The 144,179-nt window shown below is 39.4% G+C and overlaps 1 protein-coding gene, 2 long non-coding RNA genes and 1 pseudogene across 4 annotated transcripts in view; 3 read left to right on the top strand and 1 right to left on the bottom strand.

Annotated features, from left to right (window-relative positions):
* Positions 1–3,240, top strand: part of Hspa13 (heat shock protein 70 family, member 13) — a 12,087-nt gene extending 8,847 nt beyond the window's left edge. For both annotated transcript variants that reach the window (NR_027492.1, NM_030201.3), the window contains one exon: positions 1–3,240. This exon is cut by the window's left edge and continues 19 nt beyond it. Coding sequence is in view for 1 of the 2 variants with exons in the window: in NM_030201.3 (NP_084477.1) it covers positions 1–649 (649 nt within the window). In the remaining variant the exon portion in view is untranslated.
* An 8,721-nt stretch (positions 3,241–11,961) lies between these two features.
* On the top strand, positions 11,962–12,230 carry Gm15553 (annotated as a pseudogene).
* Positions 12,231–57,338: 45,108 nt separating this feature from the next.
* On the bottom strand, positions 57,339–99,074 carry Gm30162. Its single transcript, XR_384965.1, has 3 exons — positions 98,982–99,074; positions 80,219–80,353; positions 57,339–57,470 (listed from the first exon to the last, which is right to left on the bottom strand). It is a non-coding gene; the product is annotated as a predicted gene, 30162 (long non-coding RNA).
* On the top strand, positions 75,148–113,492 carry Gm41474 (predicted gene, 41474). The gene is made up of 3 exons (NR_168724.1): positions 75,148–75,191; positions 80,515–80,636; positions 112,747–113,492. It is a non-coding gene; the product is annotated as a predicted gene, 41474 (long non-coding RNA).
* The last annotated feature ends 30,687 nt before the right edge of the window (positions 113,493–144,179 follow it).

The following is a 144,179-nucleotide window of genomic DNA, read 5'->3' as shown; positions in this document are numbered from 1 at the left end:
ACAAGACTTCAATCAGAGGCTGCTTCAGCATTTATATAAAGAGATCTATCAAACGTACGGCTTTCTCCCTTCCAGGAAAGAGGAAATCCACAGATTAAGACAGGCGGTGGAGATGGTCAAGCTAAACTTGACAATTCATCAGTCTGCCCAGGTATCAGTTTTACTCACTGTGGAGGGGAAGGACAGCAAGGAACCTCAGAATGGTGACTCTGAACTGCCAAAAGACCAGCTCACCCCAGGAGATGGTCACCATGTGAATAGAGTGTTTAGACCTGGCCTTTCTGAAAGCAAGAGTGGAAAAAGTCAGGTTTTGTTTGAGACAGAAGTATCCCGCAAGCTCTTTGATGCCCTCAATGAAGATCTCTTTCAGAAAATACTCGTACCCATTCAGCAAGTATTAAAAGAAGGCCTCTTAGACAAGACGGAAATTGACGAGGTGGTTCTAGTTGGGGGTTCTACTCGTATTCCTCGGATCCGCCAAGTTATTCAGGAGTTCTTTGGAAAGGACCCGAATACATCTGTAGACCCTGACCTGGCAGTGGTGACAGGAGTGGCCATCCAAGCTGGGATTGATGGAGGCTCCTGGCCTCTCCAAGTTAGTGCTTTGGAAATTCCCAATAAGCATTTACAGAAAACCAACTTCAACTGAACTGAGGGAGTGCTGGTAACTGACCCTGTCTTGGCGTGTTAAGGATTTCCATGTGACGCCTCCTCCAGAAAAGGAGTCCATGAAGTCACTCAAAAATTCCCAAAAGGACATTTATACAGGACAACTTTACATAGTGTTTTGTTTTAGAATCGAATATGACCAGATGAGTCTTGTTTGGGTGTGCAAAAAAAAAAAGCTCAGTATTTCTAAAGTAACAGAGTTGAGTAAAACTCTCCTGGATTCTGGAAGTAGGTAGCCATCCGCACTTACTAGTCTGGAAACTTTAAATAGTGCCAACTATGAGGCCCAAGTTCTTACTGAATTTTATTAGTAGGGGCTGATAATTTCTTTATTTGGTTTTCACATATAGCTCTTAAGGACTTGAAGAACTGTTATGTCAGGTATTTACACTGGCTGGGAGATAGCAGTATTATTAAACTGCATAGATAGTATTCACCAACTGCCATGTAATTTGTACTTTCAAAAATCCACTATCTTTTTACATATTACATCCTCCTAATCTACAGATTTTAATATATTTGAAAGACCAGTTTTTCTTCCCAAAATAGCTAAAGATTTATTCAGATCTCTTTCTGCCAGATAGTAGAACATGCCCTGTTTAAACTGTAGTCTTTTTATCTTCAGGGCGTCATTTTCTGCTTGTATTTTCACACCTCTGCTTTGTAAGAATAAAAAAGACAGTAGAAAGTTACCAGTTGCCTTTTCAAAGCGTTGATGTCACAATAAAGCTGTATTACTCTCTCCATTTGTTTTTGCTATCCAAGACCATTGGGTATTTGTAGCAGCTGTTTGGTTTTGGTTATGTTGTTTCCCCTTTTCCCAGGATCAAACCTAGAAATGCAAGACTATAGTCAAACTACTTTAGACATTTAGGCAAGGGGCTCACAAGTTCAAAGCCTGTCTGAGCTACCCAGGAAGTTCTAGACCAATATAGGCAACTTAGTGAGATCCTGTTGCTGTCTCAAAAGCTGAGAGGGAGATAGGGAGGGGAGAAGAGAAGAAGCAAGCAAGCCAGATGGCCACAAGGGCCAGTGAAGAAAATACTCTATGTTGACTTTGCGATGCCCATGTTATTGGAAGATATATGTCATTATATTTGCTTTAATGAAAGTATTCACATACAAGAATTATATCCTGGCTATCTTGTTCTTTTAAAGTATATCCTGTTTATCAGTGTTGTAATAACTAAAGAAGAGAACTAAAATTTTGAAAAAGATCAAGCACTTCAGCTTCCCAAAGAGTAATGCTGGAAGGTGGTAGGATTTGGTTTTGTTTTTTGTTTGTTTGGTTGGTTGGTTTGGTATTTTTGCAGCTTTATAAAAAATTTTTTTTGCTTAGTAGTGAAGTTGCGATTAAATTAACAGTCATTTCCATGTACCAAAGCGCATGCAATTAGGTAGATAGAAAAACATAAAATGCCGTGCTTTGATTTTAGAACTAATGGAGAAATGCCAAAGATGAGCCCTTCACAGCATTGTGAAAATATTCAAGACTGTGAATCTTTGATTTTCAGATTGAAAAACATCTAGGAACATGTTTGAGGCTACATGTACTGCAGTCTCCACATGTACTTGGAATTCTCACGTTAGCCATTTAGGATTATAAACAGCAAACTTGAATTTCTCAGATGTATGACAACTCAAGACATGAACAAAATCAATTTGCAGAATGGAGCAGATAAATAATACTAAAATGGGAAGATAAATGTTTTTTTTTGAAAAAACAGGATGGTGGTGTTGGAGGTGGGGCTATGTAGTTAGCATCCTCTTCCTTAGTAGTTACAATGTTAAAACCATGAAGGAAATTGTCTTCAATCAATTGTTAGAGTCATGTGTACCTAATCCTGACACCAGTGTAGTTTATTTAAAAGGTACAAATGAATCCTGAAAGGGGCCATTTGTTAAAATCTGAGATCATTTTTCATAAAATTTGCTTTTTAGTTGTACATTTGGCTAAATTTTTTTTAAGTATGTAACTTTAAAAATACTAAGTAATATGTAATTTATTTTATATCAATGTTTTGGTACTATGTTTTCACTCAAACCACTTATCAGATACCACTGTGTATAATATGAATTCAATATGACAGTTACTGTATAGAACAGATTGTGCCTCTTAAAAATGTGTGTACAGGTAATTCATATTTTGTTGTAAATCTATAGCAGTTTTGCTTTTAAATTGTGTACTTTATTTTCCACCCATGACTAGCTTGGAGTATATTTTTGATGTATATAAATACAAAAAGAGAGAGAGCCGATGTGATGCTTACAGACATTCACTAGCAAGTGATAAAATTTCAGAAGTGTCACATCTTACTGCATTTACTGCATCCCGTGTCTCCTGGCATTTCTGCAGTTTTCTGCATAGTTCTCATTTAGAAGAGCTAGTTCTTATGTGAACAGTTTCTTTAGAACTTTGATTAACAAGCTATGGCTTGTAACCAGTGGAGTTAAATGCTGACTTGATCCACAAAGTTAATGAGGCTGTGTACCCCCCCTCCAACTGTAATCTTTTCAGTTGACAGTACTTCATAATTTTCTAATAAAATCTGTGTTATTCTTTTGGACAAATATTGTTTTCTATCTTAAGAAATCCATTTTATGATGTCTTAAAAATAAGCCCCTGGGGCCTGAGTGGATAGCTCTGTGTTTTAGAGTACGTCCTCTTGCAGAAGACCCTGGTTCAATTCCTGGCTCCACATCGTAGCTCACAATCATCTGCAACTGTAGTTATATCAAGAAGAAGAAGAAAGAGAAGGAGGGGGAGGAGGAGAAGGAGGAGAAGAAGAGAAGAAGAAAAGAAAGAAGAAGAAGGGACAAGGAAGAGGAGGAGGAGGAGAAGTTGATAGAACTATTTTAAAATAATTCAGTAATAATGAATTACTGGAAGAAAACATACCATTGGGGTTCAAACAGTTCGTATTTTAAGAGCGATTTAGACATACAATATTGTTTCTACCAAAGAAATAAACAATGACTCATTAAAATATAATTATATCCAAAACATGAAAGAGTTACAAGTCAACAATTTTCTCCCGAGTGTATTCTGACACTGTCTCACTGAAACTGATCCAGCCACAAACTTTATGGAGTATTCTTTTACTTGAAAGTAATAAATATAAACCATTACTTGAAACTGAAGATAAAGTGCAGTTAGTTTGGGACCATAATCCCAAGCTGCTCAAGGGCTTACTTTTCTGAGACCCCTTCATCTCATAAGTTGGACAGTTGCTCAGCACATCTGTGTACATAGGTATTTACAGAATATGAATCTAAAATGCATGGTTATATGCTACAAAGACTGCTAGTAACATACACAAACTTAATTAAAGCCAGGCACTTGGCCTTTCAGTAGCTCGTTTCTAGTAAAGTGACACAGACAAATTAAGAGTATAGGGCAAACAGGAGGAAAGTATGCATGGGATGAATGAGAACACAGAAAAGGTACATTTGTATCACCCAGGCAGGTAGGTGGAGGGATTTGTGTCACTGAAGTGAATGTAGACATAACCTTGGGTAATATAAAGAAACACGGTTTGGACAGAACTAAGACTAAACAGAGACTAGTGTTATAGTAAAAAAGAAAAAAAAATTCTACCCCACCTTTGATCGTTCAGTTCCTAGATAAAAGGCACAAAACCTTTATATTTGTAATAAGCCTTAACAGCACTAGAGCTGGGCAGATAACAGTCCTCTAAGCTCTTTTGTCAACTTCCCTGTCAACTATAACTTGCCATAATACATAGCAACAGCAAACCTCAACAACTAGAATGGCTATAAACTAACACTGACATATACAACAACTCAGAGCCAGAGGCTTGCTTCTGAACATCTAACCAAACCCTGTGACATCTTGAGTTCCATAATTCTTCTGGACTCTAGAGCAAGCATCCTGGAATGTAAAGAACATCAAATTGAGTAAACCATGACTGATTTTCCGTTTAACTCTTACAAAGAGAAAGTTTAAACTACCACATGAATACTTTCACTTCAAGATGCAAAAACTACTTAATGCAGAAAACAAAATTTTCTAGCATTCCTTTACCATTAAAATAGACCTCTAATTATTTTGGAAACTGTTTTCTATACCTTTAGGGAGAACATTTAACTTTGCCCATAGGCTAAAATGCTTGCCCAGTGGTAAGTATTCAATGTATTCCATATCTCTAATATCAACCTTCAAGAAATTGTTTTCTTTTTATCAAGAAAAAATTGTACCTGCATAAATCAATGAAACAATATAATCTATGAGCAATTGTCAAGATGTTACAATGAGAAAAATCCTTCATAATTATGTTCAGTACCAAGTTATCAGTCTTAAATAGAGGCTGTTGATTCATTTAAAATTAGAATTTTTTATTTTTATGAAGCAATGTACAAGCAAACAGACCAGCTACCATTGTCCAACTCTGATAAAAGAAACAGTAAAAAAAAAAAAAATTCCACTGGTCATTTTTTAAATAACAACTTCTAGTTCTGATTCCAAGATGCTGTTATTTATTCTACTGCCATACCTGTTTATTCTAGTGCTGTACCTTTATTCTTTCATTCTCTTCAAGATTCCATTATGCCATTTCTGTGTATCAGATATTGCCCAGGTTCTGGGAACAGAATAGTAAATAACAGAGACAGAAAAATCATGGTGGAGAATGACTCAGCAGTTAAGATTCTGACTCGGTGACTCACTGACTCAGCTTCCAGATGATTTAGGTTCCAGTCTGAGTACCCACACAGTGAGTGTCTCACAACTAGTGTCTGGTAGCTCTAGTCCCAAGGAATCTGCTACTTTCCAAGGACACATATACATGTGGTGCACAGACATACATGCAGACAAATAAACAAAAACTTTCATATATATGAAATAAAAGGAAATGAAAAGCATAAACATCTGTACAGTATACAGATAAATATTGTTGAGGGAAGGAAAGAGGGGCAGGGTATTAGGCAAAGCCATAATAAATTCTACTAACTAATGGGCTAAAAGCTGCCTCTTTCCATGACTTATAAAGTCCATAAGCTATGACTTTAAGATGATTTCCTTTGTTGAGTAAGCTTTCCCTTTCACAAGTTGGAAACTTAGCTCAGTGGGGTAGAGAAGGAGAATTCCTCTCCTTTTATTCTATTTAGCATCAGTCCTTTCTTTTAACTTCTCATCTCCTGGAACACAGGGCTTGGCTCCAAAACTACATTCTCTGATGCTCCTTTTCCCCTCAAACTCAATATATTGTATTTCTCTTTGTTCGGTTTCTTATTCATTGTATATCCACATAAAAATGATCACTAATAACCAAGTCACACAGTCAATACTAGGGTGTCTTGAAATTTCCTTTGCCAATGATATTAATTTAAAGCTCTTCATTTTAGCCTGCAGCATATTTTTTCCCCAACAAGGGCAGAAAGAAGTCACATTCTTTGCTAAAATACAATAATATTGGTCTTTACTATTATTCTTCTCTTACACCTCTTGAGTTTGTCATCCATAGGCCACATTGCAATGCTAGTTCCCAAGTTGATGCTAGTATGGCCCATTAAACCCTACTTACGGCATTCAACACTTTTCTAATCTAAATCCAGAAAGTCCACATTCTGCTAACAATCAAAATGGCCACACCTACCAAAGTAATATGCCATTCTCTGGTACCAATTTCTGTCTTTCTTAATGTTTTATTTCTGTGAAGAGACACAATGACCAAGTCAGCTTATAAAAAACAAGAAAAGCATTTAATTGGGGCTTAATTACAGTTTCAGAGAATTGGTCTGTGATCATCTTGGTGGGGAGAGTATCAGCAGGCAGGCATGGTGCTGAGAGCTACATCTGATTCACAAGATGCAGGCAGAGAACATGACACTGGGCCAGGCATGTGCTCTTGACTGTACCAGCTCTGTTGTGGTGTGGACTTTTAAAAAACATGCTGGTTCCTTTCCGCGGGTCGGCAGCCCAAGCTCCCAGCTTAAGCAACTAAAAATGTAATTAGTCATTATGTGCAGTGTTTTTCTATGTTTGGTATTCCAAATCAGATCAAAACAGATAATGGAACTGGCTAGTACAGTCAAGCATTTGAGATGTTTTGTCAACAATTTAATATTCCCCATATTACTGGAATTCTTTATAATTCTCAAGGACAAGGTATTGTGGAACTTTAAAACAATATCTTCTTAAAAAACAAAAAAGGGGGAATTATATCCCCGAATACCACATTATTTAAATCATGCTATTTTTAAAATTTGGATGCCAAGGAACTCTCTGCTGAGTGTTTATATTTAGTATCCTAAGTATGCCTAGGTGAAATGGAAGGATCCTCTTACTGGCATATGGCATGATCCTGATCAGGTATTTAATATGGGGAAGAGGACATGTTTATGTTTTTCCACAGGATACTGCAGGACCATGCTACCTGCCAGAGTGATTGGTGTGACATCCTAATGCTGGGACAAAGGATGATGCTGACCTGTGAGCTTGCTGAGTGCCCTGACAATGGTGACAGAAAAGTTGTATTGGACACCTGTCCTTGACCCACCTTTGTTTGCCTATATCCCAGATTGGACAAATGCCCTGCTTCATGCTTTTAGACCTTGTGGGACAGAGAATGGGAGACTTAGAAAAATTAGTCAAAAGGAGAAGTTATAATGACTTTTCTCTTTCCTTTAATGTGGCCAGTTATTCTGACTCAATCATGGACTGGTCTAGAAATCAATCCAATATTGGAGATTCCAATAATGAAGATGACTCAAAATCCCTATTAGCCAGCTGAGTTAACTTGGAGTATAGTCTCCACTCTTACCTGAGAAGTAAATGGTTTCCATCAATTTTCAAAGCCACCTCTCATATACCTGGTGGCCAGACTTTGTGTCCGATCTTTGCTAATTAGCAGCTGAATTGAATACCTGGGAGATTCATGCAGACAACTTTAATCCTGTTGCGTCTAATCTTTGACTTTGTATCTTAAGCAGATTGGTTGCCTTCACACAGGATCTCCTTCAGCAAGCTCAGTTATTCACCATGGCAGTTATTCATTGCTATGAAGAAATGCACTGAGTATATATTCATATGTCCTTTGTGGCAGATTTGGTCCAAATGGGGAAAAGATGTGCTTATGAGGGCCAGTGGTCAGAGAAGAGCACCTGGTATTCTTGAGTTCCTATTGACCCAAGACAGAGACAAGAGCCAAAAGGCCCTGTTTGTCCAAACAAACACCATTAAGCTGCACTTGTTCTCCATGATGGGTAAGAAGGAGCAATATAGACCTGGACATAAGACAGACATAGTCGCTTAGCCACCATATTTCCTAGTTGGGATCATGGAGTACATGCAAATCTTGTGCCTCCATCCAGCTTATCTTTAAAAAAATTAAAAAGGGGGAACTGTACCCTTCCCCCAGCCTTGAGTTGGCTAAAACAAACCTCAGAGGGTTTTACAATCAGGTCTCACTGCATGTGCAATTTCCTACCTGAGCTTTGAAGAGCTGACCGCCTACTGAGCCTACTTTGCAACTCAATCCAGCTAAAACAAAGCAACCGAACCCGGAAGAAAGAAAGGATGGGTCTCTGGGGTTTCCCTATATAAACATAAACGCAGAGCTGAAAATTAAACTTGGAGCCTTGATCAGAGAAACTTTGTCTGGGCTTCATTGTTCTCTCATCTGTCTCTGTCCTATTTTGTCTCATCTGTCCCAGCCTCCCTTTCAGCTGTACCCAGTTCTCCATGGCTGCTGAATAGCTACAAGCTTAGCTCCAAGATTGGATGCCACAGGCCTGAGTTCTGATTTGCCTGTTCCTCTCAGCTTAACTTCAGCAGCTACCACCACAGGAAAGCCAGGAACTTCTGTCTGCACTCCATCCTCCTCTCTAGCTTCTCTCTTTCTCTGCCTCCCTTAGCTCCATGAAATTAAATCACTAGACAGTTTTATTGTTTTAGAATTTGTCAGATAGCACAATTGCTGGGTACTGAATCTCCTGCTCTAATCTTATCAGCTAACCTATATCAGCTGGTCTATATCAGCTGGCTGCTGATTCTAGCTATCCCATGATCTTACTTGGTTGTTTGCTTCATGTTCCAAACCCTAGCCTAACTGGCCTCCTCTTTTCCTTTATCTCCTCTCTTCCTCCTTGGACCCAGAAGTCCCACCTTTGCCTTTGTCCAGCAATTGGCTCCCACCTTCTTTATTGACCAAATCAAGAACTAAATAGGGAAACAACACCCCCCCCCCCCCACCCAACTCACATACACTATTCCCAGCGACATACCTCCTTCAACAATGTCACACCTTCTAACCTTTCCTAAACAGTTGCACCTCCTTGGAAACAAACATTCAACTATATGATCCTATGGAGGCCATTTTTATTCAAACCATTCCACCATATGTTTATAATGGTAGTAGTTGATTTAAGTGCTAGAGATCATCATTGTGAAAAATAAGAGAATTTCCCCTTATACAGTATGAAGAGATAGGTTGAGACATGAGCCATATAAATAAGTATAGTGCTCAATAATGGTTAATACTTTCAAGACAAGAAACAGAAAGAGTTACTGAAAGGGTTTCCTTTTCAGTAGGTTTGTTAGAAATCAATTGACATAGTAACGGTATTTACTTTGTGACTCTTAGTAAGTAGGCACTCTGTGAAAAGGGAAAAAACTACTTGTGCTAAGTATTCAAGACAAGAGCCTTCTGGCATAACAGCCAGAAGAGTATTAGGAAGTAGAAGAACATGCAAGAATGTGTGGTATCAGAGCAATGAGGTAAAGCAATTTGTGGAAGAGACATGGTCAAAAGACAAGTCATGTAAGGTGAAGGCTGAGTGTAGACTGTTTGTTAAACAGATTCAGTAGGAATTATAGAGTAGTAATATCAAAGGTCAGAAGACAGTTCAAAAATGACCAAAGGAAAGGAACTAGGAAAAGCAAGAACTGGTAAAAAGTTTCCATAGGTGATCAAAAAGATGAAGTTCTCAGGTGTCTGAATAAACATTCCTCTTCTACATCAATAATTTTGGCATAATATATATTCTTTCACCAATAAAACAGTCAAATGTATGCATATATCTATAGATGACAAAACAGAAAAGAAACACACCTCTCTGTATTCAAATCTGAATCTTGACAAATACTACTACCGAAAGTGATAACGCTAATACTGAGCTAGCTTGTGGTGGTTTGATTATATGTGGCCCCATAGATTCACGTGTTTGAATATTTGGCCACTGGGAGTGGCCATAGGAGCTGTAGCCTTATTAGAAGAAGTGTGATCTTGTTAGAGAAAGTGTGTTACTGTAGAGGCACAGGAAGAAATTTGAGACCTTATATGCTCAAGGTCCATACCAGTCTGACAAAGTCCCCTTCTGCTGCCTCAAGATCCAGTATAGAACATTCAGCTCCTTCTCCAACACCATGTTTTCCTGGATGCTACCATGCTTTCCACCATGATGGAAACCCACTGAACTCTTGAAACTATAACAAAGCCCCAATTATAAGTTTCCTTTAAAAGAGCTGTCTTGGTCATGGTGTCTCTTTACAGCAGTGAAACCTTAACTAAGGCATAGCTGAATATTAGATACTAAAGAAGACAAAGATGATCTGATTAGTCATGAAATTTGTACAAATAAGAAAGGCAAGTCCAGAAAGAATCTTCGGGGATATTTAAAATTCAAGTGGAAGAGAGAATATCTTTTAACATCTTAGCAGGCTGAGAAGAGCAAAGGGTAGGGATGCTTAAATGTAGGAAATTGAACAAATGGTTAACAAAATAAGGCAGGGAGACCAATGACCAAAAACTACAGCTGGGAAAATGAGGAGGTAGTAAGGGGCTAGGCAGGAAAGACAGAGTACAGGCAAAAGCTAACATTCTGACAGGAAATAGAATAACATTCCCACCTGCGAAGGAGATAACTTTCCCACACAACATATGGAATGGGCATGGCAAACAACGCCATTCATCAACCAGGGCTATCTATCAAAATCAAGACCCTTCTTTGGACAATAACTTGTGGTTTTCTGACTATTTTGGATGAGCAATGCCATCTGTTTGAAGTATTTTCAGTCCAGAAGGAGGAAATAAAGTGTGAGAAAGATCAAAAGGAAAGTGAGTATAGGGCCCTGTAAAAAGACAAGCTCAGAGACTGCAGGTGATCCATGGGCTCTGGGGACCCCAAATTTCCTGACAGGGCACTTTCCGCTCTTTGATTTCTGTTATAATAAACAAATGTGTTCATCTTCTCTTTATCTTTACTTTTTTTGTCCCTGGGTGTTCAATTTTATTTTTTACTTTGAGAAGAACCACATGGAAACTTGGCCCACATGGTAGCAACAATCCCCTTATAGAAGTATTAGATTGTTTTCTCAGAAGGAGCTACGTCCTAGGACTCCTGTGCAAAAGAAGAAGAAAAAAAAAAAATAACTCCATAAGTGGCTTGAGGAAGATGCAAAATTCTAATTCTCTTGTTTTTAATCTGCCCTATAGTTATTGGAACTTGGAGACAGAATTAAGCTACAAGCAAAAGATACAGGTAAATTAAATATTTTGCTCTGTCAATAGTCTTCCCCCCCCATTTGTGGTTAATTAGAACCATCAAAATATGATCATTTAGTCTTCTGCTTCCAGTTCACAAAAAATGTTAATGATGTACACATGAAGCAGAATATATAAGCAATAAATAATTAAAATTGTACTGATTCTCAGTAATCATGAGATGGCTATATTAATTTTCTCAATGTAACACCTGTACAAAGTTATAATTATAATGGTATTTTTAATGCTGCATCAGAGCAGGTCAAGTTATAACGCATTGAAATAAAATTTATTGTGTGTCCTATTTTAATAATTTCTTAGTGATATGGTGTTTTTTACAATTATTTTGATTTTCATGCTCAATACCATGTTAGAAATGCATGTCTCATTTAACGAGTTGAAGGGGATGGCAACCTCATAGGAAGAACAACAGTATCATGAACCAGATCCCTCAGAGCTCCCAGAGACTAAGCCACCAAACAAAGAGAATACATGGGCTGGTTCATGATTCCCTCTAAATATGTAGCAGAGGGCTGACTTATTTGACATCAGTGGGACAGGAGGCATTTGGTCCTGTGGAGGCTTGATGCTCCAGAGAAGGGGGGTGCTAGAAGGGTGAGGTGGGAGTGGGTTGGTGGGTGGGGGAGCATCCTGTTAAAGCAAAGGAGAAGGGAATGGGGTGAAAGGTTTGTGGAGGGGAGACAGGATAGGTCGATAACATTTTAAATTTAAACAAATAAAATGATTAGTAAATAAAATTTTAAAAAATTTACTTTCAATGACTTCTACCATGACATATGGCGGTCAGGGCCAGAGTGTTCAGAAGGTGATGTTGCATCCTATCAACCTCATCTTCAGATCCTAGCAAAACAGATCTCAAACTCAGGTGTATGACCAAGTGAATACATAGATAGAAGATGGTATTATTGGCTTTGATGAGTACAAGAAACTCGTATTAGATGATGCCAAGAGACTCATTTTAAAACAAAGTCAAGAAAACAACTGGGTTGGATCATGCTAAAAGGAGATGTTACTCTGCTTCAAAGTGTTTCCTACTAGAAATGGTCAAGCATGGGAGAAGGTGAGAAGGCAGTTCAGTGTTTTTAAAGGTGTCTTCTGCTGGGAGCTACATTTATCCATTTTGGGACATTATCATTAAGTGACAATAAATGCTGTGAGATTGTTTTTGTTAAAAAAATAAAATAAAAATTTACTTTCAACATGCTAACTCAAGAGGTGTGATGATACTTAACCTCACTGTTATTTAGGAATTCCTGGATGTGATAGATCACTTTTACACCTGTAATCCCACAGTGGGTCACTGAGGCAGGAGGATCTGTGAGATTCAGGCTGATTTGAACTGTATAAGAACACTATATTTTCAAAAAATGAAACGAAGCCAAGAATGGCTTATGCCTTCACCTGTATTTTCAAATTCACATATTCTTTGAATTAGCAAATTTGCTTTTGTTTCTATTTCATGTGCTTTCCTTACCAAAAATTCAAATATGCCCTCCTGCCTTTCCTTACATATTTCAGGTTTGTTAACAAATTGACACATAAAGCAAGATATGCAAAAAAATTAAGTAATCTACTTTGCAGCATTCTAATTCTTGTCTCTTCTAATTTATAGGTTATTAAAATAAACAAAATAGATTTATTGCATGTGCTATTCCCATTCCAAGATGTTGATGTTGCACCCAGGAAAGAGAAGTTGTAAGTTGTGCATTACAATTAACCTAAAAGTTGTATGGATTCAATCATCATGACTAAATTAAGACAATTTTCTCAATGCAAACTCTAATAAAATTATTAATATGAATAATATATTCAACTTTGAATCATCAGGGGACAATTTTTATATTGTCCTCTATTCCCTTCCTCCCTGTATCATCCCCCCCTTCTTCTGAGTAGTGAGGAACAAACTGAAGGCCTTGCTCTAAGTAAGTTCTCTACCACTGAGCTCTATACCTAGCCTGAATTTTTATTTGCTTGAATTTGAGGCTACTCTTTTTGATGGTCCATTTAACTTGGACAGATGTGGATTTGAGGCTCTTTAAAGGTTTTATTTAACCTACTCAAGACATATTTTACTAGAAATACGTTTTACTAGAAATAGAGAAATGTCAATGTTTGATTACAGATGTCTGCTCCAGGCCCTACTTGTGCATATGTACTATATTTGTTCCCTAGAAGCCTAAATTCTTAATTTGAAAGCATAACTAGGTTCAGATGAATGGCTGATAGATTTAAGTTTAAAGTGTTTGCTTGTTCACAAAGGGGGCACCAAAACATTCATATCACTAGTGCTTTTCTGTGTTATGTAGGATAGGACTTAGTCAGAAAAATGTTTCCAAGCCAAAACACAGAGCTAATACTGTCCCTAGAATTTAAGGTATCTCTTTAGGTGGGGCAAAGTGAATGTGCCAGCCTAGATGGAGAAAGGCCCTATCCTGTAACAGTCTACAAATCTCTGTGGTAAGGGAACAGGGAATTTGTGGATAGCTCTGTAAGGACAGGAGGTTTTTGGACCTTTAGGGCTGATCATGGGCATTAGCCTACTCTTTCTGTGTGCTAACTTTAAACTGCTGAGCCAGCTTCATGTTAGTACTAAGGGAGAAAAAGAAATGAGCCTCCAGGGTAATATAGCTTTGTCTTTCATTATTTAGTTAATGCAATCTATATTTCAGACAAGCAATAGAGAAGAGTGTCTAATTAATTGGATTATACATATACCATGTACCAGAAAATCATTCTTACTGACATTGAAGGCATAGGCCATAGACAAAGCCACTATTGCTGAATCCATGGTATTGCATACCAGAGCAGCAAGCAGTACAGCAATGAAGAGCATTAAGTTGGAGACAAATTCAAGCCCCAAAGGCAGCCACCTGTAATAAATGGAATGACTTCCAGAGTTGCAGAGACACATAACTTTGGGTGCACTTTGTCCAAGTTCTTCTCTGAGAGACTGAAGCATCAACACTGCGAGCTGCTTTCTGCTCCCTCTGCAGTTATTTAGACCTCAATCAAGCATCACATTGTCACACTGATGGCAGCTTAAAGGATTCTTCTGCATACAAATGCGCTTTGCTTTGCAGAGTTTGGCTTTAAAAGGCAATCAGAAATTAAAACGTGAAGGAAAAGAACACTTGCTAAAATGATAGATGGCACTGAAAAAAATGGAAAAATCAATTACTGCTCCAATTATACTTACTGTAAAATTAGATGCATTACATATTCATGATAAAATTATTCTCTATACACTGAAGTGTGCCCAGACACTATAGTATTTCATGCTCTCCTCTTACGTGAGATTATCATTTTAAAGTGTTATAGTGTATTGAAACAAATGTATCTAGCAAATAAAAAAATTAAAATAAGAGCCATGCCACTCTTATTTCCAACAATAGCCTATTTGTTCTTTTAAAGATTGTTTTCATACAAAGTAGTGTGCATATCCACATGAATGTAAATAAATACAAGTTCATTTTTATGTGCATAACAAAATATTTAGGACTTAAATGTATACTTTTACGTTGATGAACCCCCTAGACTCTTTTTAACTTGGAAAAATTATTGAACATATCTAAGAAGAGACTCATCTTGAGTACCTGTTCAAAATTAAAGACCACATTCTTATTCACTACCTCTTAGCTTTGATGGATTAAACTTGATCTCACAGCCATGGTCTAACAGTAGACATTTCCCCTAAGTTCTCAGTAAAGTGAGAAATGATAGGAGAAAGTAATGTTCCCCACAACAGCAGGGCCTGTAGAGAACTTACCACCCCACAGAATCTCTAGTCAGAAGACAGGACTGCAGAATTGGATAAGTAAGCCAGAAATTGCTTTGCAGGTAAAAAATAAAATAAAATAAAATAAAATAAAATAATTTAAAATTTTCACCCTTTTTTTTTAATTTATTAATTTTTTTTTCCATTTTTTATTAGGTATTTAACTCATTTACATTTCCAATGCTATACCAAAAGTCCCCCATATCCACCCACCCCCACTCCCCTGCCCACCCACTCCCCCTTTTTGGCCCTGGTATTCCCCTGTACTGGGGCATATAAAGTTTGCAAGTCCAATGGGCCTCTCTTTCCAGTGATGGCCGACTAGGCCATCTTTTGATATATATGCAGCTAGAGTCAAGACCTCCGGGGTACTGGTTAGCTCATAATGTTGTTCCACCTATAGGGTTGCAGATCCCTTTAGCTCCTTGGCTACTTTCTCTAGCTCCTCCATTGGGAGCCCTATGATCCATCCATTAGCTGACTGTGAGCATCCACTTCTGTGTTTGCTGGGCCCCGGCATAGTCTCACAAGAGACAGCTACATCTGCGTCCTTTCAATAAAATCTTGCTAGTGTATGCAATGGTGTCAGCGTTTGGATGCTGATTATGGGGTGGATCCCTGGCTATGGCAGTCTCTACATGGTCCATCCTTTCATCTCAGCTCCAAACTCCGTCTCTGTAACTCCTTCCATGGGTGTTTTGTTCCCAAATCTAAGGAGGGGCATAGTGTCCACACTTCAGTCTTCATTCTCCTTGAGTTTCATGTGTTTAGCAAATTATATCTTATATCTTGGGTATCCTAGGTTTGGGGCTAATATCCACTTATCAGTGAATACATATTGTGTGAGTTTCTTTGTGAATGTGTTACCTCACTCAGGATGATGCCCTCCAGGTCCATCCATTTGGCTAGGAATTTCATAAATTCATTCTTTTTAATAGCTGAGTAGTACTCCATTGTGTAGATGTACCACATTTTCTGTATCCATTCCTCTGTTGAGGGGCATCTAGGTTCTTTCCAGCTTCTGGCTATTATAAATAAGGCTGCTATGAACATAGTGGAGCATGTGTCCTTCTTACCTGTTGGGGCATCTTCTGGATATATGCCCAGGAGAGGTATTGCTGGATCCTCCGGTAGTACTATGTCCAGTTTTCTGAGGAACCGCCAGACTGATTTCCAGAGTGGTTGTACAAGCCTGCACTCCCACCAACAATGGAGGAGTGTTCCTCTTTCTCCACATCCTCGCCAGCATCTGCTGTCACCTGAATTTTTGATCTTAGCCATTCTGACTGGTGTGAGGTGGAATCTCAGGGTTGTTTTGATTTGCATTTCCCTGATGATTAAGGATGTTGAACATTTTTTCAAGTGCTTCTCTGCCATTCGGTATTCCTCAGGTGAGAATTCTTTGTTCAGTTCTGAGCCCCATTTTTTAATGGGGTTATTTGATTTTCTGAAGTCCACCTTCTTGAGTTCTTTATATATGTTGGATATTAGTCCCCTATCTGATTTAGGATAGGTAAAGATCCTTTCCCAATCTGTTGGTGGTCTCTTTGTCTTATTGACGGTGTCTTTTGCCTTGCAGAAACTTTGGAGTTTCATTAGGTCCCATTTGTCAATTCTCGATCTTACAGCACAAGCCATTGCTGTTCTGTTCAGGAATTTTTCCCCTGTGCCCATATCTTCAAGGCTTTTCCCCACTTTCTCCTCTATAAGTTTCAGTGTCTCTGGTTTTATGTGAAGTTCCTTGATCCACTTAGATTTGACCTTAGTACAAGGAGATAAGTATGGATCGATTCGCATTCTTCTACACGATAACAACCAGTTGTGCCAGCACCAATTGTTGAAAATGCTGTCTTTCTTCCACTGGATGGTTTTAGCTCCCTTGTCGAAGATCAAGTGACCATAGGTGTGTGGGTTCATTTCTGGATCTTCAATTCTATTCCATTGGTCTACTTGTCTGTCTCTATACCAGTACCATGCAGTTTTTATCACAATTGCTCTGTAGTAAAGCTTTAGGTCTGGCATGGTGATTCCGCCAGAAGTTCTTTTATCCTTGAGAAGACTTTTTGCTATCCTAGGTTTTTTGTTATTCCAGACAAATTTGCAAATTGCTCCTTCCAATTCGTTGAAGAATTGAGTTGGAATTTTGATGGGGATTGCATTGAATCTGTAGATTGCTTTTGGCAAGATAGCCATTTTTACAATGTTGATCCTGCCAATCCATGAGCATGGGAGATCTTTCCATCTTCTGAGATCTTCTTTAATTTCTTTCTTCAGAGATTTGAAGGTTTTATCATACAGATCTTTCACCTCCTTAGTTAGAGTCACGCCAAGATATTTTATATTATTTGTGACTATTGAGAAGGGTGTTGTTTCCCTAATTTCTTTCTCAGCCTGTTTATTCTTTGTATAGAGAAAGGCCATTGACTTGTTTGAGTTTATTTTATATCCAGCTACTTCACCGAAGCTGTTTATCAGGTTTAGGAGTTCTCTGGTAGAATTTTTAGGGTCACTTATATATACTATCATATCATCTGCAAAAAGTGATATTTTGACTTCCTCTTTTCCAATTTGTATCCCCTTGATCTCCTTTTGTTGTCGAATTGCTCTGGCTAATACTTCAAGTACTATGTTGAAAAGGTAGGGAGAAAGTGGGCAGCCTTGTCTAGTCCCTGATTTTAGTGGGATTGCTTCCAGCTTCTCTCCATTTACTTTGATGTTGGCTCCTGGTTTGCTGTAGATTGCTTTTATCATGTTTAGGTATGGGCCTTGAATTCCTGATCTTTCCAAAACTTTTATCATGAATGGGTGTTGGATCTTGTCAAATGCTTTTTCTGCATCTAACGAGATGATCATGTGGTTTTTGTCTTTGAGTTTGTTTATATAATGGATTACATTGATGGATTTTCGTATATTAAACCATCCCTGCATCCCTGGAATAAAACCTACTTGGTCAGGATGGATGATTGCTTTAATGTGTTCTTGGATTCGGTTAGCGAGAATTTTATTGAGGATTTTTGCATCGATATTCATAAGAGAAATTGGTCTGAAGTTCTCTATCTTTGTTGGATCTTTCTGTGGTTTAGGTATCAGAGTAATAGTGGCTTCATAAAATGAGTTGGGTAGAGTACCTTCTACTTCTATTTTGTGAAATAGTTTGTGCAGAATTGGAATTAGATCTTCTTTGAAGGTCTGATAGAACTCTGCACTAAACCCATCTGGTCCTGGGCTTTTTTTGGCTGGGAGACTATTAATAACTGCTTCTATTTCTTTAGGTGATATGGGACTGTTTAGATGGTCAACTTGATCCTGATTCAACTTTGGTACCTGGTATCTGTCCAGAAATTTGTCCATTTCGTCCCAGTTTTCCAGTTTTGTTGAGTATAGCCTTTTGTAGAAGGATCTGATGGTGTTTTGGATTTCTTCAGGATCTGTTGTTATGTCTCCGTTTTCATTTCTGATTTTGTTAATTAGGATTTTGTCCCTGTGCCCTTTAGTGAGTCTAGCTAAGGGTTTATCTATCTTGTTGATTTTCTCAAAGAACCAACTCCTCGTTTGGTTAATTCTTTGAATAGTTCTTCTTGTTTCCACTTGATTGATTTCACCCCTGAGTTTGATTATTTCCTGCCGTCTACTCCTCTTGGGTGAATTTGCTTCCTTTTTTTCTAGGGCTTTTAGATGTGTTGTCAAGCTGCTAGTATGTGCTGTCTCCCGTTTCTTCTTGGAGGCACTCAGCGCTATGAGTTTCCCTCTTAGAAATGCTTTCATTGTGTCCCATAGGTTTGGGTACGTTGTGGCTTCATTTTCATTAAACTCTAAAAAGTCTTTAATTTCTTTCTTTATTCCTTCCTTGACCAAGGTATCATTGAGAAGAGTGTTATTCAGTTTCCACGTGAATGTTGGCTTTCCATTATTTATGTTGTTATTGAAGATCAGTCTTAGGCCATGGTGGTCTGATAGGATACATGGGACAATTTCAATATTTTTGTATCTATTGAGGCCTGTTTTGTGACCAATTATATGGTCAATTTTGGAGAAGGTCCCGTGAGGTGCTGAGAAGAAGGTATATCCTTTTGTTTTAGGATAAAATGTTCTGTAGATATCTGTCAGGTCCATTTGTTTCATAACTTCTGTTAGTTTCACTGTGTCCCTGTTTAGTTTCTGTTTCCACGATCTGTCCTTTGAAGAAAGTGGTGTGTTGAAGTCTCCCACTATTATTGTGTGAGGTGCAATGTATGCTTTGAGCTTTACTAAAGTGTCTCTAATGAATGTGGCTGCCCTTGCATTTGGTGCGTAGATATTCAGAATTGAGAGTTCCTCTTGGAGGATTTTACCTTTGATGAGTATGAAGTGTCCCTCCTTGTCTTTTTTGATAACTTTGGGTTGGAAGTCGATTTTATCCGATATTAAAATGGCTACTCCAGCTTGTTTCTTCAGTCCATTTGCTTGGAAAATTGTTTTCCAGCCTTTCACTCTGAGGTAGTGTCTGTCTTTTTCCCTGAGATGGGTTTCCTGTAAGCAGCAGAATGTTGGGTCCTGTTTGTGTAGCCAGTCTGTTAGTCTATGTCTTTTTATTGAGGAATTGAGTCCATTGATATTAAGAGATATTAAGGAAAAGTAATTGTTGCTCCCTTTTATTTTTGTTGTTAGAGTTGGCATTCTGTTCTTGTGGCTGTCTTCTTTTTGGTTTGTTGAATGATTACTTTCTTGGTTGTTCTAGGGCGTGATTTCCGTCCTTGTATTGCTTCTTTTCTGTTATTATCCTTTGAAGGGCTGGATTCGTGGAAAGATATTGTGTGAACTTGGTTTTGTCGTGGAATACTTTGGTTTCTCCATCTATGGTAATTGAGAGTTTGGCCGGGTATAGTAGCCTGGGCTGGCATTTGTGTTCTCTTAGTGTCTGTATAACATCTGTCCAGGCTCTTCTGGCTTTCATAGTCTCTGGTGAAAAGTCTGGTGTAATTCTGATAGGCCTTCCTTTATATGTTACTTGACCTTTCTCCCTTACTGCTTTTAATATTCTATCTTTATTTAGTGCATTTGTTGTTCTGATTATTATGTGTCGGGAGGAATTTCTTTTCTGGTCCAGTCTATTTGGAGTTCTGTATGCTTCTTGTATGATCATGGGCATCTCTTTTTTTATGTTTGGGAAGTTTTCTTCTATTATTTTGTTGAAGATATTAGCTGGCCCTTTAAGTTGACAATCTTCATTCTCATCAATTCCTATTATCCGTAGGTTTGGTCTTCTCATTGTTTCCTGGATTACCTGGATGTTTTGAGTTAGGATCCTTTTGCATTTTGTATTTTCTTTGACTGTTGTGTCGATGTTCTCTATGGAATCTTCTGCACCTGAGATTCTCTCTTCCATTTCTTGTATTCTGTTGCTGATGCTCGCATCTATGGTTCCAGATCTCTTTCCTAGGGTTTCTATCTCCAGCGTTGCCTCGCTTTGGGTTTTCTTTATTGTGTCTACTTCCCCTTTTAGTTCTAGTATGGTTTTGTTCATTTCCATCACCTGTTTGGCTGTGTTTTCCTGCTTTTCTTTAAGAGCCTGTAACTCTTTAGCAGTGCTCTCCTGTAAATCTTTAAGTGACTTATGAAAGTCCTTCTTGATGTCCTCTATCATCATCATGAGAAATGTTTTTAAATCTGGGTCTAGATTTTCGGTTGTGTTGGGGTGCCCAGGACTAGGTGGGGTGGGAGTGCTGCGTTCTGATGATGGTGAGTGGTCTTGATTTCTGTTAGTAGGATTCTTACGTTTGCCTTTCGCCATCTGGTAATCTCTGAAGCTAGCTGTTTTAGTTGTCACTGTTAAGAGCTTGTTCTTCAGGTGACTCTGTTAGCCTCTATGAGCAGACCTGGAGGGTAGCACTCTCCTTAGTTTCAGTGGGCAGAGTATTCTCTGCAGGCAAGCTCTCTTCTTGCAAGGCAGGTACCCAGATATCTGGTGTTCGAACCAGACTCCTGGCAGAAGTTGTGTTCCACTCACTAGAGGTCTTAGGATAACGTGTGGAATCCTGTGTGGGCCCTTGCGGGTGTCAGGCGACTCAGCTGGCAAGGTAGCCGGGGCTCGAGTGGAGTGGAAGGGGTTTGTGCCCCAGATCAAGCCCGGGTAGCCTGCTTCCCTATGTACCGCAGTCTCAAGTTCCGCGCGATTGGATTGGGGCAGGCACTGTGATCCACTCACCAGAGGTCTTAGGGTCCCGTGGGGAGTCCCGTGTGGACCCTTGCGGGTGTTGGGCAAGACTCTGCTGGCAAGGTAGCCCGGGGCTCGAGTCACGAGTCGAGCGGAAGGGACATGTGCCCCAGATCAGGCCCGGGTAGCCTGCTTCCCTATGTACCGCAGTCTCAAGTTCCGCGCGATTGGATTGGGGCAGGCACTGTGATCCACTCACCAGAGGTCTTAGGGTCCCGTGGGGAGTCCCGTGTGGACCCTTGCGGGTGTTGGGCAAGACTCTGCTGTCAAGGTAGCCCGGGGCTCGAGTCTCGAGTCGAGCGGAAGGGACTTGTGCCCCAGATCAGGCCCGGGTAGCCTGCTTCCCTATGTACCGCAGTCTCAAGTTCCGCGCGATTGGATTGGGGCAGGCACTGTGATCCACTCACCAGAGGTCTTAGGGTCCCGTGGGGAGTCCCGTGTGGACCCTTGCGGGTGTTGGGCAAGACTCTGCTGGCAAGGTAGCCCGGGGCTCGAGTCTCGAGTCGAGCGGAAGGCAATTTTCACCCTTTTATAATGAGTGAGAACTTGAAAATTTTTTACAAAATTTAAAGTGGTCTAACATTTTAAATGATAAATATGGCCATATTTGCAGACATGAGTAAAGTTCCCAGAATCAGTTCACATTAGATTTATATGTTCATAGATTTAAGATTTAATGCTGAGTGTCCAATAGACAGCATAAAAAGATTGACGCACAGAGAGAAGGCCATGTGGACACCATTACAGAACTGTGTCTTCATGTCAAGGAGATGCCAGGGATTGACAACAGTCAACAAAAGGTGGAAAGATGCACGATGCAGACTTTGTCTCAGTGCCTCCAAAATATATTTACATTTTGATTTTGGATTTCTGTTCTTCAGACTTGTGAGAGTATGATTTCTGTGGTGCTTTGTCATAAGACTCCTGGTAAACAAATTCTCCATTATAACAATTAGAAGTTCAAACTCTGGGCAGAACGGCTAGAACATAATTAAGTGAATTTTCACTCTGATAGTTCTCTGTGATGAAATTATTGAGTAACTCCTCTGAAAGTGATTCTGTGGCCCGTGTTGAAAATGTAATGAACAACCGTAGCCATCACATGAGGGATGTTACAAAGAGTATATACAATATTCTGACTTACGTACAATAATAGAAATACGTTTTCATCACCAAAAGACATTATTTGTCCTGCTCTGATTATAATTACTCTTTTTCTCAGGATAAAGACAATTGAGACTAGCTAGGGCTGTGCCTTAACTATAGGGAAGTGCCTTTAGTTAATGGAACCACTATTCATTAATTTCAGACTATATTAATCAAGTAGAATTGAAATGCAGGGGTTATCAGATCTTGCACATTTTAAAGAAAAATCTACAGATCCCAATTTTTTATGTAAAGTTCCCAACTATCTTTGGTAAGATAAACATATTGAATGATCTAAACAAGCTACACAAAGACCGTTAGTAGTTTACAAATTCTAATTCATGCGAAGTACCCTGGAGAATATAGAGGACTGCAAAATGGAAGGACTTCAAGTGGACTTATTAGGTTGTGTAATTAAGATATGTTGTTTTGGGGGATATATATCTTTAGGGTAACTAAATCAAAGGCAAACAGTTTTCAAAAGATGAACAGGGTACATGTGTAGATATTTCATATAATTTAAATGAAGTGTGGAAGTCATGCAGTATTTCCACAAATATCCAAAGGCATCTACTTCAAGAACTTCTGGTATGGGTCAACATTTCTCATACTTTCAGATGAATAACAGGGAAGTTTTCTTAAAATACAAACTCTTGGTTTCTACACTGATATGTTGATTCTGCAGACTAGGAGAGATGGCTGAAATCACACTGAATATCACATAAGCCAAGCCTTTCTTTAACTGAGGAGATAAATGAAGCCCAGAAAGGAATGTGAATGGCTAATTCAGTGATGAAGAATGTGATGAAAACTCAGGGCTCATGAATTCAGGATTTATTTGGCTCATTGCTAGCAATGGAGTTTGATCTTTAAACATTTCCCCACTTCTGTTTAGTGTTGTATGCTCATGGTCACTGTCTTAGTCAAGTTTTGTATTCCTGTAAAACATCATGGCCAAGAAGCAAGTTTGGGAGGAGCAAGTTTGGGGTTTATTCAGCTTACACTTTCCACACTGCTGTTTATCACCAAAGGAAGTCAGGACAGGAACTCACACAGGGCAGGAACCTGGAGGCAGGAGCTGATGCAGAGGCCATGGAGGATGCTGCTTACTAGATTTCTTTCCCTGGCTTGCTCAGCATGCTTTCTTATAGAACCATGACTACCAGCCCAGAGATGGCACCACCCATGGTAGGCTGGGCCCTCCCCCCAGCCCTTGATCACTAATTGAGAAAATGCATTACAGCTGGATCTCATAGAGTCATTTCCTCAAGGGAGGCTTTCTCTGTGATAACTTCAGCTTGTGTCAAGTTGACACACAAAATTAGTACTGTCACCATATTACCAAGTAAAAATCACTTGCAAATTATTGTAGAGTATAAGACATTAATCCTTAATATCATTCTCTTACATTTAATTATAGTTTAAGAATATGAGACATGGTCTCTATAACAAGAAATACACAGATTTTAAAAAGATAGCTTGTGCCTTCTAAGATATTGTCTACTAGCAATGCATATGCTCATAATAGATCACGTAAGGAATTAGATCTTATAGCATTGTTTTAATAAAGAATGGATCTCACAAAAATGGAATATAGCCTAGCGTGTGAGGAGTTAAGTAAGATTTAGAGAGAAAACAGCTAATGTAGGAATGATAATCGCATTGTCACAGATATGAGATGATTGCCATTCTGTCCTGAGAAGGCTAAATTGCAATATAAATTTAAAGACTAAAATTTTTGAAAATCATCCGTTTCTAAAAATTGCAACCTTGTGAGAAGAGAGCCTCAGAATACTTGTATATATAATTTAAAATTCACACTGCGAAATCTTGTTTTCTACAGTAGCTTTACCATGACAAAATTTGTGAGGTCAAAATCTCTCTCTCTCTCTCTCTCTCTCTCTCTCTCTCTCACACACACACACACACACACACACACATACACACACACACACACAAATCCTGGTGTAACATGTTTGCTCAGGAGCTTTGCCCTTGTCCATGACTAGCCTCATGAGCACCAGGCTAGCCAGTTTCTTTTTTTTTTTTTTTTTTTTTTCCATTTTTTATTAGGTATTTAACTCATTTACATTTCCAATGCTATACCAAAAGTCCCCCATAGCCACCCACCCCCACTCCCCTGCCCACCCACTCCCCCTTTTTGGCCCTGGTGTTCCCCTGTACTGGGGCATATAAAGTTTGCAAGTCCAATGGGCCTCTCTTTCCAGTGATGGCCGACTAGGCCATCTTTTGATATATATGCAGCTAGAGTCAAGAGCTCCGGGGTACTGGTTAGTTCATAATGTTGTTCCACCTATAGGGTTGCAAATCCCTTTAGCTCCTTGGCTACTTTCTCTAGCTCCTCCATTGGGAGCCCTATGATCCATCCATTAGCTGACTGTGAGCATCCACTTCTGTGTTTGCTAGGCCCCGGCATGGTCTCACAATAGACAGCTACATCTGGGTCCTTTCAATAAAATCTTGCTAGTGTATGCAATGGTGTCAGCGTTTGGATGCTGATTATGGGGTGGATCCCTGGATATGGCAGTCTCTACATGGTCCATCCTTTCATCTCAGCTCCAAACTCCGTCTCTGTAACTCCTTCCATGGGTGTTTTGTTCCCAAATCTAAGGAGGGGCATAGTGTCCACACTTCAGTCTTCATTCTCCTTGAGTTTCATGTGTTTAGCAAATTATATCTTATATCTTGGGTATCCTAGGTTTGGGGCTAATATCCACTTATCAGTGAATACATATTGTGTGAGTTTCTTTGTGAATGTGTTACCTCACTCAGGATGATGCCCTCCAGGTCCATCCATTTGCCTAGGAATTTCATAAATTCATTCTTTTTAATAGCTGAGTAGTACTCCATTGTGTAGATGTACCACATTTTCTGTATCCATTCCTCTGTTGAGGGGCATCTAGGTTCTTTCCAGCTTCTGGCTATTATAAATAAGGCTGCTATGAACATAGTGGAGCATGTGTCCTTCTTACCTGTTGGGGCATCTTCTGGATATAAGCCCAGGAGAGGTATTGCTGGATCCTCTGGTAGTTCTATGTCCAGTTTTCTGAGGAACCGCCAGACTGATTTCCAGAGTGGTTGTACAAGCCTGCACTCCCACCAACAATGGAGGAGTGTTCCTCTTTCTCCACATCCTCGCCAGCATCTGCTGTCACCTGAATTTTTGATCTTAGCCATTCTGACTGGTGTGAGGTGGAATCTCAGGGTTGTTTTGATTTGCATTTCCCTGATGATTAAGGATGTTGAACATTTTTTCAAGTGCTTCTCTGCCATTCGGTATTCCTCAGGTGAGAATTCTTTGTTCAGTTCTGAGCCCCATTTTTTAATGGGGTTATTTGATTTTCTGAAGTCTACCTTCTTGAATTCTTTATATATGTTGGATATTAGTCCCCTATCTGATTTAGGATAGGTAAAGATCCTTTCCCAATCTGTTGGTGGTCTTTTTGTCTTATTGACGGTGTCTTTTGCCTTGCAGAAACTTTGGAGTTTCATTAGGTCCCATTTGTCAATTCTCGATCTTACAGCACAAGCCATTGCTGTTCTGTTCAGGAATTTTTCCCCTGTGCCCATATCTTCAAGGCTTTTCCCCACTTTCTCCTCTATAAGTTTCAGTGTCTCTGGTTTTATGTGAAGTTCCTTGATCCACTTAGATTTGACCTTAGTACAAGGAGATAAGTATGGATCGATTCGCATTCTTCTACACGATAACAACCAGTTGTGCCAGCACCAATTGTTGAAAATGCTGTCTTTCTTCCACTGGATGGTTTTAGCTCCCTTGTCGAAGATCAAGTGACCATAGGTGTGTGGGTTCATTTCTGGGTCTTCAATTCTATTCCATTGGTCTACTTGTCTGTCTCTATACCAGTACCATGCAGTTTTTATCACAATTGCTCTGTAGTAAAGCTTTAGGTCTGGCATGGTGATTCCGCCAGAAGTTCTTTTATCCTTGAGAAGACTTTTTGCTATCCTAGGTTTTTTGTTATTCCAGACAAATTTGCAAATTGCTCCTTCCAATTCGTTGAAGAATTGAGTTGGAATTTTGATGGGGATTGCATTGAATCTGTAGATTGCTTTTGGCAAGATAGCCATTTTTACAATGTTGATCCTGCCAATCCATGAGCATGGGAGATTTTTCCATCTTCTGAGATCTTCCTTAATTTCTTTCTTCAGAGATTTGAAGTTTTTATCATACAGATCTTTCACTTCCTTAGTTAGAGTCACGCCAAGATATTTTATATTATTTGTGACTATTGAGAAGGGTGTTGTTTCCCTAATTTCTTTCTCAGCCTGTTTATTCTTTGTATAGAGAAAGGTCATTGACTTGTTTGAGTTTATTTTATATCCAGCTACTTCACCGAAGTTGTTTATCAGGTTTAGGAGTTCTCTGGTAGAGTTTTTAGGGTCACTTATATAGACTATCATATCATCTGCAAAAAGTGATATTTTGACTTCCTCTTTTCCAATTTGTATCCCCTTGATCTCCTTTTGTTGTCGAATTGCTCTGGCTAATACTTCAAGTACTATGTTGAAAAGGTAGGGAGAAAGTGGGCAGCCTTGTCTAGTCCCTGATTTTAGTGGGATTGCTTCCAGCTTCTCTCCATTTACTTTGATGTTGGCTACTGGTTTGCTGTAGATTGCTTTTATCATGTTTAGGTATGGGCCTTGAATTCCTGATCTTTCCAAAACTTTTATCATGAATGGGTGTTGGATCTTGTCAAATGCTTTTTCTGCATCTAACGAGATGATCATGTGGTTTTTGTCTTTGAGTTTGTTTATATAATGGATTACATTGATGGATTTTCGTATATTAAACCATCCCTGCATCCCTGGAATAAAACCTACTTGGTCAGGATGGATGATTGCTTTAATGTGTTCTTGGATTCGGTTAGCGAGAATTTTATTGAGGATTTTTGCATCGATATTCATAAGAGAAATTGGTCTGAAGTTCTCTATCTTTGTTGGATCTTTCTGTGGTTTAGGTATCAGAGTAATAGTGGCTTCATAAAATGAGTTGGGTAGAGTACCTTCTACTTCTATTTTGTGAAATAGTTTGTGCAGAATTGGAATTAGATCTTCTTTGAAGGTCTGATAGAACTCTGCACTAAACCCATCTGGTCCTGGGCTTTTTTTGGTTGGGAGACTATTAATAACTGCTTCTATTTCTTTAGGTGATATGGGACTGTTTAGATGGTCAACTTGATCCTGATTCAACTTTGGTACCTGGTATCTGTCCAGAAATTTGTCCATTTCGTCCCAGTTTTCCAGTTTTGTTGAGTATAGCCTTTTGTAGAAGGATCTGATGGTGTTTTGGATTTCTTCAGGATCTGTTGTTATGTCTCCCTTTTCATTTCTGATTTTGTTAATTAGGATTTTGTCCCTGTGCCCTTTAGTGAGTCTAGCTAAGGGTTTATCTATCTTGTTGATTTTCTCAAAGAACCAACTCCTCGTTTGGTTAATTCTTTGAATAGTTCTTCTTGTTTCCACTTGGTTGATTTCACCCCTGAGTTTGATTATTTCCTGCAGTTTACTCCTCTTGGGTGAATTTGCTTCCTTTTTTTCTAGGGCTTTTAGATGTGTTGTCAAGGTGCTAGTATGTGCTGTCTCCCGTTTCTTCTTGGAGGCACTCAGAGCTATGAGTTTCCCTCTTAGAAATGCTTTCATTGTGTCCCATAGGTTTGGGTACGTTGTGGCTTCATTTTCATTAAACTCTAAAAAGTCTTTAATTTCTTTCTTTATTCCTTCCTTGACCAAGGTATCATTGAGAAGAGTGTTATTCAGTTTCCACGTGAATGTTGGCTTTCCATTATTTATGTTGTTATTGAAGATCAGTCTTAGGCCATGGTGGTCTGATAGGATACATGGGACAATTTCAATATTTTTGTATCTATTGAGGCCTGTTTTGTGACCAATTATATGGTCAATTTTGGAGAAGGTCCCGTGAGGTGCTGAGAAGAAGGTATATCCTTTTGTTTTAGGATAAAATGTTCTGTAGATATCTGTCAGGTCCATTTGTTTCATAACTTCTGTTAGTTTCACTGTGTCCCTGTTTAGTTTCTGTTTCCACAATCTGTCCTTTGAAGAAAGTGGTGTGTTGAAGTCTCCCACTATTATTGTGTGAGGTGCAATGTATGCTTTGAGCTTTACTAAAGTGTCTCTAATGAATGTGGCTGCCCTTGCATTTGGTGCGTAGATATTCAGAATTGAGAGTTCCTCTTGGAGGATTTTACCTTTGATGAGTATGAAGTGTCCCTCCTTGTCTTTTTTGATAACTTTGGGTTGGAAGTCGATTTTATCCGATATTAAAATGGCTACTCCAGCTTGTTTCTTCAGTCCATTTGCTTGGAAAATTGTTTTCCAGCCTTTCACTCTGAGGTAGTGTCTGTCTTTTTCCCTGAGATGGGTTTCTTGTAAGCCGCAGAATGTTGGGTCCTGTTTGTGTAGCCAGTCTGTTAGTCTATGTCTTTTTATTGGGGAATTGAGTCCATTGATATTAAGAGATATTAAGGAAAAGTAATTGTTGCTCCCTTTTATTTTTGTTGTTAGAGTTGGCATTCTGTTCTTGTGGCTGTCTTCTTTTTGGTTTGTTGAATGATTACTTTCTTGGTTGTTCTAGGGCGTGATTTCCGTCCTTGTATTGCTTCTTTTCTGTTATTATCCTTTGAAGGGCTGGATTCGTGGAAAGATATTGTGTGAACTTGGTTTTGTCGTGGAATACTTTGGTTTCTCCATCTATGGTAATTGAGAGTTTGGCCGGGTATAGTAGCCTGGGCTGGCATTTGTGTTCTCTTAGTGTCTGTATAACATCTGTCCAGGCTCTTCTGGCTTTCATAGTCTCTGGTGAAAAGTCTGGTGTAATTCTGATAGGCCTTCCTTTATATGTTACTTGACCTTTCTCCCTTACTGCTTTTAATATTCTATCTTTATTTAGTGCATTTGTTGTTCTGATTATTATGTGTCGGGAGGAATTTCTTTTCTGGTCCAGTCTATTTGGAGTTTGTAGGCTTCTTGTATGATCATGGGCATCTCTTTTTTTATGTTTGGGAAGTTTTCTTCTATTATTTTGTTGAAGATATTAGCTGGCCCTTTAAGTTGAAAATCTTCATTCTCATCAATTCCTATTATCCGTAGGTTTGGTCTTCTCATTGTGTCCTGCATTACCTGGATGTTTTGAGTTAGGATCCTTTTGCATTTTGTATTTTCTTTGACTGTTGTGTCGATGTTCTCTATGGAATCTTCTGCACCTGAGATTCTCTCTTCCATTTCTTGTATTCTGTTGCTGATGCTCGCATCTATGGTTCCAGATCTCTTTCCTAGGGTTTCTATCTCCAGCGTTGCCTCGCTTTGGGTTTTCTTTATTGTGTCTACTTCCCCTTTTAGTTCTAGTATGGTTTTGTTCATTTCCATCACCTGTTTGGATGTGTTTTCCTGTTTTTCTTTAATGATTTCTACCTGTTTGGCTGTGTTTTCCTGCTTTTCTTTAAGGGCCTGTAATTCTTTAGCAGTGCTCTCCTGTAATTCTTTAAGTGACTTATGAAAGTCCTTTTTGATGTCCTCTATCATCATCATGAGAAATGTTTTTAAATCTGGGTCTAGATTTTCGGTTGTGTTGGGGTGCCCAGGACTAGGTGGGGTGGGGGTGCTGCGTTCTGATGATGGTGAGTGGTCTTGATTTCTGTTAGTAGGATTCTTACGTTTGCTTTTCGCCATCTGGTAATCTCTTAAGCTAGCTGTTTTAGTTGTCACTGTTAAGAGCTTGTTCTTCAGGTGACTCTGTTAGCCTCTATGAGCAGACCTGGAGGGTAGCACTCTCCTTAGTTTCAGTGGGCAGAGTATTCTCTGCAGGCAAGCTCTCTTCTTGCAAGGGAGGTACCCAGATATCTGGTGTTCGAACCAGACTCCTGGCAGAAGTTGTGTTCCACTCACTTTAGGTCTTAGGATCTCCTGTGGAATTCTGTGTGGGCCCTTGCGGGTGTCAGGCGACTCAGCTGGCAAGGTAGCCCGGGGCTCGAGTGGAGTGGAAGGGGTTTGTGCCCCAGATCAAGCCCGGGTAGCCTGCTTCCCTATGTACCGCAGTCTCAGGTTCCGCGCGATTGGATTGGGGCAGGCGCTGTGTTCCACTCACCAGAGGTCTTAGGGTCCCGTGGGGAGTCCCGTGTGGGCCCTTGCGGGTGTTGGGCAAGACTCTGCTGGCAAGGTAGCCCGGGGTTCGAGTGGAGTGGAAGGGGTTTGTGCCCCAGATCAAGCCCGGGTAGCCTGCTTCCCTATGTACCGCAGTCTCAGGTTCCGCGCGATTGGATTGGGGCAGGCGCTGTGTTCCACTCACCAGAGGTCTTAGGGTCCCGTGGGGAGTCCCGTGTGGGCCCTTGCGGGTGTTGGGCAAGACTCTGCTGGCAAGGTAGCCCGGGGCTCGAGTCTCGAGTCGAGCGGAAGGGACTTGTGGCTAGCCAGTTTCTAACCAACCATTCTAACCCTACCCATGTCCATGAGATGCATTGGGCCCAGGTCTGTGACTCTTCTTGCCCATGGGAACTATGTCTTCTTCTATATTTCCAATCTCCCCACTGGGTTCTTGGAGAACCTCAGACCCCTACACCTAGAACCCGATTTAAAAGGCTTCTAAACTCATATGCTTTTGCAGTCATATTTGACCCCGATACCTATTAGATAATGACTGTAAATGACTGCCTAACAGAACTTTTGATCCCATTAATATAAGGGACCTTTCAGTTATTACCAGAGATCTGGTAAATGGAGGGAAGTGCCCTATGTTTAAGCTTCCTCTTATCTTCACTCCAAACCTTCTCTCTGTTCCCCCTGTTCCCCCACTCAGCTCCTTCAGCTATGAAATCGCAGACAAAACCTCCACTATCCTTGATCCAGCCAACAAGCGTCCTCCTTACCATTCCCAACTGATAGCTCCCCCCCGCTTCCTCTCCTCCTCTGGCTTCTTCAGCCTCTTCTCCCTCTCCACCTATAAGTCACTCTAATAGTCCTAATCTGGCACCTACTTTTACCCCACCCACAGCTCTTAGCTTCCACACTATCTGTTCTTGCTCCACAATGAAACCCTTTCTTTCTTCACCCACCCAGCCTAACCCTAACCCAGACTCAATTCTTCCTTTGTGAGAGGTTGCTGGGGAGGATGGTCTGGTCAGCGGGTACAAGCCCCCTTTTCATTTAGTGAACTTTCTCAAATAGAAAAAAGGATCTTATACCTCGAACTCCTCTAACATTATTAAAGAATTTCAGTATATCACTCAATCTTACAGTCTTATTTTCACACACACACACACACACACACACACACACACACACACACACCCCTCCATGAGGTCATCCAGGGAACCCATCTCAATGGTTTAGAACACCTTACAAAGGCCCTTTTACAGTATACTGTCAATCTAATTCTGATGACCCATTTATTTTTTTCCAGAGCTTTCCATACATTAGAACTGAGATTAAGTGCTTTGAGAAGGGACCCCCTAACTCCACAGGCAGATGTCTTAGCACTGGCCTTTAAGGTGTACCATGAGAGAGATAAAAAACCCTCAAGGAAAAAATATAAGACGTTGGCCAAGGTTGTTCAATCAGCTTCAGAGACTGCCTGGACTCCCTGTCTCCTAAAGCTCGAGAACTGTCAGGTTCATGCCTTAAGAATGGGGAAGAGGGGAACTGGGCTGAGCCTGCACTACTCCCTGCAAGCCACTAGGGTCATGTCCAAAGTGCCATCAAGAGGGACATTGGACTGTTGATTGCCATCATATCACTAATGACACAGGGACATCACTCCCAGACTGCCCTCCAGTCATTTTCCTAGGCCTGGAATGGATGACTGAAGAAGCCTGAGCTTCCTGACCCAGGCACTGCCATCAAAAAGCCTTTGATACCTTAAAGAAGGCCTTAATTTCTGCACAAGCCTTGGGATTGCCAGATGTAACTAAGCCCTTTCACCTCTTCATGGACGATAGATCTGTGGTCCCTACCACTCAAAGAAATTAGACCCAGTGGCCACTGGCTCCCTTGCTTAGACATTATAGCTACAATGGCCCTTTTGGTCAAGGATGCTGATAAACTATCATTGGACCAGAGCCTGACCATCACCATGCTTCATGCTATCAAAGGGCTACTCAAATAATTCCCCAAGTGATGGCTCACCAACACCAGAATGACTCGTTATCAGTCTCTCCTCTTAACCCTCCTAGGATAATCTTTGAGGCCCCAACTGCCCCGAACCCAACTACCCTACTACTGGATCCAGATCTCAAAGGGCTCCTACATGAATATCAAACGTCCTGGTCCACGTTCATGGACCAGACCCCTTCAAGATACCCCTTTGATAGATGTAGAGACAACATGGTTCAACAATGGTAGGAGCTTCATTCAGGACAGACAGAGGTATGCTGGGGCAGTTGTAGTCTCAAACCCTGAGATCATATGGGCAGACCCACTCTGAGCTGGAATATAAGCACAGAAAGCTGAATTAATAGCTCCAACTGAGGCCTTGGAGTTAGAAAAAGACAAAAGACTTAACATCTACACAGGTAGTCGGTATGCCTTTGTTACTGCTCATATCCATGGGGCTATTTATAGAGACAAAGACCTTCTGATGGCAGAAGAAAGGACTATCAAAAATAAAGAGGAAATCCTCTCCCTATTAAGGTTTCTATGGAGGCCTAAGAATCTGGCCATTATTCACTGTCCAGGGCTTCAAAGGAAAAAAATCTCCATCTCAGAGGGCAACAACAAGGCAGATGAAACAGGCCCCTCATGCCCGTGATTGTCCTAGATCCAGGAGACCTCACTCTCCCTGACAAGCCTAATTATACTACAGAAGATATGATCTGTGCCCAAAATCTGCCCATATCTCAATATCACAAAGGATGGTGGAGGACAACTGACTACAAACTAATTGTACCAGGAAATAATTCTATGCTTACGAAAAAGATCCATCATTCTACATACACGGGAGCCAGGAGAATTCAGGATTAGTTCACTAGTCAAACATCAAAATTAGTGATGCCAATTTGAAAACAGCCAAAATTATTAATTGCAAGGCCTGTCAATTGACCAATGCAGTTGCCAATGAGAAGAAGCCTGGTACTTAATACCAGGGCACCAAGCCAGGAGTCTATTGGAAAACACACTTCACAGAGGTAAAACCAAGAAAATTCAGCTATAAATACTTGCTGGTGTTTATAGATACCTTTTTAGGACTAAGACTTTCCCAACTAAACATGAGATTTCTCAGGTGGTAACAAAGAAATTACTAAAAGAAATTTGTCAAGTTATGGTTTTCCGAGGCTTATGAGGTCAGCTAGTAGACCTGCATTTGTGTCCCAGGTGAATCAGAGATTAACTAATATTCTGGGGATTGATTGGAAATTTCACTGTGCTTATAGACCCCAGAGTTCAGGACAGGTAAAGAAGATACATAAAATCCCCAAAACGACCTTAACTAAATTGACCTTGGAGACTGATGGTAACTGGGTGACTCTTCTCCCCTCAGCTCTTTATAAGATTTTGAACTCCCCATATCAGGTGGGACTTAAACCTTTTGAGATTATGTTTGATTCTCCTCCCCAGCATTATTCCTAGTTCACAGGTGCAAGTTATGGAAAAAACAGATGATCACCAGTTATTAGACAACCCCAAAAGTATCCAGTGGATATACAAACATATTTGGCCTCAACTTCATGCTCTCTATGAAACAGGTTCACCTCTGGAGCCCCACCAATTTCAACCTCTGAGATTGGGTCCTAGTAAAGAGACACTGCCAGGAGTCACTAGACATCTTTCTAGAAAGGCCCCCTATGTCATCCTTCTGACAATGCCTACCACCCTGAAGGTTGACAGAATTGCAGCATGAATTCATCATATGCACATTCAAATTGCATATCCATTTGCAGTTGAGGACCAACTGCCCTAACCAGCTTAAGGCTGGGAAGGAGAGACAGAGCCTGGATACCATTTGATCTCAAGGTTTAGTCATTACGATGACAAGCATCAGTTCACAACATAAATATGGGGTACCTGACTCAGAAGCAGTGGCAGAGAGGTTCACAGGCAGTGCTCACCACTACAATGGCAAGCATCATCAGTTCACAAAGCAAGCATGTTATTACATTCAGTATAGATGTTTTTCTCCGACAATTAGAAGCTATATTGGGGATCTGTGTCTTTGCAATGGTGCCTTCTACTTCTACCAGATAGCACATAGGTGTTGTAGTGCTGTACATACATGACTTGTTTTCTCCCTGGTGTCACTGTTGCTGTCCACGGTTGTGGAATGGAATCAGTAAGCACTCACGGCTGTCTGTAATGTTGTATGCCCAGTGCCATTGCTTTCCGCCATTGTTTTAGGTTTGATAATTTCTTTAGTTCTACTACCATAATCCCAGGATGGTGCATTAGGTTGCTGTACAATGGCAAATTAGGGAATTATGTTATACATAGTCAATTTGTTGTGTTCAGTTCCTGTCTTAAAATTTCATCTAGTTTTGCTTTCAAGGAATTGGGGTATCTGTTCCCATAAGGCTTGGGCGAAGGTAGCATCCCTGAACTTAGGAGCAAGCATACTAAGGCAGTGTGTCCAATTCATTCGTTTGCATGACTTCATTGTGGTTGTAATGATTGTGGGAGGTGTAGTTGGCTTTGTATTGTCAAAATCCTCCTCATCTACCTCTTCTTCATAATCATATTCATAAATCTGTTCTTCTAGTACTAAAGTTGTATGATTATACTAATAACCATTTTTTCCAGGCCATTTTTGATTACAGGTGAAAAGTACAACTTATGACACTCATGAAATCAGTACCAATATGAACAGGACTGCCAAGGTACCTTAACTTGCATGCTGATGTAGAAACCCAGACCAACAGATAGTCCAATTGGTGAATTTTATTCCTGCCAACTTTTTGTTGGTTATATCTGTGCCATGACTTGTTATTTGGTTGCACCAGTGTGTTGCAAAATTCACCACTGGCACTACAATATTATCAATTATAACTATTGCTAGGTATGTCTAATAGAGGCTTTTGCATAAAGTTCTACTAAGACACACATGTGTCATGTAATATCTTCCAGTCTGGACAGTTCTGGGTTGGCTTGTCCTTGTGTAATCCAGACAGTTTTCCCTGTCTTTTGGTCACCACTTCTGCTGCCTCCAGCATCTGATCCTTCTTATTCCCATGAATGCATGTGTAATCCCTAACTAGACCTTTGTCCTGGTCCATTGGGTAATCTATACCTTTGTTACAGTGTATTGTCTCTGTATTGGGGATTCCCTATTCAATCTTGGTCTAGTGTTCAGTTAATGTATACATTTCATTAGTTCTTGTGCCATTTATACATTTCATTAGTCCTTGTGCCAGGGAGCTACTTTGATCCCTACTTGATAGCTTAGTTTTGAGGATGCCGTTAATCATTCAATGGCACCTATTGTTGTTGGCTGATAAGCCATGTGATTTTCCCATTATATAGTCATAATTTTACAAATATTTTTAACCTTGCTCCCTGTAAAATGCATTACTTGACTAGATTACATAAGATTTGAGGTCCCATAATGGGAAATCCAATCCCATAATATGAGTATGGTTAAAGCCTGATTTTGGTATGGTCCACTTTTGGCAGATCCTAATTCAGTGCATATATCTACCAAGATGCACGCATATACTCCTTTCCATTGTTTTAATCATCCTATAAACTCTATTGGTAAGGTATAATTGAAATTCAGCCTATGCCCTATGTTTCCAATGTAATTGTGTGTGAATCTAGTTTTATTCTTGGGCAGTGTTTGCATGAGTTTATTGCATCTTGGATCCCTTTCCATGTCACCTTTAAATTTCTACCTGTAAATGACTGGAATGTGGCATGGTTTCCTGCATGTCATAGGGTCTCATGTATTTTTTTTAAATATTTCTTCAATGGTAATCTCTGTCTTCAAGTGTCTAGTTGATATCAACTTCCATTCTTCTTTAAGCCTTAAATTGTTGGAGCCTATCTGTTCTGCCTTCCAATTTCATTTTAATCTACTTGCTAGACTGGCCAATTTATGCACTGCATCAATAAGTCTATATTGGTCACCTTCTTTATTAGTATGGGTATGCACATGATATACATGCACATTAACTTATAACTCCATATCCAAAATTCCTCGGGCCATATATCATTGCCATTAATTTTCCAATCATCTGCTTTCCATTTTCCTGACTGTATGACTATTGTATGGGCTATACACCATGAGTCAGGAAACAAATGTAGTGCTTTTTATTTTTCTTTGAGGCTTTGCTTTACTGATAGCATGGTTGCTACTACTTCTGAGTGTTGTGCGGATTTAGCTGTTCCTTCTGTGGTCACCATTCCATTCTAGAGTCTGTAGGCTGACCATATTCTATTTACTGGTTGTGGAACCATGCATAAACCAGGCATTAACCAGGGAAGGATGCTACTCTCCTGTCCCCCAATGCCCTAGTGGTACCTGTTTCTGGGGCAGGGGTGGCATTTGAGATGATTGATATTCCCTGTGGAGTCATAGGACAGTCAGTCTGAATTATTGACTCTGTTGCCTTTGGCACAACCCCTTTGCAGATGGGGTACTAGAGCAAAGGAGCTCCGCTAAGTACCATTTCTGTTGTAGTATTTTCCCTTTCATGGGTAGACCGACCCATGTTTCCTCTGGTGGCTTGATCCAATCTAGGATCTGGATGACAGTTCTGTAGCATACTGTGGTAAGTTTTTAAGGCCTCGTATGCTGTTCAAATTGTTTTCTCAAATAAAGAGAATTTGCTTACCGACCATGGGAAGTGTTTACAATAGAAGCATATTGGCCATTCTCTACCATTTCTTTTGGCAAAGATATTCCAGTTTCCATACTGTTTTAGATACAGTATGTCTAAATATACTATATCATCTGGTTGAATGTATTGTAGCTTAAAATAATTCCTTTATATATTCTAGCACTGTTTTCACAGCTTGATTTTGGGGTTTATCCCAAATGAAATCATTTGCTTTTCTGATAATATTATTCAAGGGTTGCAAAATGATTTGTAAATATGGTATGTGTTGCCTCCAGTATCTAAATAATCATATAAGATGCTGTATCCATGTTTATTGGTTGGTGCTTTAAGCTCTTCTAATTTACCTGTGATTTTGTAGGTGTTTCTGGTTCTGTATTGAACCACATTACACTCAAGACCTTGACCTTCCTATCTGGTCCTAATACCTTATCCTTATTGATGTCCCAACCATCATCTCTCAATACTTATATGGTTTGGTCTACTGTATTTTGTATATTTTCCTTTTCTTGTCCTATTATCAAAAGGTCATCAACATAAGAATATAAAATACAGTTAGGTGCTGGCATGACCTTATCCAGTGACCATGTTAGAACATATGGGACAATTATTGGGCTGGTTATGCATCCCTGTAGTACTCTTAAGTTCTTTCTTCCTTGCCAAGTAAATGTGGTATATTCTCTGATTTGTGGGTGCAGTGGTATGCCAAAAAAAAAAATATGTCTGACAAATCTATACCTATCAGCCATTTTGGCTGTGCTAAAAATATCTTCTATATCTGACAATTATCCTGGCAATTTAGGGAACAATTTATTAATTCCTGTCACTCCCCATTTACCACTTGGTTTTAAAACTGGCCAAATTGGGCTGTTGAAATAGAAGCTTTGAGTTGGTTCAATTACTTCTTCCTTTAGTAGGGTTTTAATGGTTTCAGATATCTCCCCACTTTCTCCTTTAACAAGTTATTTTGGCATAAATGAGGGTTTAACTGTTGGTAGCCTTATAGGTTCTATTTTTACTCCTGCTAGATTACATTTTACTATGGCAATCTTCTTAAAATTTAGAAAATCAAGAAAAAAAAATTAAAATTGTTGAGAAACTCAAAGTGTTTTCTGCTGCTCTGCAACATGCAAAATCCAAGGGAATTGTTTTGTTCTATACTATTAATTTTAACTTACATACTGTTATTATGGACTCTCCTGTCCTTTCTTGTATAATTATTTTTTCCTTTCTTGTTATAGTGTCTGGTGGGATATATATATATATATATATATATATATATATATATATATATATATATATATATACACATCACTGTGTCAATTAGCCATCTAACATTGTCTTCTCATTGTTATTTCTTTTGGGCAACATAACATATGGTTTTATTTGGTACGTGACTTGATTTTTGTTGAAAGGTATACATGTTTGCCTTCTTACAATGGGGCTGCTGATTGTTTCTTTGTACTGTGGCCACCTCTGTGGTGGCTTTCTGTTCCCTAAAACTGGCTTAGGTTTGTTCCTTCAAAAAGATCCTACTTGGTATACCCCCTCTGTGGGGTACTGTTTACAAACAGCAATGCAAGTTTTCTGCCACAGGGTCTAATATTTGTAAATGGTCTGAAAACTATGGTTGTTCTCCTTAATTCAGATGGCTTTAATTTTATATTTAATGTTACTACTCTTTCTTGGTCTAACTCCCTGTATCCGTTAAAGAAATCAATTACCTCAGAAATAGTTGTGCGATTTTGAAGGCGTCTTGCCAAATTAATTCTTTTGTGTGGTGGTTCCCCCTTAATTAAAATTGTTTTGAATTGTCGTAAAAATGGAGCAGCCTATGGTGTAACTACTTCATTATATATAAACCATACTCCTAGTTTTCTCACTAGCTGAATGGCCTCTTCTTGGAAAGTGTTCCATTTTGCTGCTGCTTCAAATTGTGTAAGGTCTAAGGATAGAAATGCATATACATCCAGGCTGTGGTTATCCAGCCCAGGAGAGGGTGTACATCGTCTCAAGCAGTGTCTAGAACTTTCTCTAAAGCTTCATACACTGCTGGTTTTCTCTACTATATTCTTAATTTTCCTCATCTCTAGTTCTGACAGCATTATGTGTCTGCTCTTTTTTTCCTCAGAGCTTTATCTTATAGGATGCATCCTTCATTCCATCATGGGCATATTCTTGGCTCAATTGACTTATTTCTTGAGGTGTGTATGGTCTAATTTCTATTTGCTTCTCATCTCTATTACCAAATAATATGAATCATCTAGATATATTAACCTTCCAAGATGTCACTGTGAGGGATATGGCTGTCTTGCCTAGGTCCGGGGTTAGAGTAACATCTTTAATGGGATTGTTTGCCAGCCCCTCCATTTCTTAGTTATATTAGCTGTCTTTATCTATGTCCACTATGGTTTTCATAAGTATTGCTGGGACTTCTTTACTAGCCGTGTGCTCTAGCAGTGGCTCTACTACTTGTGGATTTGTTAGAGGTACCTCAATCTTCACTTCCTTAAACCCAAGTTTCTTTTGGTTGTTCCAAACCATTTTCTCTCTGTGGATCTGTGGCATCTGAACTCCCTTCCGTGGTTTTGAAGCCACTAACTAGTTCCTTCATTCTGATGTTAATATATATGCTAGGGAGTATAGAGATTTAATAGTTTTCTTTTTTTATATACTACCCAAAGTGAATTTGGGGGTAGCTTTCTTACTACTTTTTCCAATAATTTATCTGCCCTTCTCATGAGGCATTTGGCTAGGCATTCTCGGATGGGTTTTCCTGTACCTTCCCCTCTTCCTGCTACATAGGCAGCAGTTGGCATCCAGGTGCTGGTAATATTCTTTCCCTGCACCTTTCACTCTCTCTACCTCGAATGCAGCAGTTGGGATCAGAGTATTGGTGATCAGCTAATGATGAGGTCCTTCAACCTGCACCCTGGCTCTTCCTACCACCTCAGCAGCAGTTGGCTTCAACAGCAGTAGGCTTTGGGGTGGTGATCCCTTCTTTCACTTTCTTCCTTACAGCTCTGGCTAGTTCTGCACCTGGGCTGTAATTAATTTTGTACAACCAGAGGCCATTACCAATTTGGTGAAACTTAGAATAATTGGGACTACTATGGTCCTTAGAGGGTCCAGTTTCCTTCTCAGGATTTTGCCTTATGGTAAAATGATGCCAACTATGCCAACTGTCATGATCCATGACCAGCTTAAGGCTGGGAAGGAGAGACAGAGTCCAGATAATGTTTGATCTCAAGGGTTATTCACTACAATGGCAAGTATCAGTTCACAACACATGCATAGAGTGCCTGACTCAGAAGGAAGTGGCGGAGAGACTCACAAGCAAGGCTGGCTCATCACCACAATGACTAATGTCAGTTTACAACACGTGCATGGGGTATTTGAGCAATGAGCAAGTGGCCTAAAGGCTTGCACTCAAACTGTCCCTTACTCAGAGTGTCCCAGGTGGCAGCTTTTTCCTCTGGATCCTCTCATCTCCATGCAGCCAGGGTGGCAGTCAGTTTTCCTCTGGTCAGAGAGCCAGATAGTATGACAATCTTCACTGTGGAAGTATCAAGGTTTCCTCCTGCCTGCTGTGAGCTTCTGTTTTTATTAGCTACAAGGGGCAGTCACTCCCTAGCCTTACATCATTACATAGCACTTCATTTTTATTTGCTCTCCACTGAGCTGACATGAGCTGGAGAGCTGCTGTGAGCTGGCTGCTCATGCAACTCTTATCTACTACACACAGCTGACATGAGCTAGCTGCTCCTTTCTGTGACATCCAACTCAGCCCTGTTCTAATTTTTTTTTTATTAACATGCTGTCTACATAAGAAAATTAAGTTGTCTCACTGAGCTAGGCTTTATATTCTTTTTAACCTAAGATTATGCCTCTGATGCCATTATTGGTATAATATTAGACAAGTAAAATGGTCAGATGATAGGAACAAAAAAAGTATTGTATTGATCCACACTTTAAAGATATGTCGTTTTCAAATTTGTTTGTAGGAAAAAGTCTGACCTAAGAGATCCATGAACTAATATGAAATTCAATGTAATCCACCATAGAAAGAAACATGGAAAAAAAAACCTACATGATAATCTCAGTAGGTGCTGAAGAAGCCTTTAACAAAATATCACACCTCTTCATGATAAAAGTCTTGGAGAGATCAGGCATACAGTCTCCTTATCCAAACACAATACATAAAGGCACTACATAGCAAGCCAATAGCCAATGTCAAATTAAATGGACAGAAACAAAACAATTCCACTAAAATCGAGACTGTTCACTCTTTCCATATTTATTCAGTACTTGGAGTTTTAGCAAGAGTTATAATAGAACTTAAGATATCAAGAGGATACAAATTGGAAAGGAAAAAAATCAATATATTGGTATTTGCAGATGATATGATAGTATAAATAAGTAACCCCCAGAATTCTACCAAAGAATCAGAGAACTCCCATAACTGATACCTATTGAACTATACAATTTTAAGTGCTTTATAATAAACACAATGAAGAAATCTCTACAGGCAAGAGGATGCATGGACAAATACTTTACCCTTTCTTCATTCACCATACACATATGTGATTGCTGAAGATTCGTTACAGACAGGGTTTGTTCAAAATCCAGGTAGTTCCACAAGTCATTCTATTTTATGTTCCTTATTATTCTAAATCAGTGATTGTCAAACTGAATTAATACGGAATTAGAAATTCAGATACTAAGGATTGTGAACATATGACTTCTTTAACCATTTCAATGTATTCTTAATTATATCTTTGGGGATTTTACATTCTTATACATTAATTAAAGATTACCTGAAAATTATCTAAAACTTTGCAAATATTATCTATACTAACATACTCCCCTATATTTCTATGAACTACAAATATTATCATCTTTAGATATGTTATTCTGTGGGATAAGTGGACTGGTAAGGTTGAATGAGACCAAACCTGGTGAATCTCAGATTTGAGAACAGTAGGAGTGGGGCCAACTCCCTGCCTAACTCTACTCCCTCTGGAACATGTAACCACAGCGCCCCACTGAGAGAACCATGGCAATCAGTCATGTAGCATAAAAACCTGGAGTTCTCTATGTTAATGTAGCATCTAGATAGGCCCCAAGCATTCAGCCAATGAGCTTCTCTTCCTGGGCGTTCCTTCTTGCAAAAGGTATTTAATACCTGGTACACCCTGAGTAAGGCATATGCATTCACATCCATCATCAAACAAAGCAGTCTGAATAAACAAGGAAAAATCTCTTCATCAAGGAACCCTTGGGGAGGCCTCCATAGTAGACACCTCCACCTAAATCTCCTGGAGAAGGCCTTCTCTCTTCCAGCCCCTCCATACTCTTTGACTCAGGATCCAACTGGGTTCTATCCCATACACAGCCTCTGTCTTCCCCATCTTCCCCTTCATGCCGAGTGGGTGTGGATGCCCTGAGGGGTAGTGGGCCCAGGACCCCATTACTGGCTCACAGCACTATGCCAGCCAGTGGCGCCTGGGTATACAGGACACTGGGAACTACAGCAATCATCCCGGACTCCACTGTTTCCCACTCTGAAACAATAGGGACTGAGGATCACCATTGTGGACTGTGTTCTGCCTCCCCTGAGCAGCGTGCAGGTGGCACTCCAGGGACTCCACTGGATAGGCAGGATGTGACCCAGCACTATCTAACAATGTAAGTCTGTCCATATCTTGGTAATCAGATGGATGACTGGTCTACAGATTTGGGCTCAAAATGCCAAGGTTGGAAGCACAACACTGATAACGATGATTGCAGAGACATAGCCAAGAAAGACAGACATGGAAGACTTGCACTACAAGCCCTCCACTCTCCACAAACCTACCAAATAGTAACGGCCTAAACAGGAAGCCATGGAAGAGAACTCTTTAAAAAAAACTGTGATAGGATGCTGAAGTGTTGCTTTCCGCAATGTATGGCTTCCAGAAGGTGTGAGAGAGGTGAACGACTCATCTCTATTTAAGGGGAAGGCCACTGAGAGTTTTCCCACACTCCAGTGAGTTGAGAGATACATAATACAAATTGGATTCTATTTTTTAAATTTTGCTGGGGAAGGGGAAGTCACAGGAGAGGAGTAGATAGGAAAGGATTGGGAAGAGATTGTGATAGGGGGATATGATGTGAAATCCCCAAAGATTCAATAAAATATTATGTTAAATAAAAGTAAAAAAATGATATCATGTTGAGGTTGTTAATTTTCACAACCAAAATTACCATTGAATTTTGTGCCTTTTTGTATGGGTGTGTAGAGGAATTAATTTCTCCTGCTTGTAAAACGACTGTTGCTTTCAAAGAGAGAATGTAACAATATCTAGGGTGATGATGGAATTTATCCATTCTAGGACAAGTTTAGAGTTGTATTTGTTGGGGTCAAGTAAGGCATTGCTTTATATTTATTGGATGTTGTTGGAGGAATTAAGGTAAAAACTGCACTGAAATTATTTAAGATTGTTTTCCATTTAAGTTATTAGATTTGAATTTGAAAATATTTTTAAAAATATGTTAGCTTGATATCAGTAAACTATCACACTCTTTTCATGACATCAAGGAGCAAGGATAATGGATGGACAGGATCTCCAGGTTTTAGACATGCCTCTCTATTTACCAATGGAGAAAGCAGGTCACAGAGCTTAGATCATACCTAGTCTCAGACCCAAAAGAAAAATACAAAGCAAGGGTTTCTTTATTTCCAGAGCAGCATGCTTTATACAGCACAAGGATGTTTGATAAAAGGTACTCTTTGAAATGGTGATATATAAAGGATGGAAGCGACATGATAGCTATCAGAGTTTGGGGAGTGTGGGGCACACAAATGACTTAGAAAGCTCCATCAGTGGAAACTGTTACCATTAAATAGATGGCAGGCATTCTTGTCTAACAAGCTCAACAGGATTGCAAATGACTCATGAACTGTGAAGAAAAGTGAGGGGCCTGTGTCCTCTCAGTCCTGACAATATGTATTAGAGGTCGTCACGTTTTTTTACTTGTATTTGCTACATATGAGGTTATATTCTGTTTCTCTTGGGTTCATGTCATGCATAAGTAAAAATAACCCTGGCCTCCTAGAGGCAAAAATGGTAAAAATGTAAACCCAAATATCAGACTCTGAAACACACACTTATGAACCAAAGTGATGCCTGTGATGCCCTTGAAGTAGACACGTCTATGGCATCAGAGCACAGCTCGCTCCAGTCATGAACACAAGAATTTATAGAATGTGAGAGACTTTCTACATCATATTAATGACAGGATGTGCCACAGGACACTGAGGTTATTACTAGTGTTGTTAGCTCAATAGTTCCAAAGTCTCTGGATGTTAAACAATTGAGGTGTTTGCAGTCTTCACCCACCCACATTGTGGTTGGTGAGCCAAATTGTTTTAAGAAATAACATAGGACACATCAAAGCTAAAGAATTTAAGTGATGGTGCCAAGGCTGCAGAAGTATCTATTTTTCTTTCCACTATGCCTACCAATATTTAAATGATGGATGAATTATTTCTTCAACATTGGTTTCTAGTATAAGAAAATTTCCTTTCCTAAATTACCAAGGGGACACATTTATTCCTAGTCACTACAATGGCCAGGACATCTCTTCTGAGTATTCTAAGCCATCAGATATATTGTATTGTTTGTCCACTCTTCTTACTTCTTCCCATCTGAAACATGAAATGCACTCTTGGGAACCTAATTCTTTCTATTGTAAACTAGAATTATTGCAGGAACAGACATTTGCATTCTTGAGTTACAGGAAATGTTTTAGAATATTATGCACTTAATAATTTTCTCTTCCATTTTTGAAATATTTTTCATATGCTGGTTAAATTTCCTGGGACATTTCTTTAATTTTGTCTTATCTATCATTTTTCCTTTCTACTTTTCTTACTGTGCCTCTGGTTTGATTTCTTAGAATATAGCTTTTTATACTTGTAAATCCTTTTTTTCAATTCTCAAATGCACTTAAGAGCTACTCATAAAGTAGAGTTTTATCCAGCCATTATTAAAGAGGTTTCCACCAAGCATCAGATGAGAGCAGACACAGAGACCCACAGCCAGACTCTTATGCAAAGAGAGAGTCTGAAGAGAGTCCACCAAATTCCTCATTTCAGTGCTCAGGCAATTCTGAGGAAGAGGAGGTGGAAAGAATGTGAGAATCAGAAGACATGGTGGACACCAGGAGAATACAGCCCTCTCAATCAACTAACCAAGGTACATGTGAACTGCCAGAGACTGAAGCAGTAAGTGTAGGGCCTAAGTGAGTCTGCACCAGGTCCTCTGTGTATATTACAGTCATTAGCTTAGTATGTTTTAATTTGGCTCCTGACTATGAGAACAAGTGGGTTTCTGACTCTTTTGTTTGCCCTTGGGACTCTTTACCCTCCCTGTGTTGGGTTGCTGCACCCAATTTTGATACTAATGTTTGTGCTTCATCCTTTATTTTATTTTGTCATGTTTGATTGCCATCTCTTAGAAGCCTGTTCTTTTCTGTAAGAGACAGAATGGGAGTAGATCTGGAGGAAAAGGGAGATGGAGAAGAACTGGGAAAAGAAACTGTAATGAGAACATGTTGAATGAAAAACTAATTTATTCTCAATAAAAATAAAAGAGCTGTCTTTTTCTTTATTGAATTTATTTCCACACACTATTCACTTGGTTTCTGGACACAATATTCACAATCTATAAAGAAAATAATTAGAAAGTTTAAGTTACTCTTCCAATGCCAAACATTATTATTTTACTTCTAGGCTTAAATACTTAACTTTTGTTTTGAGTTAGTTTGATTAAAATATATGACCACTCATTACAGCCAGCTTAAACACATCAGGGAAACCCAGTTGATTCGTATGGGCATTTCATGTGACTTTCTTATACTATTGTTGTAGATTTAGATTTTTTTTAAAGCCCACTTTTAATGAAGGTTCTCAAATGCTTGAAGCACCTCCATTCTAGCCCATCATCCAAAAGCAGGGGCAGAAATGATAAGAAACAGGACCAGGGGGTGTGGACCTGTTTAGAAGTAGTTCTTTGGGGCAATTCTAATCTCTGTCAATATACCAGCAGTCCAGCCCAGTAATGTCAGGATACCAAGCACGAGTCAGCAGTGTTAGCAAGATCTAGAAGAAACCTCCAGGCCTCCAGTGGTCCTGATCACATGCCAGGGGATGCCAGGAGGAGTTCTCTGCCATGCCTCTCTCAATGAAACAAAGATCAGGGAAGACATGAGAACAATGAAGCATCGCAAAGCTAGCTATGCCAATGCACCGTCCCTGTCCATTCAGACTTATTTATATTCTCCCTAAATATTACCTGTCCTCTCACGGGTTTTGCCTCAGTAAAACACCACGTGATTTTGTATCACGTGAGCATGTATCACCTGACATGTCCAGAAACTTCCACTTCAACTGCACACATTAATTTCTCTTAACGTTTCTCTTTCATTAATGGGAGATCTTGTGCCAAGTCCCACTTGACTTAGAACATGAAACAATGGAAGTCTTGCTTAAATCATACTTGTAGAATGCCTCTTCTCAGAAGGTCTTCTTGCATTTTTCACATTTTATAAATCCAGGCTTATTCTTTAAATACCTTTACTTCTAGTTTTCACTGGGCACCTACTATGACCATGGTATGATGCTCTGGTGGTGGTAGGCATTGTAGAACGGATGAAAATCTCACAGAAATACAATGCTCTAGTGAATTCCCTTGATAACTTCCATGTGCTTCCTTTCTGGCCTCTGACCATGAGCTTCCCACTTTTCCATTGCTCGACTAAGCATCTCCCTTTTTCTACGGCAGCTTCTTCAGTATTTATGGCTGGTGATGGATCTTCCTAACCTTGATTCTCTAGCCACATAGCCGTTTACATAGACACTTATCACTCTGAAATCCCTTCAAGCATCCCCCTTTTATATTTATTCACTGTCATCTCAGTAGACTTTGTGTGGTAAGTAAAGTAAATGATCCACTCAGTCATTTTAAACTGGGAGCAAAGCACACTCCTTAAACATCGAGCTTGGAAAATGCAGCATCCATATTTTACATGTTCGAGAAAGGGGAACTCCTAAAGGTAAGATATAAAGCTCAATAGATGAGTATGTGCAGGCTGTCCCTGAAAATCAAAAGCAAAGAGCTGAGACCTAGTAGAAAAAAATGTTCAGGGCTATTTCTTTCTTCCAAGATGAGCTGAGATCTTTATTGTTGTTATAAAATATAAATGTAAAGGTTTCTGCTTCAGTAGTTCAATTTTGTTGAATGTTAGGCTTCTAGGATATTCATAGTAAACCTCTACTATGAATACATGAAAGTTGCACTTGGGCTTTAAATATGTGTGTGTGTGTGTGTGTGTGTGTGTGTGCCTTTCTGAGTTTATGGGCATTGCATACATGCAGAAGCTCAAAGAGACCTGTAGAAGAAATAGTTCCCCAAAATTGATATTAAATGTGAGCCTCTTGTTGTGAGTTCTGGGAACTGAACTGGGTCCCTTGCAAGAAGAATAAGCTTTCATTACTGCGGAACCACCTCTCTGGCCCCATTTTTCTGTTTAAGTTCTTTTTTTTTTTTAATTAATTGAGCTAAGGTGACACTAGGGAGCCTTTCATTGGATCAAGTTTCATCAGATGTAGCTATGCTAGGCGTTCTTGAATGAAAAGTAAGAAATTCAATGTTTTCACTTAAAGAACACTTTCCTATTATAAAAAATGTAATTTTCAATTGTTTAGAAAACAATCCTTACTTAGCATATAGAAGAGATTCGAAATGTAAAAGTTAAAGATGACAAATTAGAAAATGTGTATGTGTCAATGACTGCAAGCAATGCTTAGCAGCAAGCCAGCCAATCAGGAGGAAATCCTTATATTCCATTGGGTAAAGATTTGCCTTTATTGCAAATGCTTCTTATGCTAACTACTGCTTCACTGAAAAAACGAGTTTATATTTTGACAATAATATTTTGAGCAACAGGTTTCCATGTCTCTGTCATATAAGTCATGTGTAGAGTGCACTCCTAATACTCTTCAAAGGATAGTGAATGTGCCCTGATGTTCTGAAATGATTTACTGGACTCATGCGAATATAGGAGACAGACACAGGCAGATAGATTGAGTATATAGAACATAGTTCCTGTGCTGATAAAAATGTAGACATTTGTCTGTTTATTCCACGTGGACTGATGTCCTTGAAGTCAATAAGTTTGACTCACTGAGTTAAGATCAAACACGTGCTGTAGCCCAACTTTCTCATTACAGATAATCCTCATATCACATTTTAATCAGTAGCACTGAATGACAACAGAATGACACATTTGTCCCACAGTGTGTTATTTTTTTACCTTCGTGTTAAATCACTCATCAGTGGTTCCACAGTTACCCATTACGAACAGGGGAGAGGAGCAGAGAAAAGCAAGACTCCTAATGAGTTTCATTGTCTTTGATTTTATTTTTCAGTCACCAAATGTATGTAGGTGAAGGGGTTTAAAGTATACCACTCTGGCATACTATTTTAAGCTAAAGGTACTTGAAACTACAGGGTACACGAAGGACATTCTCCCTGTTCCTGTCTTTTCACAGAAGTAGATGAATTCCAGCATGATGAATGCTCTCTCTCCCTGCTGGAAGCACAGTTTAATTCTCATGCCCAAGGTCAGGCGGTCCAAGAAAATTTGACGCACACCTCACAACTCTGATCTTAAAGGCATCCCTCACGATTGACTTGCCTCATCACAACTCATTATCATTTCTCCAATTAGTACATAAACAAATCACCTAGACTGTATTTTGAGACCTTCATGACTGTATGCAGCCCACTGTTCCACTATAACTTCTATTAAGTAAATGGGCGTGCGTGTGCTCACATGCACACACACATGTATGTGGAAATGCATGGTTGCACACATGTCCATGTTTGTCTGTCTCATATAGCACCTTAATACTCAGGACTACCTGAAAAGAAGCCCTAGTGGGAGCTATGGAGAGGCATCTCTCAGGTAAAGGATCTTATACATGTGTTTGGTTCCCAGAGCACATGTGGTTTCTCACAGCCATCTCTAACACCAGTTCTAGGGTCACCAATACTCTCTTCTGGCCTCCACTGTGTATGCAGACACTCATGTGAAACAGACATACACTCAAGCAGAACTCTCATTCGCATAAAATAAAAACAAACAAATTTCTAAAAGAGAGAGAGAGGGGTGGGGAGAGAGAGATGGATTGTAATAGTAAAGAAAAATCTGTTGCATATACATCTAATTTTTGTTATTGCATTTACACAGTCAGATATTGCAACATTTGTATAGACTACTGTTTTTAAAATTTTTTTTTCTGTTTTTCTACCTTCTCAATTCCTGTTCTCATGGCAAGATAATGAGTGGATCTACTTTTTTCTTCAGTAGTACTATACTTTTGAGGGTCTGTTTGAACCATTTTACACATCAACACAAGCACATCCTTTGTATTTAGTCTTTAACTCTCAAACATCTGGATGTTTGCCTGAAACATGTTTTCTTTGCCCATCTGTCTCCTGATTATATTTCTTTGCCTAAAGTTGTGGATCATCCTTCATTTTCTTTGCCCATCACAAGTCACCATTATTTCAGAATATTGTTAAACATGAACAACATTCTCTTTAAACCCTAAATTTTTATTTAATTTTCATATGTGTTTTTGGCTAAAAATTTTAAGCCTTATTTTGATGATAGTGTACCATAGTTCTGAGCTTCCCAAAGTGTATTTTGTGGTATCAAAGTGTTAACATTTTAATGGGAGACTCACATGCATATGTATCTATATCTCCATGAACAAATGGATTTGAAAAGCATTTTTGTGAAGCAGAATTAAACAGGTTTGTTTATTGGAAAAATACCTAAAGCCTTTCACTAAGAAAACAAAGATTTTTAGACTTAGAAAAACACATTAATGTTTCCCAAACCTGTTAAACCATGGGGCCTTGTGTTTTGGGGAATATACACTATTTTCTCTAAAACTCTTTTGTACATTTTACCTACTTAAGGGCATGCTTTGCAGGCAAGCAGACAGGATGTCAAATCCTAACTCCCACATTTCTTTGATCGTCTTCTTTGATTTATCACTGACGACAAATGACAACTGCATTCATTACTGTCCCATTGAGTACTCAGCACTTTTCTACATACCCTGTGTCCAAAACCAATTTCAAGCAAGTGCACACTGTTGTGTGCAGTACCTACATTCGATAAGGGACAGTACCAAAGACTTAAATATAATGCCGAAGCTTCGGAAGTCCCTCAGTAGGGTCTAGGTTGAGGGAATCAGTGTGTTAGTTTGAGTCACATGAAACTGCCATGTTTCCTTAATTCAGTTATGTGTGTATGTCTGCATGCACATGTGTGTGAGTAGTCTATGTACCTGTAATCATGAATGGAGGCTAGAGGTAGATGCCAGGTGGTCCCCTCAATCATTTCCCAGCACATTCCTTTCTGATATGATCTCTCCTTGAACCTGAATCTTTCTGGTTTTGGGGTAAGCTGACTGGTCAGCAAGCCCAAACAATCAACCTGTTAATGCCACCATCCCCAGAACTGTGATTACAAGCATATACAAGGCCATGCTGAGATTTTCATGTGGATGATGGTAATCCAAACCCAGGGCTCTATGTTTGCACAGCAAATGCTTTTCTGAATGAGCCATCCCCTCAGTCCCCGAACTCTCACTTTGGGGCATCAGAGAAGGTCATATACTAGAAATGTAACTGGGCCCATTCTCTTTAGTTGAAACCCCTTGGTTTTCTAGAACAGAGCAAGCACTCAAAGTGTTGATTGTTTAATAGCTGTCTACTGCCTTGACCAGGAAGGTTCTCTGTCTAGCTTTTATAAAGCCAGTCCACCCTGCTTCTACAAATGAATTTAGGATAACTTCATTCCCCCTAATTTTCTTTAATACCCTCTGGTATCTTTAGAATGGTCTAAGGCTAAGTGAACCTCAAACCAACAAGATGTTAGAACATGAAGGGAATATTAAAGTGACCTAGTATAAATTAATTACAGATAATGTAAACTACTTTTAAAACGTTTGAACATGATTTTCAAAACATTGCCTGTTATGGAAAAATAAAGGAAAATATATGAACAATATATACATGTGCTCAAAACAGAGCACACTATGTCTTTCCCACCAGTGCTGGTGCCTGTCTACTTTTGTCACCTCTGTTCCACCCATTTGTTTACATGAACACATCCAAGTTATCCCCCCTCGATTCATGTGCACATGTGTTCACATACAAGATCATATGGAGGATATTCCTCATTTTAACCACAGAAATATACCCTTGACAGAATGTTAATGGCCACATCATAATGAAAAATTCATTTAGACCGACTTCCAAAGTCCCCATGGTCTTTAACAGTCTCAACAGTGTCCAAAACTCTAAAGTCTCTTCTGAGACTCAAGGCATCTTTTAACTATGAACTCTCTGTTTAATTTTGAAAATTATATACTTCCAGCACACAGTGGTATAGACTATACATTTCCATTCCAAATGGAGGGAATGGGGTATAGTAAGGAAACACTAGACTGAAGAAAAACAAAAACCTTCCAAGGATAACATCAAATATGTAGTTTCATGTTAAAGGGATTATGTAATGCCACATCTCCCTACCTGTACCCTCTCTCTCTCCTTCTCCCTCTCCCCACCCCTTCAGGCTTCCTCCACTACCTGTATACTGATCTCCTTGACATAGGTTCCCCAGTTCTATTGTAGCCCAGGCTTTGCCTTCACAGCCTCACGCAATGGCTTCTCACGGCATTCCAACCTTAGTACACTGTATCCGACCTTATTTGCTTTAATATATTGAGTGGTAAGATTCCATAACTCACTCAATCAGTGCTTCTAGTTTCTCCAAAACTTTCTCAGCTTTTATGAAGAGTTTCACTATTTCCTTTGATTCACCCATAGCATATGTCTTAGTTAGGGTTTTATTGCTGTGAACAGACACCATGACCAAGGCAAGTCTTATAAAAAACAACATTTAATTGGGGCTGGCTTACAGGTTCAGAGGTTCAGTCTATTATCATCAAGGTGGGAGCATGGCAGTATCCCTGCAGGCATGGCACAGGAGGAGCTTAGAGTTCTATTTCTTCATCCAAAGGCTGCTAGTGGAAGACTGACTTCCAGGCAACTTGGGTGAGGATCTTATACCCACACCCACAGTGACACACCCATTTCAACCAGGTCACACCTATTGTAACAAGGCCACACCTTCAGATGGTGCCACTCCCTGGTCCCAGGATATACAAACCATCACAGCATATTTCTAAACAGTCCACAAGACCTTAGTGGCATCATCGAATCACTCAGAACTCCATTATTGTAGATACATATGGAAGGAACACAGGAGATGAAGAAGAAATGGAGAAAAGACATGAAATCAGAGAAAGGCAGACGGGGTGAGGGAGAAGACAAAGGGGTATCAAGAAAAGAAAGAGAACATAGATTCACAATAAACATTTCAGAAGCCATGTGTTATAACAATCTGTGAATAGTGTCTTCTTTAAGTGTATGTGGTAAACACAAATATTGTTCTACAACTTGGATACAATACAATTTTCGAGACTTTTAACTTAATATTTTCAATTTCATGTGTAATGAGCACTAATATTTTTCCTGAATAAAGTTAGATTTTAGAATATAACATTTTATTTTATAGTATGGAAATATTTTATTATTTGACCATAACATTTTGAGCAAAGTCTTTGTATCAGTTCTGGTTGTTTTCTGTATCAATATGACTATTTTTTGGTTTGAGTTTGAAAAAGTATCTTCATCTCTGAACTTAAATCATTAGGGGAATTTAATTTTTTAAGTTTTAAAGGAAGGAGATTTGTCCCTTTGGTAAATATCTCTTTATAGAAGCATGAGCAGGACATATTCTATGTCTAAGTCACTTACAAAACATACTATCAAGATATTCTTTAGAAAACCAATTTGCTCAGCAAATCACACACACACACACACACACACACACAAATGCTTTCTTTACTATAATAGATCATTTGTTTCCTCTCTCCCTTCTGGCACCAACAGCAAGAATCTGTGTGTGGAAAGCTGTGGTAGATCCTGTGTACAGGTCAGCTCCAGCATTGGAGAAAGGGACACTATTTTATATGCTCTTTTCTTTTATGGAATAGCTCTTTATGTATGATTTGGGTTAATTACTGTCATCATCCTTCAAACCCTTGGCATGGCTTCTGTTTGGATAAGCAAATTTTGCATTGGTGTGAAGCCAAAAAATTAATTCTTAATGTAGCTGGACATAAAATGCAATGGAACCCAACTGTTAAAAGGGAATTAAGTCTTCCTAATTAGATTTAACTAACAAAACCCAATATTTTATTGGACACTTTTATAGACAGTATTGCTTTTCCAAATTAAATCCAGTTTTTTGTTTGTTTTGTTTTATTTTGTTTGTTTGTTTTTTTGTTTCCATAAGACAATTTTGCTGAACTCTGAAACTTTGCTGTAAATAGAAGGTTTATTTTTTGAGTTTCTTAAAAAAGACTATTTTATGCTGGTAAAACATTTTTAAAATGAATCTTCTCCTATTTACTCAAAACCTCTGAAAAGCTTGCATAGCATCCATTTATGTATTTTTGTAGGAGGTGAGTGAGGTTCTAAAACCACTCTCCCTGCAAAAATCATCTATTGCAAATACTCAATTATAGATGATGAAGGATGAGTGATTAGCAAAGCCTGGGGTCTAAATATTTTGATGACATTCTATTTTATTTTAGTCAAAGACATTACAGTAAATTTAAGGAAATCAATGCATACATTGTACATGCAAAAAAGAGTTAACACATTTTAACTTTTATTAGAAAACAGGCCCCGAATCATGCTGTGGGGTGACAGTTCTCTTTTGGGCATGTAAGTTGTTGGCATTCTTTAGACGTTGCAAAGAAGGGACTGAGAATGGCAAAGCCATCTTATGCCAGAGATCAGAGGAGAGATCAAAACTAGGGACATACATTTGGATGAGTTCCATGTAGAAGGTATATTTAAACCACTGGACTGGATGAGGAGACTTAGACATCATGAGAGGTGCAGCAGCCCATAACAAAGAACCTTCCAAAGTCCCCATGACCAACAAGAAACGACTCGGTAGCTAATTGAGTTAGAGACATCTGGTATAGCTTTGCACCCTGACATATCTATAATCTCCTTGGCACACCTGACCTTTTCAAAGAATAATACGTTGACTGGCTATTACTACATGTAAGCTTAATCTATATCGCTCTGTGCTTTTGGGTGTTGAAGTTCTTGTTTCCCTGTAACCTTTATCGACTCCTCTTTTCACCATTTATTACTAATGACTGTACCGTGGACTTGTAACCTTTTATGTTTGGATCCTCCTTCTTGCTAGAATTTTCTTTTGTCATTCAAATTTCTGTTGGAGCAACTGTAGAGATAAATTAGGAAAAATAACTTAATAGCATGATTTATCCAGTTTTTTCATTTTATTTGCAATTAAGGATATAAAATAAAATTCAAAATATAATATATGATGTATGCTATATGATATACAATATATAATATGTAAATAATATGTAATATATAAAACAATATATAAAATGTATATCTATATTTTATATAAATTTTATTTATATAACACATAACATATAACTTATAATTCATGGAATATGCAATACATAAATTTATTTTATATAATACATAATATATGTTATATACTATATATATGTATATTCAAATCAGGGACAGTGTTGTACTATTTCCTCTTCCTACCTACCTTGTAGATTTTGCTTTCTCAACCTCCTTTCCCCTTTCTTCCTAAGAAAAGAAAAAAATTAGGGCTAAGATGAAACACTATATTGATATTTCTATGTAACTTATGCTGACATGGTAATTGTTTTAGAGCATTGAGGAATTCTGAGCTCCCAAGCTCTTTTTAAACTCATATCTGCATAGCAAATAGATTCTAGGAAATGGGGACTGTTTTGCATAAATCTAATTATATTAGCTTTATGCTACTAGAATTGGCTAAAGGGAGCTGACAATCTAATGAAGATATGTTTTCCAAACTAAGTCATATCCATCTTACTTAAAAAATTAAATGTCTTCATTTAACTTACACTTTAGAATTGGAAACCAGTGAGTACATTTTTATGTCCATTTTAATATCTGTATCCTTTTTATAAGATGGATTGTAAAAGCAAAAACAAAGTAAATTAAATAGTATATGATTCCTGTTGGCCTGGCAGTGTTTTAATACCCATCTACCATTTTATCCCAAGATTTGGTCTTTCTGTTTAGTTCTAGAGATGATTAAACTGACTTATTTTAATACATAAGCTAGAGAGGAAGATGGAAGGAGAGTTCGTCTGTATGAGCAAGTATCTCACAAACTGTAAGCTTGTAGGAGAGTGAGTTTATAAGCTGCATCCCAGGGCATCCTGGGAGTCCATTTGTTTTTCTCATTTCCATTTCTCCCAAAATGTAATATACTAATACAGCTAGAATCTAATAATGAAAAACGCCATAGAGAATAAATTCTGATTAGGATATTACAGTGATATTCTTTCTTAGAAAGACCACATACTGGTCAATAAAAAACCAGGACTGTAGCCTTAAAAACAATAATATAAAACTGTTAAAATGACTCAGTAGTGAGACATGCTTTGGTGGATGCCTGGTATCCTGAATTTGATTCTGTGAAATTATCATGGAAAGACAAAACCAGTTCCCAATAGTTGTTCTCTCATTACCACATGTATGTGATGGAACGTGTATTCCTTCATCCAAACATACATATGTGCCAAGTTTCACATGTATGTGAAGTTACTATTATGAAGATCATAAAAATCAGAATGACATCCCCTCCAAACCAGTCTAACATCATGTAGTTAACTATATTCATAAATTAACTCCTTATTTACAAACCTATCCTATTAGAAATTTCCCAGTCTTCCTTACTCTACAGCTAAAAGATGGAGACACTGAATGTTTAGTGTCACACAAACCAAGGGTCCACACCTACAACAAGCTGGGCTATACATTCAACTATTTGTTAGTAAATTTGTTTGTAAGACAAATGCTCCAAAGCTAGGTATATTCTTTATCCCTAAGTTACAATGCACAAATTCCTAAACATTCAGCTTTCAGGCATATTATGTAAAAGGATTTGTATTTAGATTTTTGATGGCTCATGTATGAATTTTAGGCATGACTCTTTTTAATTCTAGAAACAATCACGCAGTTCACCCTCTATAAGAAAGAATGCAATTTAGTGCCATTAATTTGGTAAAATACTGGTTGTTGGGGGGGCACTGCTTAGAAAATGACATTTCCTTTTGGAGATGCTTCAGGCTTCCTTCCCATGGCTCTAATAATATTTAAATTTAAATATTTGTGATGTCTGGTGTACTTCCACATGCATTGTACAAACAGTGGAGCAAAATGAGCTCAAAAGGCAAAGAGAATAGACAAACATATTCACAGTTTGCAGAAGGGAAATTACCACCCAAAGAGGATAAATGACTTGCCTGAAATCCAGAGTCATCATGGAGAGACATGGAGCTTGGGTAGGGGAAAGAATTCTTAAGTAAGTTGGGAAAGAATTCCTGGACCTCCATGTTTGATCACAAAATGCAAGATGGGAAGGAGAGTACTGTTGGCACAATCCCTTCATTACATGGCTAGAAAGACGGCTAGTGGAGACACAGTGGATGTTTTTCTAAGACACGGAATATGAACATGACTAAGGTTCTAGGTCATTGCTTCAGGGATATCACACTGAATGTAAATGGGATTTTTAACTACATTTAATGGTGTACTTTAGATCAATGAAATTTATGTCTGGCTTCTATTCTAAGGTAGCTAAAGAAACCTTATATATAAGTATCCCTTCGTAAGTATCTATCGCTTTACCCACCAGCCATCTATCTTCTACCTCAGTCTTTGACAAAATATTTTATGACTCATTTTTATAAACCTTTATGTTCTAAAGAGCCCCAAACTCAAATTCTCAGAAATACTTGCCTTGAGAAATGTATTCTATTTCTAGAACAAAGATTATCTCTCCTTTTTACCTTCCATATTTGTAATTTGACAAAAAGTTATGTAATATTCTTACAAATTTACCATATTTCATTTTTCATGGTGGCATAGATGTATCAGCACATTTTCAAGAATAATGTCTTACTTTAGGTCTGTTACAGTAGAAGACTTCTGGATGGCAAAGCTCTCCAAATGCAAGAGAAGCATGGTACTTATTTTGAAAGATGAAACCAAACAGTAGCAAATGCAACTACATCAGCATGATATTTTGTGCACAATTCACTGTAAATTAAACATAAAGCATTAAATTTACATTCTTTATGTTTTTAGATCTGCCTTCCATATGCCATACAATCGTTGATTGACATAGCCTTCAAAATAAATGGAGGAAATGAGTTCGTTGATTCCTTAGGCAAATGCATAGAGCTAGAAAAAATTATCCTGAGTGAGGTAACCCAATTGCAAAAGAACACACATGGTATGCACTCACTGATAAGCCCAAAAGCTCCAAATAATCAAGATACAATTCACAGACCACATGAAGCTCAAGAAGAAGAAAGACCAAAGTGTGGGTACTTTGGTCCTTCTTAGAAGGAGAACAAAATACTCACAGAAGCAAGTATGGAGATAAAGTGTAGAGCAGAGACTAAAGGAAAGGCCATCCAGAGACTGTCCCACCTGGGGATTCATCCCATATACTGGCATCAAACTCAGACACTATTGTGAGTTCCAAGAAGTGCTTGCTGAAAGGAGCCTGATATAGCTGTCTCCTGAGAGACTCTGCCAGAGTCTGACTAACACAGGATCGGATGCTCGCAACCATCCATTGGACTGAGCACGGGGTACCCAATAGAGAAGTTAGAGAAAGGACTGAAGGAGTTGAAGGGGTTTGCAGCCCTATAGAAAGAACAACAATAACAACTAACCAGACCCCCAGAACTCCCAGGGACTAAGCCATCAATAAAGGAATACACATGGCTCCAGCTGCATAGATTGCAGAGGAAGGCCTTGTCATGAATCAATGGGAGGAGAGGTCCTAGTCCTATGAAGGCTCTATAGATGCCCCAGTGTAGGGGAATTGGGGGGGGGGAGGTGGGAATGGGTAGGTGGGTGGGTGGAGGAACACCATCATAGAAGCAGGGGGAGGGAGGATGGGATAGGGGGTTTCTGGGAGGGGGGAACTTAAAAAGGGGATAACGTTTGAAATGTAAATAAAGAAAATATCCAATAAAAAAGAAAATATATAAATGGAAGAAGGAATGAAGAAAAAATTGCTTAGCAAAAAGTAAGGTTATTCGTGGCCCTTGGAGATAGGCAGGCAGATTATATATTAGTTTTATTTTCTGTTTCCTTGTCTTTTTCTTGTTCACTGAAGACCTGAAGCAAATTAGTGAGGACTTTGACTTTGGACATACATTCACGGTATGTTCCCATTTGTAGCATGCAGCCAATTTACCTGACAACAGTGAGACCAATCAGTGGCCACAGCCGGAGGCTGCGATTCACTAAACCAAGTATGCAAAACAGGTGATCCATTCCATAGGTTACAAAAACTGGATAGTTTAACTCAGCATCTATTTCTCAATGAAGGATTATCTACATCAAGACCAGAAAAAAAATTGCAAATACTTCAGCTTAGGTGCTTCTTAATCATTCAAAATCAATCAAGATTAAAAAAAATCAAACAGTTTTACATCTTCATTCTGGCCTACTTCTGAGGTGTCTAGTATCATGATGAATGGAATATTTAATCCAACTTATAACTCGTTGTCTTTTTAAATCTTCAATTATTATTTTAACAATTTGTTGTAAAATTTTGTCTTACAGGCTTCCTGCTAAATAAGCTCACCCTATTTTAGTTCTTTTTGAACTCTGGCTGGCTGATTTAACTGGGCTGCTCTGACTCAAACTCCTCTTCTAGCTGACTGATCAATTTGGCTTCTCTAAGCTTCTGATTGGCTTCAAACTAATTCCGGCAATTTGTTCTAATCTTCTGGCTCTTTCTTCTTCTCTGGCTTCAACTCCCTCTGCTGACCTGCAAGGAGCTGCATGAACTCACGGAGACACTGAACTCCACTCCACTGCACTCAGTGCAATGACTGAATGAACTCAACTCAACAGAACTGACTGACTCTCTCTCCCTGCACTGCCCTGAAATAACATCTCTCTCCTGTGCTGTTCTCATGAGAGCTGGGCATATCCTAGCTCTGACTCCTTCTGTTAAATATTTCTCGGATTCTGCCCATCAATTTGATGTCACTTTGAAACATGGCCGCTTCCTTACCTACATTGTTTGGGATTAAAGGTGTGCATTCAAAGCATCTCTATATTCCAGCCCAAGTAGCTATGTTGCTGGATTAAAATTCCTCAACAATTATTTTATACATATTCATAAAATTTAATTAAATCTATGTATCTGGGGATCGTTTCAATAAGTAAAGACAGTTGTATATTATTTCTTTGGATATATCCATTTTATACCATGTAGTCATTAGCAGAGCCTGTATTCTAACAAATCTGTAAACAGACATCGTAAAGGAAAGATTCTGGTTTTGTTGATAGATAAGACTTAGGCAAACTTCTCACATTATGAATTTGAAATCCCTTTGCATGTGAAACAAGGATATTGCTCGTCTCAGAAGCTTGCTCTAGGAACTAAAGACAAAAGGGAAAGAATACAACAAGCAAGCATAGGCAAATGAATCTCCACGTTTGGTCCCTTTACCAAACAATTAATAACCATTATTTCAATGTTAATATATTAAATTTTAAGATGGATATAAGAAATAAGAGGGTTTTTCATTTTTGGCAGGTAAAACTTAACCAAGATACCACTTTTCAAAACATAAATAAAACCAATTATAAAGAATTCGCTATGGTACCTACATTCAACTTAGAATATACAATGAAATGACAGTCACGTATGCTTGACACAAGCAAGAAACTAAAAGAAAAATGTTTGTGTATACTCACTAAAGTTTCTTCTAAAAGATGGATGCGAGCATCTACTTTATCCAGGTGAAATTTGTTTCATTTGATTAAACAAAGAATTGAGAGAACCGGAAGTTTTGGATCAGTGCTAAGTGGGGCAGCCTACCGCTGCCCATCTGGAAAGCACGTGTTTCTCAAGAGGCACAGAACTCAATCAATTTTTAAAAATTCTGCTTTCTAACGTGAAGAGCCACAACAGACAAGGAGTCGTCAGGAGATGGATGACAGCCCCACAGACCTGGACGGACTCACAAGATGCTTCTGGTCCTCACTTATATTTACAATGTGGAAAAGGAACCAGGAAAACCTAGAGGAAACGTGTTTATCTGAAAGCCCTGCAGGTCCAGATATCAACATAAGATGAATACTCAAAATGTTCTTGAGAGTCCTATGCCTAATCCCATCTGACTTTTCTAGTTCTAGTAAGTTGTTCCAGCCAACGTGATACTTCCTTTCCCTTAGCTACTTACTTTATAAAAGAATTTGCTAACAAATGAGCTAAGTATTTCCAAAGGTCTATCTTTGACATTTGTGCCTGCAGAATACTGAACAAAAAGCCTTAGATGCCAACTTTACACATGCAGACCCCAGCAATCATTTTTAAATTGACACATAGGAAATTGAGAATAATAGCTAAATTACCAAGGCAGTAATCAACGTGTCCTATTTTCTCATGTAGAAAGATTAGGACAAGTCTTGTTGGCAAAAGTGCAACTCTAAGAGGCTACATTAATGAATATATATCATTATGTGAGAATTAAAGTTGACGTGTATAGCTGTATATGGGGAATTATTCAGCTGATTCATTTTGTGTTCAGTGTTTACAGATCTTGTTTTGAAGCCCTCCCAGTGCACAGAAGGACTTAGTCATTCACCCATAAATGTATTTTGCATCTTCCTATTCAACAAGTATCTCAAGATGACAAAATTTTGGGTGACATGCTAACCGTTGAGAGTCCTACATAAATAAAATAGAGGTCATGATTTATTTAGCATTGGAAACATATATTTAAAAATTTGTAAAAGTCAATGTCCCATATGTAAGCAATTTGCATTCATTTCTATGTTGATGTTTGGTCTGCTGCAATGTATTGTAATGTTTTGCTAAATTCTATACCTAGGTGTATGTGTAACTCCTCATGTTTAGAAGCTTTTGTTGTGCAATCCTTGTTCTATATCCCATTGTTCTTTGATTTAAAACTGTTGGTTAAATAAAATTGGCTATAGCCAATTACTGGAGGGATTAGAAGTAGGGAGGTAGGGAGTGATCTTATTGGAGGAGGAGAGACCAGGAGGAAAAGAGGGAGAAGGAGGGGAGAGGAGGAGGAGGAGGAGGAGGAGGAGGAGGAGGAGGAGGAGGAGGAGGAGAAGGAGGCCATCAGGAGGCGAGATGAGCCATGAACACATGGCCAGGAGAAACAACAAGTATCTGGGGTACACCCCTGTGGAAGTAGCCAGGTTTGAAGATAGAAGAGATTAGGGGTGACCTCTAGTAAGTGTCAAAGCCAAATAAAATAACCATAGTCTGAGTCTCATTTATGTATAAGCTAGTTAGGAATAAGCTTACATTGTTCATACATTTCTATGTTGTTGTTTTAATAGTTTCAACTCACAAATGGGGGAGCTATTGAATAATATTGAATAAAAAGTATTTGGTATAAATTTAACACTGGACAAGGTCAGCCTTGTCACCAGTGAATTCATCTTCTATCAAGTTAAGCCTCTGCAGTGTCCTCACTTGTTCTCTTGTCTGCAAACCTTGGATACCCACGTCTCCATTCTCATCCTTCATACTCCTGAGCATAAACCTAGAACACCTATATTCCTCCACTCACTTGTCCAGGAACGCCTGGCTCTCTCAATGCTGCCCTCTAGTGACTGTGATTTGCCAACTATCCTGATCTGCTCTTTTGTACCCTGAGTGAGGCTGTTCTGCCTGGGAGCCTGGATCATCCCAGAGACAGTCACCTAAAAGGTACATTTAGAAAGGTTCTTTCCCCCACCATTTCAGGTAAAGTGATGCATTCTCTTCCTCCTGCCTTGCTATGTTTTAATTATCTACATCCCATTGTTAAAATAAAAGTCTATGAATGCGACGTCATTCTCTCTCATTAGTCTATGGGCTCCCATCATATTGATCCACTCTTCCCTACATCCAGTATATAATATTAAATGATTAGAACAGATAATTGATTAAATTCATTGGCAAAAATCCAGTATATTGAAAACTCTTTGAATGGAGGTTGACATTTCTCTCACCACTATGTACTCCCCGAGCAGAACGAGGACATATAATATTAATTAATACATGCTTGCAGTTAATTAAAGAGTATCAAAGGAAAAGATCAATAAAAGCAGGGGAGAACTCTGCATTCAATGTCTGGTTATGTCCTTGTGCTGGCTAATCTTGGTTATCAACTTGATTGTATCTGGTTCAGCTAAGTAAGCAGCCACTGAGAGGGTCTGTGGGTTATACTTCTTAGAAGGACCAATAGATGGTGGGAAGGGTAGCAACTTCCTGTCCTGGCCCAGGCACAAAGTGATAGAAGGAAGCATTGTATCACTGTTTTCCACCCCACCCCTCCACCACTCTGTCTGCCCTCCTGCCTCCCTGCCTCCCTGCTTCCCTCCCTCCATCCCTGCCTGCCTGCCTGCCTGCCTGCTGGTTAGTCTCTGAAACTATATTGCTGCTACTGTTGCTACCATCGTCTTCTGACTGTCAGAGTCTAATGTTTTCAGCTTTTCATCATGGACTGGAGACCTGTAGCTCCCCAGAAATCCTTTAGAGCGTTAGTGCCAGATTGACATTGTTGAGGCATTCAGTCTGGTGGACTGAGCAACCATTGGATGCCCACTTCTCCGGGGTACAGACTGCTCCTGCCCAGCTAATACAATATAAACCAACGGAATACATCTCTTTTAAAATGCAAGTATGTAAATTTATTCTATTGGTCTGTTATGCTCATCATATGTATAAAGAGATTTGTTTTAAAATGAGCAATTCACTGTTTGCAGAAGGAATATGTCTTAGGGTTTTACTGCTGTGAACATTCACCCTGAACAAGTCAACTCTTATAAAGACAACATTTAATTGGGGGTGGCTAACAGGTTCAGAGGTTTAGTCCATTATTATCATGGCAGAAAGCATGGTGGCATCCAGGCAGGCATTGTGCTGATGGAGCTGAGAGATCTATATCTTCATTTGAAGTCCTTTAGGAGAAGATTGGCTTTCTGACAGCTAAGAGTAGAGTCTTAAAGCCCACTACCACAATGACTCACTTTCTCCCACAAGGACACACCCACTCCAACAAGGCCATACCTCTTAATAGTGCTACTTCATTTCTGGATGTAATACATACCAGATGTAGTTAAGTTGACAACCAGGAATGGAGGAGTGTTCCTCTTTCTCCACATCCTCGACACCACCTGCTGTCACCTAAGTTTTTGATCTTAGCCATTCTGACTGGAATGAGGTGGAATCTCAGGGTTGTTTTGATTTTCATTTCCCTGATGATTAAGGATATTGAACATTTTTTAGGTGCTTCTCAGCCATTTGGTATTCCTCAGTTGAGAATTCTTTGTTTACCTCATTACACCATTTTTTAATAGGATTATTTGGTTTTATGGATTTCAACTTCTTGAGGACTTTATATATATTGGATATTAGCCTCCTATCAGATTTAGGATTGGTAAAGATATTTTTCCAATCTGTTGGTTGCCTTTTGGTGTTATTGACAGTGCCCTTTGCCTTACAGAAGCTTTGCAATTTTATGAGGTCCCATTTGCCGATTCTTGATCTTACAGCACAAGCCATTGGTGTTCTGTTTAGGAATCTTTCCCCTGTGCCCATATCTTCGAGGCTCTTCCCCACTTTCTCCTCTATGTTTCAGTGTCTCTGGTTTTATATGGAGTTCTTTGACCGACTTAGACTTGAGCTTTGTACAAGAAGACAAGAATGGATCAATTCACATTCTTCTACATGCTAACTGCCAGTTGACCCAGCATCATTTGTGGAAGATGCTATCTTCTTTCCACTGGATGGTTTTAGCTCCTTTTTCAAAGATCAAGTGACCATAGGTGTGTGGGCTTATTTCTGAGTCTTCAATTCTATTCCATTAATCTACCTGTCTGTCGCTGTACCAGTACCATGCAGTTTTTATCACAATTGCTCTGTAGTACAGCTTGAGGTCAGGGATGGTGATTCCTCCAAAGGTTCTTTTATTGTTGAGAATAGTTTTTGCTATCCTAGGTTTCTTGTTATTCTAGATGAATTTGCAAATTACCCTTTCTAACTCTGTTAAGAATTTAGTTGGAATTTTGATGGGGATTACATTGAATCTGTAGATTGCTTTTGGCAAGATAGCCATTTTTACTATATTAACCCTGCCAATCCACGAGCATGGGAGAGCTGGTACAACCACTCTGGAAATCAGTCTGGTGGTTCCTCAGAAAATTGGACGTAGTATTACCTGAGGATCCCGCAATACCTCTCCTGGGCATATATCCAGAAGATGTTCCAACCGGTAAGAAGGACACATGCTCCACTATGTTCATAGCAGCCTTATTTATAATAAGCTGGAAAGAACCCAGATGCCCCTCAACAGAGGAATGGATAAAAGCAATGTGGTACATTTACACAATGGAGTACTACTCAGCTATTAAAAACAATGAGTTTATGAAATTCTTAGACAAATGGATGGATCTGGAGGATAACATCTTAAGTGAGGTAACCCAATCACAAAAGAATACACATGATATGCACTCACTAATAAGTGGATATTAGCCCAGAAGCTCAGAATCCTTCCTAGAAGGGGGAACAAAGTACCCATGGAAGGAGTTACAGAGACAAAGTTCAGAGCAGAGTCTGAAGGAACAATCATACAGACACTGACCCACTTGGGGATCCATTCCATAAACAACAACCAAACCTAGACACTATGGCAGATGCCAACAAGAGCCTGCTGACAGGAGCCTGATCTATCTGTCTTCTGAGGGCCTTTGCCAGGGCCTGACAAACACAGACGTGGATTCTCACAGCCATGCATTGGACAGATCACAGGGCACTCAATGAAGGAGCTAGAGAAAGGATGAAAGAAGTTGAATCAATCTGAAGCACCATAGCAGGAACATCAATATGAACTAAGCAGTACCCCCAGAGCTCCTTGGAACTAAATAACCAATCAAAGAAAATACATGGTAGGACATGTGGCTCTAGCTGTATATGTAGCAGAGGATGGCCTGGTTGGTCATCAATGGGAGGAGAGGCCTTAGGCCATTTGAAGGTTCTATGCCCCAGTATAGGGGAAGGCCAGGACTGGAAATTGGAGTGGGTAGGTTGGGGAGCAGGGGAATGGAGAATGGGATAGGGGTTTTTCAGAGGGGAAACTAGGAAAGGGAATAACATTTGAAATGTAAATAAAGAAAATATCTAATAAAAATGTTAATGTTAAAAAAGTTAAATGTTTAAAAATATTGACAACCAGGAATAGCCATCACAGAATGTAATTTTAAAAAACAAAAATTATGATTAACATTTTGATATTAAGTTGTTAGCCCAATTTAGGATTAAAAATACTTTATAATTACATACTGTCCTACCTTTCATATTTTTAAAAACTGGGGTTTGTAAAAATAATGTTCACTTTGCACTAACAAATTTGAATTTCTTTATGACATTAGCCATGTTATGTCACTTAGAAACAGTGAACATGTGAGAAAAAAAATCCAGAGGTTGGAAAATAATAAATATATTTAATATTATTAAAAACATTGTACCTGGCAAGCTATTGAGTGTGAATGTATCAGCATATTCACAGGTACATTTTGATTATTCTGAATTCCAAATATTTCTGCTTCATATAATTTTGCTATATTACAAGTTTTATTTTTTTTATTTATGAATTTGGAAACTATGGCATGTCCAGAGAACTTCCAAAGAACTGAATGTACTCACTAAGGGCTGTTTATCTTAACAGAAGTGGGAATTGTAGGCAGTGGATGCTTTCATGTTCATTCATGCTTAATGGAGACTTTAGTCCTGAGTTGATAAGCCATAGAAGTTTTTATTTTGTTACTAATATTTCTCTTCAACTTAACTTTTAAAACACTGAGTAGTGGATATTCATCAATACAACAAAACCAAAATAGAAAAAAATTCAACTGCAGTTGTGGAGATAGCTAAAAGCTCTTGCCATGCAGATAAGAGGAACAAAATTTAGATCTACCACACCCGTGAAAACGTTAGGTGGCTATGGCCAACCAGCCTATGATTGACTTTGGCCTGAAAAGAGGGGACATGAAATTAGTCTGAACAGGTTAGAGGGTGCGCCAGAGAACCGGACAGCTTCTGGGACGAGCAGAAGCACAGAGCCGCTGAGGCAGCACCCTTGGCGGGCCGCAGACAGCCGGCCACCATCCGGACCAGAGAACAGGTGTCTGCCTGGCTTGGGAGGCGGCCTCAGCCTCAGGAGCAGCGGTCGCCATCTTGGTTCCAGGACTCCCTGGAACTTAGGAATTTACTCTGCACAGGTGAGAGTCTGCACCACAGAAGCTGACAGCTGCTGGGAACTGCCAAAGCAACACAGCTTCTGAGAGAGGCCCTGTTTTGGGCCTTCTTCTTCGACCAGGAGGAGGTCCAAAAACAAGATATCTGCGCACCTTCCCTGTAAGAGAGCTTGCCAGCAGAGAGTGCTCTGAGCACTGAAACTCAGAGGAGAGAATCTGTCTCCCAGGTCTGCTGAGAGACGGTAACAGAATCACCAGAAGAACAATCTCTAAACAGAGTCAACTATAACTACTAACTCCAGAGATTACCAGATGGCGAAAGGTAAATGTAGGAATCCTACTAACAGGAACCAAGACCACTCACCATCATCAGAACCCAGCACTCCCACTTCGCCCAGTCCAGGGCACCCCAACACACCCGAAAACCTAGACCTAGATTTAAAAGCATATCTCATGATGATGGTAGAGGACATCAAGAAGGACTTTAATAAATCACTTAAAGAAATACAGGAGAACACTGCTAAAGAGTTACAAGTCCTTAAAGAAAAACAGGAAAACACAATCAAACAGGTAGAAGTCCTTACAGAAAAAGAGGAAAAAACATACAAACAGGTGATGGATATGAACAAAACCATACTAGACCTAAAAAGGGAAGTAGACACAATAAAGAAAACTCAAAGTGAGGCAACACTGGAGATAGAAACCCTAGGAAAGAAATCTGGAACCATAGATTTGAGCATCAGCAACAGAATACAAGAGATGGAAGAGAGAATCTCAGGTGCAGAAGATTCCATAGAGAACATCGGCACAACAATCAAAGAAAATGGAAAATGCAAAAAGATCCTAACTCAAAATATCCAGGAAATCCAGGACACAATGAGAAGACCAAACCTACGGATAATAGGAGTGGATGAGAATGAAGATTTTCAACTCAAAGGACCAGCAAACATCTTCAACAAAATTATTGAAGAAAACTTCCCAAATATAAAGAAAGAGATACCTATGAACATACAAGAAGCCTACAGAACTCCAAATAGACTGGACCAGAAAAGAAATTCCTCCCGACACATAATAATCAGAACAACAAATGCAGTAAATAAAGATAGAATACTAAAAGCGGTAAGGGAAAAAGGTCAAGTAACATACAAAGGCAAGCCTATCAGAATTACACCAGATTTTTCACCAGAGACTATGAAAGCCAGAAGAGCCTGGACAGATGTTATACAGACACTAAGAGAACACAAATTCCAGCCCAGGCTACTATACCCAGCCAAACTCTCAATTACCATAGATGGAGAAACCAAAGTATTCCACGACAAAACCAAATTCACACATTATCTCTCCACGAATCCAGCCCTTCAAAGGTTAATAACAGAAAAAAACCAATACAAGAACGGGAACAATGCCCTAGAAAAAAACAAGAAGGTAATCCCTCAACAAACCTAAAAGAAGACAGCCACAAGAACAGAATGCCAACTTTAACAACAAAAATAACAGGAAGCAACAATTACTTTTCCTTAATATCTCTTAACATCAATGGTCTCAACTCCCCAATAAAAAGACATAGACTAACAAATTGCCTACACAAACAAGACCCAACATTTTGCTGTTTACAGGAGACACATCTCAGAGAAAAAGATAGACACTACCTCAGAATAAAAGGCTGGAAAACAATTTTCCAAGCAAACGGTATGAAGAAACAAGCTGGAGTAGCCATCCTAATATCTGATAAGATTGACTTCCAACCCAAAGTCATCAAAAAAGACAAGGAGGGGCACTTCGTTCTCATCAAAGGTAAAATCCTCCAAGAGGAACTCTCAATTCTGAATATCTATGCTCCAAATACAAGGGCAGCCACATTCATTAAAGAAACTTTAGTAAAGCTCAAAGCACACATTGCACCTCACACAATAATAGTGGGAGACTTCAACACACCACTTTCACCAATGGACAGATCATGGAAACAGAAACTAAACAAGGACACACTGAAACTAACAGAAGTGATGAAACAAATGGATCTGACAGATATCTACAGAACATTTTATCCTAAAACAAAAGGATATACCTTCTTCTCAGCACCTCATGGTACCTTCTCCAAAATTGACCACATAATAGGTCACAAAACAGGCCTCAACAGATTCAAAAATATTGAAATTGTCCCATGTATCCTATCAGATCACCATGCACTAAGGCTGATCTTCAATAACAAAAAAAATAACAGAAAGCCAACACTCACGTGGAAACTGAACAACACTCTTCTCAATGATACCTTGGTCAAGGAAGGAATAAAGAAAGAAATTAAAGACTTTTTAGAGTTTAATGAAAATGAAGCCACAATGTACCCAAACCTTTGGGACACAATGAAAGCATTTCTAAGAGGGAAACTCATAGCTCTGAGTGCCTCCATGAAGAAACGGGAGAGAACACATACTAGAAGCTTGACAACACATCTAAAAGCTCTAGAAAAAAGGAAGCAAATTCACCCAAGAGGAGTAGACGGCAGGAAATAATCAAACTCAGGGGTGAAATCAACCAAGTGGAAACAAGAAGAACTATTCAAAGAATTAACCAAACGAGGAGTTGGTTCTTTGAGAAAATCAACAAGATAGATAAACCCTTAGCTAGACTCACTAGAGGGCACAGAGACAAAATCCTAATTAACAAAATCAGAACTGAAAAGGGAGACATAACAACAGATCCTGAAGAAATCCAAAACACCATCAGATCCTTCTACAAAAGGCTATACTCAACAAAACTGGAAAACCTGGACGAAATGGACAAATTTCTGGACAGATACCAGGTACCAAAGTTGAATCAGGATCAAGTTGACCTTCTAAACAGTCCCATATCCCCTAAAGAAATAGAAGCAGTTATAAATAGTCTCCCAGCCAAAAAAAAGCCCAGGACCAGACGGGTTTAGTGCAGAGTTCTATCAGACCTTCAAAGAAGATCTAATTCCAGTTCTGCACAAACTTTTTCACAAGATAGAAGTAGAAAGTACTCTACCCAACTCATTTTATGAAGCCACTATTACTCTGATACCTAAACCACAGAAAGATCCAACAAAGATAGAGAACTTCAGACCAATTTCTCTTATGAATATCGATGCAAAAATCCTCAATAAAATTCTCGCTAACCGAATCCAAGAACACATTAAAGCAATCATCCATCCTGACCAAGTAGGTTTTATTCCAGGGATGCAGGGATGGTTTAATATACGAAAATCCATCAATGTAATCCACTATATAAACAAACTCAAAGACAAAAACCACATGATCATCTCGTTAGATGCAGAAAAAGCATTTGACAAGATCCAACACCCATTCATGATAAAAGTTCTGGAAAGATCAGGAATTCAAGGCCCATACCTAAACATGATAAAAGCAATCTACAGCAAACCAGGAGCCAACATCAAAGTAAATGGAGAGAAGCTGGAATCAATCCCACTAAAATCAGGGACTAGACAAGGCTGCCCACTTTCTCCCTACCTTTTCAACATAGTACTTGAAGTATTAGCCAGAGCAATTCGACAACAAAAGGAGATCAAGGGGATACAAATTGGAAAGGAGGAAGTCAAAATATCACTTTTTGCAGATGATATGATAGTATATATAAGTGACCCTAAAAATTCCACCAGAGAACTCCTAAACCTGATAAACAGCTTCGGTGAAGTAGCTGGATATAAAATTAACTCAAACAAGTCAATGGCCTTTCTCTACACAAAGAATAAACAGGCTGAGAAAGAAATTAGGGAAACAACACCCTTCTCAATAGTCACAAATAATATAAAATATCTCGGAGTGACTCTAACTAAGGAAGTGAAAGATCTGTATGATAAAAACTTCAAGTCTCTGAAGAAAGAAATTAAAGAAGATCTCAGAAGATGGAAAGATCTCCCATGCTCATGGATTGGCAGGATCAACATTGTAAAAATGGCTATCTTGCCAAAAGCAATCTACAGATTCAATGCAATCCCCATCAAATTTCCAACTCAATTCTTCAACGAATTAGAAGGAGCAATTTGCAAATTCATCTGGAATAACAAAAAACCTAGGATAGCAAAAACTCTTCTCAAGGATAAAAGAACTTCTGGTGGAATCACCATGCCTGACCTAAAGCTTTACTACAGAGCAATTGTGGTAAAAACTGCATGGTACTGGTATAGAGACAGACAAGTAGACCAATGGAATAGAATTGAAGACCCAGAAATGAACCCACATACCTATGGTCACTTGATCTTCGACAAGGGAGCTAAAACCATCCAGTGGAAGAAAGACAGCATTTTCAACAATTGGTGCTGGCACAACTGGTTGTTATCATGTAGAAGAATGCGAATCGATCCATACTTATCTCCTTGTACTAAGGTCAAATCTAAATGGATCAAAGAACTTCACATAAAACCAGAGACACTGAAACTTATAGAGGAGAAAGTGGGGAAAAGCCTTGAAGATATGGGCACAGGGGAAAAATTCCTGAACAGAACAGCAATGGCTTGTGCTGTAAGATCGAGAATTGACAAATGGGACCTAATGAAACTCCAAAGTTTCTGCAAGGCAAAAGACACCGTCAATAAGACAAAGAGACCACCAACAGATTGGGAAAGGATCTTTACCTATCCTAAATCAGATAGGGGACTAATATCCAACATATATAAAGAACTCAAGAAGGTGGACTTCAGAAAATCAAATAACCCCATTAAAAAATGGGGCTCAGAACTGAACAAAGAATTCTCACCTGAGGAATACCGAATGGCAGAGAAGCACCTGAAAAAATGTTCAACATCCTTAATCATCAGGGAAATGCAAATCAAAACAACCCTGAGATTCCACCTCACACCAGTCAGAATGTCTAAGATCAAAAATTCAGGTGACAGCAGATGCTGGCGAGGATGTGGAGAAAGAGGAACACTCCTCCATTGTTGGTGGGATTGCAGGCTTGTACAACCACTCTGGAAATCCGTCTGGCGGTTCCTCAGAAAATTGGACATAGTACTACCGGAGGATCCAGCAATACCTCTCTTGGGCATATATCCAGAAGATGCCCCAACTGGTAAGAAGGACACATGCTCCACTATGTTCATAGCAGCCTTATTTATAATAGCCAGAAGCTGGAAAGAACCCAGATGCCCCTCAACAGAGGAATGGATACAGAAAATGTGGTACATCTACACAATGGAGTACTACTCAGCTATTAAAAAGAATGAATTTATGAAATTCCTAGCCAAATGGATGGACCTGGAGGGCATCATCCTGAGTGAGGTAACACATTCACAAAGGAACTCACACAATATGTACTCACTGATAAGTGGATATTAGCCCAAAACCTAGAATACCCAAGATATAAGATACAATTTCCTAAACACATGAAACTCAAGAAAAATGAAGACTGAAGTGTGGACACTATACCCCTCCTTAGAAGTTGGAACAAAACACCCTTGGAAGGAGTTACAGAGACAAAGTTTGGAGCTGAGATGAAAGGATGGACCATGTAGAGACTGCCTTATCCAGGGATCCACCCCATAATCAGCATCCAAACGCTGACACCATTGCATACACTAGCAAGATTTTATCGAAAGGACCCAGATGTAGCTGTCTCTTGTGAGACTATGCCGGGGTCTAGCAAACACAGAAGTGGATGCCCACAGTCAGCTAATGGATGGATCACAGGGCTCCCAATGGAGGAGCTAGAGAAAGTACCCAAGGAGCTAAAGGGATCTGCAACCCTATAGGTGGATCAACATTATGAACTAGGTGATTTAACGAGTGTCAGTTTGACTGAGAGACTCTGCCTCAAGGAACAAGGTAAAACAGTGATCCAGGAAGATTTCCAATGTCAGCATGCGTGTGTCCACAGAAGCAACCTCACACTTGAAAATACCTCATACATAAACATGAAAAACAAAGGAAGTAAAGTGATTGGAAAAATAGTTTCAGTTAAGCATGACGGAGCTATTGTGGAGATGGATAAGCAAAAACAAGAGTCCAGAGTCTTTGTAGAAACTGAACTTGGAGACTTGCACTAGCTGTCCCAGATTGACTGTGCAAGGTGGAGAATGGTGATACCTTCCAGGAGTTCTTGTATAGTTCAGGATTGATTTGTTTGTTTGTTTATTTTTGAGACAGGGTTTCTCTGTATAGCCCTGGCTTTCCTGGAACTCACTTTGTAGACCAGGCTGGCCTTGAACTCAGAAATCTACCTGCTTCTGCCTCCCAAGTGCTGGGATTAAAGGCATGTGCCACCACCGCCCAGCTGTTTTTTTTTTTTTCCTTTTTCATAAGAAATTGAGAGTTGATCTTTTATGTTCTGTAAAAAATTTTGTTATAATTATGATATGGATGGCATTAAATCTGTAGATTGGTTTTGTTAGGATGACCACTTTTACTGTGTTAATCCTACTGATTCATGAGCATGGAAGTTCTATCCATCTTCTGAACTCTTCTTCAGTTTCCTTCTTTAAAAAAGTTGAAGTGTTTTTCAGACAAGTCTCACTTGCTTGGTTAGAGTTACCCCTGCCTGACATATTTTGTATTATTTGAAGCTACTGTGAAAGGTGTTGTTTTCCCTGGTTGTTATTGTGATTTAAGCTGTTGCCCAGTATCTGGGTTTGGGATAATTTATAGTTCTAAGAGCTAATTTCTGGGTTTGTCTTTGCTTGGCAGACATTTTCTTCTTTTATTTCTGTTTCCTCTCTGGATTTTTGGAGCGTGCGATGGCTGTTTGTTGCTTGGTTTGCTGGTGTACACAAATGGTGTGTTCACAGGGAATATCTGCTGATGTAGGAGACTGGGATATTGGGAAGAGTGGTGCTTGTGACTGGGGGGGGGGGGAGACACACACACACACACACACACACACACACACACACACACACACACACAGAGAGAGAGAGAGAGAGACTGAGGTAGTCTACCTGGTTTTCTGACAAATGTGGTCTGTGTTTGAGCAGGCAGTGTCTGCAGAAGAGAGCTGGATCCAGTGAGGAGTTGGAGGGGGGAGATTTAGAGGGGATGGTTTGTGGAATCCGTAGGACATGTGGGCACAGGGGCGTGCGGGAGGCTGCTGGTCGTGATCTTTTGCAGGGCTAGGGACAAGGCTGAGGTATTCTAGAGGAACAGAGAGAAAAGAGGTGTGCAGGTACCCTATTGATTTTTTGGCAGGAGTTAAAAGGAGTTTTTAAAAGAGATTATAGTTATATAGCGCTTCAAGACTTCAGTTAAAAAGCTGTTAGCATTTTTAGCATAGATGAATGTTCTTTTATCCCTAGGTTATGACAAATTATACTTTCCTTTGATCTCTGATCTGCATTTGGTAATTGATCCAAATCAGAGAGGAGGACACGAGTTTCTAATAGTTACTCATAAAAGGGTTTCTGTGTGATAGAGCTGAAGAGGAATTTTTTTTTTTTTTGAAAAATGCAATTTTGAATCAAGGTGTGCTAGGAAGCATAAGATACAGAGACTCCCAAAAGAAAAAAATTAAATGTCAAGAACAATACTAAGGAAAAGAAGAAGTTTTGTGTATCATGTTAAATGAGTAGATTTCTACCATGATTTTGCCTTATTGTATCCCAGTATCATTTCAATACATATAGTTGGCATATTGTGGTGATTTGAATGAGAATGGCCCTCATAAATTCATATGCTTGAATGCTTGGTCTATAGTTGGTGGAACATTTTGGGAAGGATAGGGAGGTCTGACATCATAGAAGAGTTGTGTTTGTCATTGGGAATAGGGTTTGATATTTCAAAAGCCCATACCAGACCTGGTCTCTTTCTAACGCTGCCTTCTGCTTGTGTGTCATGTATAAGGTCTCAGCTTTTGGCTGTACATGCTGGGGGGAGGGGGGAGGGGAGAAGCGTTCTCTGTGGCTTTTGGTGTTACAGCTCTCTTAGATAGTATTCAGTGGAACCACTTGTTTACTTTATTTGGGGTAAGCCAGGGCTATATGAACCTTGGAGAGTGGGAAGGAGTTTTCTTAGGTTGAATGTCTATTGGCTGGGGCTTAAGGTGCTGGAAATGCCTCATTTACACGGAGAGGTGTGGGGAGCGGGTGTGGCGGCAGTCCCAAAGGCGCCAGGGACTGCAGCTAAGTCATATGACTTGCACCTGACTTCCTCATATAAGACACAAACATCTTGAGTGCTGCGCAGGTGTACCAGGATACAGGTGAATCCAATTTGGTGGAGATTTGCCCCTGCTGCCCTGATTAGCTGAAGCCTCGTGACTGGCGAGGGGGCGTGGTCTGCGGTTCGTGGATGAGAGAGAGTATAAAAGAGTGAGAGGCCCAGGGTTCGGGGGAGATATATAAACAAGGGAGATATAAACAAGGGAAATATAGAGAAAGAAGAAACAGGACTGAATAAACGTGTGCAGAAGGATCCTGTAGCAGCGTCGTTCTTCCTGGCCAGTTGGGCGCGCGCAACAGAGAGGCATTCCAGGTATAGGTTCTTATCGAGAGAAAGGCAGTTGAGCCTGTAATTTGACCAAGAAGCATGGAACATTTCTCAGGTAGGGGATTGGGGGGGGGGGTAGGATTCCACAGATAAGGTCAGGTGGAGAAGAGAAAAAGGGAATTCTCCGTTTTGTGCTGAGCTCAGGGAACTGTCAGGTCTTTGTAGGTTATGTGATCTTAGCACTAGGGTTTCCCGACAGTCATGGACTCACACAGTGAATCTATAAGCAAGCCCCCATAAAATGTTTTTTTTTTCTTCATAAGTTGCCTTGCTCATGCATTGTAGCTTTTCCCAGCAATAGAACAACAACTAGGACAGACAGAAACACACACACACACACACACACACACACACACACACACGCGCGCGCGCACACACACACACACACACACACACATTGAATATTTAATTATATATAAACCAGCAAAATTACCAAGTTTGTTTCTTATGTACAACTGTAGAACGATCATGGAATTCTCTTTTAATATTATATATGCTTAGTACAATTTCCTCCTCATGAGTTACCCTGTGCTTCCTATTTACACTGGAGTTTCAATCTGGTGATTGTTTTTAGCATAACTCTTTGGAAACACATGCTGAATCTATTTTTTACAGGTGGAGTCGTTTAAGCAAGAGAAATTTGTGTCCCCACAATTCTGGAGACACAGTTCCTCCTGTCTGAGGCATACTTCCTTCTACAGCCTCTCTCCTTGGTTTGCGGGTAGATGCTCTCTTTCTGTGCTTTCTGTAGTGTCCCTTTTGTGCATGGGTCTCGGTTCCAGTCCATCTCCTCTTGATAAGATCCCCAGTGATATGGAGTGATGGACAACCCTAATGAGATTGCTTTACCTTAAAGCTATTGCTATATACAGTCATATTCTGAGCTATTAGAGGTTAAAATGTTAATATATGAATATCAGGAGAACAAAAATCATGTTATATTGAGAAAGTTTGAAGTTGCATACTTCATGTTGGGGAATCTATGGGAATGGAAGTGGAAGCATTAAGAGTAAGCATTGGGACAGTTGTATTGTGTATCATGCCTGACAAAGCTTCTGTCAACAGAAGTTGTTCATCAGTTTCCTTCACATTTGGCTGAACATGGGTGGGGCCACAAGCAAGGAAGCTCTCTAATAGCCAAACCACCTTGATGGAATTTATTTCATGATGGTGGTATTTCCAGGAAACTGTTTCTAGATGAAAACCTGTATAGTATTAATCTGTAGTGTGTACCTCCATCAGTGTGTTTTTTGAGAAATAAATTAAATTTTGGATTAATATATGATAATATTGTGTATAAAATATCATCATAACTATTTTTTCATCTGAAAATGAAGCTAGGCCACTTGAATTGAGACTTGCCTGTATAGCTTGCACTGTGTATTCTACTTAAATAAGGTTGTTCTACTATTTTGAGGATTGCACACTCTGCAATAGCAGATGCCTAAAGTGCTTTCTGAGGCAGGTTTATATGCAACCATTAGCCATTTGATTTGTAGAAAATACTTTTAACAGTAAAGATTGACATTGAATTCTTCTTTGTTGAACAAGCAAAAGTCCAAATGGCTTTTGATAAAAACACTAACAAATCAAAACCAGATCTGATCTAATTGTAACCCAGATGTAACTAATCCTGAATGAGCTGGAAAGGTGAAGAGTCTAACCTTTGATTAGGGCAGCATCTTAAAATACTCTACAGATGAAATACATTTTGGATAGTTGTGACATATCAAGCAAGATAAGCAGAAAATAAAGTAAGATAAAGAACACAGATGGAAAGATTGATGGCAGTGGAGCAGTTATTAAAACACACAAATATTATGTTAAGGGCCATGACCTTTTATTGAAAGTACAGGAGTAGAGAAACACCTGATGAACCATCAGAGATATGGCACATTTTCCTATTTTTTTGTTTATTAGTTATTTATTTTTCTTTTCGGACGTACAGGCAAATTCCTTTTTGTTCTTATTCATAATGAAATATATTAAAATGGAATTCTTGCATTTCAGTAATGGCCCCCAAATCTCTGTTTCCTCAGGGTACACTAAGTCTGAAGATTAAGCTGGATGACCAGTGCCTGATATGAGTTTGTAGAAAGGAGAGGAATCAGTCCTAGCAAGAATTAGTGGCCTCATTGAACACCGTGGCATGAAATATGCCTCAGTGACATGTGAACATTAAGATAGAGAAAGCTGTAAGCAAAAATTATTGATGATATATGGCTCATCTCATAATACTGGTCATTTTATTGAACCAGGTGTTATAAAAATAAAACCCAATAAAGTCAAGATTTTAAAATTGAGAGAAATATTGTACGATGGTATCCTCCAAATTTGCCATTGATTAATACCAAATGCTTTCGAAGACCAACAAAATCACAAAAAAACCCCACATATACTCCTTTAACTTAGACATCTATAAGTTAGCACCAGTTAGGTACCTCTACTGACTGATCAGAGGCAGTGACATCATTGTAGGTTTTTTTTTTTTGTCACCATGATCTCTTTGATTACAAGAGTCCAAACATATTAGAGATAATCCCTAAATGTTGTAGTACAAGATATGATCTCTAAATGTTACAGTACGAGATGCAACGATCAAAAGGAAGACACTGGTAGGCTTGGTTTCTGGGGAACCGGCTCTCTCTGCTAGGCCTTTATGCATCACCTTGTCCAATCCCTATGCCAGAGTTTATATCAAATGCACCAAGTGAAACCTGCACCAGAAATCATCTTTATATTTATCAATTTCTAGTGAATTTTCAAGACCAAATAAAAGGATATCCCATTCCAGATTATTTTATTTCCACATGAAGCAGATTTTGTTGGCTTTTTTTTGCTTTTATTAATTTCTAATAGACTACTTAAATATTGGTCAAAGCTCTTTTTGCTTTTCAAAGACACTGGACTGACCAGTGAAAGCTGAAATACCTTTTTCATGCTTGTTCTTATGATATTGTAGTACATACTCCATGCTCAAGAATTTTTGAGTGAAAATAGCTGGAAGCACTAGACAAAAAGAAAACGAATATATACTTTTTATGTTTCTAGGAAAAATCATAGTCACCTTAAACTATAAATAAGGGGAATTTCAATCATGAAGAACACAAAACAAATGGGAAAGTATAGATCAGAATGAAATGTACATGTGCATTAGATTAGATTGCAATGCTGTCCATAAACAGTCCCCCCCCCCCGAAAAAAAACCCCCACAGAAATCGCACATATGATTCTAGAGTAGGTATCAGACATGATAAGAGGAAAAATAAATCGTTTAAATCCTTGGCTCGGAAGCAATGGTTCTCAGCCACCCAAATGTTGTGAGCATTTGATGCAGTTCCTCATGCTATGGTGACCCGCAAAATGAAAATACTTTTGTGCCACTTCACAACTGCAGTTCTGCTATCGATATTAATCATAATGCAAATATCTGATAGGCAAGATATCTGATCTCTGTGAAAGGGATTGTTCAACCCCCAAGGGGCTGCAACCCACAGGTTCAATATCGTTGCTCTAAAGGAAAAGAATCAGCAAGTATATAAGGTTAAGAGGAAAAGATACATTATTTAGAAAGAAAGGAGTTATTTTGCTCAGAGAGGAAAACAATGTAAGGGTGGAGAGAAACTGGTTTCAGACACATAAAGATCTATGAGGATAGTATTTAACCTAATTGTTAATTACACCTAAAGAAAAACTCACTGGAAAATCTCAGGTTTCAAAACAAAACAATATGCCCGATTAAGAACTTGCTTAACTCATATATATATAATATGAGTTAATATATATAAAATATATCTTATATATATAATATCTAATATATATATATATATACGTTAGATATTTTCTTTATTTACATTTCAAATATATCTCCTTTCCTGATTTCCCCTCCACAAACCCCTTATTCCCTCCCCCTCCCCCTGCTCACCAACCAACCCACTCGCACTTCCTAGCCCTGGCATTCCCCCACACTGGGGCAGAGAGCCTTATAGCTTCTTCATAGTGTTTAAGGATGGAATAAATGACTGAAGCAATAGCACCGCATGATTCATAGTCTCTGTCTTGGACAAAGTAAGGCATGAACGGTTTTCTGGTGCACTTTGAGTTTAGACCAAAGATCCTATGTATAAGCAGGAAAAACAAACAAACAAACAAACAACCCCAAACCAAACCAAAACCAAAAAACTCTTAGAAAAGTCTTAAACATACTTAGGGTCTTGTAATGAATGAAAATTAAAAAGCTCATCAGTTGATGAATTCACACTCATTTGTATATAATTGGTTGAAATTCAGTTTAAAATCATCAAATGATGATTATATACATTCATAAATGATTTGGTGAGTAATCTGGAGGACAATATTCTACTATCAATTTTATGGATACCAAATGTTTATTATAAACTAGGAATGCCTATTGAGTCCTATGAAACTCAATACACTTTTGACACTGATGACAAATTTCCCATTGTCATTTCAACCAGGAAATATTGGGTATATAGTGCTACTTTTTTTTTTTTTTTGGACAGCTCCATTTTTCTATTCTCCAAGAAAGGCAGGCAGCACAACAGATTTCCCAGACCCACCCAGCCCGATGACAGACACCAAAGGTTCCTCCGGATTCCTTATATTCAGACCAAATTAAAAGAAGAGAAAAATTACAAGGGACTTCATGTTTTGACTATAATCACATTTAATGGTCTGTCCAAAGTAAAGTCATCGAAGAAAGCACAGAAAATATATTTCACACTTTCTATACACATCTAGGCTTTGAAATATGTGAATGAATAAATAAAACGTGCTTCAAGTGTGGGAAAGAGATAACAAAAATACCAAACTATCATAAAGTTACAAAGTGTAAGGACAGTGTAGGAAGTCCTATTAGGTTCAGTATATTAATTTTATCAGTCTCTAAACATGGCAAGAGAGTTCTGCACTAAAATTCCAAAGTCTCCTCAGATGAAAACTCACTCTTTTTAGTATAGAAAACCCTGTTTGGTCCCATCGGAAGAAGCATTAGTAGACCCAATGGCATGATCTAGGAAGAAAGACAAATTCACTGATGCATTTTATAGTAGAACCAATTACCTTACACCCAGAAGTCCAATAAATATTGAATGCAACCAGTAAGTGCTGACCTCCTGTGAGTTTGTTTCAATATTTTGAGCAAAAAGCTCCTCAGAGTTCAGAACGTCTTCCAAATGGCCCAATGGGCAGTCTCATCTATCAAAATAAACAGAGGGAATTTACTTAGGGTTCATTTAAAATGTACAATGTAAGGTATATACTGCAATTTATAATATAAGTAAATACTATTAGGTAACTATAAAATATTTATATAATTAATGCCCATATAATTTGAACTGTTAAAAATTTACGAACAGGCTCATTACTTAGAAGCTTGAGAAAAATGGGATTCCAAGGACCAAGGATCAAAGGAAAGATCCATGCTGAAAGACATGAGAAGAAGCAGGAAAGACTCATCATAATTGAAACATTGTAACCGGTTAGTCAACAATTGTAGGAGCCCCGGGGACATTGCAGATTTGTTGCTGTGTGGCTGAGAAAGTTACCAATATTTAAGATATACAATGTGATGCTCTAGTATATGTGTACATTTTAAAGCAGTCATTACAATTAAGCTAGTTACCATAACCATCACTTTACACAGTTTCTTTCCCGTGTAGTCTGAATATGTAATATCTGCTTTCTAGGCAAATTTCATATGCACACTCTATTGCCATGGCCACAGTCCCTTGCTGCACATTGGCTCTCCAGGACACATTCATTTAATGATGATTTCCACATTCCCTCTTTCCCTTCCCCTGACCTCTTTAAACACCTTCTGTGTTCTGAATCTATAATTACTATGCACTGCACATACGAGGTAGATTATGCAGTGTTTGTCTTTCTGTGCTTTAGCCCTTGGAGTAATATAATACCCTATTATGCATCCTTAATTTCAGGACCAGTTTTTAGTCAATGTGTGTGTATGTGTGGTGTGGTGTGGTGTGTGTGTGTGTGGTATGTGTGTGTGTGTGGTGTGTGTGGTATGTGTGTGTGGTGTGTGTGTGTGGTTTGTGTGTGTGTGTGGTATGTGTGTGTGTGTGTGTGTGTGTGTGTGTGTGTATGTGGTGTGTGTGTGTGTGGTATGTGTGTGTGTGGTGTGTGTGGTATGTGTGTGTGGTGTGTGTGTGTGTGTGATGTGTGTGTGTGTGTGTGTGGTATGTGTGTGTGTGTGGTGTGTGTGGTGTGTGTGTGTGTGGTGTGTGTGTGTGTGTGTGTGTGTGTGTGTGGTGTGTTTGTGTGTGTGTGTGATGTGTGTATGTGTGTGTTACAAACTTTTTTTTTTTAACCTATTCCCCTACTGTCGGAGAGCTAGATGAGTTTCTCTACCTTGGCTACTGAGAATAGTGCTTTAATAAGATGATTCTATCGCATGTCAGTCATAGACCGGAAAATCCATGCAGTTTTAGATAATGTCTGTATCAATTTCATACCTTCTATCAGGGTACAAAGGGTCCCTTTCTCCAGTTTCCATGACCCTTCTTTTGCTTTGACCTTTTGAAAATACCCATCCTTTCGACCTGAGGCAGTATTATAATCTAGAACGTTGAAGGTTTAAAAGGAGCCTTAAGATTTATTGTCAAATCCTGCTCCTAATGAAAACCAGAACAATAGCTTGGACAGTAATAACCTAAAATTACCCTAAAGTATGTATAAAAATTTTAGCTACAATAAGAAAAAATAAATCAAAACATTTTTCTTCATAAAAATATGTGTGAAATCTCTAGTTCAATTTTATTTTATGCAGCAGTTAGTAGATAAGATGTAATAGGCTCTGCATTTCTTCATCAAATATATCAGTACACAGAGCTACTGTTTTTTATAGAGTTGGAAATACATTATCTATACCTATAGCATCTGTATCTGTACCTATATCTACATACATATATCTATATTTATACCCTATATCTACATCTATATCTTCTTCCTACCTTGTTCATATCATCTTCTTTATGCTAGGCTAGGATTCTATCACCAATTGTTTATTTACTGAAATCAACCTGAAATTACAAAGCGTTGGAGAACACTATGAGATATCTATGCTTTAACTAAATTCTGCTTTAAAATCCAAACCAAAAATGGGACTCTAAGATGTGACCTTTACATGAGAGTGGTGGCCTGAGAAAACCAGCCTTAGAAGTATCACACTGACAGTACTTTCCTGCCCTCTGCTGGTTGCTTTAAGTCAAAGACTATGAACCTGATAGCAGTTCACAAAATGGCTTCACTGGTGCCATTCTCGCATGGTTTACTTTAGTCAAAAAAGCCATGAAATAAGATAAAATGAAGACAACATTGTTACAAGAAAAGTGTGATGCCAGTCAGCAAGGATTCCCTTTACAAACACCTAGACTTGAAGGAAAGGCTTCAATGGAGAATGCACTAGGAAGCCCAAACAGGATTTCCTAATTTAACTGAGTAAGTATTTCAGGGTAAACAAAGAAGGCATTTATATAAGATCCCTGTGGTTTCTAAATCCTTTAAATATAGTATTAAATACGTCCCAGGAATTAGAAATTACAATTAAAAGCAGGCAGATGAGGAGTCTTGCAGGTGTTTTGCTTGCAGACAATCACCCAACACTGTCCCTGCTTCTACTCAGGGCTGGAGGATCACAGCTGATACCCTGGAGACACTGCAGTCCAGTCCCGCACACAGCACTAAATTTTCTATTTTCAGTTGATTAATAGAAAGAGAGATGGGCGAGAGAGTGCAATGGGCAACTCCAGGTTTCAAAAAGTCAAGAAAAATCAACCTGAGCTTAACAATAAAAGTAATGTGTTATATTGAAATACTTCTCTTCTTTAAGGAGACCAAATGTCAGTAAGAGGTAGGTGATCTCTTCAAATCTGTAATACTCTATACTGCTCATTCACCTGCGGAGACTAACTTAGAATGCCAGTGTTAACCTCACCCACAAAAAGCTGAAATCCAGAAAAAAAAAAATCAATGTTATCAATGCATAGATCTCAGAAGAGAAACGATCCCTAGTTTAAGTGTTCTATGGACCAACCTGGAACACTACTGACACTATTGACAGATAGCCTGGCTGGTTAAAAACTAGAGGAGCTGTGAATACATTAACAAAACACATTGAGGAGAACACTTGCATGACTTGTTAAATTGTCTCCTTCATCCAGTAGACAGTAGACACTGAAGGTTGCCATAGACACTGCTAAGTAAAACATATCCTTTAAAAATATATTCATTGCTTACCACAAAAAGACTCAAACTTAAAAATTAGGGAAAAAATGTTAGTATTTTCTCTTTACTGAAATTCTGCACTGCTGCTGGAGATGAAAATGAACATGTGGCCCACATCGTGCTCCCAAGCATCATAGACAAAGACGTGCTTAAGACCATGTAGTCAGACTTTTTAAGACATACAAAAATTTCTCTAAGGTTATAATTTATGATTAAAATGCATACTAGTTCACCTTTTCTTTAAACCACAAGAGTTGGGATTGAAGAGATGGTCCAGCATGTAAATGTTGGCTTTATTTCCTCAGAGGAATGATTGAGATGAGAACTGTCTCTAAACTTTGCAGTTTTTTTCTCTGTATTAACTTAACTACTCCTATGTCTAGGCCTCGATGCTTCTAGTCTCTGTACAATTTAATCTTCCACGCTGACTGATTTAGACTGACTTTACTCTGCTTCTGACTGAATTGCCCTACTTGGAAAAATTGCCTCTGAATTCTGCAACCTAAACTGCACTGACTGCACAAAATGAACAGAACTGAATGAAACTGCACGAACACAACCCAACTCAACTTCATTCAATTGAAGTGTATAGAACTACACAGAACTGGGCTCAACTGAACTCCATTGCATTGAACAAACTCAACTGAATTGCAATCACTGAACTGCCCTCTACTCCTGACTCACTCTCCCCTGCTCCCAAGTACCTCTCTTTCCTTTTTCTTCTTGTAAAAGTTGGGCATATTTTATTTCTGACTCATTCTGTCAAATTTTTCTCTGATTTGACACTTTGCCCACCCCAACCCCAGTTAGATGTCACTTTCAAACATCACACAAATCCAGAGGGTCTTTGGATGTGATCCCTTGCCAGAGAAGCCATGTTGTTAGATTAAAATTCCTCTATACCAGCAGTTATGAGCACTTGATGCTCCTGTAGAGAATCTAACTTCATTTCCTAGCACACACAATGAATGGCCCACAACCATTTATAGCATTATTTCTAAGGGTTGTTTTCTGTTTGCTGTGATAAACATCTTGACCAACAAATACTTAGGGACTATTTATGAGAAAAAGTTTATATCAGCAGACAGTTTATAATCCATCATGATGAGAAGCCAGGGAACAAGTTCATGGCAGGAATCTAGGGACTGGAACTGAAGCAGAGACCCATGCTGCTAACTGGCTCCCTTTTTATTCCATGCTCTGTCATCTTTCATGTAAAACCCAGGTCCAACAGAAGTGGAGCTGCACACAGTGGCTGGGTGCTCCCACATCAATCATTATTCATGAAAACACCCCACACACATGCCTGTGGGATCCTTCAAGTCTGCTCAAGACACCATAAGACCAAGTACTCAGCACAAAGTAGATTTAGTTGCCAGATGGGAACAGAGAGCAGAGATAAATTCAGGAGATAGAGGAAGAGGGAGAAGGGGAAGGAAACAAAGGAGAAGGGAGAAAAGAGGAAAGGGAGGGATATTAGTCCCAGACAGGAGGCATGGGACAAAGGACTATCACTGGCTAGAGAGAAGACAGATGTGGCTCATGGGTAAATGGAAACTTATACAGGTAAAGTAGAAAACTCCGTGTTAGGATGAAGTATTTACATTTTAATTGGGTGTATTATTATGTGAGCCAAATGAGGTTTTAGATGGCTGGACTTCAATACTTTGGCAGTTGGATCTTGGTAGTCAACCTTAGGAGGACGAATTGGCCAAATAAGAGAATAGATTCTGGTGGCTAGCTTTAGAAATGTAATCTAAAGGTTTTTAACAAGGTAGAAAAGGAAGGCCTGCCAGAGCCATGTGTGCCAGGCCCAGGCTGGGTAGAGTCTTTCAATGTCTACAGACCAGGAGATAGTTCTTGAAATTGAACTTCTTCTCAGGACACACCAGCTTATGTCAGGTTGGCAAAAACTAACCAGCAAACTAGTCTATCTTAGGAATGCCTAAAAGTTTATCTACATGTGAAAATGTATGTACTATCATGTATATAGTCCTCGATAAAGAAATGACGATTGAACTCAGAAGTGGTGGCTCACACCTCTAATCTCAGCAGTTGCAGGGCAGAAACAGGTGGATCTCTGAGTTCTGAGGATAGTATTGTGTACAGAGTTCTAGAACAGCTAGGGATAGACAGAGATGCCCTATCTCCAAAACAAACAAACAAACAAACAAACAAACAAAACAAAAAACCCCAACCAACCAACCAACCAAAACAAAACAAAACAAAACAAAACAAAACCCACCACCACCACCACCAGAAACCAACCAAACAAACAAACAAAAACCCCCAAACCCAAAATCCAATAACAGAATGAACAAGCAAGCAAACTAGTGAACAATAAGCAAGCAAATTATTGGATTTTTTTTTACCAAAATACTCCCTTCATTTTTATTTCATGTGTTTAAAATAAGAAACTAGGGGTGGGCCAATTAGTTCAGTCTGTAAGAGCTTGTCCAGCCCCAACTTCTGTGTTTTAAAGAAAAGATTTCCACAGTATTTCTTATCTAATTTGTAATATGATAATGAGATATTTTTCTTGCCTTAAAAATAAGAATGACATCAAGAAACAGACATAAACCAGTAAGGACATCACTCAAGGCAAGAAAACATCCAGTAAGTTGTAGCTGTTCTTAGTTATTATTAGTACTACAGGAAGGGGCTCCCTGGCACCTGCCACCAGTTCCAAAGCCTGCTGACAACTCACACTTTGAAACCATACTTGCTGACTGTCACTTGGATGCCTACCAGATTTGAGCCTGTTCCTTGCTGTGAATGCTATTTTAAGTCTTTTACTTAACTCAGGTCCTGAGGGAATAGTGTTCCGTGTTACCTAGAATGTAATAGCCCCATGGAGACTTCACATTTCCTTTTGTGACAATCAATACTTAAAAATGTATAAAGATATATCCAAACTTATCTGCTGATGTAGGTGGCATCAAACAAGAGTCTGAGAACTATACTTGGTACCCATGAGAGTGTGTGACATCAGCAAGTCACCAGAGATAAATTTCAGAGTCCCTTGGGGCTACTTTTTAATTTCAGATCAGTAAACTGTTATGAGTTCCTTTATAAGACATCTTTAATCTGCAACCCTTTTTCATTTGCATAGCTTTCCATCTAGTGAAAAAGCTCTCCACACCATAATATAACAGATCTGGTTAATCAGTGTGTCCATGTAAGGGATGTTTACTGTGTACATATATTTGAAATAAGTATCAAGTTCTCAGGAATAGAAAACTTTACATTAGAGCCCCAAATAACTCTGAAACAATGAAAACAAAGTTTAGAGACTATGAGTAGGAGAAAATACTTGTAAACTCTACTCCCGACAGCAGGTTTCAGATTAATAAGGGAAAATAACGCCTTGTTCACTGTTGGGAATGTGTGTACACCTGTTATGAGAACATGGAATGGAACTTTGAATATCAGATTTACCAACAGGTTCACATTTTGCATCCTAGTGATGCTATATTAGGAAACAGTGGAAACTCTAGGAGGTGGGACCTAACTTGAAGAGGGGTGAGTTGCAACCTTCTCTGGTCTTATCCCCTCTCTTGACCTTGACCACCACGATGTAAGAAGCCTCTGTTATCCATTTGCCTAAGAATTTCATGGACTCATTCTTTTTAATAGCTGAGAAGTACTCCATTGTGTAAATGTACCACTTTCCTGTATCCATTCCTCTATAGAGGGATATCTGTGTTCTTTCCAGCTTCTGGGTATTATAAATAAAGCTGCTACAAACAGTGGAGTATGTGTCCTCATTGTCTGTTGGAGTATCTTTTGGGGTATACACCCAGGAGTGGTATAGCTGGCTCCTCAGGTAGTACTATGTCCAACTTCCTGAGGAACCACCAGACTGATTTCCAGAGTGGTTTTACAAGCTTGCAATCCCACCAGCAATGCAGGAGTGTTCCTTTTTCTCCACATCCTCACCAGAAAATGCTGGCACCTGCATTTTTGATCTTAGCCATTCTGACTGATGTGAGGTGGAATCTCAGGGTTGCTTTGATTTGCATTTCCCTGATGACTAAAGATGTTGACCATTTCTTTAGGTGCTTCTCAGCCATTCGGTATTCCTCAGTTGAGAATTTGCTATTTAGCTCTGTACCCCATTTTTTATAGGTATTTGATTCTCTGGAGTCTAACTTCTTGAGTACTTTTTATATATTTGATATTAACCCTCTATCATGCTGGGTGAGGTAACCAAGTCACAAAAGAACACACATGGTATGCACTCACTGTTAAGTGGATATTAGCCCCAAGATCAGAATACCCAAGATACAAGTCACAGACCACATGAAGCTCAAGAAGAAGGAAGAACAAAGTGTGGATGCTGCAGTCCTTATTAGAAGGGAGAACAAAATATTCATGGGAGGAAATACAGAGACAAAGTGTGGAGCAGAGACTGAAGGAAAGGCCATCCAGTGACTGCCCTACCAGGGGATCCATCCACTATTGAGGATGCCAAAAAGTGCTTGCTGACAAGAGCTTGATATAACTGTCTCCTGAGAGGCTCTGGTAGAGCCTAAGAAATACAGAGACATATGCTCACTGCCAACCATTGGACAGAGCATGGGGTCCCCAATGCAGGATTAGAGAAAGGACTGAAGGAGTTGAAGGGATTTGCAACCCCATAGGAAGAGCAACATTATCAACCAACCAGATGCCTCAGAGCTCTTAGGGACTAAACATCAAAAAGTATACATGGTAGATTTTTGGGGGTTACTTAAGTATACTATCATATCATCTGCAAATAGTGATGTTTTGACTTCTTCCTTTCCAATTTTTATCTCATTGATCTCCTTTTGTTGTCTAATTACTCTGGCTAGGACTTCAAGCGCTATATTGAATAGGTAGGGAGAGAGTGGGCAGCCTTGTCTAGTCACTGATTTTAATGGGATTGCTTCAAGTTTCTCTCCATTTAGTTTGATGTTGGCTACTGGTTTGCTTGGATTGATTTTATTAAGTTTAGGTATGGGCCTTGAATTCTTGACCTTTTATCATGAATGGGTGTTGGATTTTGTCAAATGATTTTTCAGCATCTAATGAAATGAACCTGATATAGCTGTCTCCTGAGAGGCTCTGCCAGTGCCTGACAAATACAGAGGTGGATGCTCTCAGCCAGCAATTGAGCACAGGGTCCCCAATAAAGAAGCTAGAAAAAGGACTGAAGGAGCTGAAGGGGTTTGCAGCCCCATAGAAGGAACAACAATATGAACTAACCAGTAAACACAGAGCTCCCAGGGAATAAACCACCAACCAAAGAGTACACATGGAGGAACTCATGGCTCCAGCTGCATATGTAGCAGAGGATGGCCTTGTCAGACATTATTGGGAGGGAAGGCCCTTGGTCCTATTAAGACTCTAGTGTAGGAGGAGTCCTGGAACCAAGATGATGGACCTGGAGGGCATCATCCTGAGTGAGGTAACACAATCACAAAGGAACTCACACAATGTGTACTCACTGATAAGTGGATATTAGCCAAAACCTAGGATACCCAAGATATAAGATACAATTTGCTAAACGCATGAAACTCAAGAAGAATGAAGACCAAAGTGTGGACACTGTGCCCCTTCTTAGAATTGGGAACAAAACACCCATGGAAGGAGTTACAGAGACAAAGTTTGGAGCTGTGATGAAAGGATGGACCATCTAGAGACTGCCATATCCAGGGATCCACCCCATAATCAGCTTCCAAACGCTGACACCATTGCACACACTAGCAAGATTTTGCTGAAAGAACCCAGATGTAGCTGTCTCTTGTGAGACTATGCCAGGGCCTAGCAAACACAGAAGTGGATGCTCACAGTCAGCTATTGGATGGATCACAGGGCTCCCAATGGAGGAGCTAGAGAAAGTACCCAAGGAGCTAAAGGGATCTGCAACCCTATAGGTGGAACAACATTATGAACTAAGCAGTACCCCGGAGCTCTTGACTTTAGCTGCATAGGTATCAAAAGATGGCCTAGTTGGCCATCACTGGAAAGAGAGGCCCATTGGACACACAAACTTTATATGCCCCAGTACAGGGGAACGCCAGGGCCAAAAAAATGGGAATGGGTGGGGAGGGAAGTGGGGGGGAGGGTATGGGGGACTTTTGGGATAGCATTGGAAATGTAATTGAGGAAAATACATAAAAAAAAAAGACTCTACTGTAGGGGAATGCCAGGGCAGGGAGGTAGGAGTGGGTGGGTAGGTGGCTGTGGGGCCACCCTCATAGAAGCAGGGGGGATGGGATGGGATAGGGGGATTCCAGAGGGAATATTGGGAAAGGGGATAAAATTTGAAATGTAAACAAAGAAAATACCCCCACTCTACTACTACCAAAAAAAAAAAAAGTCTCTGCCACATGTTCACATTGTCACAATGCTGACACAGATTCAAATTGTCACAGTACCCTCAGCTCTGATGGGCCAAGACTAGAACTGAAGCTTCTGAAAGGGTGATCTGAGCAAACTTGTCCTTCTCTTACGTTGTTTGTTTCACATACTGTATCATAGGAACACAAGTGCTGACTAATAGAATTCCTAAAACAAATAGAACTACCACGTGACTTAGCAATCACATTGCAGGGTGTATGTGTGTGCACGAGAGAGAGTTCGTGCATGTGCGCATTTGTGTCTATCTGTGCACTTGTGTGTTGTATGTGTATACAAATATATTTTTAATACCTCCATTGAATCAACAAACCACAGAGAAAATTGTCTGAAATGGTAGCCACAGGCAGGACTGGATACTAAATTTTTTTTTTTAACTTTACATCCCGCTCACTGCCCCCTCCCAGTTGCCCCCCTCCCACAATGCTTCCCCAATCTCCTCTGAGGAGGTACGGACTGCCCTAGGTATCCCCTCCTCCCCCTGGGATTTCAAGTCTCTGCAAGGCTAGGTACTTCCTCTCCCACTGAGGCCAGACAAGGCATCCCTGCCATGAACAGACAACAGCTTTGGAAATTGCTCCTGCTCCAGTTGTTTGGGACTCACACGAAGACCAAGCTGCACATCTGCTGCAAATGTGCTGCGAAGGCCTAGGTCCAGCCTGTGTATGTTCTTTGGTTGGCAGTTTAGACTCTGAGAGCCCTGAGGGTCCAATTGGCTTTTCCTGTGGAGTTCTGATCCCCTTTGGGGCCCACAATTCTTCCTTCTGTTCTGCCATAAGTGTCTCCAAGCTCTACCCACTGTTTGGCTGTGGGTGTCTATATCTGTCTGGCTCAGCTGGTTGGCAGAACCTTTCAGAGAACAATATGTTCTTGTGTGCCTGCATAACAGAATATCATTAGCAGTTTGAGTAACAGTGATGCTGCACGCCTTCAGGATGGTTCTTAAGTTGTGCTCTTGATTGCTTGCTTCAGTCTGTGCTCTATCCACCCTGCCTGCGTGTTTTGTAGATAGGATAAATTTTGGGTTGAAAGTTTTGAGAGTTGGGTGGTGTCTCTATCACTCCACTGGGGATCCTGCCTGGCTTCAGGAGGTGCCCTCTTCAGGTTCCATATCTTCAATGTTGTGAGTCACGGCTAAGGTCACTTTTCATTGATTCTTGGCCAACTCCTTTATCCCAGGTCTCTGTCTCATCCAAAATGGTAGCCACAGGCAGAGATGGATACTAAATTTAAATTTAAAATAATTTCAATAATTCCCACACTCACATTTCAATAGCTCAATAGCCATATGTGTTGATTAGTGTTTATACTACACATTTTTAATATGAAATAATATTGAAAAAAATCTTTAGCATCATCGGGTGAAGGAATTATTCCAGACTACCCAAATTAAACCTAAGATTATCTGATTCCATATTTGAGATGTGTCCTTTTCAAAGATTTTAGTAATTTTAATACTCTCTGTATCTTTAAACCAAAGTGTAGCAAAAGATGACATTGAGACTCATAGCAACCAAGTCAAAGGAGACCATTCATAGTCTTCTTTGAAAATATAAAATACATGATGTTGAATTTTTCTTCCAAACTAATAGGGATCATGAGCATCTCGTAAAAGAAGCAAGTCCTTGAACCCCATGCCTTACCAAGAACAGACTCTGAGGCCAGCATTAGCTGTATGTCCTCAGAAGGTAGGGGAATTTAGATGACTGTGTCATACTTAATGCATACTATGATGGACACATAGTATCCTGAACATGTGTATGTATGACACGAATCAGAATCCTAAATCATGTCTAACACACACACACACACACACACACACACACACACAAATCCTTGGGTGCTCTTTGTTCTTAATCTCCATGGAGTTTTAAAGTTTCATTCCTATAGCTTCTGTCATTAGGGAGTATTTGTCCTAACAGTGGACTCTTAATGCCCTGCCCCTTGATATTAAAATATTAGATCACTTAAATTAACTTTTAGTGCAGCCCATTTTTAAATTAGAAAATTAATTTTCCAGACAAACTGAAAGGAAAATAGGTTGTATATATTGTATATGTACATATATAATACATATAAATGTATATATGTATGTATGTATGTATGTATGTATGTATGTATGTATGTATGTATGTATTGTCCCCACACACACACACACATGATCAGGTCAGGAATTCAAGTAAGGAACCTGAACACAGGAACAGAAGCAGAAATTATGGAGGATGGAGGAATTTCGCTTACTGTCTTGTTTCCTATGGCTTGATCAAATACATTACTTAGACTAGCTGTCTTCTTAGAGATGGCATTTTCCCAGTAAGGAATGAGTTCTTCTACATCAATTGTCAAGAAAGAATATGCAACTCACTTTCTAACTTGGTTAGGAGTCTTCTCTCATCTGTAAATACTAAAAACACTTGAAGTAAACCACCCTACCATTCACTCACAAAAGCAATGTTTTTATCATAGACAATCAACTCATTTTTTTGATTCTAAGGTTGCATACTCTTATAATTGTGATTGTATTCTTTGGAGACTATAACTTTGAAAGCATCTATATGTATGCATTACATTTTACACACAGAGAGACACAGACACACACAGACAGACACATACACACACATGCATGCTAAATGTTAAGACAATGAAGTTTCACTATCTTTTGAGATGCTCATACCCAACCACTTGGGTTATGTTCTAGTTTGTGTGTAATTAATCCCAATTTTGCTTGATCTTGAAATTCTTTTCTGTGGCAAAAGTCCATACCTCAAGCACATGTGAGTAGAGGGTTCTAAAGGAAACTCCTGGGGCAATATAGAAGCAGTATGCAGCTGCCTCTCCATTGTCCCAGAAGAATTATACTACCTCCTTATGTCTAGATAATTTGAATAGATTTCTCAAAGGTCATTTTGAGCACTTATGTGAAAACCCCTCTAACTAACTGTACCACTTATGCATTTTCTATTCTTTTGATCAATACAAGTTTCATACACTCATTATATGTGTTAAGGTACCCCTCCAGTTTATTAAAGGTGGTGCCTCATTTGTTCATTTACTTACTGAGACATGCATCATCTACAAATAACAAAAAACATTGACATGGATAATAATGATAGAAAAGGCAAACACAGTTCTTTTTCAGTTCTTGGAGAGTTCATAGTCTAACAGGGGCACAAAGTAAGAGCAAAGAACACGTGTTGCTTAGTAATTGGTGGGTAAAAGACCACTGAAAGGTTACCCATTGCTTATAAATATGATGGAAATAAAGACTTTATAGGGTAAAGAAGCAGTACACGTTTTATTTTCCAAAATCAACCAAATTGAACCTTCAGGTTCATGACAGGAGAGAGAGCCAAGTTTAGTGTGGAAGAGGTAGACCATGATAATATAGAGAGAAGAACAGTTGCTTTGTGGAAAAAAATGAATGGGGGAGAAATACAAAGAAGGTGGAGAAGGAAAATGAGAGGGGAGAACATTTTACTAATTCACAGGTGTGTATAATATGAAAACGGTCAGCTTTTGAGGATTAAGTGATGTAAGAGTGGAAAACATCACCACTTAATTTCCTGGTTTGGGATTTGTTAGAACTTGTAGAAGCTACAGTAAAGGGGGGATGTGGTGCTACCAACATTTATGTCAATAGCGAATTAAAAGTATATACAAAGTACACCTGAAGAGGTTTTAAAAACACAACACTATTTTATAAACCCCTTATGGAAGGCAAGTAAAAGAGCAGTCTCTTTGGAAATGACTTTTTTTATACTTTTGTAGATCAGTCTAATTACAGTAGTTATAATTTTTCCAGAGGTGAACATTGAAGTTGCTGAAGGATCGGTGGTTCTGAAAAGACTACACCAAAAATTATAAAGGTGTAACTGCAGCTGCTGCAGCCAATATCTGAGCTGTATTCAGCATTACTATACCGAGTTTTGGCTATTTCTAATTTTGTTGTATTGGATAACCAGAGAAGGATAGCAGAGGGAGATGTTGGTCAGGGGTGAGAGACAGAGACAGAAAAAAAAAAGAAAAGAAAAGAAAAGAAAAGAAAAGAAAAGAAAAGAAAAGAAAAGTCTTGTCTGTGATGTTAAGACCAAGAGATATATTTGCCTTACACTTTAAGACTACGGACAACAGAGCTAAAGTTCATTTGGGGTAAAATGATGATAGCAATTTCTGAAAGCAGCAAGCATCTTCTTCCTTTGGATTTCCTGACACCACTGTTTCCTGGTTCTCTGTCCTCTGCACTAGCCACCGCCTATCTTTGAAGAATCCCCATGTGTAAACTAACTGTACAGGTTCGGAAGCTCATCCATATCTGTGGATGTCTTTAGTTCCCATCACTTGTGCTGAAGCTGTCTCCTCCAAGAGTACAGTTTGACACACTCAATCCAATTCAGAACAATTCCAGTTGATCACCCCTGCCTATGTCTTCTCTAACTCCAGGATGTAGTAGATAGACAATTGCTTACTCAACCCTTAATCTAAATTGCAGCGTCAGGAATCCTCAAGACCATTCAATGATTCATCAGGAGGACTTCCAGGACTTGGCACATGTTCCTACTCCTACTATGGTTTATTATAGTACAAAGACACAAAGCAAAGTCAGCAAAGGGGGAGGGGTAAGTCATGGCGAAAATAGATCCCAGATCTATCCCTCCTCTTCTCCTCGTGGAGTCCAAAGAATAAATGTTGTACCAGGAAATATTGGGACAAGTTGTTAATGGTTATCTTTTTAGAAGCAAGGGAGGTGCTGAACCTGACCATACTGATGATGTCACTATTTTGGGTATATGAATCCTTTTCTATGACACAGGAATGAGCATTCTCTTGAAATTCAAGTTTATATGTCAACCAAATTCTACACCTGTGGGATGGTCTTCTAAATTGCATGCTCAGGTCTGCTACCCAAATTCTCTTGTGCAAAATAGATAATAGATATCTTGAATTTATAAAGTGCAAAATCAAGTTTCATTTTATAGTTCACTACTTACTCAAATTTTAAATTACTCTTTAAATTTTATTACTCTTTATTCTGTTTATTTGACTTAAGCAAATATCCCTGAAAGCATTCTTGATTCCTGTTGTATATTCTCTATCAACACTCAATTCTCCATCAATGCTGCTCTCTCCACCTTTAAACCAGAGCCAGAACCTGGTCACTTTTCTTTTTATCACTATAACCACCACCACCTAGTTGAAGCAGTAATGCATTTTGTCTGATTATCTTAATAGAGGTCTCAGGAGTGATGTTTCTTATAATCTTAATTCTTTTTCTTTCCAAACTCAACCAGGACGACCCACTAAAATTTAAGACTAATTACGTCATTATTTTCAAAATCTTTCATCTGTTTTCCTTTCATATTGTCATCACAACTCCATCATGTTCAATAAAGCCCTTCCTGATGGCTTTCCTTCTTAGTCCTTTCTGATTTCCGTTTAACCTCTCAGCTTCTCTGCTCAGTTCTCACCTGTCCTCTTCAAGGCCCTCAGAGATCCCAAGTACACTCTTGGCTCGTGGCTTTTTCCTTTCCACTCCCAGGACTTCTAGGAAGTTTCATCTTTAAATGTCCTCTTAGCGACAAAGCTCTCTGCAGTTAGCTTACTTGGAACAGCAACTTCCAGTCCTTAACTTTTTTTCTTTTCCGTAAAGTTCTGTTAATTCCTGAATGTTGGTACCTTTGTTTGTTTTTTATTTGTGGGGTAATACTACTTTATGTGTGTCAAAGCAGAGGCTTTGGATTACCCTCTGTCCCCAGTCTTTAAAGATGTTTGGCATGCAGTAGGTGCCCGATGAATAGTGGATGAATGTATTTAGATACTATATCAGGTTTAAATAAGTCATACCTGGTTATATGTTCGTGAATATAATAATTAAATGCTTCACAAAAGCTAACAACTTGAAAACATCAAACATTTTAAATATCAAAAATAGTATAAGGGAAGTAAAACACCCTTTATAAAAATTATAATTACTAGTAAGTTCATGATTCCTAGAAAATATGGCGTACTTTGGGAAGGGCTCTATTTAACGTACTTTAAATACTTGTAGAAAGAAAAGTCCCCCTGCCCACCTTGAAGTTCTATACTTCCTTTACAAATCAGAATTCTTAACCAGAATATGTTCATGCAAGTATCATTGTTCAGAACTGAGTTAAGTAAAGAGCAACAAAATTACCAGGACTTATTTCAATCAATCATGATTCCTAACTCAGCTCCTGGGATAGAGTTTAGTAGAAATTCAACTCAGTAAGCACCAAATGTCTGTGAGAAGTGACAAAGTTGGGCTGAGGGGTTGCTATGGGTAGATGTAAGCCAATGTTTTTCACAATCATTTCTCAACCTGTTGTTAGCAACCCTGTTGGGGGGGGGGGGTCTATCGACACTTTCACAGGGATTCACGTATCAGATATTTACACAAAAGTGTATAACAGTGGCAAAATTACATTTATGAAGTAGCAACAAAATTAATCAAAGGCCATAGCATTAGGAATATTGAGAAACACTGCTCTAGAGTGTACCTCAAATCTTTTCACTTCATATGCTTCCCAAACTGGATAATGGTGTGTCCTGTGCCAAGCACTTTAAGTGGAGGGTGGAGGAATCATTAAAATGTTACCACTGATTTTAAAATGATAGTCTTCAATAGTTTATATTGTTAATAAGACTATAAGTCAGAATATAAATCATATAGCTGAGGTAAAAGTTTTGAGGGGCAGAACTAATATTCTCTGTGTATTTAGAAATCCCTCAAATGGTGAAGGGACTTTTCAGTTTTACTGAAGCAGGAGACAATTGAAAATACAGAGTCTATATCCATTTCTCCACTGGTACAAGCTTAAATTGAAAATGGGTTTGGGTGGATAAGAGGATAAGTTACTGTTAATGTTTGCTATTGGTTTATTTAAAAAAAAAGATTCAAACAGGAAAGCACCTGCTTCATAAGCATAAGGATCCACTTTGAATCCCTAAAACACACTTAAAATTCCACGCCTTGTGGTAATGCTTATAACTCACAAGGTTAGATATGCGGAGACATGCAAGGCCCCCATGCTCACTGTTTGCTCAGCCTACCTGAATCAATGAGCTTGCAGTTCAGCTAGAAACCAGATCTCAAAAACTGAAGATGGACAACAATCAAGTAAAGAAAAAGAAAAAAAAAAGACACCCAACTTCTCTTTCTGAACTATGCACACAAAAACACTTGCAAAAGATATGCACATATATATTTACAGTAATGAGCATGTATATCATACACACACATAGTATTACACATACAGAGACTAAAATTGTGCTACTTACGCTACAGTAAGAGATAGATGCATGTGAATGGTCTGTTTCCTAAATATGGGAGAAATAACCATAGGTACAGCTTCTCTGAATAACTGGGTGCTGTAAGAGCCTTTCTTTTATTTATTTATTTTTTCCATTTTTATTAGGTATTTAGCTCATTTACATTTCCAATGTAAGAGCCTTTCTTAGGCTCTTACAATGGAAAGTACAGAGTCTAGACCCATTTCTCCACTGGTACAAGCCTAAAGTGAATATGTTCTTGGGTGGCTAAAACAGTACAACCACCATAGAGTGTAATTGTGGGAACCAAGGTGATGTGGGCCAGTCATGTGACATGCCCTCTTGATTCATGGCACTCTCTATATAAAGCCTTTGAGGATAATGTGTACATCTTACAGACTACTCTACATATTATGAAATAAGGATAAAATATCATATAGTGTCTTAGTCAGGGTTTCTATTCCTGCACAAACATCATGACCAAGAAACAAGTTGGGGAGGAAAGGGTTTATTCGGCTTACACTTCCATACTGCTGTTCATCACCAAGGAAGCCAGGACTGGAACTCAAGCAGGTCAGGAAGCAGGAGCTGATGCAGAGGCCATGGAGGGATGTTCTTTACTGGCTTGCCTCTCCTGGCTTGCTCAGCCTGCTCTCTTATAGAACCCAAGACTACCAGTCCAGAGATGGCACCACCCACAAGGGGCCTTTCCCCCTTGATCACTAATTGAGAAAATGCCTTACAGTTGGATCTCATGGAGGCAATTCCTCAATTGAAGCTCCTTTCTCTGTGATAACTCCAGCTGTGTCAAGTTGACACAAAACTAGCCAGTACATATAGCAAACACAGAAGAGAGTGCTAGTTACTTATTTATTTATTAATTATTATTTTTTTTCGAGACAGGGTTTTTCTGTATAACTCTGGCTGTTCTGGAACTTACTTTGTAGACCAGGCTGGCCTCGAACTCAGAAATCGACCTGCCTCAGCCTCCCAAGTGCTGGAATTAAAGGCGTGAGCCACCGCTTATATGATGTCATATTTTATATGACCGGTTATTTAGTATGATTATTTATAGTAGCATGACTATAAACACAAGCTTATAAAACTATGTTAAGATATTGTGACCAAGTGTCATCATGTCATAATTAATTTTAACCATAATTATTTGGTTAAGCTATTTCCATTTGGGTATTCTATTACTTGAACCCAACCCCACTCCTACTTGATTTCAAGTGCACTTCTTTAGTCTGTTGACAGTACCATTTGGGTAAGAAATTACATTTATATATAAGCTGAGTCTTCTGGCTCTCTTGCTTCAATTTCTTTCCCAATGATAAAATAAATGTATTATCCCAAGAGACCATATAAAATGTACCATACTACTCCAAATTGGGACAGCTTCATTATCATTGTTACAGAATTGATCATGCCTGGGATGGTTACCAGAGTGTCCTCGGGTTTCATTTCTACTTATCTTTTGCAATACCATATCACAATTCATATTTAACAAAAGGTTTAAACGTAATAAGAAAGAACCTTCAGTAATCATATTTCTTTTGGCTTCGATATGCTGGGCACTCTCCTGCACTTCACTTTTATAAGTATATTAAGCAATAGACTCTTTTCATGTCATATTAAATCCTTCTATTGTTCCAGAAAATAAATATTCATTTTCCAAATAAGATTGAATTGATTTTTCACAAAACCGTTTTTAATAACATTGACTGTCTCAGCATTTTGAATTAGAACTATGCAAAACTCAGCTGTTTTGGTTCAGGGAAAAGTGACCCTTGGCTTTCACTTTGACTTTCCAAATAATGCAGCCTTGGCTCTTCTGCTGAAGATGTGCTCACACAATTCCTTACCTGGACTTCCCGCTCCTCATCTATGCAAAACTTCATCAACTTACGTTCTCAGGTCATGTGGGCCTTCTCTTCCCCAAAAAGATAGTTTGTGGAAAGAGGCAAGGAGGAAGTAGTATTCCTTCACCTTAAAGCTCGAGGTCCCTTCAGATAAAGGACCAAGAGTTAATTAATGGTTAACATTCTCAAAGAGTAAACTATTATCTAAACTAGGTCACACATAGTTGCTGGATTTATTTCTAAAACAGTAGGATCCATGGACATTTAGAATTTTTAAAATAAGATTTCTTTTGAAATGACACCTATTTTGATTAATTTCATCCTGGTAACTATCTAAAGAGGGATGCTGGAGAGAACAGCAGCCATCCTTTCCGAAACACAGAATAGCAAAAACTCCAGAAACATTTCAAAATATTTTTCAAGAAGAAGAAACAAATAGTAACAAAAGTTACACAGTCTTTTGCAATATAGTACCTCAGCTCCATTTTTAATGTCATCATTTTATACAGAATTGGTAGGATACTTATGAAATACTGACTTTTAGCTAAAAAGGTGAGGTAAACAGGGATCATTTCCAGATAAATAACACTTGAATACTTGAAATGCATGAACATGTGGTACCATTGTCAACTGTATTCTTTTTTGTTGTTGTTTGCTTGTTTGTTTGTTTGTTTGTTTTTTCTTGACACAGGGTTTCGCTGTGTAGCCCTGGCTGTCCTGGAACTCACTCTGTACACCAGGCTGTCCTCAAACTCAGATATCTGCCTGCCTTTGCCTCCCAAGTGCTGGGATTAAAGGCGTGCTGCACCATTGCCTGGCTATCAACTGTATTCTTATCAATCATTTTTCAAACATTTCTTAAAGGGTAGATTTAATGGGTGGAAAGCAATGAAGTTAATTGTTTAAAAATATTTGTGACAGTTAATGTATACCTTTAATAATGTGTGAGGAAACCAGAACATATCTGATAATGGACCAGTGGTTAAGATAATGTCTCAGCTCTGACTCAAAGAATATTATTATTTCTTTCCACATATAACAACTATTCCATGGCCATGGCCATATGCACCAGTGACAGATATTGTTTTCTAATAAAAGCTTGTTAATTATTAGATCATCAATAGACAGTTCAGCAACTATGATTATAAGCATATAATTTTGTAACCAGTGTATATCATCTGAGCATATTTTACTTGAAATGACCATATAATGTACACTTAAATTTGGTCTAGAAAAGAATCAAGACAGTTTTTTTTTTTTTTTTTTTTTTAGGAGGACATAAATTTGAAAGAGAAGTGGCATATGGGCATATGGAAGAGTTTGAAATGAAAAAACTAAAGAGAGAAATAAATTATAATTAAATTATAATCTCTAGGCCCCTTGGTCTTGCAAACTTTATGTGCCTCAGTACGGGGGAACGCCAGGGCCAAGAAGTGGGAGTGGGTGGGTAGGGGAGTGGGTGGGGGGAGGGTCTGAGGGACTTTTGGAATACCATTTGAAATGTAAATGAAGAAAATACATAATTTAAAAAATTATAATCTCTAATAAAAGGAATTAATGGCATTTCTATGCAATCACATAAATGGGGCCATAAATATAAATAAGCATTATTTTCAAAAGAAAAATTTATTAAACAGTAGTTATTATTATTATTGTTATTATTATTAATTTTTAGAAGCATGTACTCAGCTATACATACAAGAAACCAAACTGGACTCATGCCAATGACAGTTCCAAAGAGCAGCCGGCTGTTCTGGCTCAAACTCTTCTCCAAGCTGACTGAGTCAACCTGGCTTCTCTCAGCTTCTCACTGCACTGTTTTGCTTGGTTTCAGACTAACTCTGGCAATCTGTTCTTATCTTCTGGCTTTTTACTCTGTCTTCAACTGTCTTTTCTGCATTACAGTCTCATTCTGAATGAGACTGAATTCAGCTCCACTGAACTGCCTTCTGCACTGACTCACTGAGCTCAACCCAACTGCACTGAGAAATCTCAACTGACTGAAAAAAACTGACTGCCATCACTGATCTACCTTCCATTTGGATGTCACTTTCAAACACTAGCTGCTCCTTCTACACAAAGGTGCATTCAAGGGCTTGTGTGTAATCCAGGACATGCCTGCATTCTAGCCAGATAACAAGTCTAGGTCTTTGGATGTGATCTCTTGCCAGAGTAGCCATGTTGCTGGGTTAAAATTCCTCTACAAACAATAGTATATGGACTTGTCTTGTTGGCATTTCAGAACAATAAATGATCATGTTCTCAAAATATAAACTTTTTATATTTTCTTTCTCTTTTTAATTTTTATGTTTACTTTGAAAGTTACAAAATGACATTTTCTAAATTTAGTATTTATACATGTACTTTTATAGTTTTATAATTAAAGCCTCTAAATTATTATCAATTTTATTAATTTTAGTGATATTATTTAAGATTTATGACAGTTATAAATTTAAAATGACACTGAGAAGTTTTTAGATCTAGAGAAGTGAGGAGTCTTTCAATTCACAGATGAAATAGAACACAGGCTTAGGAAATACTTATTCACGTATACAATTTTGAAAAATCAAAATCATTAACTGTACTTAGCACATATTTAGACAATTTCACCTAATCTTTCCTCCATGGCTAGAAAGATAGTTTTCTGGATAAAGTGCTTCTTGTGCAAGCAAGCACACACAGTCAGATCTCCTGAAGCTGTGAACATCAGGAATGGCAGCATGCGATACTCACAAGGTTAGCATTGTGAGGGCAAGAGTCAGGCATGTCCTAAGAGCTCACTGAACATGCAGTTCCCGGAGTTTCAGATTCAGTGAGAGATCTTGTATAAAAAATTAAAAGGGGGAGAACAACAGAGGAAGATGCCCAATACTGACCTGTGACATATACAGACAAGTGCACACATGTAAATGAACACTATCTCTCTCTTTTTCTCTCCTCTTCTCTCTCTGCCGTTTTCTCTCTTCCTCCCCCAATGCACAAAATGACATCCCTTTTTGTCTCTTCTAGACAAAATATTGTTTCATATTTTATTATTATGCATTAATAAGGAATTTCACCATTTTCTTATATAATTTGGAAACATCAAATTAAACTTTATATAGCCAAGAATTTGTCCACATCTATAGAGTTCTACTTATATCTTTTTTTTAAATGTTGAATATACAACCTTATTTTAAGGTACTCCTTTTTAGTACTCAGAGCCCCTGCTCTTTCTCTCTCCATCTTTCCATCTCTCCTCTTCCCTTCTTCCCTCATTTTCTCCTCTTTCCCTTGGATCTAGTGACTGAACCCAGGTCTGTGTAATTATCAGTGTGCTAAACCCTCAGTCTACTTAATTTCCTACATTTTTTTTGACAAATTCTTTTTCCAGAGACATCAAATGTGTCAATCACTTTTTCCTGGGTATTCCTGGCTTTCTGCACATTTTTTAGTTTCCTTTGCACAATCCTGTCTATCTTTCCACTTAAATATTGAGACTCCTACCTAGTGTTCCACTTGTTCATGTTATTAAATGACCTTTCTTTCTTTCTTTCTTTCTTTCTTTCTTTCTTTCTTTCTTTCTTTCTTTCTTTCTTTCTTTCTTTCTTTCTCTCTCTCTCTCTCTCTCTCTCTCTCTCTCTCTCTCTCTCTCTCTCTCTCTCTCTCTCCCTCCCTCCCTCCCTCCCTCCCTCCCTCCCTCCCTCCCTCCCTCCTTTCCTTCCTTCCTTCCTTCCTTTCTGAAATCATTTGAATGATTTCTGTTTAGTATTTGATGGCATTTAACTTTCTCTGTTGGGCCTTTCTTTAGTGGCCCCAGTTCCCAAATAACAACATGGAAGCTATAACTATTTATAAGCCTTTGGCTTTATAGCTAGGCAATCATTTCTCATTAGGCCGTAACTCAAATGATCCTGTTTATACTAATCTAAGTTCTGACACATGCTTGTTTAGTTACCTCTACTTCTTCCCCAGCCTACTTCTTCCTTGGTGTCACACTGATTGAATCCCCCCTTGTCCCCTACCTGATTTCCCAGAGTTCCTGTCTCTCCAAGGTCCCGTCTTACAATTCTGATTTTTGTATAGGTCCTAGGATTTTTATTTTAACCAATCAGAAGGTGATGAAGAACACTGCTTACAAAATACTAAGGCAGGAGAAGCTTAACAATTCTAAAATCTGATGTGTAATTAGATTTCTGCTAGTTCAGAAATCTGTCTTTGAATAATACAAGGGTAAGCTTTCCATGGTGCACAAAACAAAACAAAACATTATCTCTTCAGTCCTGGGGAGAGTTTTAGAAATTAATGCAAAGTCATATTTTAAATCACTTACTACATCATAGAATTTATATTTATGTACCACCTCGCTAACTATAATATACTTTTGGGGGTAATAATTGATCATCTTTATTTTAAAGATATGGCAACTAAATCACATACTTTAAGAATTTTTTTTTTTTACCTCGGGAATATTATTTATTTAGTTCAATCTGTCCTCCTGTCCTACTCTGCCGTCCTCACTCGGCACATGTTTTATACTGTTTCCCTTCTTAGACAAGCCTTTCCTCTGGCTGTTCTTCCCCTTACTCCTCCTGCCTCATGCTTTAATCCTTTTGTGCTCTATCTTCTACTTCACCCTTCAAAGCTCAGAGAGTGGTTCTCTCTGACTGCAGAGATTCCCCACCTTACTCGGAGGCTGTCAACTCTGCACTTCCTGAATGTAACCTTGTTTTGTAGTGTCCTCTTGCGAGGCAGGCAAGCTCTGACCACTGGAACTCTTAGAAAGGACCCCGGAGCTCTTGTCTCTAGCTGCATATGTATCAAAAGATGGCCTAGTCGGCCATCACTGCAAAGAGAGGCCCATTGGACTTGCAAACTTTATATGCCCCAGTACAGGGGAACGCCAGGGCCAAAAAGGGGGAGTGGGTGGGTAGGGGAGTGTGGGGGGGGGTTATGGGGGACTTTTGGTATAGCATTGGAAATGTAAATGAGCTAAATACCTAATAAAAATGGGAAAAAAAGAAAGGAAAACATTTAACTGAAGCTGGCTTATAGTTCAGAGGTTTAGTCCATTATCATCATGATAGGACACATGGCACTAAAGAGGCAGACATGGTGCTGAAGAGGCAGCTGAGTGTTCTACATCTGGATTGACAGCAGTATGAAGAGAGAGTAAGACACCAGGCCTGGCTTGAGCTTCTGAAACCTCAAAGCCCACCCCCTGTGACACACTTCTTCCAAAGGCCACACCCACTAGAAGAAGACTATATCTTCAATCATGCCATTGGGACCATTTTTTATTCAAACCATCATGCCTTACTTTCCCAAACTAGCTTCTTACTCCTGGACAGATGTGTCTCTCTTAGTATCTCTGGAGGAGAGAAACTATATTGAATTTATCTTTATATTTCAAAGTTTGTGTCACTACCCAGATTATGATCTGGATAAAAGAAAGAAACTATAGGTGAGCCTTAACAGCTACCAAAACTATTTGTGAACATTCTGTGGATGATCATTGTGGAGCACTGGAAACTTAGACAAAAACATCTGTTCTTAAGGAACAGGTTAAATATGCCTTTAAAATTCTTCAAGCTAGGATTTATTTTTTGACCTGAGACCTAGTATATCATAAATGCAGGTCAACTTTGAAAAACAAAACGAAACAAAACAAAAAAAACTATAGAAGGTTATCAATATACTTGGGAATCTGTAAAAATTTTGGACATTAGTGGGAAGAGAGGCCCTCGGGTCTGAGGGTGCTCAATGCTCCAGTGTAGGGGAATGCCAGGGTGGGAGGATGGGAGTGGGTGGGTGGGGAACACCCTCATAGAGACAGGGCAATGGGGAATGGGATAGGTGTTTTCTGAAGGGGAGACCTGAAAAGGGGTAAACATTTGAAATGAAAATAAAGAAAATATCTAGGAATTTTTTTCTTAATTTAGATTTTTCAGAAATGATAAATGGAGAAGATAATTACTACATTGAATACATTGACTCCTACCTCAGAGGATTCCTGATCTATGGATGCTACCAAAGTTCAGTAACAATAAATAATTGTTTGACTCTTATAGAAGGATCTGCCTAGAGTTTGTAGTCAAAGAATTGCTTGAGTTAATAACTGCTCACATTGCCTGGTTATAATTTACCTATTTCCATAGTGCATTATATTTGCTGTTTCAGTGATGGGATTAAACTACTGTCTGTCATTTCTACTGTACTGTCCAAAGACATAGTGCCTTGTGGGGTACAGTCACATTTGAAAGAGAATTATTCTAAACTCTACCATTGCATAGACCTTTAAATGGGCATTTTTCACGCAGTCCCATCCCTGACTAAGAAGACATTTTCAGATGGCATCCATTTGCAAAGGAAAAAGTAGTTTTCTCCAAGAGAGTCTCACTGGTGCTATCAACCACCCTTTAAAATAGATCTTATGCCAAACAGTGAAAGGCCAGCACAACAGAAAATCAATACTATTTTTGTAGGCGCTTTATCTTATATTAATTTGTTTAGGCAGTTTTGTTTTTTCTTATCTTTTGCTTGTATATTATGGTTTCCAAGTTTGGTGTTTTATTCTTGTGTGTGTGTGTGTGTGTGTGTGTGTGTGTGTGTGTGTGTGTGTGCATGCATGTGCGTGCGTTTTCTTGTGTGTGCTCACAGTGATGTGAATCTATGACCTTCCTTCCTTCCTTCCTTCCTTCCTTCCTTCCTTCCTTCCTTCCTTCCTTCCTCTTCTTTCTTTCTTTCTTTCTTTCTTTCTTTCTTTCTTTCTTTCTTTCTTTCTTTCTTTCTTTCTTTCTTTCTTTCTTCCTTACCTACCTATTTGCTTCCTACAGAGAGAGAGAGAGAGAGAGCAGGAGACTTGGACTTGGATGTGTGGGGTGGCAGATAGGATCCTTGTTTTCTGTCACATTCATTTGACATTTAGAATTATTAATAATATTAATTAGAACAGAGGATTAGATCAAAGTCCCCAACCCCTGTTCTCTTTCTGCCTCTTCTCCCTTCTCTCCCTCTCTCTTGCTAGCTCTCTTTTTTCCTTTTCTCTCTTTCTTCTTTATATGCATGGAAGACCAACTTGTCTAAAGGGATATTTTAAAGGGCATGTCTTATATAGTGATAAATGAAACAGAATTTTCTTTAGGTAAAGGGTTAAAACTCCATTTAAGTGTCATTTCCCTGGCCTCTGCCATGACAGATGATACCTATGTGTAAATGAAAGGGATCGTGTGGCACAGAGCAAAGCGCGCGCGCGCGCACACACACACACACACACACACACACACACACACACACAATTCCTTAGACATCAGTGTCCCAGTGCCCACATCACTTAACCCTGTTATTTGTCCTTAATTGTGAGTATAACGTTGACCCTTTCAGGAATGAATGTATGGAAACCACCACCACAATAGTGGAGCCATAAAAAATTTTGGTAACAGTAAAAAGTAACTGAGTATGAAGTTTAGTGACTTGAACAATAAATGTCCGGTTATAGGATCAGGCTTGTGCATGTTTGTTTCACAGCTAGTAACACTGTTTGGAGACATTATGGGGAGGCAAAAACTTGAAGCATGCCACTAAGAATGGACTCTGGTGTTTAAAACTCTACGCCATTTCTAGTTTGCTTTCTGAGCTTCCAGCTGCAGATGCCTCCTGCCATGCTGTCTCTGCCATTACTCATTCTAACTCTCTGAAATTGTAAGCCAAAAATAAACTATTTTGTCTATAAGTTGAGTACAGGCATGGGGTTATCCTAGTAACAGAAAAGTCAGGAATGTATAACAAACAAGTAATTCATGTATGGGCACTGCCCCAAGTCAAACCCATACTGAATATTGGGAGTTCCTGGAAGTATTCAGAGGTGTTATGTGGCCTTCACCACAGCCTGGTTTCTGAACATAAGACATGAACATTGCACATGCCATGAAGTTAGGTAGTGCCACCCACTCATGCTGAAGTTCTTTGGGTCAGATTGACGTCCTTAACATGCTATTTTTCTCTACACACTTTGGTTTTCTGTTATTACAGAAACATAATTGTTTGATAATGCAAAAAAAAGAGACTTCTAATATTTTCCTGTTATACCTTATATATAATATATTCCTGTTGATACCTTAGGGACTAGATATCAACTTAAGATATCTTTGGATTGTATTGTGTTAGAATATCTACTTTTAAAAACTGTCATTTGAATTGAGGACCCGAGTTTCATAAAACTTCATTGAATGAATTTTGAGCTGGAATTCAGACAGGATTCTTAACAATTTCTGAGTTGGCTCTCCATGTCTGCCATATTTGCACATATTTTAGTGAACTGCCATTCTTAGCCCTGATGAATTTAAAGTAGAAACATTATCTCTGAAAAGTGTTCGCAACGCTCTACAAACCTGCCATATGCAGCGATGAATCAGAATGTAGTTATCTGTGAAAAATTTATAAGCACATCATCTCACTATTAAGAAAAAATTTCATCTCTAATAAATAGTAAAATTATATATATTAAATAATAAACATATTTAAAATTTATTATCAGTAAACATTTTGAGCTGTACACCTATATTCCTATATGCCTGGGGTCGCATAAAAGATTTCTACTAAAAAGGGATCATGAATGGAAAAATCTGAGCATCTGTTTGAAAACTGGAGACATGTGAGGAAAAAAAAATGCCTGGTCACCCCGTCTAAGTCATGGCTAACTCCTGAGAGACATGATTCCATCCAAGTCTTGCTTCTGGAAGCAGGGAATTTATAGAATTTACATCTCTGGTGGCCCTTGCACAACTTGCAGGCAACTTGTCTGGTCCCTTACCGAATGCTGAGGAAGGATTGTTAATTCTATAGCTTTCTAACCAGCTGAGGCTTGAAGTTGCTTGAGCTCCTCTCTCTACTCCAAGAGGCAATGTTGCAATTCAGAGGAAAGAGTTCTATAACTCAAGTCTTGCTTTAGGCCTGGTTTGTCAGACACTTTGGAAAGAGGATGCTGTTGATTAAATTATTCCTAAGGAAGGGAGGCAGAAACTCAGGTCTGGGAACCTTTGTCCTCCTGTTGAGGAGTATTTCAGAACGCCACATATCAACATGAACATCTCTGACTTGGGTGTCTCTCTCTCTCCACTTTCAACCTGGCCATGGACTGAATTCAGCATGAGAAAGACAAGAGCTTATAGTGGTTGCTGGACCTTTCCGTTATGTATTTCACAGGAGGAAGAATTTTCTAACGTTTGTTACAGAGAAAAAAATTCCAGAAACGAGAGAAAGACTAAAAATATCCCAGTATCTTAAAACAACATCTGTCTTCCTCCTCTGGGAAGCAATCCCCCAGGAAAGGTCGATTCTGCAGCTGGAGGCAGAAGAGGTTTGTTCAGTCCTGCATTTTTGCTGACATTGCGCCTTGTAGGTAGGAACACTGAAGTTAACTAAGCACAAGTTGAGAAAGTTGTTGAGTGTTTGGTGGCTTGGTATGATGGAGGTCCCTAGCCACAGGAATTGAGAGATAGATTATTTTAGGAGGTCTACAATATGTACTAAAACACACACTGTGGTATGAAACTGTCCCTGTTGTAAGGGTGAATGATGAGACCTCAAAGGAGGGAAGAAGAGGCACGAAGTTTTGTAAGGAAATAAACTTTGTTTTCAAGACTTCTTGAAAGAAAACTGAGTGAAATATTCAGGTTGTGGAGGGATTTGGAAATATGGGGGGAAAAAGACCTGACATTAGCAAAACTGTACCATGAAGTTAATGTTCTAACTCAGGGGATTCTCGTTCTGCTTAGACTGTAAAATGCGCACTTCCATTGTCAAGCACACAGGGAACCATGCCGGGGTGGGATTGAAGAGTATATGGATTTATAAAAAGGATGGGCAGATTTCAGGCTGTATTATTTGATTCTTCCACTTGTTGGCTGGATTCATGACTCCTAGGAATTCTGAGATGCTATCCAAGTACTGCCGACAGGTCGGCCTATCCTGTTGAGACGAGTCTCCTGGGACATGATCAGAATCTCCAAGGCTGGTTAAAATAAGGTTGGAATAAACTGACTGGTGGAAAGGGGGTAAGCTCCTGTCACTAAAGTGATGGTGAGCTTTGTTTTAAAAGAAAGCAGGAAATTGCACCAGTGTTCGTTTTAATGTCCTTGTTGACCTTGATAGGAAAATTTGAGTGTACTCTTGAGTTTATGACACCCTATCATTACAGGGGGATGAGGCTTTAAAATTGTCTTGTGTCCTATTCACACATCTCTATCTAGTCGTTTTCAAATCCATTTTTGTGCCGTAAGGATCATTTCTAACTTAACTTACTTTATTGAGAGACTGCTTATCAGTTACCCTCTCAAAGTAAGGCAAGTGAGTCTCAGCAGCTGAGCAGAGACTGGTTCATTCCTGAAAGAAATCTGGTGTTATTTTATACAGTTATGCAATATTGACAAAGGATGCTTTGCTACAAAACCATTGCGACTAAACTCTGGCATGCCTGTTGGCTTTGAGATTGTTACAAATGCTTTTGAATTGTGCTTTCTATACTGCTATTCAAGAACTTGAGAATATGTTCTTCTCTTCTAGCGACTACAGTGTCACACTGTTCCAGTTGTCCCAGTATGAGTGGATGGCCCTAACTACTGTACTTCAAAGTATCTGTGCACTCAACAGTTTTATAGTCAGTCAGAGCAGGGTCAATATTCCCTTGGCTGTCTTCCACACAATGCTATAACAAAGGTTCACTTTGAGTCTCTTCTCTGAAGACTGGGACATGGTTAGTCCCACATACCTGGCCTGCTGACATTGGTACTGATTTCCAGAGCTGAGGAAGCTCATGACTATTCAAAGATCTCTCCTTTATGAATCATGCCAGTCTCTCTCTGAGAACATCTCATATAAAATATACCTTTAAAACCTTCTACCCATTTAGGTTCTATTTTCCACATATGTCTGGGTGTGTCCCAACTAGCAACAGGACTTCAGTAACCCTGAGAATCACCCACTATGTGACTAATTTACCTCACCTAGCTAATGTGCTCCTTTGGAGCTTGTTCTTATTATTCCTCTTCTTGAAGCAAGGAGAGCCTACGTGAGGAATACTTTTTTGTTTGGTAATAAAGTATGTGATTCATGGAATCCTACTTTGCCTTCTTAATTCCACCTTGGAAATTATGCTCCTCTCATGTTTTAATTTCTACATCGTTAGGGAGACTCTGAAATATTCACCATTTCTTCCAGACTATTACTTGGGACTTTTGCTCATGAAAATACTTTCCTACAAGGATACCTAAGGCAGCGTAATTAAGCATTTGCATACAAAGATGGGGGTGTGGGCTTAAATGGTAACTCCATTCCTTATCAGCATTTTACATGTCAGCTTAAATTCTCATGCACCAAACATGATATGATGAATTAATAGTGATATCTTCATAGGTTTTCTTTAAAAGGATACAACGTAGACTGATGGGTGTTGTGGATTACATCAGTAATCCCAACATGCGAGACTGAAGTATAAATATTACAGCAAGGTCAAAGCCAGCCGGAACTAATCCTATATGATATAGTTATATACTAAGCAAAGTACTTAAAGCAGCAAAGGCATAGTATAACTGCTATAAAAAGGAAAATACTACATAGTGTATTATTATGATTATTGTGTAACTAGTTGCCTTATGATCACCATATAGCTTAATTCCAAGGTCAATGCTGTGAGCATTATAATGATTTATTACTGTGTCCTTTTCTATTAGACCAGGATTCTCAAGGTCTTTGTACTGAGGCTATTTTTATAGTCTTCAAAATAACACATCAATTATGCAAACATAATAATTAAATTATTATTTAAATTGTTAAATTATTTAGCGTTTAAGATGATCAGTTTTTGAGAGAGTTCCACATTGGATACTGAAATTAAGGATGATTTATATTTTCTTTACATTATATTTCTTTCCAAAATTTTTACATATATATATATATATGTGTGTGTGTGTGTGTGTGTGTGTGTGTGTAGATACATATGCACACTCACATACACATGCACAAACACGTAAATGTGGGTGCTTCTGTGCCTTTTTGGGAAGAGGAATAGAATACTCATGGGAGCAAATATGGAGACAAAGTGCAGAGCAGAGACTGAAGGAAAGGCCATCCAGAGACTGTCCCACTAGGGGATTCATCCCAGATACAGTTACCAAACTGCAACACTATTGTGGATGCTGAGAAATACTTGCTTAAAGCAGCTTGATATAACTATCTCCTGAGAGACCCTGCCAGAGCCTTACAAATACACAGTCAGATGCTCGCAGCCAACCACTGCACTGCGTGTGGAATCCTCAGTGGAGGAGTTAGAGAAAGGACTGAAGGAGCTGAAGGGGTTTGCAACCCCATAGGAAGAACAACAATATCAACCAACCAGATCCCCCAGAGCTCTCAGGGACTAAGTCATCAACCAAGGAGTACACATGGCTCCAGTTGCATATGTAGCAGAGGATGGCCTTGTCAGGCATCAATGAGAGGAGAGGTCTTTGGTGATATGAAGGCTCGACAGATACCCCAGTGTGGGGGAATTGAGGGAGGGGAGGTAGGAGTGGGTGGGTAAATGGAGGAACACCCTCATAGAAGCAGGGGAAGGGGGGATGGGATAGGGGCTTCCGGGAAGGAGTAAGCCTGGTAAGGGGATAACACTTGAAATGTAAATAAATTAAAAGAAAGAGAGAGGGAAAAAGAGAGGGAAAGAGAAAGAGAGAGAGAGAGAAAGGAAGGAAGGAAGGAAGGAAGGAAGAAAGAAAGAAAGAAAGAAAGAAAGAAAGAAAGAAAGAAAGAATTCAAATGATGCAGGAATTTATTAAGTATGGTCCCTCCATACTCAAGAGAAGACCACACTCAGAAGGCCAAATATTGCTCATTAAATACATTAGAAAACAGTAGCCTGAAAAACTGCAGTATAAATTTGAATGAGTTCCTTGAAAATTTTTAGGCTATTGTGGTTAAAATTAAACCCATAATTTCTCAATCACTCTGGGGGTAGCTTCAAGCCCAACCTTTAGCTGTTGCTTTCATAGCAGTGGGATTCCATGAAGCTATCTATGATTGTGTGTGTGTCCATCCTATGTGTGTGTGGAACTCCCTATTTGCATGACTTTGGAAAAGTTGCTTAGCTCCTAGTTCCTCAGCCTCACTTTCCTTACCCCCATGTCTACCTCACCTGGGCTGCTGCTGCTGAACATCAGAGACTGGGCATGTGGGAGGGACTCAGTAGATACTGCAACCACTGTTACGTGTAGAGCAGTATCTAAAAGATGGTAAAGGCTGAGGACCAGTGGAGGCTGGAAAGCTCAAATGGGAAGCATCACATTTTGCATCACAGTGGACATCAGGAAGAGGAAGATAATGTCCATATTATTATGTCACAACCATCTTAATACACACAGATTGACTGCAGTTCAGAGTGCTAATATTGGCTAAGGAGAGGACAAGGCTCATGTGTACCTGCTAGGGCATTTCAGATTCAAACTATAGCTTGAACTTTTTTTTTGTAGCTGGCTGTGGTTTATTTATCAAAACAACCTGTCCAGTGAACCACCCTCAGCTAATCTGATGCTTACCTGATAGATTATTTTCTAGTACTGTTTTCTAATGTTTTCTTCTGATTTTAGTCTGTCATGAATCACAATCCTACTCTACCTTATTGTTTTATTTGCTGTGTGTACTTTTTCTATATTCCTGGTAGTCAAGAGAAGACCACACTCAGAAGTCCAAATATTGCTCATTAAATACATTAGAAAACAGTAGCCTGAAAAACTACAGTATAAATTTGAATGAGTTCCTTGAAAATTTTTTTTCTAAATATTGTAGGTTTGTCCAGAGCTATCGTTCTCACCGGCAAGAACACACTCGGACAACCGGATTCTTCTGCGGCAAGCTTTATTGCTTCTTAAGGAGGGAAGACCCAGCCCCCGGAAAATGGTGCTGCGTATATAGCCCTCAGCGTGGCGTTTCAGCACCTGATGTGGCCTGTCAGCTCCTGATTTGTTGCTTGCCCATCACCTCATTACTACACCCCAAGATGGGCAGTGACTAGGTGTGAGTTCACTCTCTCACTTATGCACAAGGCTTGTTTACTAGTTAGGCACAGCGGAAGCCAGCACCATCTTATAATGGCGATTGCTTGTGGCACGGCTCTCCACATAAGTTCAAGTTTAACTCACACCAAAAACAATCCCAAGCCATGTTTCCCTTTATTAATGATTTGCAAATGTATAGACATCTGAGACCAAAGGAAGGGTTTGGAACTGGCATCAAAAAAATGCAAACATAAATAATCCTTAGTCAATAAAAAAAAAAAGAATAAGAAAAGAAATGAAAAATGAAAAATGGTGGACATGGCCCCTCAGCTTTTCTTTTAAATTGGAAATGGCAATGAGGAGTTTCTTGACTTAGTTCCCACCTCTGTGGCCAGGAATATTTAGAGCAATTCCTGAGAATCCCTGGTATCTTCTATTCTTACTTTGTTTGCATTTTTCTCTTGGTTAATCTTTCACTTTTGTGAGACTGCCAAAAGCAGTACAAGTTTCTTGCATCCAATAAACAGAAGCGACTAACCCCTGTGCCCATCCGGCAATATCCTAACTTAAATTCCCTATAAATATAGCATATAATATAAAGCTCCTATAGTAGAAAGACTGGAAAGAGGCATAGACCTGGCAAGAGTCTCCATAGAGCCTGACGCTGGTGCCTGGACTGTACAAAGAGAAGCCAATGCACATTTAGTAGAAATAAGCCACAGTTCTCACTTTATAGACTCTGGATTTTCTCTGTGGACATCAGCCCCTGACCTCTGCTCAGTGGGCAAGTTCTAAAGACATTCAACCATGCTTCCTACTGAGAAAAAAATCAGTAGCCGTGTTCAACTGAGAATAACGTCGTTCATCCCAAATTGCAGACCTGTGTGTGGATTTCCCACAAGACCTACTGTATGCTCATAGCAGAAAGCCAACTTCACTTTTAACAGGGGCATTCTGTTGGCAGAAAAAAAAAAAAACCAGAATGTTGCCTATCTGCCATGCCAGTGGTGACCTTGAAACTGCAATCTGGCAGTTGATTATTAAATTATTTCTTAGATGACCTATCTTCCTTGAGATGTTCAAACTTTGCTTCCCTGACCTCTATTTCCCTACAACTGCCCCATCCTTTTCTCCTCTATCCAAAGTAGCTTTCCTCAGTTACACCCTGGCCAGATCCCGACTCTTGTATCTCATTTCCATTTCAGCTTCTCTAAACTGAGAAAGCCCACTCCTCCCTGCTGCTACTTGATGACCTTGTCTACAAACAAGTCAGGGAGCTATGAAAAAAGTTCAAGCTATGATTTGAATCTGAAATGCCCTAACAGGTACACATGAGCCTTGCCCTCTCCTTGGCCAGTATGAGCACTCTGAACTGCAGTCAATTTGTATGTATTAAGGTGGTTGTGACATAAGAATATGGACATTATCTTCCCATTAACATTAACTGGGATGAATTTGTGGGGAAAGGATGAACAATACAAGAAATAGTTTAATTTGATTTTTAAAATGGTTCATTAATGAACAGAATGGGATCAGAGGGCACTTCATATTCTTCAAAGCCTCCCAATAAGACTGCTGAACTTTAATTGAAATAGATTTCTATTAAAATAAAATATCGGCTTGTTTCTCCTTACAATGGTTATGACATGTAAGTTAATTTAAGAATTACTAGAAAAAAATTCTTCTTTTTAAATTTGCACAAGAGAAAGGAAACTCTCAAAACATTATTTAGCTCAAATTATTTAACACTTCAAAGTTCTATTTATGAAATGATATAATTGAAGGTTACATTATTTTCCCTTTAAGTAGTCAAATACATATGAGTTTAAATGTGAAATCATTACAAACACGAGTAGATTATGAAAATCACCTGACTGCATTAGCTCTCAGTTTTAGTAATTGAACAATTAAAATGAATACCAAAGAAAAGAAAAAAAACAAAACAAAACAAAAAACTATGTTCCATCCCTAGCCTTGGTCTATTATGAGAACGCTGTGTTTTCCAATTCTTAAGTTCTTTCTATGAGCTCTGTTTTTAAATTTTATTATAATTTTCCCAGACTATATTTTTAGCTTTTTAATATTTCATATGGCTTTTGCTCTTAATATGTATCTACACAATTATTTAAAAATAACTAACACTGCATTTTGCTAATGTGACTTTGCTTGATTATTAATGAAACATTGATTCTTTAACATTTTATTATTTCTACATTTTTGACTTCAAGATATTAGGTAAATGTTGCTACTCTTATTACTTTGAAATACATCACTAAGTGTTACCTATTCAGGCAGTTTAAACAGTAATTCAGGCTAACTTTTCATAACATTATCCAAAGTATGTAAGCTTAAATTATTCCCAGAATTATTTATGTATGTATTTATTTATTTGATGAGTATTTATTTCAGCTAACCTTGTTTTTTATTCTACTTTTATTTTATTTTATTTTTTTTCTTGCTGGATAATCGGGATGGCATGATGTCTTCAGGCCCAAGACAGGTTATCATGGAGGAAGTGAAGTTCTAATGCCAGAGTGAGAAAATCAAATATTTCATATTTGATCTTATATTCAGATGTTAGCTTTAAGCCTTCAGTAGGCATGTTACCATCCATATAACCTCGGGGGTCAGGCATAGAGTAAATGACTAGGAGGTGGGGGTGGAAAGATTTTAAGGAAAGAGAAATAGAATATATATAGAGATAGGGTTGAGACTAGAACAGGAAGATGGGGTATGGGAAAGTTGGTTAAGGAGAGGAAAATGGTGAGGGAGAGCTAACACTAAAGTCTGTATAAAGAGTCACATAGAAACCCACTGTAGAAGCTTCTTAAAATATACAGATATAGGAAATAACTATAAATAGAGCCACTAAATAACAGGAGAGGATATGCCTCAACTAGACATTTTTGACAAGTAAAATATCCAGAGCCAAAACCAAGTTACATCTAGTTGAGTCATTGGCCAATGAGATTCCATAGAAACTCCCAATCATTTTAGGCTATTGCCAGGACTATTGATTGCACTCTACACACTGATGGTAAGGCCCTATTGCTTAAGACAGCACATATATCTCATCGAACATGGAGAAGTTGAACTAGTGACTAGATGCTTCACCCCTACTAACATTCATGGTATTGAAAGGCACCATGTTTCCTACCAGTGGAGAAAGCAAAACACCAACCCAGTGACAAAATATTCAGTCTATAATAGTGACCTGCCAGCAAGGTATGCTCATACCTTTGAGATTGTGGTACCAAAGTTATGGGAGCAAGCAACCTCTTTCTAATTGGATTTCAGATCCTCTCCAGGAGATGAAAGCTATGTTGGATTCTACTTTGATGGCCAAGAACTGCGTTAACACAGAAACCCATGGTTGGGCTACATACAGAGAATGGGACAATTTAAAATAATTAGTCCTAAATGGGATGTCCCCTTCAAGCTTTCCCATTCTGGTCTCAGAGGACTATGAGGAAGAAGAGATTGAGGCTATAAGAGCCAGAGGGGATGGAGGACACAAGGGAAGCATTGTGTTCCAGACACAACAGGACAGGTACACATAAAAACTCACAGAGACTGTAGCAGCATTCATAAGACTTTGACAGGCTCAAACCACATGGGGTCCCAGAACTGACAAGGGAAAGCAGACCTGATCTCTCATTCCATTTCCTGTTGGGAGCCGCCCCCACATTCGCCGTCACAAGATGGCGCTGACATCCTGTGTTCTAAGTGGTAAACAAATAATCTGCGCATGTGCCAAGGGTATTTTACCACTACATGTACTCTGCCTTTCCCGTGACGTCAACTCGGCCATGGGCTGCAGCCAATCAGGGAGTGATTCGTCCTAGGCGAAGGATAACTCTCCTAAATAGGGACGGGGTTTCGCTTTCGTTTTTTGGGGGCTTTCGTTTTTGGGGCTGGGGGCTTGCGCTCCTGCTCCTGAAGATGTAAGCAATAAAGTTTTGCCGCAGAAGATTCTGGTTTGTTGTGTTCTTCCTGGCCGGTCGTGAGAACGCGTTTAAGAGTTGGTGCTGAAACCGGGAACGAGAAAATACAAGAAAACTCGGGACGGGAGTTAACCATCACCGGCGCAAGGAAGATCCCTCATTCCGGAACCAGAACTGCGGGTCACGGTAATAAAGGTTCCCGTAAAACAGACTGTTGAGAAGGATTCAACTGCATGAATTCAGAACTCTTCAGCTGGGGAACAGGAGTACCAGTGAGTACAGCTTTACAAGGTAAGTCTGGTCTTGAACTTTCTAAGGAAAGTCAAGACAGTCTATCAGAAGTAAAGTGGGAAATAGCTTTACAAGGTATGTTTGGCCTTGAACTTTTTCTAGTGTTAGGAGCCCTTTTGTTCTTTTTCACATGTTATCAAGTGATTAAGATAGGGCTGAAAATTCTAGATGAAATTCAGGACAATCTATCAGAAGTAAAGTGGGGAGAGAGAGTAGGAGCAAAGAGAAAATATGGTACACAAACTAAGTATACAGGCCTTTCCAAGGGTCTGGAACCCAAGGAAAAGTTTAGGTCAGGTAAGAATACCTGGGGAGAGATTAGAAGGAAGGAAAAGAAAAAAGAAAAGAAAAAAGATCAATTAGCGGAGGTCTTTAGGAGATACTCGTCACTAGATGAGCTCAGGAAGCCAGCTCTTAGTAGCTCTGAAGCAGATGAAGAATTCTCCTCTGAAGAAACAGACTGGGAGGAAGAAGCAGCTCATTACCAGCCAGATAAAGTGCTAGCTAATCGGTCAAGAAAAAAGCCAAAAGCGGCTGGCGAAAGCCAGCATGCTGTTCAGCCTTCGGGCAGTCGGCTTCAAGGTCCGCCCTATGCGGAGCCCCCGCCCTGCGTAGTGCGTCAGCCCTGCGCAGAGAGACAATGCGCAGAGAGACAATGCGCAGAGAGGCAATGTGCAGACTCATTCATTCCCAGAGAGGAACAAAGGAAAATACAACAGGCATTTCCGGTCTTTGAAGGAGCCGAGGGTGGGCGTGTCCACGCTCCGGTAGAATACGTGCAGATTAAAGAACTTGCCGAGTCGGTCCGTAAATACGGAACCAATGCTAATTTTACCTTGGTGCAGTTAGACAGGCTTGCCGGCATGGCACTAACTCCTGCCGACTGGCAAACGATTGTAAAAGCCGCTCTCCCTGTATGGGCAAATATATGGAATGGAGAGCGCTTTGGCATGAGGCTGCACAATCACAGGCCCGAACAAACGCAGCTGCTTTGACTCCAGAGCAGAGAGATTGGACTTTTGACTTGTTAACGGGTCAGGGAGCTTATTCTGCTGATCAGACAAACTACCATTGGGGAGCTTATGCCCAAATTTCCTCCACGGCTATTAGGGCCTGGAAGGCGCTCTCCTGAGCAGGTGAAGCCACTGGACAATTAACAAAGATCGTCCAGGGACCTCAGGAGTCCTTCTCAGATTTTGTGGCCAGAATGACAGAGGCAGCAGAGCGTATTTTTGGAGATTCAGAGCAAGCCGCACCTCTGGTAGAACAGCTCATCTATGAGCAAGCCACAAAGGAGTGCCGAGCGGCCATAGCCCCAAGAAAGAACAAAGGCTTACAAGACTGGCTCAGGGTTTGTCGAGAGCTTGGGGGACCTCTCAGCAATGCAGGTTTAGCGGCTGCCATCCTTCAATCCCAAAACCGCTCCATGGGCAGAAATGATCAGAGGACATGTTTTAACTGCGGAAAGCCTGGGCATCTTAAGAAAGATTGCAGAGCTCCAGATAAACAGGGAGGGACTCTCACTCTTTGCTCTAAGTGTGGCAAGGGTTATCATAGAGCCGACCAGTGTCGCTCTGTGAGGGATATAAAGGGCAGAATCCTTCCCCCACCTGATAGTCAATCAGCTTATGTGCCAAAAAACGGGTCATCGGGCCCTCGGTCCCAGGGCCCTCAAAGATATGGGAACCGGTTTGTCAGGACCCAGGAAGCAGTCAGAGAGGCGACCCAGGAAGACCCACAAGGGTGGACCTGCGTGCCGCCTCCGACTTCCTATTAATGCCTCAAATGAGTATTCAGCCGGTGCCAGTGGAGCCTATACCATCCTTGCCCCCGGGAACCATGGGCCTTATTCTCGGCCGGGGTTCACTCACCTTGCAGGGCTTAGTAGTCCACCCTGGAGTTATGGATTGTCAACATTCCCCTGAAATACAGGTCCTGTGCTCAAGCCCTAAGGGCGTTTTTTCTATTAGTAAAGGAGATAGGATAGCTCAGCTGCTGCTCCTCCCTGATAATACCAGGGAGAAATTTGCAGGACCTGAGATAAAGAAAATGGGCTCCTCAGGAAATGATTCTGCCTATTTGGTTGTATCTTTGAATGATAGACCTAAGCTCCGCCTTAAGATCAACGGAAAAGAGTTTGAAGGCATCCTTGATACCGGAGCAGATAAAAGTATAATTTCTACACATTGGTGGCCCAAAGCATGGCCCACCACAGAGTCATCTCATTCATTACAGGGCCTAGGTTATCAATCATGTCCCACTATAAGCTCCATTGCCTTGACGTGGGAATCCTCTGAAGGGCAGCAAGGGAAATTCGTACCTTATGTGCTCCCACTCCCGGTTAACCTCTGGGGAAGGGATATTATGCAGCATTTGGGCCTTATTTTGTCCAATGAAAATGCCCCATCGGGAGGGTATTCAGCTAAAGCAAAAAATATCATGGCAAAGATGGGTTATAAAGAAGGAAAAGGGTTAGGACATCAAGAACAGGGAAGGATAGAGCCCATCTCACCTAATGGAAACCAAGACAGACAGGGTCTGGGTTTTCCTTAGTGGCCATTGGGGCAGCACGGCCCATACCATGGAAAACAGGGGATCCAGTGTGGGTTCCTCAATGGCCCCTATCCTCTGAAAAACTGGAAGCTGTGATTCAACTGGTAGAGGAACAATTAAAACTAGGCCATATTGAACCCTCTACCTCACCTTGGAATACTCCAATTTTTGTAATTAAGAAAAAGTCAGGAAAGTGGAGACTGCTCCATGACCTCAGAGCTATTAATGAGCAAATGAACTTATTTGGCCCAGTACAGAGGGGTCTCCCTGTACTTTCCGCCTTACCACGTGGCTGGAATTTAATTATTATAGATATTAAAGATTGTTTCTTTTCTATACCTTTGTGTCCAAGGGATAGGCCCAGATTTGCCTTTACCATCCCCTCTATTAATCACATGGAACCTGATAAGAGGTATCAATGGAAGGTCTTACCACAGGGAATGTCCAATAGTCCTACTATGTGCCAACTTTATGTGCAAGAAGCTCTTTTGCCAGTGAGGGAACAATTCCCCTCTTTAATTTTGCTCCTTTACATGGATGACATCCTCCTGTGCCATAAAAACCTTACCATGCTACAAAAGGCATATCCTTTTCTACTTAAAACTTTAAGTCAGTGGGGTTTACAGATAGCCACAGAAAAAGTCCAAATCTCTGATACAGGACAATTCTTGGGCTCTGTGGTGTCCCCAGATAAGATTGTGCCCCAAAAGGTAGAAATAAGAAGAGATCACCTCCATACCTTAAATGATTTTCAAAAGCTGTTGGGAGATATTAATTGGCTCAGACCTTTTTTAAAGATTCCTTCCGCTGAGTTAAGGCCTTTGTTTGGTATTTTAGAAGGAGATCCTCATATCTCCTCCCCTAGGGCTCTTACTCTAGCTGCTAACCAGGCCTTACAAAAAGTGGAAAAAGCCTTACAGAATGCACAATTACAACGTATTGAGGATTCGCAGCCTTTCAGTTTGTGTGTCTTTAAGACAGCACAATTGCCAACCGCAGTTTTGTGGCAGAATGGGCCATTGTTGTGGATCCATCCAAACGTATCCCCAGCTAAAATAATAGATTGGTATCCTGATGCAATTGCACAGCTTGCCCTTAAAGGCCTAAAAGCAGCAATCACCCACTTTGGGCGAAGTCCATATCTTTTAATTGTACCTTATACCGCTGCACAGGTTCAAACCTTGGCAGCCACATCTAATGATTGGGCAGTTTTAGTTACCTCCTTTTCAGGACAAATAGATAACCATTATCCAAAACATCCAATTTTACAGTTTGCCCAAAATCAATCTGTTGTGTTTCCACAAATAACAGTAAGAAACCCACTTAAAAATGGGATTGTGGTATATACTGATGGATCAAAAACTGGCATAGGTGCCTATGTGGCTAATGGTAAAGTGGTATCCAAACAATATAATGAAAATTCACCTCAAGTGGTAGAATGTTTAGTGGTTTTAGAAGTTTTAAAAACCTTTTTAGAACCCCTTAATATTGTGTCAGATTCCTGTTATGTGGTTAATGCAGTAAATCTTTTAGAAGTGGCTGGAGTGATTAAGCCTTCCAGTAGAGTTGCCAATATTTTTCAGCAGATACAATTAGTTTTGTTATCTAGAAGATTTCCTGTTTATATTACTCATGTTAGAGCCCATTCAGGCCTACCTGGCCCCATGGCTCTGGGAAATGATTTGGCAGATAAGGCCACTAAAGTGGTGGCTGCTGCCCTATCATCCCCGGTAGAGGCTGCAAGAAATTTTCATAACAATTTTCATGTGACGGCTGAAACATTACGCAGTCGTTTCTCCTTGACAAGAAAAGAAGCCCGTGACATTGTTACTCAATGTCAAAGCTGCTGTGAGTTCTTGCCAGTTCCTCATGTGGGAATTAACCCACGCGGTATTCGACCTCTACAGGTCTGGCAAATGGATGTTACACATGTTTCTTCCTTTGGAAAACTTCAATATCTCCATGTGTCCATTGACACATGTTCTGGCATCATGTTTGCTTCTCCGTTAACCGGAGAAAAAGCCTCACATGTGATTCAACATTGTCTTGAGGCATGGAGTGCTTGGGGGAAACCCAAACTCCTTAAGACTGATAATGGACCAGCTTATACATCTCAAAAATTCCAGCAGTTCTGCCGTCAGATGGACGTAACCCACCTGACTGGACTTCCATACAACCCTCAAGGACAGGGTATTGTTGAGCGTGCGCATCGCACCCTCAAAGCCTATCTTATAAAACAGAAGAGGGGAATTGAGGAGACTCTACCCCGAGTACCAAGAGTGTCTGTGTCTATAGCACTCTTTACACTCAATTTTTTAAATATTGATGCTCATGGCCATACTGCGGCTGAACGTCATTGTTCAGAGCCAGATAGGCCCAATGAGATGGTTAAATGGAAAAATGTCCTTGATAATAAATGGTATGGCCCGGATCCTATTTTGATAAGATCCAGGGGAGCGGTTTGTGTTTTCCCACAGAATGAAGACAACCCATTTTGGATACCAGAAAGACTCACCCGAAAAATCCAGACTGACCAAGGGAATACTGATGTCCCTCGTCTTGGTGATGTCCAGGGCGTCAATAATAAAGAGAGAGCAGCGTTGGGGGATAATGTCGACATTTCCACTCCCAATGACCGTGATGTATAATGCTCAAGTATTCCCCTGCTTTTTTACCACTAACTAGGAACTGGGTTTGGCCTTGATTCAGACAGCCTTGGCTCTGTCTGGACAGGTCCAGATGACTGACACCATTAACACTTTGTCAGCCTCAGTGACTACAGTCATAGATAAACAGGCCTCAGCTAATGTCAAGATACAGGGTGGTCTCATGCTGGTTAATCAACTCATAGATCTTGTCCAGAAACAACTAGATGTATTATGGCAAATAGCTCAGCTGGGATGTGAACAAAAGTTTCCGAGATTGTGTGTTACTTCCATTCAGTATGAGAAATTTACTAGGGCAGCTAATTTGTCGAAAAGTCTTTTTCAGTATATGTTACAGAATTGGATGGCTGAATTTGAACAGATCCTTCGGGAATTGAGACTTCAGGTCAACTCCACGCGCTTGGACCTGTCCCTGACCAAAGGATTACCCAATTGGATCTCCTCAGCATTTCCCTTCTTTAAAGAATGGGTGGGATTGATATTATTTGGAGATACACTTTGCTGTGGATTAGTGTTGCTTCTCTGGTTGGTCTGTAAGCTTAAGGCCCAAACTAGGAGAGACAAGGTGGTTATTGCCCAGGCACTTGCAGTACTAGAACATGGTGCTTCCCCTGATATATGGTTATCTATGCTTAGGCAATAGGTCGCTGGCCACTCAGCTCTTGCATCTCACGAGGCTAGTCTCATTGCACGGGATAGAGTGAGTGTGCTTCAGCAGCCTGAGAGAGTTGCACGGCTAAGCACTGCAGTAGAAGGGCTCTGCGGCATATATGAGCCTATTCTAGGGAGACATGTCATCTTTCAAGAAGGTTGAGTGTCCAAGTGTCCTTCTCTCCAGGCAAAACGACACGGGAGCAGGTCAGGGTTGCTCTGGGTAAAAGCCTGTGAGCCTAAGAGCTAATCCTGTACATGGCTCCTTTACCTGCACACTGGGGATTTGACCTCTATCTCCACTCTCATTAATATGGGTGGCCTATTGCTCTTATTAAAAGGAAAGGGGGAGATGTTGGGAGCCGCCCCCACATTCGCCGTCACAAGATGGCGCTGACATCCTGTGTTCTAAGTGGTAAACAAATAATCTGCGCATGTGCCAAGGGTATTTTACCACTACGTGTACTCTGCCTTTCCCGTGACGTCAACTCGGCCATGGGCTGCAGCCAATCAGGGAGTGATGCGTCCTAGGCGAAGGATAACTCTCCTAAATAGGGACGGGGTTTCGCTTTCGTTTTTTTGGGGGCTTTCGTTTTTGGGGCTGGGGGCTTGCGCTCCTGCTCCTGAAGATGTAAGCAATAAAGTTTTGCCGCAGAAGATTCTGGTTTGTTGTGTTCTTCCTGGCCGGTCGTGAGAACGCGTTTAAGAATTTCCAAATGACATTCATTTCAATAAAAGAGAAAACTAGTTTTCTCCAATGGAGTCTCACTGAGTATATATCAAGTACACTTATCAGTAGGCCCCTTGCTCAGTAGCACATAGCTAACACAACATGAACTCAATGGTATTTTTGAATACTTTTTGTACATTTTCATTTGTTTAGGCAATAGGCATTGTGTGTGTGTGTGTGTGTGTGTGTGTGTGTGTGTGTGTGTGTATTACTGGTCTTAACCTGAATATTATAATCTCCAGTTTGGTGTTTGTATGAGTTTTGTTTTTGAGTGAATGTGTTATTTTTTTCTTTCTGTTTTTTTTCCCTTTTTCTCTTTTCTGTATTTTACTTTGATATGTTGTATTTTTTTTATTATTTATTTTATTTATTTATATTCCATCTGTTGCCTGCCCCCATCTACTCTCATTTCCAAACCCAATTCCTCCTCCCCTTTGCCTCTGAGAGGGTGCTCACTCTATCCCACTTCCATGGGGCCTCAAATTTCTCAAGGATTAGCTGCATCCTCTCTCACTGAGGCCAAAGCAGTTCTCTGCTATATATGTGGCAGGTTGGGGAGTAGGGATGGAGATTCATACCAGCCGATGTGTGCTGCATAGTTGGTGGCTCAGTCTCCAGGGGCTCCCAGAGTTCCGGGTTAGTTGAGACTGCTGGTCTTCTTATGAAGTCTCTCTCCTCTTCTGCTTCTTCTATTGTTGCCCTAATTCAACCATAGGGGCTCCTGATGTTAGACCAATGGTTGGGTGTAAGTATCTGCAACTGTCTCAGACAGCTGCTGGTAGGGCTTCTGAGAGGACAGCCCAGCCAGTCTCTTGTGTGTAAACACAACATAGCATCGGTATCAGTGTCAGGCCTTGGTACCCCCTCCCCCATAAGATGGATCCCGAGTTGGGCTGCTCGCTGGACAGCCTTTACTTCAGTTTCTTCTCCAGTTTTGTCCCTGCAGTTCTTTTTGATGGGAACAATTTTGTCAGAAATTTTGAAGGGTTGATAACCCCATCCCTCTACTTCGGGACACGTATTTCTACTGGAAAGTTCTTTGAGCTCCCTCTCCCCACTGTTGAGCACTTTTGCATAAGGTCTTCCCCACTGAGAGTCTCTCACCTCTCAGGTTTCTGAGAGTTTCTAGTTTCCCCTGCCTCCCACCCCCAGAAGCTCAATATTTCCTTATTCTGGTTTATCTGTTTATTTTATTTTCTAGTGAGAGAAAGAATGAAAGGGCTTGGGTTTAGGTAGGTGGGCAGGTGAGGAGTTTCTGGGAGGAGCTGGGGAAGGGGAACCTGTAACTAGAAAATATTGTATGAAAAGTTTTCAATTAAAAAGAAGTAGCAAATATGAAATTATAAAGATTTTTTCATAAATAAGGACAGGCGTAACATGTAAATGATAACGCTTTTGGTTGCTTCCTTTTCTGCTATGGACGGGAGAATGATCTCAGGAGGTCCCTACCTTTGGTTAGGTAGGTTGTTCTCATCACCAGTCACACCGTGCCATTGATATTATCAAACCTGCCAGAATGGTTTTCATATTATTCTTTAATCTATCTGGAATTATATTTTTCTTAATTTTTTATATTTTTAAATGCATTTTATACATCAAACATTGATAATATTGAGAATCAAACAATACATAAAAATTTGTTCAACTTTTATATTCATATCTTTTCATAACCTAAAAATATCATTAATGGATATTTAATACTATCCATAACTGAGGATCCTATATCTAATGTTGAATACTAAATTGTTTCAAAACATACAAAATATTCTTTGGGAATTAAGAAGAGTGAAAGAGCATAAAATATTATGAATTGATCATTAAGAAATATATTAAAAAACTCTTATTTGATACCACCTGGCATAGTGAGAGAGTATTTAAAACACATTATATATCTGTGTACATTGTCTGACAATCAATTTACTTAAAAAAGATTATCAGCATTTCTAGGAGAGAAATTATTTTATCAGTAGGTAAATTTAAAAAATTTCAAAATAGCAAAAACTCTTTGAAGTTAAACACCAAGAAAATGCTAATTTCAACCACAGTGAGAAAAATTAGCAATAATATTTCAATGATGTTTGTAGAACATGATTTTAATATTTTCAACTGTTAATATTCAACAAACAGAATAATTATTTTAAGACATATTTCGTTATTATGTCTCACTTTTCATTTCTGACTTTATTAATTTGGATACTGTCTCTGGGCCCTCTAGTTAGTCTGGCTAAGGGTTTATCTATCTTGTGGATTTTCTCAAAGAACCAGCTCCTGGTTTGGTTGATTCTTTGTATAGTTCTTTTTGTTTCCATTTGGTTGATTACAGCCCTTAGTTTGAGTATTTCCTGCTGTCTACTCCTCTTGGGCAAATGTACTTCTTTTTGCTCTAGAGCTTTCAGGTGTGCTGTCAAGAAGCTAGTGTAAGCTCTCTCCAGTTTCTTTTTGGAGCCACTTAGAGCTACGAGTTTTCCTCTTACCATTGTTTTCATTGTGTTCCATAAGTTTTGGTATGATGTGTCTTTATTTTCATTAATTTTTTGTGTGTGAAGAATAAGCTATAATTTTATTGTATAAAATACATGCATATCACAGTTTTGTTGTTAACATCTAGTCTTTCATTTTCCAGTCTTATTTTTAAGTATATTACATAAAATCATTAAATTCTAAAAAGCATTTAATTTCTTTGTTTATTTCTTCCTTGAACAAGTTATCATTAATAGAGTGTTGTTCCGCTTCCATGTGTTTGTGTGCTTTCCGATGTTTTGTTTGTATTTAAGACCAGCATTATTCCGTGGTGATCTGTTAGGATGCATGGGATTATTTTAGTCTTCTTGTATCTGTTGAGTCCTGTTTTGTGACAAAGCATATGGTCAGTTTTGGAGAAGATACTGTGAGGGGCTGAGAAGGTATATTCTTTTGCTTTAGGATGAAATGTTCTATAAATATCTGTTAGATCCATCTGGTTCATAACTTCTGTTAGTTTCACTGGGTCTCTGTTTAGTTTCTGTTTTCAGGATCTGTCCATTGATGAGAGTGGGTGTTGAGGTCTCCCACTATTATTGTGTGGGGTGCTATGAGCTTTAGTAAAGTTTCTTTTATGAATGTGGGTGTCCTTGCATTTGGAGCATAGATGTTCAGAATTTACTTCATCTTGGCAGATTTTTTCCTTTGACAAGTGTGAAGTATACTTCCCTATTTTTTCTGATAACTTTTGCTTAAAAATTGATTTTATTCAATATAAGAGTGGCTACTCTAGCTTGTTTCTTGGGAGCATTTGCTTGGAAAATTGTTTTCCAACCATTTACTCTGAGGTAGTGTCTATTTTTGTCACTGAGATGCGTTTCCTGTTATGCCGAAAAATGCTGGGTCCTGTTTAAATATTCAATCTGTTAGTCTATGTCTTTTGGGGGGAATTGAGCCCATTGATGTTAAGAAATTTTAAGGAAAAGTGATTGTTACTTCCTGTTATTTTTGTTGTTAGAGGTACAATTACATTTGCATGGCAATCTTCTTTTGGGTTTGTTAAAAGATTACTTTCTTGCCTTTTCTAGGATGTAGTTTCCCTCTTTGTGTTGGTATTTTCCATTTATTATCCTTTGAAGGGCTGGAATTATGGAAAGATAATTTGTAAATATGGTTTTGTCCTGGAACACCTTCTTTTCTCTGTGTGTGGTAATTGAGAGTTTTGTTGGGTATGGTAGCCTGGGCTGGCATTTTGTTCTCTTAGGGTCTGTATGACATCTGCCCAGGATCTTCTAGCTATCATAGTCTCTGATGAGAAGTCTGGTGTAATTATGATCAGTTTGCCTTTATATGTTACTTGACCTTTTGCCTTACGGCTTTTAATATTCTTTGTTTGATTAATGCCTTTGGTGTTTTGATTATTATGTGATGGGAGGAATTTCTTTTCTGGTCCAGTCTATTTGGAGTTCTGTACGCTTTTTCTATGTTCATGGGCTTCTCTTTCTTTAGGTTAGGAATGTTTTCTTCTATAATTTTGTTGAAGATATTTACTGGCCCTTTAAGTTGGGAATATTTGTTCTCTTCTATACTTATTATCCATAGGTTTTGTCTTCTCATTGTGTTCTGGATTTCCTGGATGTTTTGGGTTAGGAAGTTTTTGCTTTTTACAGTTTCTTTAACTGTTGTGTTGATGTTTTATATGGTATCTTCTGCATCTGAGAGTCTCTCTTCTATCTCTTGTATTCTGTTGGTGATGCTTGCATCTAGCTCTCCTGATCTCTTTCCTAGGTCTTGTAAGGTTTTGTTCAATTCCTTCACCTGTTTGGTTGTGTTTCCCTGTAATTCTTTAAGGTTTTTTTTGTTTTTTGTTTTGTTTGTTTGTTTGTTTGTTTTTTGTTTCCTCTTTAAGGGCTTCTAGCTGTTTATCTGTGTTCTCCTGTAAGGGAGTTATTTATGTCCTACTTAAAATACTCTATCATCATCATGATATATGATTTTAAATCTGAATCTTGTTTTTCAGGTGTGATGGTGTATCCAGGACTTGCTATGGTAGGAGAATTGGGTTCTGATGATGCCAAATAACCGTGGTTTTTGTTGCTTATATTCTTAAGCTTGCCTCCCATCATCTGATTATCTCTAGTGCTCCCTGTTCTCGCTATATCTGACTGGAGCCTGTCTTTCCTGTGATCCTGGTTGTGTCAGAACTCCTCAGAGTTCAGCTGTCTCTGTGATCCTGTGATTCTTGGATCCTGTGGTCCTGAGTTCCTGAGATCCTGGTGTGACCAAGCTCATGGCATCCTGGGATCCTGGGATCCTGGGATCCTGGGATCCTGTGGTCCTGGGCATGTTAGAGCACCTAGGAGTGGAGCTTCTTGTGGGTGATGTGGGTCCTGCTGCAGAGTTAGTACTCAAGGTCTGTTCAAGGAACCTCTGAGCCTATCTATGATCCTGGGGATGTTAGAGCACCTGGGAGTGGAGCTTCCTCTAGGTGTTGTGGAACTGGCTGTAGAATTCATTCCCAAGGTCTGCTCAGGGCACTGGCCCAGACAGGAAGGACCCTGTGCCACTGATCGAGTGGAGTTCCTGGAATTACATTTTTATTGTATTTAAATATATACATCTATTCTTTTCCAAATTGTTCTTTCATCATATAATTGCTTACTAAAAATTAGCCCATGCAACAATATTTAGCAATCTGTACTTTTTTATATAGAAATTATCATGATATATGTATTTGAATTTTGTATTCCATTCATTGATTTGTTGTATGCCATTACAATAAAGAATACTTTTATTTCTTTAATGATTATCACATTAAAATATACTTCATTCTTTGGAAGTCTATGATTTTTGTATACTTTTTCTTGTTTTATAGTATTATCTCATAGTCTTGAAGATTTATTTTTGCCATTTTTTAATTACCTTATTGAGTTGGAAGACAAATATTCAACATGAGATTATTTGAAATATCATTATTGACTTTAGGGGAATGGTGACCATTGCAATGCAATTAAAGTCAAATTGCTAAGGCTTCTTTTTATTTTTTCATGTGACCTCAATGTACCACAGATATAGTAGTCTTCATAAAAGAAATTAAAGTGTGGAATACAAGAAGATGTCTTAGCAGGTGAAAGCAATTACCACTCAAGCCTGACTACCTGAATCCAATTTTTTGATTCCATGTAATCCTAGCACACCTACTGTGAGATGGAAGGTAAAGACAGAAAATCAGCAGGAAATGTAAGAGTCAGTGAGTCTGGAGTTTGCAGAAGGCAGCAACAAAACAAGAGAACATGCCTCCAGACAAGATGGAAAGAGAGAACTGACTCTCAGAAAGTTGTCCTCTGATTTCTATACTCGCACTGAGGATGACTTAGAAAGAAAACCTGAAAACATTGTGGCAGAGCACACTGGATCAAGTGTTTACACCAGAGACTTCTGTATACAGCATCTATCACAGTGGTTTTCACTGTTCCTGATGCTTCAACACAGTAGTTCCTCATGTTGTGGTAACCCTTGGTGATAAAACTATTTTGTTGCTACTTCATAACTGTAGCTTTGCTACTGCTATGAAATTTAATGTAAATATCTGATGTACAGATATGGGAACCTCCAAATGGATCATGACCCACAGGTTGAGAACCATTGGTCCATGGTCCCTATTATTGTTTATAAACAATTTAATGCTTTTATCCAAAGCTTTGTAATTTTTCATGGAGATTCCACACCATAGATCAAACAAGGTCTAGGGAGTGCTCTTGTTCCATACTTAAGGCTAATCCTAGGACTAAAACGTGTGCACATATTTCAATATGACCCTTGATTTAAAAATATATGAGATGTGGTTGCTTATTATTGTGAAATTATGCTCACAGCATTTATTTATAGCCTAGAGCAGTTAAAGATTTATAAAACCTGTAATATAGTCTACCATCAACAAAAATAAAACTGGTAATTGTACATAGATTCCGAACACAGGCAAGAGTCTGGTCAGAGAGTGGTAGCAGTGGGGTATTCAGAGTTAGGTTTCTAAAGTCAAGATTCACAGGTCATGGTAACAAACCTTCCTCTTGCCACAGACTGAAGGAGTCTTTGAAAAGCACAATGTGATATTGGCTCCATCTGCTGGAAACATTAAATAACAGCTAGTTCTCAGTCCAGGGTGTAAGAGATTTCCTGGTCATCTTCTCTCATCTAGACCTCACCTTAGAAGATAAGTCTCTTGTGTGGTAGTCAACTTTTTCTATATATGGAAGTAACTGTCTAACCGGAACATTCCCCCTCTGCTTTTCCTGGTGACTCACTGGCCAGCTCCAAGGGACCACACATAGGTTTAGGGTTCTGGTGTTAATGGAACTATATTATTGCACTCTGAATGACCATGGTGTTGCCTTTGAACACAAGGATCATGAAATCCATTTCTGTTGAGGTTTCTTATATAACCTCTGAACTCTGCCATTGTAATATGAAAACGGCCATAGAGATTATAAAGGAAAGAGAATGGTTGTCATTGCAGTAAAAAAAGATCTAAAAATAGGTCTGAAGATGCCTGAGTTCTGTGTTATACACATACATATGTATATGACATATGTGTCTGAAGATACCTGAGTTCTGTGTTATACACATACATATGTATATGGCATATGTTTATAATTTTGATGACTTGCTCTACAGCCTTTTACAGCTTAGTTTGGGAAGTATTAAATGCCCTCTTTATGTGCATGATAGTATGAAAATTCATATAAATACACGTAAATCATGAAAGTGGGCATTTATGCAGTTCAGTTGACCAAAATATTGGATTATTTAACTGTTTGGGTTTTTTTTTACGTGTCAAAATATGCAGAATATTTTAATACAGTTTTGAATTCATCATTTTCTCTTTGTATCTTCTATAAAGGTTTTTTTAAACTAAAGACTGGGTCTTTTGATATTTTAGAGATCACTGTCACATGAGATTGTGCTTAGATTAAAGAAAATAGGAAACAATATACTTTACCTGTAAAATATTTTATGACATGTAAGTTTCAATTACACTATGAGTAATGAGTGGGATTTAAAAATTCAATGGGCTAAAAGAATGAGCTTAAGCTGATAAATAGGATTAACAAAAGTGTACTTATAGTATTGTTCGTCAAATTGCTGAAATGTAATAAATAAAACTGTTTTATACTAATGTAGTGTAGCAGTCAGAGTTGATTTAACTTTTTTCCAAGTGGACACTTGACAGTGTGTGAACACAGATATTTGTTCACTATGAAAGTATGGAAAGGGATCCTGCCATACGAGTGTAAAGGGTAGACGCTGGGATGCTATTAAATGTTCTACAATGGGAAGGACAGCCCTCCAGTACTGGCTCTTGGGGCTGATGGTCCTGAGGTTAAAATTCTTTGTACTTGTTTAACAACAGAAGAGAAATCCATAGAGATGTTCCTCCAAACTCATAATCGGTCTATGCATATCTTAGAGATAAACAAGGATGTAATATAAAAAAAATTAATAGTTTAAAGTTAAAAGTTGTGGATTTTGTCGTAGTATTTGAATTACCGCTCAACTTTCTGTGAAAAATATCCATTCCCAATTTTCTTAAATGAAAGTTTTCTATTTACCATGTTCAACTTCTTTATTTACTATTCTAATTATGTAGCATTTTACTTATGAATCCATATGTAATTTATGACCTCTTTAAGGGTTGCCATTTTAATGTCATTGAATTATTATCATATCCCATTCAACTGAGAACCTCAAAATAAAGACTGAAGAGAACAGGAAGATTGTTGGTGCATCAGGGCTTGTGAATTTGGGCCACAATTATGCCTAGATGTGTGTTACATATGCTTCTAATTTTCACCAGTCCTGTCAAAGGCCCAGGTTCGATGTTGGACCGACTGGTTTTGTGTGTCAACTTGACACAAGCTGGAGTTGCTACAGAGAAAAGAGTCTCCCTTGAGAAAATGCCTCATGAGATGCAGCTCTAAGGCATTTTCTCAATTACAGGTCAATGGGGGAAGAACCAACCCATTGTGGGTGGTGCCATCCCTGGGCATGGACTCCTATGTTCTAGAAGAAAACAAGCTGAGCAAGCCTAGGGAAGCAGCATTCCTCCATGGCCTCTGCATCAGCAGCTGCCTTCAGGTTGCCTACCCTGTGTGAGTTCCTGTCCTGACTTCTTGTGGTGATGAACAGCAGTATGGAAGTGTGAGTTGAATAAACCCTTTCCTCCCAAACTTGCTTCTTGGTCATGATGTTTTGTGCAGGAATAGGAACCCTGACTAAGGCAGATGTGTACTGGTTTTAGAGACTTTTCGATCATTAACTGTAAGCATTGCCGTTCATTCATGGTCAAGAACTGGGGATACAGTTTGGATATACTCTTCTTCTTTGCCTTTGCATTTTCCTGAAAATCTAATCACTGCCATCTCAGAAGTGCATCTCGGAATCTTCTCTGTTCTCTGCCTATTTATTCCCCAAGCAAAACACAGTGGTCTTTTCTAAGAAACTGAAAGAAATGGACTATCACCTTCACTCAGGTAAAGATAGAGGAAAATATGCTGCCATCCCTGAAAATGCACAAAGATTTTTTTTTCTCTCGAGTGACTCTCTGAGGAGGGTCAACTCAGAAGCACATGGGCCTCAGAAGCAGCAGAGCAACTGGAACAGGCTTCTACATCTGCACTCAGTCAGTGGAGCTAATCCTCAGTCCTCTGTGCACTGGTCTTGACAGGAGAGAGCTGGTCTCCCAGGAGCTTTGACAGAGGCTTACAGACTCACAGGAGGAAAAAGCTCCAGCCAGAGACAGGAAGAACATCTAATACCAGATATTACCAAATGGCAAGAGACAAATGCAAAAATCTTACCAACAGAAACCAAGACTATTTGGCATCATCGGGACCCAGTACTCTCACCACAGTGAGTCCAGGATATCCCAGTACACCAGAAAAGCAAGATTCAGATTTAAAATCATATCTCATGATGCTGGCAGAGGATTTTACAAAAGACATTAACAACTCCCTTAAAGAAATACAGGAGAACACAGCTAAATGGGTAGACGCCCTTAAAGAAGAAACACAAAATTCCCTTAAAGCGTTACAGGAAAATTCAACCAAACAGGTGAAGGAATTGAACAAAACCTTCCAGGATATAAATTTGGAAAGAGAAACAATAAATAAATCACAAAGGGAGACAACTCTGGAGATAGAAAACCAAGGGAAGAAATCAGAAGCCATAGATGCAAGCATCACCAACAGAATAGAAGAAATAGAAGAGAGAATCTCAGATGCAGAAGATTCCATAGAAAACATTGACACAACAGTTAAAGAAACTGCAAAATGCAAAAAGATCCTAACTCAAAACATCCAGAAAATCCAGAACACAATGAGAAGACCAAACCTATTCCTAAAAGGTATAGATGAGAATGAAGATTTTCACTTAAAGGGCCAGTAAATATTTTCAATAAAATTTAGAAGAAAACTTCCCTAGCCTAAAGAAAGAGATGACCATGAACATACAAGAAGCCTACAGAACTGCAAATAGTTTGAACCAAAAAAGAAATTCGTTCTATCACATAATAATCAAAACACCAAATGCACTAAACAAAGAAAGACTATTAAGAGCAGTAAGGAAAAAAGGTCAAGTAACATAAAAAGACAGTCCTATTAGGATTACACCAGACTTCTCGCCAAAAACTATGAAAGCCAGAAGATCCTGGACAGATGTCATACAGACCCTAAGAGAACACAAATGCCAGTCCAGACTACTATACCCAGCAAAACTCTCAATTACCATAGATGGAGAAATCAAGATATTCCATGCCCAAAACAAACTTACACAATATCTTTCCACGAATCCAGTCCTTTAAAGGATAATAAAGGGAAAACTCCAACTCAAGGAGGAAAAGAATACCCTAGAAAAACCAAGAAAGTGATCTTTCAACAAACCTAAAAGAAGATAGAAACATGAACAAAATCTCAACTCTAGCAACAAAAACAGGAAGCAACAATTACAACAGGAAGCAACAATTACTTTTCCTTAATATCAATGGACTCAATTACCCAAGAAAAAGACATAGACTAACAGTCTGGTTACATAAACAGGACCCAACATTTTTGCTGCATATAGGAAATCCACCTTAGGGACAAAGACAGACACTACTCAGAGTGAAAGGCTGGAAAACGATTTTCCAAGAAAACGATCTCAAGAAAAAACCTGGGGTCGCCATTCTAATACTGAGAAAAATCAACTTTCAACCTAAAGTTCTCAAAAAAAGACAAGGAGGGACACTTCATACTCATCAAAGGTAAAATCTTCCAAGATGAATTCTTATCTCATTATACAAAGCTCAAGTCTAAGTGGATCAAAGACCTCCAAATAAAACCAGACACACTGAAACTTACAGAGGTGAAAGCAGGGAATATCCTCAAAGATATGGGCACAGGGTAAAAATTCCTGAACAGAACACCAATGGCTTGTACTATAAGATCAAGAATTAACGAATGGGATTAAATAAAATTGCAAAGCTTCTGTAAGGCAAAGGACAATGTAAATAACACAAAAAGGCAACCAACAGATTGGGAAAAGATCTTTACCAGTCCTAAATCCGACAGAGGGCTAATAAAGAACTCAAGAAGTTAGTCTCCAGAAAACCAAATAACCCTATTAAAAATAGGATACAGAGTGAAACAGAGAATTCTCAACTGAGGAATACCTAATGGCTGAAAACACCTAAAAAATGTTCAACATCTTTAGTCATCAGGGAAATGCAAATCAAAACAATCCTGAGATTCCACCTCATACCATTCAGAATGGCTAAGATCAAAAGCTCAGGTGACAGCAGTTGCTGGTCAGGATGTGAAGGAAGAGGAACACTCCTCCATTCCTGGTGGGATTGCAAACTTGTACAATCACTCTGAAAATCAGTTTGGTGGTTCCTCAGAAAACTGGACATAGTACTACCTGAAGATCCAGCAATACAACTCCTGGGCATATACCCAGATGTTCCAATGTGCAATAAGGACACATGCTCCAATATGTTCATAGCAGCCTTATTCATAATATCCAAAAGCTGAAAAGAACCAAGATGTCCCACAACAGAGGAATGAATACAGAAAGTGTGGTACATTTACACAATAAATACTATGAAGCTATTAAAAACAATGAATTTATGAAATTCTTAGACAAGTGGATGGATCTGGAGGGCATCATCCTGAGTGAGGTAACTCAATCACTAAAGAACACACATGATGTGCACTCACTGATAAGTGGATATTAGCCCAGAAGCTCAGAATACCCAAGATACAATTTGCAAAACACATGAAACTCAAGAAAGAAGACCAAAGTGTGGATACTTCGGTCCTTCTTAGAAGTGGGAACAAAGTACCCATGGAAGGAGTTACAGAGAAGGAAGGACCATCCATTGACTGTCCCATCTGGGGATCCATCCCATTGTCAACCACCAAATCTAGACACGGTTGTGCATGTTAACAAATGCTTGCTGACAGGAGCCTGATATAGCTGTCTCCTGAGGGGCTCTGCCAGTGCCTAATAAATACATAAGTGGATGCTCACAGCCATCCATTGGACAGAGCACAGGGTCCCCAATGAAGAAGCTAGAGAAGGACCCAAGGAGCTGAAGGGGTTTGCAGCCCCATAGGAGGAATAACAATATGGACTAACCAGTACCTTCAGAGCTCCCTGAGACTAAATCATCAGACAAAGAAAACACATGGTGGAACTCATGGCTCCAGCTGCATATGTAGTAGAAGATGGCCTGATCTGTAATCAATTGGAGGAGAAGGCTTTGGTCCTTTGAAGGTTCTATGCCCCAGTATAGGTGAATGCCAGGGCCAGGAAGCAGGAATGGGTGGGTTGGTGAGTAGGGAGAGGGAAGGAAGGGATAGAGGGTTTTCAGGGGGGAAATTAGGAAAGGGGATAACATTTGAAATGTAAATAAAGTATCTAATGAAAAAACAAAAAAAGCAAAACAAAACAACCCAACCAATCAAGTAAAGTTTATTCTTTTAATATGTCTGAGGCTTGGGATTTTAAGGTGGTATAGGAAGCATTTTGGACATAGTACTACCAGAAGATCCAGCAATACCTCTTCTGGGCATATATCCAGAAGATACCCCAACCGGTAAGAAGGACACATGCTCCACTATGTTCATAGCAGCCTTATTTATAATAGCCAGAAGCTGGAAAGAACCCAGATGCCCCTCAACAGAGGAATGGATACAGAAAATGTGGTACATTTACACAATGGAGTACTACTCAGCTGTTAAAAGGAATAAATTTATGAAATTCCTAGGCAAATGGATGGATCTGGAGGGCATCATCCTGAGTGAGGTAACCCAACCACAAAGGAACTCTCACAATATGTACTCACTGATAAGTGTATATTAGCCCAGAAACTTAGGATACCCAAGATATAAGATACAATTTGCTAAACACATTAAACTCAAGAGAACGAAGACCAAAGTGTGGACACTTTGCCCCTTCTTAGAATAGGAAACAAAACACCCATGGAAGGAGTTACAGAGACAGAATTTGGAAGTGTGACGAAAGGATGGACCATCTAGTGATTGCCATATCCAGAGATCCATCCCATGATCAGCTTCCAAACGCTGACACCATTGCATACACTAGCAAGATTTTGTGAAAGGACCCAGATATAGCTGTCTCTTGTGAGACTATGCGGGGGCCTAGCAAACACAGAAGTGGATGCTCACAGTCAGTTATTGAATGGAACACAGGGCCCCCAATGGAGGAACTAGAGAAAGCACCCAAGGAGCTAAAGAGATCTGCAACCCTATAGGTGGAACAACATTATGAACTAACCAGTACCCCGGAGCTCTTGACTCTAGCTGCATATGTATCAAAAGATGGCCTAGTCGGCCATCACTGCAAAGAGAGGCCCATTGGTCAGGCAAACTTTATATGCCCCAGTACAGGGGAACGCCAGGGCCAAAAAGGGGGAGTGGGTGGTAGGGGAGTGGGGGTGGGTGGGTATGGGGGACTTTTGGTATAGCATTGGAAATGTAAATGAGCTAAATACCTAATAAAAAATGGAAAAAAAAAGAGTTTTAAAGAGAGATGATAAATATTCAACATCCCAGGCTATGGGGAATAAACCCAACACAAACAAGACCTCCTAGAAAGAATAAAGCACAATGCACATGAACCCTCCTGTAAACGATAAAGCATTGACTGAGTTTCAAGTGTCCTTACAGTTAAGAAGTAATTGGGGGTAGCCACTAGAAAGTCGTAGATGCTAGGAAGGCAAGAGGCTCCCAGGACCCAACAGGGGTGGCATTAGCTGAAATACCCAACAAAGGAGAGAGAGAACCTGTAGAGACCATATCCATAGGTTAGATATGGCCCCCCATTGAGGGATGGGGCCACCCGCCCATCTCCAAAATATTAACATAGAATTGTTCCTGTCTAAAGGAAATGTAGGGACAAAGAGTGGAGCAGAGAGTGAAGAAAAGTCCATCCAGAGACTGCCTCACCTAGGGATCCATCCCATATACAGACACCAAACACAGACACTATTGCTGATGACAAGAAGTGCTTGCTGACAGGGGCCTGGTATGGCTGTCCCCTGAGAGGCTCTGCCAGAGCCTGACCAATACTGATGTTGATGCTCACAGCCAACCATCAGACTGAGCACTGGGACCCCAGTGGAGGAGTTAGAGGAAGGACTGAAGGAGTTGAAGGGGTTTGCAACCCCATAAGAAGAACAATATCAACTAACTGGACTACCCAGAGCTCCCAGGAACTAAACCACCAACCAAAGAGAACACATGGAGGGACCCATTGCTCCAGCTGCTTATGTAGCAGAGGATTGCATTATCTGGCATCAATGGGAGGGGGAGGCCCTTGGTCGTGTGGAGACTTGATGCCCCAATGTAGAGGAATGCTAGGGAGGTGGGGTGGGAGTGGGTGGGTGAGCTCCCTCAGGGGGAAAAAAAAGGAAGCATTTATGTAATTGGGACTGGAGAAAATTTCAAGATACCTTGATGGACTAATTATGGTTCAGAAAATGGAAGGAAAAACAGAAGAGAAACTGGGAGTATGAAAAATGATGGTACATTGAGGGTTTGGGCATTATGAGCCTTAACTAGGTCGAATATAAAGAAAAAGGAGAAAATAGGTCAGATGACAGGAAGAGATCAACTGCTTCCAGGAATTAAGTGAGAGGATGTTCTATATGAGGGGGGTGTGCCAGAGGGACATCCCTCACTCTCTCCAAAATCTCAACAGAGAAACAGGGAGGAGCATAGACATCCTCTAGCAGGATGCAGGACCCAGAAAGCCAGTAGTGAGTTCTTTTCCAGTCCACATAGGGATTATTGATGAGTTCTTCAAATAGATAATAATGACAGAGACAGTCTTCCTCAGAGCTGGAGATAGAGAAGTTATGATAAGAAGCAGGGCATCACCCTACTTTGTGATCGACATGCAGCGCTACCATCCAGACTCTTGAGGGACAGCCCACCTCCCCACTTGTTGGAATGGCTGGTGACAGAGAACCTTGTTGCAGGAAATATTAAAAACTGAACCGGTCAACTCTCTGCAGGGCCAGACCACACTCCCGCGCTCCTGCCGGCCCCACCAACACTCCCATCACCAAGCCAGACCACAGGGCTCCCGCAGGTCTCTCTCTCCGGTGCCCCCCAACCCCACCCCAGTTCCTCTCACTACCACGGTCCCCACACACCCCACGGTCAACCATCTCAACACTTAATTACGCAGTAGAAATTAAAATTCTTTAAGCTTTTAGTTAACCAATCAGATTTATGTATCAATAAAATCACAATTTAAAAGATGCCAATGCAATAATTTCAGAGCCAATAGATAATGTTAAACGCTTTATCCCGGTATTTCTAACCTTGTGAAATAATAGCTACTTGCGGTTGGTAAACGCCACAAGGGTACAGGTCTGCAGCCATCTTCTTTCTCCACCCTGAGATGCTCCCTGTCCAACCATGGACTTCCTCTGCACTAATGTAATTGGACAGGGAACATCCTGCGACAGAACCCTTACTTGACCAGACTCTCCCAGGATTAGTTCACCCTCAGAGAAGGTGCCAGAGTCTTTTGGGGTGGGGTGGCCTGGTAAATAACTGGTAAAGCAAATTAAGGTAGAAAGTTTATTTGATTTTGGTCCAAAGCAGGATAAGTGGCTGTTGGGCAGCGGCCTCCACCATATTCAACCCTCCATCCCCATAAAAGTACTGTGGCTGCACATACCACCTTTTTATGCATATTGGTGCCAAGGGTGTTTTCTAGTAGATATGCCTGCTAAATTCTATCTCACTTGGTCATTCATAGAGCACACAACATGTAATATGATAATTAAAGACAGAATAGAGAACATCACTTAAGCAGGATAGTCTTGTTGGGAATCTTAGAGATTACATGGGTAGTTGTCCCTGTCCTTGCTTCTGGTGTCAGCAGACTCTGAGTATGCTATGGCTACCCCCAACCCCCTTTGAGGACCAGCAAGGTCAGCACATGCATGGGGCTGTGTCTTCTTTGCTTTTGGGGTCTGTTCAGTTTACTCTTTTCTTACTTGAGCAGATGGTGTACCAGTTGACCTGTTTTATCTGGTGATGGGAACTTGCTAGATTTTTGTGATGTTTGCAGTGTGTGTGTGTGTACACTTGTGACTAGTCTAAACTCCTCTCTGATAGTCGAATCCTTCTACTACTTAAGATGCAGGTAGATTCAGAACCCTAATATGCGTCCTGTGAAAATTTCAGTGAGTCCTCAAATTCCCTTCCATTAAATTAGTGCAACTGATACATTGGCATTACCACAATGTTTGTTATTCAATCATGGAATCCAAAGTTTTCTTTAGTTTTAACACATATACTCACACATCCTTACACACCACACACACACACACACACACGCACACCCTCACATGCACCCCTACAATTACACACACACACCCCTACACATATAATTCCACACACACACACCCCTGCACATACCATCCCTACACACAGCCACACCTACACACACACACATATATCCCCTAAACACACACACACACACACACACACACACACACACCCCCACACACACACACCACTCACAGCAGTGCCTTTCCTAGCATAGCTGGCTGCAACATTATTCTGGACCAATGACAAAGATGATACTGCAGTAAAATGCGTTTGAAATGGAAAGTTAGGCTCATCCCTGTGCTGATTTCTGCCAACAAAATCCTCAGTCTTGAGCCAAGCTGGTCATTGTTTTTTCCTCTCTTGCCCATTCTTCAGCTTTCCTTTGTTCTCTTCTGCACTGTCCTATTCCTTTATATGAAGTTCTGTAGTCTTACTTTCCCTAGTGTTTCTGCTAACCACTGCCCTCTGGTGGCTTTCTAGGAACTTTACTTCACAAAGCTACCTAGTAAAACTTAAGACATTCTTCCTGTTTTTCTTCCTTCTTCCCCCTTCCTTCCCTCTTGTCTCCTGTCCCTTCCTCTCTTTTCCTCCAATTTTCTTTAAGCTTTTCTTCTTATTAAAAACCAAACCCCAAAATGACGATATCAGCAACTGAAGCAGATTGATGCAGTTTTTTGAGCACAGCTTTTAGATGACTTGACTGTAAATCTCGTGGAAAGTGTCAAATATTTTTTCTCACATCATTTGTCAAAAACATTGATTTTCTAAGAGCAAATTATCTCTCAATAGAAAAATTTGAACAGGCTATCTTCCAATAAATGATCTAACATCAATTTCATAAAAGTTAATTGTTCTTTTTTTTTTAACAGAAGAAATAATTAAGATTAGAAAGTTTAAAATACATGCTTTCTTGTTATTTCGTTTAATATTGTTAACTGGCAACTGATTTGTATTATAAATCTATAAAATATTGCAATTCAAACTGTCTGGTTTTTTTTTCCTCCCATTATCAGATCTTTACCAGATTCATTTATACACAGGTATGTGAGTCAAACTGTTTTCTTACAGAAGCTTCCTGGTGTTATTGTAGGATATAGGATTGTTGCTTGTCTGCATGGCAAGCTAGAAAGTATTTTCTAGGTTTTGAAGCTGAGTGTAAACTCGGGTTCCTCTCTCTTCAATGGTCAACATCAAACTCATGCAGATAATAGGGGACACTCTAGGGAGTAGAGTCCTGACAGTCAGGCTCAGGCATAGAATAAGACTCCCAAGCAGTGATTGAGATGTTCTTGAGCAAGAACATGGTGAGAAAAGAGCCAAGGTCAGGAGAGTTATTAATCATTCCTAACACATACCCAGTACCTTGCCAATGAGCTTTTACCTAGATACTCGAAGTACAGCACATCTAATTAAGATTAGCTGAGTGAAATCTGGTTTTGTTTAACTTATAGTTAGCTGGCCATCCCTCTTCACAGATCTGATAACTCCAGCAGGAACAAACAAACAAATAACAAACAACAACAACAGTAACAACAACAGACCAACAAACAAGAATTGGCTGGGCAGATAGGCAAACTGTTTTTTAGGGTACATTTTCCCAAAGAAGTATTTGCGTCTGGGACACGGGATGGGGAGTCATGTTCTCTCAGAGTATTAAGCTTTGCTCTAATGCTTCAGGAAAGGATGGCTTCCTTGGGTTTTAATTGGCATCTGCTGGAGATTAATGGCTCAGCGTGAGGAGTCTATACCCATTACTAGCATTTGTTTGAACTCTGCAGGGTTAGAATGCTACAACTCTAAGGTGCATGCATGGAAAGGGGATTTCACTTTCCTTTCCCACTGTTAAGACTAATGAAGGCATTCAAAGGCATTTTGTGAAGTCACAGTAGCAAAAAGACCTGCGGATTAGTCAAACATTAAACCTTGTCCTTGTAAAGGGAAGCTGAAGGGTAAGGAGGAGTGATCTTTTGGATGCTTGGACAGTGTAGTCACGGGCTCTAGGATATAAATGTATTGGTTTGGGATTTGCTAAGGTGATTATTCAATCACTGTTGTTCCACACTGGAGTGATTTTTTCCATCCCTGACTTAATGCAGTACTTGATAATGGATGAGTAATTGCCGGGAATGAGGTGCATTTCGCTTCTAATTAAATTCTCTACAGGGTGAGGAACATCAATGCAACCTTGTTCTGGTGACGCGAGTTGGAGAATTTGATTCATGACCTGGTTCAGGGGCTAAGCAAAGGCACAAAGTTATTGAGAATTGAGCCCAGGTACCCTGCATCCATGTGCTAATACTGGATGCCATTAACTGTGCTGTTGCATGCTTTCTCACTCCTCAGGAACAGATCTTTGCTCTTTAGTGTTCATATTGAGAGTCCATTGGTCTATTTCTATGCATCCACTTATGACTGCAAAGAGCTCTTGAAATAATATGTGACATTTTAAAATTCCTTTGTGGTCCAGAGGGAAGGCCATCCTTACCAAGCATTTACAAGGTATACAGGATAATTGTAATTGCTTTATTATTACAGTACATAATTGTTTCCAGCTCTGAGTACAAAACAGCACAAATTTCATTGGTCCAAGAAGCTTTATTTCATACATATCTGATGCAGATTTCATATATATTTTTAAAAAAATATTGAGGGATATTGATATAGAATATTTAAAACAGCTTATGCGTGACAATTTCTGCAGACATTTAGAGTAAAAAAAGTTGACCAAATGCATATGATTTTGAAACCCAGCTGCTTATTTTCTCATGCCTGTCTGAAGTATTCGGCAATATTTTTAGAGGAGTGGTGGAACTTTATATTTAATCTACCATGTCAAAGGTTCCAGGTCTCCCACAGAAGCTCCAATAACAGGGCAGGTACATATCCTTGCAGTTCATGGGCTGCCATGTGGGGAAGCCATGGGCACTGCCCATTGTTAGGGGAATCTTGCTCTTCTAGGTTCACTCAAAATTCCCTAACATGTATTTAAGGAGATATTTTTTTCAAGGAAAATATATCAAAAATGGCAGGAAGTTTTAAAGTTCAGTAGGAATAATTTGAAGAGACTTGAATACAAAATTAATCTTTTACATGGTATTTTTTCTTTCCACATTATTTTGATCTGTTTTATACATTATGAATGAATGATATTATTTATTTTAAGAAAATAAATAGTTTATACTACTTTGCTACCATTCATATATATGAGGGTTCTGAATCTACCTGCATCTTAAGTAGTAGAAGGATTCGACTATCAGAGAGGAGTTTAGAATAGTCACAAGTGTACACACACACTGCAAACATCACAAAAATCTAGCAAGTTCCCATCACCAGATAAAACAGGTCAACTGGTACACCATCTGCTCAAGTAAGAAAAGAGTAAACTGAACAGACCCCAAAAGCAAAGAAAACACAGCCCCACACACGTGCTGACCTTGCTGGTCCTCAAAGGGGGTTGGGGGTAGCCATAGCATACTCAGAGTCTGCTGACACCAGAAGCAAGGACAGGGACAACTACCCATGTAATCTCTAAGATTCCCAACAAGACTATCCTGGTTAAGTGATGTTCTCTAGTCTGTCTTCAGTTATCATATTACATGTTGTGTGCTCTATGAATGACCAAGTGAGATAGAATTTAGCAGGCATATCTACTACCAGATACCCATTCCTATAGGTCCTATTTACAAGCTTGTCCCATGAACATCTGTATTTTTCACTCAACTTTCTTTACAGTGAATTAGAGACCTCTAATGTATCATATTACTTCCTATAACTTTGTGCCTGGCACCGCAGACTTAGACAGAGAAGATGCTTATTTTCATTCACAGTTTTACAGGTTTCACTACGTGGTTTTAGGCCTATGACAAGGTGGTGTAGGATCTTGAGGGATTTTCTGGAGTAGAGACTTGGATGGTTAGCTGTCAGTCACTAGAAAATGACTTTTCTTCTTCCCCTTCCCCTTCCCCTTCCCCTCCCCCCTCCCCCTCCGCTAGACAAGGCTTCTCTGTGTAGCCCTGGCTGTC

Source organism: Mus musculus, chromosome 16, assembly GCF_000001635.26.
Source record: "Mus musculus strain C57BL/6J chromosome 16, GRCm38.p6 C57BL/6J".
NCBI lineage: Eukaryota > Metazoa > Chordata > Mammalia > Rodentia > Muridae > Mus > Mus musculus.
The sequence above is the reverse complement of the archived record's forward strand: the minus strand, read 5'-3'. Positions and strand labels throughout refer to the sequence as shown.